The 144,179-nt window shown below is 45.9% G+C and overlaps 1 protein-coding gene and 1 pseudogene across 2 annotated transcripts; one reads left to right on the top strand and one right to left on the bottom strand.

Moving 5' to 3' along the window:
• Window positions 1-43,686: 43,686 nt before the first annotated feature.
• On the top strand, window positions 43,687-140,097 carry Glra1 (glycine receptor alpha 1). Of its 2 annotated transcripts, none has more exons than XM_006984885.4 (9): window positions 43,687-44,681; window positions 79,658-79,785; window positions 87,540-87,607; window positions 114,724-114,947; window positions 117,325-117,407; window positions 119,127-119,264; window positions 120,915-121,129; window positions 128,316-128,462; window positions 134,715-140,097. In XM_006984885.4, exons 1-9 carry the CDS (start codon window positions 44,626-44,628, stop codon window positions 135,003-135,005), a joined length of 1,350 nt encoding a protein of 449 aa, XP_006984947.1. In that variant the 5' UTR covers window positions 43,687-44,625; the 3' UTR covers window positions 135,006-140,097. The 2 variants fall into 2 exon arrangements, with proteins under 2 accessions (XP_006984947.1, XP_015858968.1); XM_016003482.3 differs by having other exon boundaries at window positions 134,691-140,097.
• Window positions 96,860-97,325, bottom strand: LOC102922712 (protein UXT pseudogene; annotated as a pseudogene).
• Window positions 140,098-144,179: the final 4,082 nt, after the last annotated feature.

Raw genomic sequence — 144,179 nt, 5'->3', positions numbered from 1 at the left:
CTACTGATGATGCCTTTGTCTTCCAGAAGCTTTTCAGTTTCATGGGGTCCCATTTATTAATCGATCTTAGTGTCTGCGCTGTTGGTATTTTCTATTCAGGAAGCGATCTCTTGCACCAGTGTGGTCAAGGCTATTCCCCCACTTTCTCTTCTATCAGATTCGGTGATCTGAGTTTATGTTGAGATCTTTGATCCACTTGGACTTGAGTTTTGTGCAATGTGACATATGTGGATCTATTTGCACTCTTCTAAATGCCAACATCCAGTTAGACCAGCACCATTTGTTGAAGATGCTTTCTTTTTTCCCTTGCACGATTTTGGCTGCTTTGTTGAAAATCAGGTGTCCATAAGTGTGTGGATTTATGTCTGGGTCTTTGATTCAATTCCATTGATCAACATGTCTGTTTTTATGTCAATACCATGAGGTTTTTAATACTATAGCTCTGTAGTAGAGCTTGAGATTAGGGACAGTGGGACCTCCAAAAGTTCTTTTATTGTATAGGATTGTTTCAGCTATCCTGGGTTTTTGTTTGTTTGTTTGTTTGTTTTTGTTTTTCCATATGAAGTTGAATATTGTTCTTTCAAGGTCTGTAAAGAATTGTTTTGGTATTTTGATGGGGATTGTGTGAATCTGTAGATTACTTTCAGTAAGAAGTTCATAGGAGCTCACAGAGACTGAACCAACAGCCAGGGAGCCTGCATAGGACTGATCTAGGGCCTCTGCATATATGTGTCAATTGTGCAGCTTGGTCTTCTTGTGGAACTCCTAGCAGTGGGAGCAGGGGCTGCTCTGACTCTTTTGCTGGCATTTGGGATCCTATTCCTTATACCAGGTTGCCTTGCCCAGCCTTAATACAAGGAGAGCTGCTTAGTCTTACTGCAACTTGATATGTCATGTTTTGTCAATATCAATGGGAGGCCTGCCCTTTTCTGAGTAGAAATGGAGGAGGAGTAGATGGGAGGGCAGAGGGAAGGTTGAGGGAGAGACTGGGAGGAGGAGAGAGAGGGGAAACTGCAGTCAGGATGTAAAATAAATAAATAAATAAATAAATAAATAAATAAATAAATAAATAAATAAATAAATTTTTTAAAGATAGGGAACCAGCCCAGATGCCCATCAACAGATGAGAAGATAAAGAAAATGTATATACACAGTGGAGTTTTACTCAGCCATGAAGAATTAAATTTTGCTATTTTCAGGAAAATGGATGGAACTTGAGATTATGTTAAGCAAAATAAACCAGACAGAAAGACAAATATTGCATGCTTTATCTCATGAGTGAAGTCTAGATTTCAGTATATATGTACATGATATATGTAGATACAGATAGATAAACAAGCAGATAGGTCATATATAGATATGATATATAGAGATATAATACACTGATATATAAATCTATATATTGTATGAAAAAAAGAAAGGGGTGCTGGAAAGATAGCTCCGCCGTTAAGAGCACTTACTGCTCTTACAGAATATCCATATTTGGTTCTCAGCACCCATGTCATATAGCTCACAATCGCCTGGAATTTCAACTGCAGGGAATCTGATACCCTCTTCTGGGCTCCATAGGTACTACACACACACACGCACGCACGCACGCACGCACGCACGCACACACGCACGCATGCACATATGCATGCACACAATTTTTTTCCTAATTTTAAAAACAAAACAAGAAAGAAAATAGAAAATCCAGAGAGCAGAAGCTGGACTGGAGTCTCAGTATGCATCATCAGACTCCCTGCCTCCCAGCCTGTGGCTCATTGCACTCTACTGCTCGTTCTGAGTGGCCATTAGATGGTGCATTTTATAAAAGGTGGCAGTCACAGGCCATAGGCCAGGCAAATTTAATGTTCCTGCTAAGCCACCCATCTGAGGGTGAAAATACGTGTTTTAAAGTGAATGAGAAACAAGAGAGCATAATGGAGAGGGAGAAAAACAAAGCACGGCACATTAACCTCAAACACTGAATCTAGATTTAACCGTGTGGGTGAGTGGGGCTGTGTGGGTATGTGGGGGAGGGTTGTGTGGTGTGGATAGGTGGGGGTGGATATAAGGGGGGTGAATGAAAGTGGGTGAGTTGGGGGGACATGGCCTGAAAGCAGGAAGAAGACTATTTGAGGTAAGGAAGAAGTCTAGGGGGAGGAAGTAATAGGGAACAAATATGAAAAATGTACGATGACATACCCGTATGATGATATCATAATGAGACCCATAATTTTGTATCCTAACTAAAATCATCAGTTGCACACTAACTAAAATCTATAGAAAATGGGAGCATGCAAGAGCCACAGCCCATGATGGGAGGCAACAGAAAGACATCTCTCTGCCCTTCCCTCATGATGAAAGTGCCTGAGATGGGAGCATAAGGAGATGATGATTTTTCAGACAGGTGGCTTAGCAGGAATGCTGAATTCACCTGACCTGGGACTGTCCCATTTTATAAAACGTACCATCTAATGGCCACTCAGAACAAGCAGTAGAGTGTGATGAGCCACAGGTTAGGAGGCAGGGAATTTGATGACCCATACTGAGACTCCAGCTAAGCTGCTATTCTCTGGACCCTTAGCCTAAGGCCCAGCTGTTCACAGACTGTCTGAACCCCCTGTTGTGCTCTGGACCCACTGCCTGAACCCCAGCTGCTGTTCTCTGGACTCAGTGTTTAAGCCCTTGAGTCTGACTTTGCTCACCCCATCTGTTTTCTAATGAGATGGGGTGACACACCTAGGTCATAATGCTGTGCACATCTCCTGACACTGTGAAAAGACAGAGCTGCACGAGCCCTTAGAGAGTATCCAACAAAGCAGGTTGCCGTTAGTGTCTCCCTGCTCTCCTCTAAGCTCCCAGAAATCAGGAGCAGCCATCAAAGATTCCGTTGTACAAGTAGGGAAACTGGAGCCTAGAGAAATGGCCCAGTGCACAATCTCAAAGCAAGGTTAAGGCAGAGACCAGCCTATAATGCGGGACTCAGAACATCCTGCTTCTACCACAGTCTGCTAGGGTGCTTCCTTTTCCCCCGTATATACTCAAATTCCACATAGGAAACTCTCAAAACATGTTCCACAGAGCCCTGACACTTGGACAAACTGACATACATTAATTGGATTGCCAAGTTCCTTCGAAGAGCTGCACAATGATCATGTCCCAGAGTCCCAGCTATCACCTCTTTCCCCCATTAGAAAGGCACTACAGGCTGTGGGATGGTAGAACAGTGCCTCAAGCCCATCATCCGGCCTTTGAGAGCTTCTCATTTTATGTCCTCACAGAGGACCCCAAATGGGAGCCAGCAAAGCTATACCCTCTGACGGTCTGGCACAGTGCCTGAGAAACCCTCTGGCCAACAGGTGGAACCCACTGCCAAGGTCGTCCAGGTTCTTCAGAGCCCAACGTGGGGCTACAGTTCTCCCCTCCCATGTACTCCATCTACAGCTATATCCACGGCGGTTCCTCTTCCCAGAAGCTGCTCTGGCATCATATCAAGTCACAGCTGAGACCAGTCCCAGCCTCAGCTTTAGAACAACCCAGTCCAACCAACTCATTCCTGAAGCTTTTACCAGTACATTGTCTTTTCTGCTTTGACCTCCAAAACACCAGTTATACCTAATGCTGCTGGGACAAAGACTATGTAGACATGCCTTGGCCTGGAAGTCCCCATCAAATAAGCCAGCAACTCCTTGCCAGAAGGTCCCACTCAGCCCTGAAAGCTTGCCTGGGACCTGAGAGCCTATGTTCCTTAGGAAGTGGGGACACCTGGCAGATCCATTCTAGGTGCCTGCCCTGTCAATGCTAGAATCTTGTGACCAAGCCCAGGAACCAATGGAGTCATCCCACACCCAGACAACCCTATATAGCCCTGGGAAGGATGTGTAATGACACAGAGTGGCAGGCCTGATGGTCAAGAGGAAACATAGACAGTGTATCTCATAGCTGTATAGTCAGTGTGTATCATGTATGCATATGTAAATATAATATACATACTCCCTGTGTGTATGTGTGTTCATATGGGGGAGGACATGCATGTATGTGTACAAATGTGCAGAATGCAGATGTCAACCTCAGGTGTTGTTCCTCACACACTGTCCACCTTATTTTTTGACTAGTTCTCATTGAACCTAGAGCTAGCCAAACAGGCTAGGTTTGTGACTGTAGCTGGTCTGTGAGTCCGGGGACCTGCCTCTCTCCACTTCCACAGTGCTGGGATTGCAAGAGCCTATGATTTAAGAAAACTACATGCTCATGCCATATAAAATACAAATACACACACACACACACACACACACACACACACACACTTTTTATGAATGACAAACAAATCAAACCCACTGTTCAGCTGTATCAAAACAATAGTGAAAGTAATCCTCTTTGCTCACAGCACTGACTCTCTACTCCATCCTGACCTATGCAGCTGTCTCCTTGGAGCCATAAAGAGCTGGTTCCAGGAGTCTTAGGATACAGAACTCTGTAGCTGCTCATGCCTGCCACACTGAGCAGCATGGGAGGACAGGTCTTGAGACAGCAAGCTTGGAGGTATGAATGAGAATCTCTGGAAAGAAGCTGTGTCTGCAAAAGCTGATTGATGGATCAGAACTCTGGTGACATGGAGAGGTTGAAATGTTGCAGTTCCAGAGCCTAGTTACAATTTATCATGAGCTACCATTAGTCTATTAAACAGCCATTCTTTGTCCACGACTGTGACAGACCTAACATCCTGTGACTAACAAATGAAGGTGGACCTCACATCCTGTGGCCAGCAGATTTTTAAAAATATTTTGCAATGTATTAACTTAACAAATCCTAATTTCTACCAGTTAAAGGGCTAAGACTGCTGTAGATGACAGCTAAGGCTTACAGTGGAGTTTCCACTGCTGGGTTGCAACCGCTTCTGATATTTCCACTGGTGCGCTTGAAAAGTGTCTTGATTTATGATTTTCTTTGTTCTGTTACTATTTAAAATAAAAACAACTTCATGAAACTGTCTGTGTGGGGACATAGAACTTGGGCTAATCAAAGCCGTAGTCCCTCATATTTGGATCCAGAATAACTATTCCCTTCGAGGTAAAGGCTATGTTTTTGCATCAACAGAAGCACCCGGCCTTTATAGCTTCTCCTCCATGTGAGATCAGAATGGGCAAAAAACAGTTGCTTGGGAGGTAGTGACTGAGAGAACATGGGGACTTTAAGAGTGGGCAGACAGAAACTTAGAGAGACCCAGAGAGTCTGGTTCTAGAGGAATCACCAGTGGTGAGCACACTCCCCGTCAGCAGCATGGCAGAGGGGAGGAGTGACCGAAGAAAAGAGGGACCACCATGACTGGTAGAATGAGCATAGAGTGAGATGCAAAACCAAAAAGGAAATGTACTTTGCAAGCTGGTGTGTGAGAAGAGCCCTGGGGAGGTATACAAGAGGGAGCCACCTTGAGAAGGTTACCCCTGCAAGCTGGCTACTTTGGAAATTCTTTTCCTTCTCCCAGAACTCACAGAAAATACTTTGGCACTGCTCCAGCCACACCTACACTGGTCAGGTACCTCCAACACAATGCCACTGAAGCATCTCCTTAGAGAATTTGCAGGGGGATCCAGGTCAGAGACACAGCTGAACACAGCTTGTTTTCCCTTTCCAGGCAGCTCAGGCTGGCATTGTGGCTTGCTTTGTAGCATGCTTACCTGGCATGCACAAAGCCCAGGCTCCATCACTAACACCAAATAAACAGTGTGTGGCAATGCAAGTCTGGATTCCCAGCATTCAAGAAGTAGAGGCAGAAGGAGGGATAGTTCAAGGTCACCCTCTGCAGTGGAATGAGTTTGAGGCCAACCTGAGCTACAGGCAACTCCATCCAAAGAAAGAAAGAGAGAGAGGGGGGAGGGAGGGAGGAAGGGAGGAAGGAAAAAAGAAAAGAAGCCTGACAGCTTAGGTAGATGACTGAAGGGAGACTATTGCATGGGTGTAAGTAGGGACCTGACCTCACAGTCTTGTATCCCCTCTGCAGGACAGCATGCACCCAGGGTCTCTCAGTGAGCATCACCAGGGCCCCAGGGATCCTGACACAGAGTTGACCTCATGACAGAGAATCTTGAGTTCATGAAGCTAATCTGTCTGCAATAAACTCCAGTTCAAACGAATTTTGATTGTGTATGAGCAGAGAAATGAAGCTTTTCCAACCAGCCCTGGTCCCAGAGCACTCCCACTGACCCACAGGTGAGTAACAAACACAAAAAGATTGCATCACTATCACCTTTCCTTATACCCCCAAAAACAGAAAGAGGGGAAACTGGGAAGGGATAAGAAGGTACACACTTGCCCTCACAAATGCCCCAATAAACACAATGATTTCTTTTTTTATTTTTTCTTTTTTTTTTTTTTTAGGTTTACCTTTTTATTTTTATTTATGTGTTTGTGTCTGCATGTTAGTATGTGCACATGAGTGCAGTGCCTGCTGAGGCCAAAAGAGGGCATCAGATCTTTGTAGCTAGAGTTACAGACAGCTATGAGCTGTCTGTCATCTGGCATGGGTGCTGAGAACTGAACTCTGGTCGTCTGCAAGAGCAGCAAGTGCTCTTACCATTGAGCCATCCTTCCAGTCCCCTTCTTTTTCTCTTTTTAAGACTTGCCTTTACATTTGCTAAATGGTTCATATACATGTATTTCCTTTCTTCTTTGGCTTTCCTGGGATCTTTTTTTCCTTTCCGTTATTCATTCGCACTCCACTCACCACCATCTCTTGTCTTTCTCCTTTTCACTATTCAACATTCTGACTTCTTTGCTATCACTCTTTTCTTTTACTGTTTTGTTTTTTGTTTTTTGTTTGTTTGTTTGTTTTTGGTTTTTTTGTTTGTTTGTTTGTTTGTTTTGTTTTGTTTTAGCTTTTGAAAGCTTATGTTAGTTTTGTTCTAACCAATCTTGGTTAAGTTCAAATATATCACTGGTTGATGTTACTTTGTGCCTGGCTTGATATTTGGCACTGTTACTGACAGGTGTTTTCTCCTTTCTCCACAGAACTCGAGTGCTTGGTGTAGATGTTCTGTGGTTGAGCTACACTTAGCCCGACTTACAGTCAGCTCACCTTGCTCAACATACAGCTCACTCCTGTTCAAACTGCAATGAATGCTTTAGCTCAAAGAACAGAGAAGATAAAAATGCCCAGCTGACCACCAGGGTCCAATCAGTCATCGGTAGGATGGGTATAAAACACACTCCTGGGCTTCTATCCTTACAACTACAGCAGGGAGAAGACAAGCACTGTGGCCCCCATACTTACAATGGGCTGCCACAAAACAGTTTCCATGTTGATTCCATGTCCCTTGTCAATGACCAGAGGAATAAACAGCAAGGACATAGTCCAGAAATACCACTATCTACGTCACAGCTGCCCTATCTGCTGGAAGTGTTACACCTGTGGAAGATTCACACAAAATCCAGGACCCTCCAGCTCCTGGAAGTACACACTGTCAAAATAGAATAACAAACAAGAAAGTCACAGGGTAGCTATACAACAAAGATCTTTTTGGAAAGACAATCACTGCTTCAAAGCAGTGTGTAGTCCAGAAAACTTTGTCAAGAGAACACTGGTCCCCAAAAAGGCTCTCACATAAGACATAAAAGATAGCTGCCCCCACAGAAGCACCAATCTCAACACAGAAACAGAGGAAATATTTTAAAAGGCAGCATGGCTGATCAAAGCATTCATAATTCTCTGGCAACAAACTCCCTCAGCCATTGAAGTAGATGTAATGCAAAATGGGGAATTCAAAAAAATGGTCAAAAAATCAATTAATTCCAAGGAAATAAAGAAAAATAACTGAACAAATTAAAGAAGACAAGGCAGGATTTGAATGTGATCAATAAAGAAGCAGAGATCTTGACAATGAGCCTGATGGAAATCTCAGAAATGTAAATTCAATAAGTCACATAAAACATTCAGCATAGTCTCACCAAGAGAAAATCTCAGGACACACAGACAGGCCTGATACAAACTGCAGTGAATGCTTTAACTCAAAAAACAGAGAAGATAAAAATGGAGAAGATAGAAGATGCAGCAGACCCAAAGACATGGGCTACAGAGAGGGAGGGCTCAGTGTCAACAGCATGTCTGCTCTTCCAGAGGACTTAAGTGTGGGCCCTAGCACCCATGCCAGGCAATCCACAATGCCTATGACTCCAACTTCAGAGGGTCTAACACCTTTTTCTGACCTCCACGGGTACCTGCACTCACATGCATAGACACAAACATATACCTATAATTGAATGTAAAAGTAAAACCTTAAAAAAATAAAATAAAACGTGAAGGAGAGAATACACAACACTTGTGGGACATGATCAAAACAGGTGTTAAGGATCCAGGGGAAAGTACATAAGACATATCCAGGGAAATAACAGCAGAAATGTACCCCAGATTTGGGGAGAAAATTACAAACATCCAGACACAGAAAGCATTTGGAACTCCAAACCAACATACCAGAAAAGAACACAGACCAAATCCTACTTCAAATGCTAAGAAGATGAAACACAGAAAGAATAACAAAGGCTGCAAGGAAGAAGTGCTGGGGACTTTACAGAAGCAGACTGGGGACAACAGAAACACCGAAGAACAGGAGGATCTGCAGTAAAATATTTCAGGATCTAAACTAAAATCATCACCAAACTAAATGACGATACTCAGGCAGTTTGCCTTCAGAACCAATGGAGAAATAAAGGCCTTCCAGGATGAGTATAGACCAAAAGAATCATGCCCACTAAGCCAGCATGGCAGAGGATCCTTGGATGAATGCTGGACAGAGAAGAGAAAATAAACACTACACACACCACAAGCACAGGAGATGCTTGGCACAGTGGTACATGTAATACATGCACTGTGGAGGTGGATGTAGGAAGATCAGAAGTTCAGGACTAGTCTCCAACACAGCAAGTGTGAGGCTAGCCTGAGCTACATGAGACCTTGTATCAAAATAAAAGAAAAAGGCAAATACGCAAAAGCGCACAGGAAAGAGGAAATGCTACTAAAATGACAATAAGGAAAGGATCAACATTACAAAAATAATGAACTATCAGGAGGTAGTACACACCTTTGAAGTGGAGCCTTGAGTATAATGACCCTAATTATTCAATTAAAGATGCAGGCTGGCTGACTGGATTTAAAAAACAAAATCAAGGGGCTGGGGAGATAACTTAGGGGTTAAGAGTATTTGCTGCTCTTCCAGAGGACCAGAGTTCAGTTCTCATTCCCAACACCCACATAGGGTGGTTCACAAATGCCTTTAATACCAGCTCCAGGGAATCCAACGCCCCCTTCTGGTCTCCATGAGCACCCACACACATGTATACACACACATGCACAAACACACATATACACATAATTAAAGATCAATTTTTTTAAACGAGTTCTTTGCTGCTTGCCAGAAACACATCTTACCAGGAAAGACGCATAAACCACAAGTGAGAATGTGAAGAACAGTATTCTGTAAAAAATGAATGCAAATACAGCAGTTGTATTCATGCATGATAAGTCAGACTTCAAGTCAAAATGAATGAGAAGAGACAAAGATGATCACTACACATGTTAACGGACACACAACAACACATGTGCAACAAATGTCATTCTGCCCAAATGTAAAATACAAATACCAGGAAGATAAAGGAACAGATTCCCAAGATAATAGTAGCCCTAAGTGATTCCAATAAGCCATCTCAACAACTGACAAGTCAAGGGAGGGAGAGGAATCAACAAAGAAACATCAAATTAATCTACATTACAGATTAAATGGACTTAACAGAGATGGATTGAATATTTTACTCAAAAACTGAATGCACTTTTCAACCATTCATAAAATAGATCACACTTATAACACAAGGTAAGTTTTAATAAATAGGAAAAATAAGACAATCTTTTGCATTTCATTAGATCATTACAGAATAAAACTAGAAATCAACAGCAAGAAAAGCTACACAAACACATAGGGATTGAGCAATACAATATTAAATCATCCATAGACTATTAAAGAAATCAAAGATGAAATTAAGTTTTCTAGCATCAAATGAAAACAGAAACAGCAGAATTTGTGAGGGATAGCAAAAATAATTCTAAGTAAATTTTTATAGCTATGAGTACCTACATCAGAGAGGATTTCAAATAAATAACCTAATGATGCATTTTAAGACCTTAGAAAAGACAAAAATCAAGCCCAATTCAAAACAAGAAGAAAGAAAAAAATTACAAATACCAGGACTGAAAGTAGAGAATTGGAGTACAAAATGACACTACAAAGGATCGATAAAACAATGAGCTGAACCTTTGAAATGATGAATGGCAGTGACAAACCCTTAGTCAAACTGCCCAAAAGAGAAAAGAAGCAAATATCTAGACTTGAAGATGAAAGGGGAATATTCCAACAGATGTCACTGAAATATAGAGAATTATTAGTCAATATTTTAAAACCTTATACATCAATAACTTTGAAATTGGTTTCCAGAAGAAAGAGGTAAATTTCACAACATACATGACCCACCAAAACTGAACCAAGAAGAACTCAAAACATCCTAAATGTACCAGTAACAAGCAATGAGATGGGTACAACCATTAGAAGTCTCCCAACAAAGATCCCAGAGGAGGGACAGAAAGAATAGACAAGCCAGAAAATGCAGAAGAGTGTTGTGAAACTCTTGAGTCTTGGGGACATTTCATGACTGTTGCCCTCACAGCACCCATGGTTACCTACACAAGATCAAGCCAGTCAACACTTCAGCAAGGACGAGCGAGGGAGGGACTTTCTGCTTTTGTTACCATGTCTCTGTAGAATAACTGCCGATCAGATACTGAGGTTCCTCCAGCACTGCTCTCTTTACTCAGGATTGTTTTGTCTACTTGGGGACTTCGTGTTTTTCTGTGAATTTTAGAGTTATATTTTTAGAGTTATATTCTCTATTGTCAAGAACGTCATTTGTAATTTTAATGAGGGTTGAACTGACTCTAAATCATTTTCAGTAATATTGTCATTGAGCTGTATTAATTGTGCCAATCCACAAACATGGGGGTTCCCTCCATCTTCAGTGTCTTCTTCAATTTCTCTCCTCGGTGTTTTATAGCCTCCACTGTAGAAGCCTTCTCCTTTTTCAGTTTACATGTATTTCTGGGTATTTTATTCTTTGGGGGGCAGGGCTCCTGTAAGCAGCTTTATTTCTCCAGATCCTTTCTCTGCAAGCTCATTATTGATGTATGTTGATATACCTTACTAAACTTCCAGATTTAAAAGTCTTTCAGCTGATCCAGAAAAATAGTGATGTGAAAGCAGAAAGGGGATAGTTGGAGTGAGGAAGATTATTAGAGTGATAAAAAAAGGATGTGTTAATGAGGACAGATATAATCAAAGAACATTATCTACAGTAATAAAAATGGTACATGCTATGAATATATAATAACAAAATTATGAAAAGGGGGGCTGGAGAGACAGTTCAGCAGCTAAGAGCACTGACTACTCTTCCAGAGAACCCAGGTTCTATTCTAGCACCCACATGGCAGCTCACAACTGTCTGTAACCCCAGCTCCAAGGGTTCCAATGCCCTCTTTTGACCTTCTCAGGCACTACACACACAATGCACATACATACATAGAGGCAAAACCCACATACACATAAAAATAAGTGTTTTTAATTATATGTAATTTTAATTTATGCTACAAAAACAGGCAGTCAACCAAAACACTTGAAATAAAAACATTTTTAAGTATTTAAAAGATAAAATGTCATAGAGTTTACATAGCCATGTACACCCTCCCACATACTTGAATGAGTTCTAGGTGACTTATAATACCTGATGCAATACAATGCCTCCTAAGTAACTGATATGCTATTTTACTTAGAGAATGATTACAAGAAAAGAGTGTGTATGTTTCCAATTCAGACAATGGTTTTCTAGAATTTTCTATGGGGAATTCAGAAAGACCCACCTCATCCCACTACCCATCACCAGCAGACAGGCACTGGTATTAGCGCTTCTGGGGGTGGAGATGAAATGCCTGGGAGAATCTTCAGTCTCTGTTCTTTGAAAGGGGCTCCCAAGGTGTAGGTCTCAAACTCAGAATCACTGAATCTTAGAGTGCAGAGACTCTCTATTACCACCAAGTCCAGTGGTTTTCAAAATGGTTCTACAAGAGGTCAGTGAGATAGCTCAGGTCAGTGAGATAGCTCAGGAAGTAAAGGTGCCTGCTGCCAAGCCTGACAACCTAGGTTCAATTCCCAGGATCCACATGGTTGACGGAGAGAACCTGACCTCTGCATGCGCACCACACCTGTGCCCCTTCCCACAAAATAAATAATGGTGTAATTTTTACAGTTTTAATGCTCCTATAGAAGTCTAGGTTTGTAGGTAGAATGTAGGAGGCAGGAGTCCCCCATCCTGGTTAGAGACACAAGCAGGGATGTTAGTGAGGCAACCTGGCACCCCTATTTCTACCTGAGATCCCCCCATATGATTCATTTAAATATTGAGATTACAAACATAGTCTGAATCTACAATCTTAAATCTAAGGTCTGCTTCAATCCCCTTGTTCTGCCCAAGACGACATAAAGCTTTCAAAGAATGTTCTCAGGGTCCTGATAGAATCACCCTAGGACCTGAGCCATCTAACCTCCATATTCACAGAGAGAGAGAGAGAGAGAGAGAGAGAGAGAGAGAGAGAGAGAGAGAGAGAGAGAGAGAGAGAGAGAGAGAGACTACAGTGATGCTTTTTCCTTGAGGAGCAGGGCAGGGTCACTCCATGTAGCCCTCCCTGGCTGTTCTGGAACTCTCTATGCAGAACAGGCTGGCCTCAAACTCACAAAAATCCACCTGCCTCTGCCTCCCAAGCGCTAGGATTAAAGGTGTATACCATTATGCCCAGCTATAATAATTATCAATTTTATTTTTTTCATGTGTAGTGGAGTTCTGCCTACAGAGGGAATCAGATCTCCTATAACTGGAGTCAGATTGTGTCCCTGTAGGTGCTGGGAATTGAATCCAGGTCTTCTGAAAGGGCAGCCAGTGTGTTTAATCACTGAGCCATCTTGCCAGCCCAGTGTCCTGATGCTCTTGACCCTCCAGTCTCCACAGTATTTACAGGGCCTGTCACAGTGTCTCTCCAGCCACAGTCCCAGGGCTTCTGACAGCAAAATCTCCTGAGATCTGTTTAAAATGTTCACTCTGGGTTTCCATCCCATGTGACCTGAAATCTGTCACTGGGATCTCTGGAGTTGCTGTCTAACAAGCAGGCACTAAAGTTTAGTCAGGTGACTCTAGAGTCTGGGGAAACTGAGGTCCTCGCAGACCCTACCTAGAAAGCCTATCCATGCCCCCGGCTCTGCCAGCTAACCCAGCCCCCTGGGCAGTGGGAACTGAATGATGCATGCTGAGCAAAATCCATGGGAATGCTCTGTTCTGGGGCTGGAGCCCCCACAAATCACTTCAGTTAGAGTGCACTGGGAATTGCTGCAAAGGGAGCAGAGAGGTGACAGTATGAAGCTCTGGGAGCGCAGGTAATGGGGGAGACCAGGACCAGCAAGAACTCAGCTCTAACTCCAAGTGAGGGTGGTGAGAAGAGGGCTCAACTGCACGAACATCCCCAGCTCATCTGTGCTTCTCTCGCCCCTGCTCCTCCCAGGCTGCCATCCCACCCAGAAAGGACAGGCAGCAGTATGAACCTCATCTCTTGCCCCATTAAGTGGCAACGGCTTGAAAGACACTTTCTCCTTGAACTGGCTGCGCTTAGCAACTCCATTTAAAAAGGAGAAGCTTCCTGATATTTTTCTGCAGACCTCTTAAATCAGAATTCACAGGAGTGGAACCCTGGAATCTATATTTTTATAAAGATCTCCATTGATTTTCACGCTGTCACTCCAGCTCCAAACTGTTATAGGAACTAAATTTGGGAACCTCCACACGTGTCTTGGTGCTATTTTAAAATATTTAAAAATTGAGGGGGGAGGAGACAAGGGTGGAGAGAAAGAGAGAGGGTCTTTTTTTTTTAAGAAGGAACAGAAGAATTAGACAATTGGGCTGGGGCGATGGCTCAGTAGACAAAGTCATGCAGGTATGAAGACCTAAGTCCAGCTAGGCGGTGGTGGTGCACACCTTTAATCCCAGCACATAGATGGCAGAGGCAGGTAGATCTCTGGGTTTGAGGCCAGCCTGGTCTTACAGAGCAAGTTCCAGGACAGTTGGGGCTACATAGAGAAACCCTTCCTCAAAAAGAAAGGAGAGAGAGAGAGAGAGAGAGAGAGAGAGAGAGAGAGAGAGAGAGAGAGAGAGAGAGAACAGCCAAGACTACACAGAGAAACCCTTTCTTAAAAGGGAAGGAAAGAAAGGAGGGAGGGAGGGAGGGAGGGAGGGAGGGAGGGAGGGAGGGAGGGAGGGAGGGAGAGAGGGAGGGAGGGAGGGAGGGAGGGAGAGAGGGAGGGAGAGAGGGAGGGAGGGAGGAAGGAAGGGAAGGAAAAAGACCCAAGTCCAGATTCTGCAGAGCCTACGTAAAGCCAAGCATGATGGCATGCATCTATACCTAGTGGTCCTGCAGTGAGATGGTAGGCAGAGACAAGAGAATCCCTGGAAGCTCACCGGGGAAAACAACAGACACCCTGTCTCCAAACAAGGTGGGAGATGAGGACCAACACCTAAAGTTTTCCTCTGACCTTTACATGGGAACTGTGGTGTGTGTGCTCGTGCAGCGAGAGGGAGGGCAGAGACTGATTTGAAAACATGAATCTGACAAGATGATCCACCCATTAAGTGGAAGGTTGATGGAGACCCCAGTTACTATGGGAACAGGCCAATGACAAAGATGTTAGGACAACTTGGTGTTACATGTCTAATACAACTCAAAAAAAAATCTAAACTGACTGTGGTGATAAACACCTATATTCCCAGAACTAGAGTGGCTGAGGCAGAGGGATAGCAAGTTTGAAGACATGCCCATGTTAGCATGCCAGTCTTTCATCAACCTCTCCGTGTCATATCCCAGGCTTTCTAGAAGGTCTGAGAAAAAAAATATAATGTACACAGTAATAATTAAATAAACCTAGCAACATTGAGCTATGGTTACATATTTAAGTAAAATACGCATGGAAAACGAGAAAGATGTCTGTGTCAATCAAGTGCCTGCCCTGCACGCATAAGGACCTGAGTTCAATCCCCAAAACCCACATAAAAAAGCCAGGCATGGCAGTGTGAGCCTGTAATCCCAGCATTGGGAAGGTGGAGACAGAAGGATCCTGGGGGCTTTGGAGGCAGCCAGCCTGGCCTCTGTGGTAAATTCCAGGCCAGTGAGAAATACTGTCTTTAAAAAGGAAGTAGGTGGTGCCTGAGAAATGACACCTGAGACTGACCTCTGGCCTCCACATGCAGAGGCAGACACATGCGTGTGCACCTGCACACAGATGCACCCTTGCATGCACTCACGTATTAAAAAGCAACACTAATTCTTCTGAGAACTTGATCCACTCAAGGGACCACCTACATACTACTATCTTAATTTATTCCTCTCACCATTCTCAAATGTGGCTACTGTTGTCATCCCCATGTGCAAAGAAACTGCAAGTCAAGTAGTTCACCTGAACCACCCAGCTAGTCACTGGAGGAGACAGGCTGCCTGAGCCACAAATGGCAGATGGAGAAAAAAGCCCTGAGAAGCAGAATCCCTTTTTATTCCTCCTTAGGAGTCTGTTTAATGATAGAGAGGCCAGAGTCCTTATTTGAACAGCTGGGCAGTCTAGAGGGCCCAGGGAGCGCTGCATTGTGTAGGTTCTCCTTTCTTTTAACTCGAAGACAGGAGAGAGGCTTGAAACACTAAGTCCAGACCTTTGACAAGGATGTTCAACCTGAATGAATCTTGGTCTAGCCTGTTCCACAGTTCCAGCTGAAACTCACCAGAACCACTAAGCCATTAGGAGCTACAGTCAAGAAAACCTGGGGCTCACTGCTAGCCTTACCCCTTAGCAGCCTTGGGGAGCCCTCAGGTTCTCTATGCCTGTGGCTGGTCTACAAAGTGGGGCCATACTCAGGTCTCCTTCACAGGGGAAGACTGTTTCCTACACCAAGTGGGCAATGAACAAATGTTGCTTCCTAACCTTCAGCCCCTGAAAAGATTTCCCCACCTTCATTGGCCAGTGGCCTGCAACCCTGATCAGCCAATACCTGAAGCCCACCAGACGTATGAAGCATTTGCTATTTGGATTAATGCGCTGTCTGGTGATGTCTATCCCTGAGGATTGCAGCTCTACTAGAATGCAAACCCAGACATCAGGAGCTTGTCCTCCTATTCTAGATACGGCATAGCACATGATGTAAATGTCTCATTCTGCAAACGCTCATAGGTAAGAATAAATGAGAGCATAGCAGCACTCTGAGTCAGAGTATCTAGCACCCTGGGGACATCCACGCCACAAGATCCACTTGAGTTTGTCCTGTAAGAGACACTGAAATGCCTGGCAGGTCCAGGGAAGGGGATCCAGAAGCATTTTAGCCAGCTGGCCATGACACCTACCTCTCCTCTCTGCTCTGCCAGGCCAAAGACTGGACATGTCCTCTTTGTGATTTGTGATGTCTCTGTTGGAATAGAGGAAATGCAGCAGCAGTGGCCACAGCAGCAGCAACAGTGTCTGCAAATGCAGCAGGCTAGCCAGCCTGCTGGAGAGATCCAGGCTGATCAAGGAGCCAAGGGCCCGCTCCCCTGGGCACAGCCCGCTGCTGCGGCTGACCACAGTAATTCATCATGTTTAAAACCTCACCCATGGGAGGGGCCCTGCAAGAGGCAGAGAAGGAAAGCCATGGGCTCTGAAGGAAACTAGGTAGGTGTGTGTGTGTGTGTGTGTGTGTGTGTGTGTGTGTGTGTGTGTGTGTTTAATCTGTTTCATCGATTGTAAAAGGATGATAAGAAACAGCCAATCTGCAGGATGCTACATAAACAAGATCCAGAAGGGAGCTCTTGTGGAGTAAATAGTCAAAACAATCTAAAGAAAATCAACCTCTCTAGGAAACAAATTCCTTTCCTCATAAGGAATACTTACCTGTCCTGAGACTTTAAAACTCACTTCCTTCACGGGGAGAGAGCTCAATTTAGAGTGCATCCCAGCCACTGCATGACCTTGGAGAAGCCAGTTAGATTCTTTTTCATATGTGTGTGTGTATCTGTGTGTGTGTATCTGTGTGTGTGTGTATGTCTGTGTGTGTGTGTGTACTAGTGCACATATGTGTACACATGCATGCAGATACCAGAGATTAATCTCAGCTCTCATTCCTCAGATACTCTGCTCCTTTTCTTTTTGTTTCAATTATTTTATTTTGTCTCATTTTATATGTATGTGTACTTTGTCTGTATATATGTTTGTGTACCATGTGTGTGCCTGGTGTCTCCTAGAGGCCAGAAGAGGGTGTTGGGTCCTCTGGAACTGGACTTAGACAGTTGTGAGCTGTCAAGTGGGTTCTGGGAATCAATCCCAGGTCTTCTGGCAAAGCAGCAGGTGCTCTTAACTGCTAAGCCATCTCTCCAGCCTCTCTGCACTTTGTTTTTTGAGACAAGGATCTCTTATGGTCCTCAAGTCAAGCTCACTGATGAGGCTGAGCTGGCTGACCAGGGGGCCCCAGAGATCTGTCTGTCTCTCCCTCCCCTGCACTGAAATTACAGGTGTATTACCCTACACCTGGCTTCTTTACATGCATTCTGGGGGTGTCGAACTCAGGTCCTTGCGCTTGAGAGGTAAACACTTTACCAGTTGAGCCAGCTCCCCAGCCCCACTTCCATCCTCTTGCCCTGTTGTCTCTAAGAAGGAAGAGCTAGCTCAGGATACACAGGTATAATGGTTAACGGTGTGGAAGTGACGCCGGTAAGCAGTCTGCTTAGGTGTAGGTAGAGGGCAGGTCCAGGAAAGAGGCGCTAAGCTATTCATGAGGTCATCAGCATAAAGCTGGGAGAGTTCAACAACAAATACAGAGTGAGACTCTCACAAGCTACCTACAGAGCCTCTGGGGACCCTTCTGTTCTTTGAAATTCCTTCAGCAGTGCTATGGGTGCTCCCTATGGGACCAGCTCCTGGACACTGTGCCAGACTTAGCAACCAGCTGTACCCATGGGAGGTTGGTCTACAGTCCCAGAAGGCCCCTTCTCCCAGACAGCAACATGGGAGGTAAGGACAAGGAAAAGGAAAAGGGGAAGGTGGAAAAATAGGGGTGAGGGGGGCCTTCATTGACATAATCTAAGCATTTTCCCCTAGTGAGAAACTGAGACTTGAGGTTAAGAATCTTTCAGCCATTGAAAAACAAAGGCGGGACTCCAACCCAGGTCAGACTTGAAGCCCTAGCTTTCTTGCTCTTCCACATTTACCCTCAAACATGATCAGGGATGGCCTGACCTCAACTCATGAAAGTACAGAGGTCTCAGCACCTCTGAACTGCTGTAACTAAATGCCACGGACGGTGTCCATGTTATTCGGAAACAACAGAAATGTGTACCTCACATCTCTGGAGGGTAAGGAGGCCAAGGTCAAAGCAGCAATAGACTCAGAGTCTGAAGAGACCACTTTTCTGCCTCCAAGATGATGTCTTCTGGCTGTCCCTCCATGGGGAAGGCCCACACCCACCCTGCAGCCATGTAAAGGCACAAATACCCATGAGAGAGGCCAGAATCCCCATGACTTCACCTCTGAATACCACAGCTTTTAATATGCCCACGTTGAGGAATAGTTTCAACGTGAGAATTTGGAGCAAATACTCAGACCACATCAGCACCCCATATTCATATATAGGGTCCAAAAACATGTACTTTAGGGGCTGGAAAAATAGCCCAGAAGTTAAAAGCTCAGGCTGCTTTTGCAGAGGTTTATAACCACCCTTCAATGTGAAAAAGAATGGGATCCTAAAGAGCAGCCTTGTAATTGTCAGAACTGATGCACCAGGAAACGACCCCAGGACTCCAGAGGTGACAGCTTGAGGCAACCAACCCGTCCCTGAAATGGCATGGCTGGTGCTCAAGAACTGGGATGAGGGACCACAGTCAGGGACAGGGAAGAGATAAGAGAGTGGCCGACCACCAGGCTCCAGAAAAGAGGTGTGGGTGATCCCTAGGAGCAGAACGCTGCCTGTCCCCTCCCCATGGCAGAAGACAGGTGGCCTCTGTGCCCATCCACCCAGGCACATGAATGGTAAAGTTCCAGCAAAGACTGAAGACCTACTGAGTGTTTTCCTTCCCCAGGGACAGAAAGATCTGGAGGGAAAATGAGGTGAAGGCCCACACAGAAGAAAATCTTTATCAAGACTTCAAAGTGCTCGAAGACGGTATTCAGGCTGCTGGGAGAGAAAAGTTGACAACAGTCTCCCCTAGCTGTGAACGCTGTGAATCACAGTAACAATGTGCCTGGCAAGATGTGCCCACTGGTGCAACAGTGGCGTGGTGGCTCTGGGGGTAACCAACCACTCTCCGCTTTGATTCGAGTTCTGCTCCATCCGTGTCTGACACTGTAAACCTGCACAAAAGCCCACAGCCGGGGAGGTCACAGGCCCTGGGAGGAGGGGGCTATGGACATGACGCCAGACCGTTCTCTAAATGTTTACACTTATGTCCGTAGATTAGCGCTGCTGTCAACTTAGTCAGAGAAGCTTCTCTTTGTAGGAAGTGACAAGGCCGAGAGCTGTGCCTGGCCAAAGAGCTGAGGACAAGTGATCGTTTAGTGCTCAGCCCTAGACGGGACATCTCTTCTACCCCTTTAAGGCTCAGGGAGCATCACAGAAGAGGGACCTGAAACAGTGTGAGAGCAGGGCGATGGGAGTAAGTACCACTCCAAAACACTGTCTTCTAGACATGCCATGGGTGTTGCATCCATGAGCTTGTAGCTGCAGGGACCACCCAAGAGCAGCACAAGATTGAGCCCACCAGCATTGCATCATGGGCAGGGGAAGAGTCCACAAGGCCCCAGCCCTCTCCAGTGATCCACAGACAGTAGCAGGGAGGGAGGTTGTATTCCTAGTTGGTATATGTGTTAGTTCACGGCTGCCACTAAAGCAGATAACCCCGCATCCATGCTCATGCAGGCAACCCCTAGTTAAATGCAGCAGGTCAAAAAAAAAGGCCATGAACGTAGGAGGGAGGCTTGGGCAGAAGAAGAGATTTGGTGGGCTGGAAAGAGAATAATAAGCATAATAAAAGAATAATAATTCTTTGGTCAAAGAATATTGTAGATGTGTATGAAGTTGTAAAGAATACACACACACACACACACACACACACACACACACACACACACACACACACGCCCTGGCTTTAGCCTCTCTTTAGCAGAAGCATCCTCATAGCACCCAGCAGCTGCTGACAGGAGACCATTACTCACTGGACAGGCAGCCTGGGAAACCCCAGCCATCTGCTTCTGTCCCGACACGTTCCCAGCCCTGCGGACAAATACATCATAGGTAGGGAAGGCAGGCCACCATCTGCACACGGCCTTTAATAAGGGTCTGCAATATCTTGGGGTCTTGGCCAAGCTGTTCCATCCTGGGGAGGGAGCTCTACTGGCCTGACCTACACAGGCCTTTAGCCCGGCTTGGCCTGAATAAATCACCGTGGAATTTTCTATCTGCTCTGTAATGAGCAGCTTCCTCACTCATGGAATACATATATATATATAGTTTTAACCCTGGAGGCAGGAAAGTGTGGGATATAGCTTCTGGGGGAGATATTCTCAACCTGTAGGTCGCAACCCCTCAGAGTCAAGCGACCTTTTCATGGGGATTGCCTAAGACCAACAGAAAACACAGATATGATTCATTTATGTTATGATTCATAACTAACAAAATTACAGTTATGAAACAGCAACAAAAATAATTTTATGATTGGGGGGTCACCAAAACATGAGGCACTGAATTAAAGGGTGGCAGTATTAGAAGGTGGAGAACCACTGGTCTAGGGCCAGGACCTTATGAACTCCTTCCCTGTCTGCGATGGAATGATGGTGGGCTTGATCTTGTGCAGGCCTTGGGTGGCTACTGTTGCTGTGAGTTCATGGATGCCACACCTGTGCCGTGTCAAGGAGACAGAGCTCTACAATAGCATTTAGTCCCACCCTCTGCTCTTGAGGTCTTTCTGTTCCCCGGCCCTTCACCTGCTGTGGTCTTTCCTGAGCCTTGAATGGCTGGAATAGATGTCCATTTAGGGCTGAACATTAAACACGTTTTTAAGGATGGAAGAATAATTATCTTACCTTGGTCCCTATTTATACAAATAAAAGAAATGACTGTAAGGTCTCTTCCCGCAGAAGTTGAGAAAGGGGCCTCCACTCCAAAGACCTTTGGTGAGATTTCTGAAGAGGTCATGTGGAAAGGAGAAAAATAGAGGCCATTTCTTGTTTTGATGATTTTTGGGGGTGCATATGTGTGTTCATATGGAGGCCAGAGGTGAGCATCAGGTGTCCTCTTCAATCACTCTCCACCTTGTTTCCTGAGACAAGGTCTCACTGGTCCATGGAACTCACTGGATCAGCTCAGAGGCCTGGCCAGCAAGCCTGGCCACCAAGGGTCTCCCTGTCTCTGCTTCCTCAGCTCTGACTGACACATGCTATCTGCCCAGGCCAGCTTTTACATGAACAGTGGGGAACTCGGGTCCTCATGCTTATGTGACAAGTATTTTTATCAACTGAGCCATCTCCCCAGCCCCAGAAGAGGTCATTTTTTGCTACAGAATTCCATTAATGTCCTTCTGTGGAATGGGTTGATTCCCCAAGACAATGAGTCCAGAGGGAGGCCCAGTCTGCTGGGACCCTGTGGCCAGGCCTACGTGGAGAGAGTATGACATAGAGGCCGCAGAGTCAACCCCACACTTCCAGTCCTGTAGAGCAGCCATAAATAGCAGTGTTAGCATCTGGGTAGCTTCATCCAACCCTCACTCGGCTATTCAGAGAATGTGTGTGACCTTATAGGTTTCTGACCTGCAGGAGGAGTTATCATAGGGATAACAGCGAGGGACCACAGGCCTACCCTCTCTCCCCTGTCCCATTCCAAGTGCCTTCCCTTCCAGTGGGGAGCACCCAAGAGCCTAAGGTGATCCTGATCCTAAAACAAACCCAAACCTGTCTGTGACTGCAACACACACAGGGAGAAGGAAACTCAGATGGGACGTCCTCTGCTGCCTCTCTCTTCTTGGCCTTTGTGGTAATATGCACATTAATTTTTATTTCCAGATTGCAAATTGGCAACGTGATGTGGGTTTTTTCTCCTCTTTTTCTTCAAGTGATTTGGGCTTAGCTGTTACTCAAGCCAAAAAAAAAAAAAAAGCCAACACCAAGCTGATGTCCGCATCCAAGATAAATTATGTTAGTTTTTGCAGTGAGTGAATTGGGGCAGGAAAAAGATTTCACCAGAATAAAATGTTCTGGGCTGAAAAGGTGACTTCAAGTAGGTTTGCTTCTTTGCAGGAGTTCCCAGATGGGCTGAGTTCACCTGCTCCCCCTGGGGCAATGCTCACCTTAGGGGTCTCCAGCATGGCCAGATTGAACCCCCAAAGTCTGGGAACAGAGGTGGCTTTAGGCATCAGGGCCTGACCACAGGCAGTGTGCCCTCTGAGAATGAGGCTGGGAGGGAAGGCAGGAAGAAACAAAAACAACCTGGGTGTTCAGGGGGAAGATGGTTTGTACTAGTCTAAGATGCCACACTGAAGGAGAGACTAGGGCCACATCCACTGGCGGGGTGCTTTCTAATCAATGTAACACAGACTTAACAGTGTCCGTGTGTGTTCAGGGAGGTCTCAGACACAACACGACAGAGTAGCAAGTCATTTGGTGAGACCACAGGTCCCAAATGCCTCCAACTGTAAAGCAGAAAGCTTCAGGGTGGTAGAGTGTGTCTAACACAAGGGGCTTGGGAGATGGCTCAGCTGGTCAAGTGTTGGTCTTGCAAGTATGAGGACCTGAGTTCAATTCCCAGAATCCACCTCAAAAATCCAGACATGGTAGCATTCACTTGTAATCCTGCTGCTTGGGAGGCAGAGAAGGTAGATCCCTAAGGCTAGCTAGTCAGCCAGCCTAGTATAACTTGGCCACTTGTAGGGCAATAAGAGACCGTGTGTCAAAACACAAAATGAACAGTGCCCGAGGAATGACAACGAAGTCCTCTGGCCTCCATATGCACGAGCACACATGCACAAATACCCACACACTTGTGTACACACACACACACACACACACAAACATACAAACCCACTGCTCTGCCACTTATTAAAGATTTTTTATTCTTATTGATGCACGTGTATCTGTGCATGAATTTATGTGCATGTGTGTGCAGATGCCTTTGGAGGCAAAGAGAGGGCATCTGATACCGTGAGAACCTAGTTACTATGAATTGCCTGATGTGGATGCTGGAAATTGAACTCAGGTACTAGGCAAGAGCAGCAAGAGCTTTTGGCCACTGAGTCATCTCTCCCAAGTATACATTCGTGCACATGCATGTACACACACACACACACACACACACACACACACACACACACTCTGTTGTGTCACTTCTTGGTTATCTTTCTTAGATAACAAAACCAGCCCTGACTCAAGTCCCTCAGTGGCCAAATGGTAATCTTCTAACGTGTAATTACTTTTTCTGTTATTGCCTCACCTATTTTCATCCCACCCACATTTTAAAGCAAGCAATAATGGCTTCATGTTTACCGGCGTGTTATAAAGGTCCCTTTCACAATAAATACATGCATGTCTTGAAAGGCAGGATGTTTTTAGGGAAAATATTAAGTAAATCATATTAGAGCTGGATCTCAGATATGAGATCATTAAGATGAAATATGAAAAGCTAAAATTGGAGAAACACTGGATTAATTGGAAAGAAATACATGGCAGGCAACTTCTTTCCTACGTCTTTCTCAAATTAAATAATAAATCTCGCTGCCTTGTTTTTCCAATCTAAATGAATGCTCTGACTCTTCCCATTTCCCCATCCCTTTCTTTTCCCAAGGCTTTGCTGGTGGGAGAGGAATTGGTGGCTGGTAAGAAGTACATCATTCTCCTTCCCCATGGATTCCACGTGAGGGCTCCGAGCAGCACCTACGCTCATTAAGCTCCATCATTCATTTGTTTACAAACACTTGCAGCCTTCCTCTCGGTACCAGTCCTTAACAAGAGGTACAGTATGGCAAAGAGTAGAAAGATGGAATCTAGCTGAGACGACAAATAACAACACCAACAGATGGAGAGGCGTGTCATAAGTACTGCACAGGGAAACATATGACATTGGGAACAGGGTATTAAGTTGGGGGAAATATTCCCTGCAAGATAGGCTATACAGGATTATAGTTATACCTACATGTTCCTCAAGAGCCATGGGTGGAGACCATCTCATCACCATCACTTTCCCGCCGGGAGATTTTGGCCAAGTGGCTTCAACCTCAGCCTGCTTTCCAGTCTTTTAAATGGAGATAACCTCATCTCCCTCTTTCACAGTGCTGAAAGAATCCAATGAGACACAGCAGCTGTTAGTGTTTAGTGGTAAACTTAATGGAAGCTAGAATCACCTGGAAGATGGGCCTCTGGGCAGCCTGTTGGGAGTTATACTTGATGGTGTTAATTAATATTGAAAGACCCACCTTGACCATAGTCAGGACTATTCCCAAGGCGCGGCATTCCAGAATGCACAACATGGAGAAAGCAGGCTGAGCACTGGGAAGCAGTCAGTGTTGTTTCTTGAGTGTGGATGGATGTGAGCAGATGCTTCAGGCTCCTGATAAACTGTGCCCTTGGGCTGTGGGTGGAATAAGCCCTTTCCCTGTTAAGTTGCTTTGGTCAGGGTGTTTTAGATGACAACAGGAACAAATGCTAAGAGAGAAAGTGAACACAAGACACCCCAGCACAATGTCTGGTACCCAGTAAGTGCTCTCAACAAATGGCCAGTGACCTCCTCAGCTCCTGCCATCCAACGTCTCTCTCCACCATATTTGAACTTTCATGCAAACATCCCCTTCACAGCCTCAGCTAATCCCACCTGGATAAGACACAGAGGAGTTGTGGTGATTCTCGTGAAACAGAGGTTCAGAGGGGCCAGGGGCAGAATGCTCTGACTGCTTTGGGTATGAGCTAGTTCCTGGAATATGATTTCTTCCTGAGGAGACACTCACAGGGTAGGGGTTGGAGTTTGGTCCAGTGACCAAGATGAAGACAGTCAAAGGAAACAGAGGAGACTGAAGCATTGAAGGGATGATTTTTAATCACCAGTAAAGGAAAAACAGAAAAGAATTTAGTGGAAAACAGTGAGGTAAGAAGTATTGGATGCAAAAATTTAAAGGGAAAAAAATCAGTTCTTAGTTTAAAAATAGAAGCGGTTTCCAGAGTCCATCAGAAAATATGATGATGGGGCTGGAAAGATGACTCTGGGGGTTAAGAGCACCTACTGCTCTTGCACAGGGCCTGAGTTTAGCACCCATATCAGGTGACTCACAGCCACCTAGAACTCCAGCCCTAGGAGATTCAGCACCCTCTACTGGCTTCTATGGACATCTGCACTCACAGGTGCACATACCTCCACACAGACATGCATATACACATAATTTAAAATAAAAATCATCTTTTTTTGAAAAAAAAAAGTTATGAAGACCTAAAACCAGCACCCCTGAATGATCACACAGTGTTTTTTAAAAACTACAAATCAGAACTATTAGAAGATTCAAAAATCTCCAGCCAGGCAACACTGATATATACCTTTAAAATCCCATCACTCAAGAGGCAGAGGCAGGTGATCTCTGTGAGTTCAAGACCAGCCTGTTCTACAGAGGGAGTTCTAGGACAGCCAGGGCTACACATAGAAACCCTGTCTTGAAAATCCAAAATGAAAAAAAAGAAGAAGAAGAAAAGAAAATTACAAAAACCTCACTTTCATAATGCTTTCCTATTTATAAAGTGAGTTCATGAGCACTGAATCTTCATCAGGGCCCGGTGAGTAGGTGTCATTGTCAATTTTCAGGAAAAGGAAGAGAGTGTCCTACACCCAGTGGCTTCCCTCTGCCTTCATTTGGAAGTCCACACGTGCATGTGTTCCCCTGCAGACTGCAATTTCATTATGGAGGAGCAAATGCAGCTTGCAGGAGCTGCCTCCCTCCTGCAGTGCTCCCTGGGGATTCAATGGCTGATGACCTCTCTCCACTGGCAATGGAAGGCATCACAGCTGCATTGCAGCTGTAGTAGAGGGCCCTGTGGAACCCTCTCCTGGGCACTCCTGGGAAGCCTGGCCCCAATAGAACCATCTGAGGAACAATTCCCCTTCCTGCATCTCCTTGATGAGTGGCACCCCCTAGGACACACAGACTTTGAGGTTCACAAAGGACTCACCTTACCAATTTCATGATCCTAGCCTCCACTAAGAGAAGGGAAATGGGACACCTGAGTCCCATGGTGCAACAGGAGACAACTCCCAAAATCCCCACCTCTTAAGGTGACCTCTTGTAACCCTACTAACCATTTCTGAATTGTCAGCTTTCTCCTCTGATGTGAACAATTGTTCCGTGAGAGGATAAAAATCACTACAGACTCATACAGCCTTCTCATGCCACAGCACCACGTCCTGAGCCCTGGTTCTTGCTGACTCTGCTATTCCTGCCTTGCCGTGACCTCCCTAAGGTGCTCTCCCATACTTTCTTCAGACAGGTCTTCACTTTCCCTGTTCTCTGCATACCCTCTGCTGAAACCTTAAGGCAGTCGTCCATCTTCCAGGAAGCTCCACTCCCACCCCTTTTAACCTGGCTAAGCTTGCTGTCTAGAATGCCTGCCCCCTCTGTGAGCCAGCTGCCTATCTCCAAAGTCTAGCTTCCATCTCCTCCAGAAATGGAAGGCCCAAGTCATGGTAAGAGTCTCTCTGTGTCCTTTACACTCTCCTTCATAGAAACAGAGAGAAGGCAGCAAAACCTCTGGATGTGTCTGTGCCACCCTGCCCTCCACAGGTCCCTTTATGGTACCTAGCCTCTATCCCTCCCCCACATGATAGGAGTTTGCTTCCTAGCTGATGATGGATCCCCTGTGAGCAGATATCATACTATCTTTCACACTGCGTCCCCAGCACTGACCAATGTCTTTCTGTGAAGAGACACCATGACCAAGGAAAATTAGGAAAGAAAGCATTTAAAAGAGGGGTTGCTTACAGTTTCAGAGAATTAGTCCACGGCTATAAATGGCAGGGAGCATGGTAACAGGCAGGAAGGAATGGCACTGGAGCAAGAGCTGAGAGCGTCCATCCTGATTCACGAGCATCAGGCAGGGAGAAAGGGAGTCTGGACCTGGTGTGGGCTTTTGAAGCCTCAGAGCCCACCCCCGAGTGATACACCTCCTCCAACAAGGTCACACCTCCTAATCCTCCCTAAACAATTCCACCAGCTGGCCACCGCACATTCAAATATATGAGCTTATGGGAGCCATTCTAGTTCAGACCACCACACCCAGCTTCCCTCTCTGGAGATGCTCAAAGAGTGCTGTACAGATGAACAGATTCTCATTGGATAGGCAGTGAATGCACACTTGAAAGTCAGGCATCATGGTTTTCAATGCTCTCTACCCCTCCGCAGCCTAAACTAAAGCTAAGCTGCTTCAGCTCGCCCAGCTTTAGCTTTACCATACATGGTATCTTCAAGCAGGCCAGAACACCTCTCTTGGGAAATGTTGAGAGGATTCAATAACAAACCTTTGGTGAACTCCCACCACACACCAGGAGCAAGGAAAGTACTCAATGGATGGTGCTGATAACTACAGATGGAGAACCTCACCTGTGATGGGTCCTAAGACTCTTTAAAATGTAGGACCTTGGGGCCAGTGAGAGCACTCAGTGGACAAAAGCATCTGATGTCAAACCTAATGGAGCCACATGGGAGAGAACTATACCCCACAAATTATCTCCTACCTAAGCATACATGATGAGGCATATGTGTGCTCACACATGTGCACATATGTGCACACACAAAAAATAAAAATTTAATTTAAAGTTAAGTAAATAAATTAGGGGCTGGCTCAGAGGTTGAGAGTGTAATGCTCTTGCAAAGGACCTGAGTGTATTCCCAATACCTATGTTTCATGGCTCACAACCACCTGTAATTGCAGCTCCATGGGGATCTGATGTCTTCTTCTGACTTCTGTGGGCACTCACATGCACATACCTACACATACACACACACACACACACACACACACACACACACACACACACACAATTTAAAATAAAATAAATGCTTTTAAAAAGTGAAATAAAATATTGAGCCTACTTGCCATTCCAATTAATACTCAAACACCATATGCATTCTGCTAAACACCTGCTTGCCTGTCTCCTGGGATCGTCACAGCAACCCTAGAAGGTATGTCATTTAACTGATTAGGAAACCAAAATCAAAAGGGAGTTCATGAACTTTCCCAAGATCACTTGTCTAACAAGGGACAAAACAGACCCTTAAACACATACAGTCTGACCCCAAAGACCCCCAAAATCTCCATGCCAGGCTGACAACCTGATGTTGATCTTGTTCCATAAAAGGTAACACTTGGGGCTACCAGAAACATCTGTAAGACACAGTTAGCTTGTGATCTGAGGTGACTGAAGAGTGACATAGGCACCAGTGGAAGAAAGTGAGGGATGATGGAATACCACAAGGTTCAGAGAACTGGTTTTCAGATGAATTCTTTCATCTCTGGTGCCTGGCATATGGCAGGATAGCTGAGTGAATGTCTGTGATGATTGGTTTTAACTGTCAACTTGACACAACCTAGAGTCACCTAGGAAGAGTCTTAATAACTGCTTACATCAGGTTGACCTGTGGGCGTGTCTGTGGGAGACTGTCTTGACTGTTAATTGACGTAGGTGGCCTCAGCTCTATGTTGCGCAATCAACCATTTCACAGGCTGGCCTCTGAACTGGGTAAGAGTAAGAAAACTGACTAAGTATAAAACTAAGCAAGTGAGCAAGAGTCAGTGTGTTTCTTCTCCATCTACAGACTGTGGACAACAATGCTTCAAGTTGCTGCCTTGACTTCCCCAAAGTAATAGACAACAACCCGAAATTGAAATTGAAAATTCTTCCCTCAGCTGCTTTTTGTCGGGCTATTTTATCACAGTAATGGACATAAAACTAGAACAATGGCCAAGAAGGGAAGAAAGGCACCAGAGTGGACAGTGAGTGGTCACGGAAGCTTACAGTCTCAGGGATTTGGAAAGATGAGGCAGAGCAAATAGAGATATAGATGTTATAGATGTAGAGAGAGATGGAGAGCGGGGGCAGGGAGATTGGAAAAGAGCCACAGTTGGATTTCACTCGGCTGAGACAGGCAGCCTCTGGATTGCTGTGTGCCTCACTGTTGGAACTGTTGGGTGAACCTCCCAGGCTGTAAGCAGAATCCGGAAGCCCAACTCCCAAGCTCGTATCACTGACAGACTTCAAAAGGACCACTGAAAATGCTCTAAAAGTAGTTTCAGAACCTGTGTGATGAGGACGGCTTTCTAAATATTTATTTTTATTATGTACAAGGGAGGGACAGGTTGTGCATGTGAGTGTAGTTGTGGGAGAGGGGATTTGGGGATACATATGATCAAGAGACATGAAACCCATAACTTTGAACACTAATTAAAAATGATAACAATGTCTAACGATGTCTCCTTGATGACATCATTAGACAGAATAAAAGTGTACAGAAGAAAGTTTCTGAGTAAATTTTACTGCACTCTCATTAAATCCCAAAAGGTGGGCCAAAGCATAGTTCTGGGTGTGAATCTGCTCTCAAGCCCAGAGGATGCTGGAAGCAGGAACTCTCTCTTCTTGATGTTTTCTAAATGACCAAAGGACAAGAATGGATTTTCTATCCCCCGGGCACATGTTTTGTTGATGCACTAATAACCCAGCTGCTGGAAATTCAGGTCAGGGATTTGGGGGAAAACTGAAGAAACTGTATCTGGCCCTTTGGGAGACCAGTGTTTGACTCTAAGCTTTTAAAACACTGTCTAAAATCCTGAGAAAACTGCCTTTAATGAGCACCAGCAGCCAGGACCCCAGAAGAGACCAGAGAGAGGAGACTGTAATTTTCATCTAATATTGTTGCCTTTGGGAATTAGCCAGAGGCCCCAATGGCTTGAATCTCCAGTCTCAAAGTTATCTTTTAACTGCTCTATAGTCTTTGGGGCCTCAGGGGGACCTGCCCTGCCCTCCAGCCTGAAGCCCATGATGCTACTAGGAAGGACTGGACAAGGCAGTCCCAAAGAAACGCAGGACAGATTGTCTTAGTTAGAGTTACCATTGCTGTGATGAGACACCATGACCAAAAGCAACTTGGGGAGGAAAGTTCAGCTTACACTTCCACATCACAATTCATCATCAAAGGAAGTCAGAACGGGAACTCAGACAGAGCAGGGACCTGAAGGCAGGAGCTGATGCAGAAGCTATGGAGGAGTGCTGCTTCCTGACTTGCTCCTCGTGTCTTGCTCAGCCTGCTTTCTTACAGAACTCAGGACCACCAGCTCAGGGATGGCACCACCCACCAGGGGCTGGGCCCGCCTCCCATCAATCACTAATTTAAAAGAAAACATTCTACAGGCTCAGCTTCAGGCCTAATTTATGGAGGCATTTTCAAAATTAAGGCACTCTCCTCTCTGATGAGCCTAGCTTGTGTCAAGTTGACATAAAACTATCCAGCACACAGACCAAGGACTGCCTAGTATGTGAAGGTGGAGTAGGGGCATTGCTGATATCCACACACTTCTCTGTGGCTGTTCTAAGTGTTTTAAACTTCATAGTTTAATGAGATAGGTGTTACTGTCACCACCACCTTATACATTGGACAACAAAGGTACAGAGGTGGTAACTAACTTTGCCAAGGTCACCATTAGCAAGTAGGAAAGCCCAAATTTGACTTCAAAAGCCCACGCACATATACTTTGCCCCTACTGCCTTATGTATAGCAAATGAATGGGGACTTACCTCCCAAGTACAAGCTTTGATTCCCAGATCAGCAAAAGCCAGCTACACTGAAGGGCTCCTACATGCTGTTTGTGAGTGGGAAGGGAGCCTGGAAGCATGGTCTATCCTAAGTGTCTTGAACCAGCTTTGATGTCTCCTCCCAAACCTCAAATTGTGACTTGATTACTCCAAATCTGCCTTCATATCATCAATGACACATGCCTCAGTTTCTCCAGAAGACACAACCTTCACCTTTCAGCAGCTCTGGCCATGTGGAACCTTGTACTGAAGGATATCTCCCTATTATCATTTCTGCTTAATTGACATCCAAACATCGGCAACCCCTCCACTGAGCTCTTTCTCTCCACTGAGATACCAGAGACAGAAAAGCACAGAAGAAAGCTGTGGAAGGAGAGGCAGGGGAAGGCTTCCTCAAGGTCATTCATAACACCCTATGCCTCTAATCAGGCTATATAGTCCTAAGTTAGGCAAAATTCTACACCCACGGTCAATCAAACATCAACCAGCCTTTATGGAGCATTATGAATCGGGACTCTTGACAATGTAATGGAAGGAAAAATCCAACTAAAATTGGCTTGAGCACAGGATAAATTAGTTGGTCCATTTAACTGAAAAGGCCGGGGGAGATGATGGTTTGAGACCGGCTAGAAACAGGCACTCACAGCACGCTGTGAGGAATCTGACTCACTCAAGCTCTAAGTTTTCATTTCCTCAGTATTGGCTTCTTTTTTATTTTGTTTTGGTTGTAGAGCAGGGTATATTGGGTTCTCCTATGTATATATTCTAAGAGTTAAGAGTTAAGGAGCTGGGCAGGGTGGCACTTGCCTACAATCTCAGCACCCAAGAGCTGAGGCTGGAAGATAATGAGCTTGGAGCCTGTCTGTTGTCAAAAAGGGAAATAATTAAGAGAAAGAAAAACATTTTAAAGTGAGTCTCTTTCCAGTGAAAGATTTGCAATTAAAATAGTGAACAGACGGGCATCGTGTGTTTATCCCCATCAAGCACCTGCTAGAAACTAGAGTGTATTGATTGACAGCCCTGTGTGCCCTACCCTGGCATCTCTGGATAACCTTCTATATGATGGCTAATTTGTATTATAAACTTGGTTTGATTAAGAAACACCTAAGGTATTAGTGAGGTACACTTTGTATGTACCTGTGAGGACATTTCCAGAGAGGCTTAAATCAGGAGACAGACCCCCCACCCAGGATAAGGGTAGCACTGTCCCACAGGCTAGAGTCCAAAACTGAACTGAAAAAAGGAAGAGGGAAAAAGGGGGACAAGTACCACAATCCCCTGCTCTCTGCTTCCTGATGCATCCACATGTGAGCTAGCAGGCTCACAAGCTTGTCACCACAGCTGTGGTGTCCACCTGTAGACAAGCAGCTTCTGCCATGATGGACCACAACCTCAAACTCTGATCCAAACCAAATCCTCCCTCCCTCCCTTAAGTGGCTCCTTGTCAGGTATTCAGTCACAGCACTGTGAGCATCATACCACACCGAACACAGTGACAGTGGGTGAGAGAGACATATTGCTCAGGGAGAATCCCAGTGGGAGTTCTGGGAGAGTGACATGTCTTCTGGGTAAGCAAAAAAGAGCAGATATCTCTCCTCAAATCTCTTCCCACAAAACTGTAATTAGGGACATGGTGAAAAACCATAAGAAAGCCACATTTTTGTTAACAAGGAAAGCATTCTTCTGAGCAAGTCTTACTGCATAGCCCAGGCTAGCCTCAAACTCACAACCTTCCTAATTCAGCCTCCCAAGGGCTGATATTACAGTCACAGACCAATACTTCTTACATGAAGCCATCCTTGCACTGAGAAAAGAGGCCCCATGAAAATGTCAGAGAGAAAGCGTAATTGTTTATAAAAAATAATTCACAATGTGTGATACAGATCATAAGTCTAAAACCTGACATTAGATGGTAAAGGTGGAGTTGAACCTTCAGGTCCACCATTTTCCTGCTATAACTGAAGGAAACTGGTCTCTCTGCACCTTCAACATGATTCTTCTGTAAACAGGACACAACAGGGCTCTGTGTTATGTGGTCATTATGAACAGATCCATGAAACACAGCTCAACACAGAAAGTAAATCTTGTGAAGTTCCATTCATCCACTTAATGCTTGGTATATTTATGATCTACTATAGCCATGGTGTGGTGTTGTTTCACCAACTTCATAATCTAGATCCAACCGAGAAAGGAGCCTCAATGAGGGATTGTCTACATTAAGGTCAGTCTCTGAGAATGTCTGTGCAAAACTGTCTTGAGTTAATTACTGTAGAGAGACCCATCTTAACTGTGGGCAGGACCACTCACTAAGCAGAGGATCCTGGGCTGTGTAAAATGGAGGGGGCAAGTTGAACACTAGTGTGCACACATTCATTCGTGGCCCTCTGCTGTTGGCTATGGACTTACCATGACTGGGTCTCTCAAAATCCTGTTACTGTGACTTCCCCTCCATGACTGAATGAGCCAAATGAACCTTCCTCACTTAAGCTGCTTTTGTTGGAGCATTTTATCACAGCAGCGGGAAATAAATGAACAATAAGTTTGGAGAGATAAAATGCCTTTTGATTGTCTTTTTATACTCTAAAATACAAAAGAAATTCTTAAGTTCACAAAAAGTTAAATAAGGGCAATCCTTGTTGTGAAAAATAAGACAACAAATGGTGGCAGTTGGGAACAGACCCTTTATGAAGAATGGTCAGAGAAGAGGTCATGTTTTCTCTGAGATCTGGATGCTGAAAGGAACCAACCAGGTAAATATCTGGACTCAAACAAGAGTAATCAAAGAGCTGTAGCTTGGTAGAGAGTGACAGAGGTACAGTGCCAATCATGTGGGTCTGTGTGATGAGCTGTATTTCATTCTGTGTGCACAAGGGGATACAGTGAGAAATACTAAAATTGAATGTTTAAATGTTACTCTTATGACTAGGAGATAGCTTGGTGAGTAAAAGTTCTTGCTTCAAAAGCATGAGGCCCTGAATTTAAAGGCCCAGAACCTGTATAAAGCACAGTAACTTGCATCTGTGGTTCCAGGGCTCCTATGATGAGATGGGATGTAGTGTGAATAGGAATAGAAGAATCCCTGAAAGTTTGTAAGATAGTTATACTGGCATAAGCAATAGAAAATCAACAAAAAGACCCTGCCTTGAACAAGGTTAAAGGTAAAGAGTGACACTTAACATGATCCCTTGACCTCCACACATGCACAGTGTTGTGAACATACCCACATTCACACACACACACACACACACACACACACACACACACACACACACACGAATGCACACAAAAAAAGGAGGAGGAAGAAGAGGGAATTACTCTCAGCACTGTTTGAAGAACAGACTATGGATTGAATATGGAAGCAAGAGTGAGGGGCTGGAGAAATGGGTCAGTGGCTAAGAGCACTCACTGCTCTTGCAGAGGACCTGGGTTCAATTCCCAGAACCCATGTTAGGAGGCTCACAACTCCCTGTAACTCCAGCTCCAGAGAATCTAACACCCCTTCTGGCCGCCACCAGCATCCATACACACATGACACACATAGACACATAAATAAAAATAAAAATAAATCTAGATAGAAGAGGAGGGAGGGAGGGAGGTAAGGGAAGAGAGGAAATGTTAGAGAAGGAAGGAAGAGAAGAAGAAAGGGAGGGAGGAACAGACCAAGTGACAATGCTAGAGCTGAAAGCTATAATAACTGAAATTAACCTAACAGAAAGTGTAAATCAGATTAAACACACCAGAACATGGCACTTTAAAAAAAAAAAAGGAGTAGTGATGCTGACTGATGAAAGACAGAAAGAGAAAATGGAACATGCAAAGTAAGCAGAGGGTAACAAGGTCTAACACACATATAATCGACCCCCAGATGGTGAGGCCAGAGAGGAGGCAAGGAGGTGAAGAAAAGCCATTGAGGAAACACACCAAGACCCATGTCCACAAAGCTAGGTGAGTCCCAGGTAGGATATTTATAAAGCACACCCAACCTGGCTACCTCACATTAAATTGATTATAGGTCAAAAACAGAAGAACTTTAAAAACAACCAGGAAAACTAAAGATTAACGACTTCTAAAGATCAGATAAAACCCACTGTAAATTTTTTCAAGATAAGGTGTAATCTAGGGAAAAATAAAGCTACATCTTCAAACAGTACACACATGAGCTTAGCCCAAAAGGCCAAGAAGTGATAAAGCTGGATACTTGGGGGAAAAAACTCTAAAGAGGGGTGGATATGTAGCTGGGTTGGTGGAGAGCTTGTTCACATGCCGGAAGCCCTGGTTCCATCAGAGGACCACATACACCAGGTGGTGGTGCACACCTGTCATCCCAGCAACTTAAGAGCTGGAAGCAAGAGAATCAGAAGTGTGAGATCATACTTGGTTACACACTGTTCTCCAAAAAGAAAAAAGACAAAGAAATAACCTTTTACAAAGCCATATGGGTGGTGTCATGGTCACGCCCCCCCCCAAAAAAAAAGAACAAATAAATAATAAATAAATATCTCTGAAGACCAAAGAATAAGCACCATATAAACCAGCAAACATCTTAACTAGTAGGAGAGAGAACAATGAGACTGAATATGAGCAAACTACACCGATTAACTAATAACATCTGACATGAGGCTGTGGAGCTGGCACAGTTGGTAAAGTGACTGCTTCTAAAGCATGAGGACTTGAGTTCAGATCCCCAGAATCCACATCAAAACTGAGTGCTGTGGCTCACGTCTATAACCCCAGTGCTGGGACAGTGTTGAGTCCCTGGATTTCATTGGCTGGCCAGCCTAGCCAATCAGTGAGCTCCAGTAGATTCAGTGAGAAACTTTGTCTCCAAAGCTTTTGAAATATAACTTACCATAACTTTAAGGATACAAAGCCTAGGGGAAATTCAATGTCTTAAATATTTAACAACTAAATAGAAAATTAAAAAAAAAAACTCAAAAGTCAGATTTGCAACTATTCATCCAAGAAGCCAGAAGAGAGATAATTAAATTTAACCCCCACAAAATGAAGAAAATTACAGCCCCCAAAACATAACAGAAAACAAATTTATAAAACAGGAAAAAATTAAGGTTTGTTTCAAGTGACTAATAAAATGGCTGCTCTTGCAGACCTATCTAGAAAAAGAGAGAGAGCACATGGTGTCAGGATGACAAAGAAGGAGGTCACAAGACTCTACATACTAACAAAATCAGAGGATCATGAAATCTTATGCAAATAAATTTAAACATTATAAACGAAATGGATGGATGTCTAGAAATACACTTCCTATTAAGAAAGTCATTAGAAAAGATGAACTTGGAATGATCCCTTATCTGCTTTTTAAAAATTAATAAAAGTGCAAGTCTGAAAGCCTTCCACAGAGAAACCTGCACATCCAAAGAATTTCAGGAGTGGACACTTGTAAACATTTGAAGAAAAAAAAAATGACACCAAACTGTATCTCTGGTGTTTGTATGAGTGTATGCCACATGCATGGGGATACTGAAGGACAAAAAAAAGGTGTCAGACCCCCTAGAAGCAGGAATTACAGATGATTATGACTGCCAGACATGGGTGCTGGGAACTGAACATGGGTCCTCTGGAAGAGCAGCAACTCTCTTAACCACCAAGACATCTGCCCAGCCACATAACACCAGCACACTCACCTGCACACACATACAATTTCCACACACAGAAAGAAAGCGAAAAGCATTCACCGCCACAAAACAGCGATTTTGTATGAAAACTTGAGAAAAGTATTTCAAAGAAGGAAAGTTACAGGCCAAGCCCTCTTGTGAGTAAAGATGTTTTCATGGAAACAAAAGAAATAGTGTGTATATGCAAGGGACCACCAGGGGTTAGATTTGAGATGGACCGGAGGGTTATAGTAGTGTTCCACAGAGTGATATGGCAATTCCTGTCATAAATAATTCTTCAAAATGTACATACATGTTATGTATTTCAATCTTATTAAATTGTGTGCAGTATATATACATGTTCATATTGGGTATATGCACATGTGTGTGCATGTATGAGGAAACCAGAAGTCAACATCAGATGACGTCCTCAATCACCCTCCACCTTATTGTTTGAGACAGGGTCTCTCACTGAACCTGAGGGAGCTCACTGATTGGCTAGACTGGGTGGCCAGTGAACTCAGGGGATCTATTTTGTCTCCTCCACTCCTACCTCCTAGCACTGGGGTTTTAGAGCTGAACCACAGTACTCAGCCTTCGTGTGGGTGCTGGGGGTCTGAACTCAAGACCTCATGCTTGTACAGCAGGTATTTACCAGCTGTGCCATTTCCTCAGCCCTTTACTAATGATTGGAATACAAAACAAAGGATGTATTTTGTTCATATTCACTTCATTGCCCTCTTCTCCCTCCTTCCATCTCTCACTGATTACCTTACTCCCATTAAATATTCCCCTGTGTATTCAATTTTAAGGGGTGGTTTGTTTATAGTTTGCTTGTTTATGCTGTCATATGCTGACTATATAGCCAAGGCTGGCCTATAACTTGCCATGTGGTTGTCATAGTTAATCTTCACTGTCAATTAGGCTGGGTTAAGAAATGCATTCAGCCAGGTGGTAGCGCTGCACACCTTTAATCCCAGAACTTGGGAGGAAGAAGCAGGTGGATGGATCCCTGTGAGTTTGAAGGCAGCCTGGTTTACAGAATGAGTTCCAGGACAGCCAGGGCTACCCAGAGAAATTCTGGCTCAAGAAAAAAAACAAACAAAAAAATGCATTCAAAGCCATGCATGATGGCTCACACCTGCATGCCTAGGACTTAGCAGGCATAGGCAAGCAATCGCTGTGAGTTTGAGGCCATTCGGGTCTAAATAGCAAGTTCCAGGCATGCCTACATGAGGAGACACTGTCTCAAAACACACACACACACACACACACACACACACACACACACACACACACACACCAAGAAATCCCTATGACATTGATGAGATGCACTTCGGGTGTGCCTGTGGGTACATTTCTGGAGAGGATTAGCTGAAGAAAAAAAAGACCTACCCTGAAGGTAGGCAGCAACATCCATAAACTGGTTATAAATTAAAAGGCAAAGAAGAGAGCACCAGCCAAGTACCAGCATCCTCCTTTTCTCTGCTTTCTGACCCACTGAGATGTGAACAAGCAGCCAGCGTCACAGTTCTGCAGCCATGGAACAGCCTGTGGCTACACCTTCTCCACCATGATGGACCACATCCCTTCTTAAACTGTGAGTCAGAACAAGTCCTTCCTCCCTTAAGTCGCTTCTTTTTAGGTACTTAGACAGAATGACAAGAGAAGTAACATACAGTAGCCCAGGCTAGCCTTGAACTAAGCCTGTGTCAGCATCTATAGTGCTGCGATTGTGGTCAAGTGTTGCCACGCCTGGCCTTCAAGTCATTTTAAAATATGAACTGCAAGTGTCTCTTTTTAAACCCTCCTCTTTTCAAGTGGATAAACAGTCTTTTGCTACCATTTAACACATACCAAAAACAAACTCAGTAAACACCAGCTAAAGAGGGGAAAGAACCTCAATACAGTATCCCACCCAGCTGAAGCTCAGGACATGCATGTTTTTTTTTAAACAAATGAATGAACTCAAGTGAAAGAACAGACTTGGGAAGAAGGAAAAAAAAAACTGTATCCTCTGCCAAGACTCCATAATACGCAAAGTCCTTGTGGAAGCTCTAAGAGATAAGAGGCTAAGCAAGAAGAACTGACTGAATAAAGATGAAAGAAGAGTTAAAGCCAGGCTGAGAAGAAAGGAGAGGCAGCTGAAGGGAAGCATGGAAATGAGGTCTCGGAAGATAATGCAGGGTCTCATGTGGATGTCAAGCTGCTGGGGCAGGAAGCCGGGGTCTGATCTGCATTGATAGCAGGTATTCATTTCCTCCGTGCGGGGCCTCCTTCTCTCCGTTCACTCTAGGCTTTGGAATGCAGGGTTCAGATACATCCCTGCAGACTCCAGTTCTGAGATCTAGACTAGTCAGTCATGCTGCTCGCCTGAGCCCTGAGCACCTAATCAGAGCACTGGGTAGAAAGGTCTCTTAGTACCGTAAGCAGCTGTTCCTCAGGATAGAGATCTAGGGCCGCTGAGAATTTCTCTGGAGTTCTGGGGTCCCTTCTTTTTTTTTTAAGACAGGGTCTCACTTCATAGCCCTGGCTAGCATGAAACTCATGTGTAGACTAGGCTGGCCTGGAACTCATAGAGATCCACCTACCTCTACTTCCCGAGTGCTGGGATTAAAGTCATCCATCACCATGCCTGTTTCTTTTTATGTGTATGTAATTGCCTATATATGTGTGCCTGCTTGTCTGTATGCGCCCCAGTTCATGCAGGAGGTGCCCTCAGAGGCCAGAAGAGGGCAATACTTCCTCTGGAGCTAGAGTTACAGTTCTGAGCCACTGGACATGGGAGCTAGGAACTGAACTCAGGTCCACCAAAAGAGCAGCAAGCACTCTTAACCCCTGGGTCACCTTTCTAGGCCCTATTTTGTTTCATTGTTAATTAACAGGGCACAACTGATGCCTGTGAGAGCGGCGTGGGACAGCCAGCCACCACCCCCACCCCACCCCCACGCTGTTAATACCAGGTGTTACATGATGATAAATCTCACCTGACTAACACTCTTGTTTCCTTCCCTCGCTTTAAGCCCTCTGCCTGAAACTTTTTATTTTTCTTTTATTTCTTTATTCACTCATCCTTGGAAGAAATATTTACTGAACACCTCCTATGTTTTGTGAGTGTGTGTGTGTGTGTGTGTGTGTGTGTGTGTGTGTGTGTGTGTAGACAGACTACAATCAAATGAGCATTGTGCTTGATGATGTAGCCCAACTGTAGGCAAATGTAAGAGTTCTGCCTGTGTTTAAGGTAAGCCAGTCTAAACTAAGCTGTTTGCTTAGTACATTTTCTAAATACATAGTGTTTATCTGTATATCATTAGTAATCCAGGTAGAATCTCTTCCCTTCCTTGATCCTTTTTCTGAATGTCCTTCCTCTTAGTTGAAGCAAAAGCACTGGAAAGACATTTTAGCTATAATTAAGATCCTCATGTTCTTCTGCCAACTGCTACTGGTCTAAGGGGAAGTTGATTAATCTCTCTGGATTAATTTTTCCCTTCTGTACATAAACACTTGAACAAAAGGCCAGTCACTAAGAATATTTTCAGCTGCTCCTGGTGAGTGTCTCCTGCCTTGATTTATGTAGACACACACACAAATGCATCACATACACACACACACACACACACACACACACACACACACACACACACACACACACACACCAGGGAAACACTCCAGTGACTCCCTGCCTCACTTCAGTAAAACTCAAAATCCTTATCCTGGAGGTAATATAAGCCCCAGGGACTGGAAGTAGTCTAGCCCCAAAGTCCCTCTGCCTTTCTTCCTGTCCTCCCTTCACCACACTGGACCAGGAGCTTGCACACTCCAATATATTCCTCCTTCCTCTCTCTCCCTGCAGCTTTTTCCCTTCACCTGAAAAACTCTCCTCTGTCTCACTCCTTACTTTTTTCAAAGACTGGCCACATGTCTCCTTTCAGAACATCCCCTGATCTGGCTGCCTCATCTAAAAGTATATCTCCATGTTACAATATACCCCTTAACTTTCTTCATTTAAAACTGTATTACATTTTTATTCTTTTATTTATGTAGGGGGAGGTGCATGTGTGTGGGTATACACATGGTATACTTCACACATAGTAGGAGTCAGTGAACAACTTTTGAGATATATAGATATAGATATAGATATAGATAATTTTCATTATCCACTCATCTGTTGATGTGCACCTAGGTTGATTGCAGTCCTTGGCTATAGTGAATAAAACAGCAATAAACACAGGGTTGCAAATATCTCTGTGGCAGGGTATAAAATTCTCTGGGTATATGTCCAAGAGTAAAATAGCTGAGTCATATGACAGGTCTATTTTTAATTTTTGAAATATCTCAAAAGTGATTTCCATAATAACTGTATTAATTCACACCCCCGACAAGAGTGAATAAGGGTTCTTTTCTGTCCACATCCTCTCCAGCATTTGTTGTCAGGGTTGTTGATGATAACTATTCTGACTGGGGTGAGGTAGTATTTCAAAGAAGTTGTAATTTGCATATCCCTGGCAGCTAGAAATACTCAATACCTTTTAAAACAGTTATTGGCCATTTGTGTTTCTGCTTTTGAAAACAGCCTAGTCAGTCAGTTGTTCACCCATCTGTTGATTAGTAGTTGTATTTCCTTGGGATTTAGGTTCTACCATTCTTTGTGAATTCTGGATAGTAGCCTCTTGTTTGTAGCGTAGATGGTAAAGATTTTCTATGATTCTGTAGATTGTCTGTGAACTCTGCTGATCATTTTCTTGGCTGTACAGAAATTTTTATTTTCACATAGTCCCATCCATTTATGTTTTTGAAGAAATTAATAAAATAATAATAAACAAAATCAACCAAACAAAGCCAACCAGTTGGTTCTTTGGAAAAGTTAATGAACTGGACAGACCTTAGCTATCTGGCTTTTCTCAGTAGTCTCTGAAGTAAGTGTATACCCCAGGAGTTCAGACCACTGTTATCCCATGCTTGGGACATATCCGTTCATGTGTGTGAACTGATTGAAAGTGTCAGTCTCACACAAATAGAAACCTGTTGAAGCAGAAGTGCCCCTCTTTTGTGCCATAGTCACTTTCTTCTTTTACCACAAGCTGAGAGAGATTCACACTCACCAGCAACAGCAACACACACATACACACACACACACACACACACACATACACACGCGCGCGCACAAGACACGCGTGCACACACAATTTCCATCATGGGAGGAGTAAAAGAAAGTGGTAGACATTGCATTCATATCTGACTGTGCAAGTGTTTCCTAGCCAGACGAGGTTAGGATACAGTTACCAACTTGTTACTTGTTTTAATGTCTCTGAGGCACCACACTGACTCATGTTGATGCATAAATGTGACACATAGAGGAAGATATCAGTATACATGCCTATGTGGACAGAAACCAATTGCAAACAGAAATATACAAATACAAATAGACACTTCAGGTTCACTTCAGGAACAATGCAGACTATAAACCAAAAATGATACACATGGGAGGACACACACTTATTAAGCCAGGCATGGAAGTGCATGTTTTTGGTCCCAGTACTCAGGGGGCAGAAAAAGATAGATCTCTATGAGTTTAAGGCCATCCTGGTCTACATATCTAGTTTCAGTTCTGTGTCAATCAGGGCAACATAATGAAACTGTCTGAAGAGAGAGAGAGAGAGAGAGAGAGAGAGAGAGAGAGAGAGAGAGAGAGAGAGAGAGAGAGAATAAGTTTACTTTCAAGAGCACACACACATATGCACACAAACACATGAGCAAAGACAATTATATTACCTTAAGGCATGACCAGGGAGCAGTGAGGCCATATGGGGTGTCTCCTGGCATGCTAATGGTCAGCTTTTGATTACATATGCTACATACTTACATGCATATATTCAATATGGTACATCTACACAGACATTTGTATCAGATTCCTGAGCACCCACTGTGGATAGCAAATCTCCTTTTCAGTCACTACTGAAAACATTTTGGGAACCCTGGCGTGGGGAAGCCATGAAAGAGTCCCTCTAGGACATGCTTTTGCCGTACAGGAGAGAGGGGACTCCACTGGCCTGGTCCTGAGCTGGGAAAGGAAGCTTCACTTGGGAAAAGACCTGAACTTGCAGAGAACAGAGATGTGAGGAATTATTGCCCCAAGAAAAGAATTCCTGAATATGCTGGGTAAATGGAAGGCTTGTCCCCTCTTAGCAGCTTTGAAAGGGAGAGCCCCCAGAGTCCCAGCCAGTTCCAGCGGGCCAGAAAATCCTGCAGAGGCTATTAATCCACTAAAGTCCCCTGGCTGAGAGGAAATCTGATTAACTCTACCTCCCCAGATGGGCTCAACAGTGAAATGTATATCTCATTTCTGAAAGTCGAATAAGGTAGAGAAACAGAGGAAGGCGGGTGAAAGAAAAGGGGAGGACTGAGCATTGTAGGAATGAGATACATACAGGCACTCCTTGGCTCTGCCATTCATTTGGAGGCCAGTATCCCCAGCCTGTATGATGGGATTCAAACTTCCTCTGTTCAGATGGAGGAGTGTGTCTTCTGTTTCTCTCAAAAGGACCAGGCAGGTCACTCGCCTTTGACCCTAGAAACCAAGTTGGCTTTTTCCCTGAATTTCCCTACCACAGTGACCCTGGAAGGAAACTTACTCTGTCTTTCAGACTTTTTTCTAAGTCTTGTGGGCCCAACTATTATAGCTTCTGCACTTTAAAGAACTTGAGGGATCTGGTTCCAAGTAACCCTTTTAAAATGAGAAACTGAGTCCCCTAAGCACATCTGGACTGGGGCTCATGGTGTTTCACTCACATACAGCTATTTTCTTTTTTTAAAAAAAAAATCAAGATTCAGATGTTAAACGACTTCAAAAGATGAATTCCATGAACTCCCTGGAGCGACAGAAGACCTGCAAAGACGCTGGGGCCTGGGAAGTGCAGGAAGCTGGTCTCTGCCAGCACTTCAAGGGTTAAACTCAGCCCAGAGCCTAACACACAATTGGCCGAACCTAGAGAGAAGATATGGTTTTTGCAGCCGCGGGCCAATGAACACCTCGAGTGGGAGGGTTTGAAGCTTCTAAGGAGTTTTTCCCCCCATTTTCCTCTCTCCACCCCCTCCTGTCGGCCCTTCCCCCCCCCCCCCGATCCTCTACGCCGCCAGTTTGTTAAATTAATGCAGTAAGAAAGTCAGTCTGAAGATCTGAGGGAGTCTGGCCAGAAGATGGGTGAGCTCAGAAACCCGACATGCCTCTGAAAGGTTGAGCTCCTAAGCCCTGCTGGGAAGCCATGGACCCCAGCAGCCCCTGAAAGTTGTGGTGGGCTCTATTGCGCCTGCAGCCCCAAGCAATGGGACACCGTTCCTGCAGCAATTCCAACTTATTCGGAGGGGACCAGCGAACACGGACTGCAAGGCGACAGCAGACTGGAACGGAGGCAGGGGAACGAGATTCAGGGACTCGGTTGCGTTGCGCCAGCCTGGCACACTCTCCGACATCTAACTGAAGCCAGCACCGTCACCTGCTCCACCACCACCACCACCACCACCTACACACACACACACACACACACACACACACACACAAAAGAAAGAAAGAAAGAAAAAAACCCTAAAACCCCTCGGGCCAGCCCAGGGCCAGAAAGAAGATGCCAGCCGGGTCTAAAGGTCCGAGGCCAGGGCTCTGATCCCCACGGATTTCTTGCTTGCATGAATCTGGCACTCTCGACATAAAAATAAGGGTTAAAAAGAGAAAAATAAAGAAAGAAAAGAAAAGAAGAAAATATACCCACCCCCAAGAGTGCCTCCCAGCGCCGCAGGGAGCCTTCAGCGAGTTGAGCACCAGCAGCGCTCTTCCCGCCCGCAGCCGGGCTGGACGCTCTCCGTGGTGCTGAACCTGCACGGCCGCCGCTGTCCGCGGTACCCAAGCTGTGCCTGGCTGCAATTCTCCCCGGCTCTGCCACCTCGTCCCTCTACTTCCCAGCTCCCTTGAACATCTGGATTATTTTTCCTCATTGGCGCTCTCTGGTTTCGTGGGTGCCCATCGGAAACATTTTGCACCCCCATAACTCGTGGACTTTACAGCACAAGAATCTGGAAAATGTACAGCTTCAACACTCTGCGATTCTACCTTTGGGAGACCATTGTATTCTTCAGGTACGTGATTTTCTATACTGACCACGACTATCCTTATGTGCAAATGGGGTTCAGGTGAAGTAAAGAGGCTGACCCTGTCGCGGCCTCATCAGTTGGGGAGGGGGTGCTGTGTGCTGAAGGCCTTTCTGTTCCCCTCCTCCCCCCCCCCCTCCCCTCCACCCGCAGGGTGTCTGGCTGGTGCGTGTAGGTCCCAGACAGTGGCTGCTCCGGCGGCAGCGGTTTGCCTGTTTCCTGCGGTTTGTCTATTTGACTGCTACACTCCCCCCGATACTGGCCCCATGGCCCCTCTGCTCGTTACCCTTCATTCAGCTGAGGACTTAAGGAGAAGCTTTATGAGTTTTTTAGTTTAATTGGGACCGCATTCTCTCAAACCGCAGTGCTGGAAATCCCGGGTCTCCCGTCTGGGAGCGAAGTGACAACTAGCGGTGACGCGGAAGGTTGCAGTTGGACTGGCTGGACACAAAACAGAGCGTTCTGTCTCCCTTTTTGTTGTTTTTCTGGAGGGGGGGGGTGTCAAGGCTCCTGTGGTTTGGAGCTAGGGGATAACACAGTTATGACCTCAGCTTGCAAAGCCCTAACTTGAGTGCAGATCAGGCCTATTTACGCATAGACACTGAGAAACATTTTCCTTTCAAACTTTGACTCCATCCCTCCCTGATACACACTTCTTTCTGAACTCTGTTAGAGCCGACCCTCCCCTGCTCTAAAGGGCAGTTCTTATTTATGAATGAATGCCTATCCCTGCCGCCATAGCTGGGCTCCCCACACCCATCCATTGACTCCTAATTCTCTGCGTACAGGCTGAGCGTTCTTGTGTTAGTCTAAGTGAAAAGTGAAAAATCACATCTTTAGGAAGTATTGAAACAGATAGGCCTTTTGTAAGTGGGCAAATCACGCCATCTTCAGAGGTGGTGATGATAAATTCCATCTATATGAATTGAAAAATATTCTTCCCAGCTCTGCAGAGATCGTTAATCTTCCTCGTCCTAGCGTGTCTGCTTCTCGTGTTTTACCACTGTAGTGAGTTAATAGGCATTTGAGGAAAGAAAAAAAACAATCCGGTTGTTCTAAAAAACTATATGACCACCAAATAAGATCCTCTCTGATCGTAAAACAGCACATAATCGTGATTTTATTACACTGCCAAGAGTTGTTGGTTTGACTAATCCACTGGCTGGTGATATGGATGAGGCCTCCTCTCCCAAGTGACAGTTTCTGAATTTGAGTCTCTCTTTGTGTTTTTTCTCTCAAGATGATGAAGACAAGACAACCCCTCCCTTCCCAGGGTTACCCACTGTTAAAGCTTTTAATACCCTCTTAAAATACTTCTTTAGCATGCCACTGTCCCAGTCACAGCTTAGAATGTAAATAGTCAAGTATTTTCTTAAGTCCAACATCCCAGAGCCTTGTGAGATTTACCTACTTCATGGGGGGAGGCAAGAAGCGCCTTATCACTCTGCCCACCCCCATTCCTTTTTTTCTTGATGCAATCCTTGATTTTTCCTCTCCCAGACATAAGCTTTCATAAAAAAGGAGAATCGGTCTAAAAGGTCTGCATTGTAATCGCTTAGATAAGGGTGAGACTCCGCTGTGTTAATTCCTCAAGTGAACTGGTGGTGGCTCGTCAAAGAGTCTCTTGTGTCTCCCTTCCCCTCTATGGGTGAAGGCACACATAAGCAGCAATAGACATGATCGAGAACTCGATGTGTTTGTGAGGAAGCAAGAGGCATGACTAGAGAGATCCAGATCATGCTGGTGCTGCGGCACTATCAAAGCAGGAGAACGGCTGCTTCGTTTCAGGAGTTAATGTTCACCCCCTCTGCAATTTCCCAGATAAATGAAGCACAGGGGATCACGAGAGGGTTAACCAAGCAAGATGTCCTTGCTCAAATGGTATTTGCATCTCTGATATTTTCATCTTTCAAGTTTTAGGTAAGACATATACAACAGCCTTAGAACATAGAGTAAACAGAGGCCAGCAGCTCCCTTACAGGTTACAAGGGAATAACCAGCCCCTTTCACCAAGGGGCAGGCTGAGGGTTGGGATGAGCCAGTGTATATTCCCAGGGCCCAGGCCCTTCTTAGGTTAAGTAAGGCCTGTGGCTCACCTGTTTGAAATTATTGAAAATCTGGCGGGGGGTGGGGGAGAGTGGAACCAGGGCACTACCCAAGGTGCTGCTGCATCGCATCTGTGCGCAACCAGAGAAACAGCAACATCAACAGCAAAACAAACAAAAACAACCAAAGTAAGCAGTGTTGGAGCCTCACAGGCTACCACTGCGGGGAGCGAATGGAGGCATTGGCAAGGCAGACTGGGGTCCTAGGAGACCAGCAACACTGCAGTGTTCATCAGCCATGTCCCACAAATGCATGAAAGCAATGTGACCGAAGTTCCTGCTCTCATGGTAAACAGCCTGGCATTCTTAAGTTTCATACATGACACCCTGCGATCCAATAACATAAACTGTGTGTTGCTTGGAGGTTGGGGCCTTATTCCACTTGGGCTAAAACTTCAATTTTTCTTTATTTATTTAACACTGGAAATGCATTCCTTTCAACCCAACTTTAAACCAAAGGAACATGGCTTTTATCCCCCCCCCCCAGAGTCTTGGCAAAGGCTTGTAGCAAGGATGGGACTAGTATGACCCCAACAGTTCCTTGCCTTCTCAATAACTCAGCCAGACATGATCTATAATGATGCCTCTCGGCCTCTGCACTACTGACATTTTGATCTTTGTAATTCTTTGTCATGACGTCTGCCCTGTGCATTGTAGCAGCCTGTCTGGTGCCAGTCACATCTTTTCTCCCTGATCATGACAAACAAAAATGTCTCCAAACACTGCAAACTAACCCAGGGTACAGTGAGAAGGGACGGAATGGCCCAAGTTGTGAATGACAATAAAAATAACCCAAATTTTCAATCAGCTTCTCTGATGCACTAATCGTAATCATGAAAAAGTCGAGTCTGCCTGGGGAAATAACCCCTGGGAGAATACACAGCACGTCCCGCTGAGACAGAAAGGGATCTAGCTTGTGCTTCAGCAGGGATTGAACACAGAGGGACATGAACCAAGTGGTTTTCCCCCAAGATCACCACCTTTCCCTCTGTACCTTCTCCATTTCCCATCCCAGTAGATGACACCTTGTGCTGAGATTTTAGACTCTGTGTGTCAGTCACTTGCCAAGAAAGCTGATCAAAACTTTGAAATGCAGATGTTTCTATCAATTCTAAGACAAAAAAGACCATGGAAAAAACATTGTTTAATATCTCTATCACTATGGACAGATAAATTAGTGTTTTCCTGAGACAGACCCTCTTGGGAAGGTTCCCAAGCTTACCAGGAAGGGTAGACAACCACCTTGGTCTTTCTCCCTGATAACAGCTATGTTCTGCCTGAGTCCTGCCCACTGTATTTGGGGGCACTGCAGAACACATCTAGAAGTTTCTGAAATGGCCCAAGGACTTTTTTTTCCTAAAGAACTAAGCCCATAGGGCAAGTCTGCCTTGGGGCCAACCAAAATGTCAATCAGCCTGCCTGCCCTCTGGAGACTTAGGAAAGATAGAAAAGAAATTTCATGTTTTTATTCCCAAGGAGCAGTTTGGACAGGGACCCAAAGCCAATAAATGGAATTATAAATCCGCACATAACATCTGCATATTTGCAAAACTGGGAATGACCTACCGAGGACACGTGGGGAATTTATCTTTGAGATGGCCTTATGAAAGGCCGCAGCTATGCGGTGCGGTGGAGGAAGCAGAACAGTTATGGGCCACGGGTTCTGACTTCCAGAGTCAACTCGGCTCTCCTCCTGCGGCACAGCCATAACAAGGCTCCTTCTGTATGGCTACTCTAATTTTCTACTCGGATGGCTAAACCCAACCCTTGTGAGTTCCCTTCAGCCTCTGAGCCACTCATTTTACAAAGAGAGGGCCCCGTTTGCACAAAGGCTCTGGACGAGCCGGCCGCAGTGGCTTCCCTGCCTTCATCCCTTCACCAGGTGTTAGCTAACTACGTGATTGTGTGTCCACTTCAAAACTGGGCACTCGGCAGGGACACATGCCGTTCCTGGGGAAACCTTTTTCTCCTGCATTAGAGGGTCTGCGGCGCTCGCCTCCGGGCAGCCTGTGTACAGAGCCTATGACAGCATCACACTGATGTGGGTGTCATCAACTTTATTTCCTTCATCAGCTAGCAGAAGCCAAAACGATTTTTAAGATGGATGGTACTGTCTCCTGTCTGCCCGTCTCGAGGCTCTTCTGCAGGTTGTTCAGTGTGCAGCAGACCTGGGATCTGGAATTTAACTATAGTAGTATGACCTTGAGAAGAGTCTGTGACCCTTCTGGGTCTCACTTTGCCTACCTGTAAAATGAAAGGACACCGCCAATCACACTCTCGAAAATTATTATTAGCTGTTCCTGTTGGCCATGACCTTTTCCCAATCTTTCCCATAACAGTTCAGACTGGGTTAAAGTGATTGCGGTGTGTCTCAGCTATTACCCAAATAATTATAGCAGCTGTTCCCAGCTACTCCCAGACTCAGAAGTCAGAAAAAAATGAGGACCCCACCCAGCTACTCCCCTCTTTGAACAGTTCCCCTAAGATGGACCTGATGACTGACAGAGACGGTAAACGTCTTCCCTTTCCACCCCAAGGACTGTTCAGAGAGGTGAGAGGGGATGCTGTTCCACCACTGTCTTCATCTGAAGAACCATCCGAGAAAGTTAAAGGTTCTCTACTTTCTGTCAACAACTCTGTTTAACATTTACCCAACCCCCACATGTGCGCATAAAGCCTGTTTTTCAGCTGTTCCTCCTTGCCTTATCTACCCATTGTCATTAGTCAGAAGAACACAGAACTGTCTCGGAACCCCCAACCACCCCAGCACAAGCAATGCCCCTGGCTGAATTTACTTAAGATGAAGCGGGGTAAGGACCTGTGGTGCTGCCTAGTCAGCCCATATGGTGTGGGCAGAGGTAAACACACACTGGCTAGTCTTTGAAACATTTTAAGTAGATAGATTCCAAGTCCTCCTTAAGACTGCCCATACCTCTGACGTACCCACGGCCTCCACATTGGGAAACACTAGATTTGATTTAACCTCCATGACTGCAAAAGAAGAATAGATTTACTTTAATGCACACAGAAATTCTGGCTCAAGGGAACTAGGAACTTTCTGGAATCTTTACTGAGTGGTGCAGGGGCTGCCACAGTGATCATGACGGTCACAAGAAGGGTGTAAGAGGAAATACAAATCTACCTGCCAGGGTGATATAGAATTTCCCACTTCTTCTATAGATTATGAGAGTTTGTGGGTGATTTCCTGCAAAAGAATAAATGGAACGCAGATCAGAGATAACACTGACAATGCTTACAACCCTCCCCCCCTTTTGTCCTGACTCCTAAACTGCCACCTGAAATTTGTGGGCTTTAAATCAAGCCAAGAGCACCTACTCAGTGGTATTTTTCTCATTCTTCAAAATAGATCGGATAATAACTAAATTGGGCAATGAACCTACCCACACAATGTAGCAAAAGATTATTAAAAGGAAGCCACCTTAGTTATATATATATATATATATATATATATATATATATATATATATATATATATATAAAAAACTGCATTTAAGAAAGGAAAAGGGGCTTCAGAAGGCACCAGAAGGACCTAGCAGAAAATTTACCAGTCCGCAAATAAAGCCCCAGTCACAGTTGCTGTTCCTGGCACTTACGGCCTCTCTGCCCTGAACTCCAGCTGTCTCCCACAAACCCATTCCCTGTTAATCCTAACACACAACCAAAGACACAACGGGGTGCCAGCAACTTACTGAGACAGCAGTTAGAAGGGAGCAGTGGCTGGATGCTAGGAGAGGGGTTTAGCCACACAGAGCCCAGGCTTTGGAATGTGATCCCTTAAGAGGGGAGCCCCGGGCACCAAAGCTTTTGAAATGGTGTTTAAAGGTCCCTTTGTGACTTTCTGAAGTTGATATTGTCTGAAGCTAATTCAGTACAATTAGATTACCACCCTCAGCCTTTGAATCTGCCTGTTTCATAGGATCTATTACTAGATGAGTTTACCGTCTTAACGGGATGCTGCTGACAATTGGAAATCCCAGCCATGAAGTGGGCAGCAGATGCCCACAGGACACCCCAGCCCAGTCCCATCCTCAGAAGCCGAATCCTCAGACCTCCCACCCATTCACTGGGGGGGGGGGGTCACACTGTCCCTCCAAGTCAAGGAGTCTGAAGTAGCATGAGCTCTGAGCAGATCTAGAATCTAACCTGTCAAATCCAGTTGAGAAGGGCTTGCCAAGGAGAGGGATCCCAAGAATTCGAGAGGTTCGAACTTACATACAGTGTCTTATTACTGAACCATAGCATGTGAAGAGGCACCAGTCAATGCTGCAGGTGATGGAGAGACATGGGGGACTGATGGTAGAGATAACCTCACAAGTACACACTGCTGTATACCTATGTATGGCTTTGCATATGTCAATCAAACATAATTAAAGATAGTTTTAAAAATTAAATAGTCAGCCGGGCAGTGGTGCCGCACGCCTTTAATCCCAGCACTCGGGAGGCAGAGGCAGGCAGATCTTTGTGAGTTTGAGGCCAGCCTGGTCTCCAAAGCAAGTTCCAGGAAAGGTGCAAAAGCTACGCAGAGAAACCCTGTCTTGAAAAAAATAAATAAATAAGCTGGGCGGTGGTGGCGCACGCCTTTAATCCCAGCACTCGGGAGGCAGAGCCAGGCGGATCTCTGTGAGTTCGAGGCCAGCCTGGGCTACCAAGTGAGCTCCAGGAAAGGCTCAAAGCTACGCAGAGAAACCCTGTCTCGAAAAACCAAAATAAATAAATAAATAAATAAATAAATAAATAAATAAATAGTCGGGGGTGGAAAGTGGCTCAGTGGTAGAGTACCTACCTAGGATGAGATGCCGGGTAGAATCCTTAGTGCCACAAAGTAGCAACATTTTAATGGTAAAATACAGATACTCAGACCAGACTACAGAATCAGGCTCTCCTGGGATGGGACCAGAGACTGAAATGCTCGAAAAGGCTGTTAAGTTGGAGTTTTTCAAACTTCTGGCACATAGCAAGTGCCAAGGGTCTTGTGGAGATTCAGTTTCTGAGATCTGGGGCATGAGAGTCCGTCTTTCTGCCAGCCCTCTCACGACACAGAGGCTTACATGAATAGGAAGTGGGGGACATCAAGGCCCTGGGTCATCCCCACGATGGCCATGTGTGGAGAAGCTCTTTCACTTTGCAGATAAGAAAGAAAATAAAAACAAGTCACTTACAGGAGGACAGGGCTTCCCCAAAGCATCAGTCATGCATTATTCCCCAAACTTATTCACCATGTGTTGTCTGCAAAACCTGTGCACCCCGATGATGCCTCTGTGTTCCCCTTCATTCCTTGCAAGTTCTGGCTCCCTCTCCTGAACATAAGCACACCTGAAGGTAGCTCCTTCCATGGGCAGCCAGCCCCACCCTGAGATGGCGATGCAGTCCCTGAGTCCTGGTGCACCATCAGCTCTCACTCACACACCTGACCTGCACTGGGAGAGGATGCAGACAGAGAGAGGCACCCAGGGATGGGAATGCTATTCTGGCCCCAGAGGCCTAAGGCACAGCAATGAGCATCGGTAGGGACTGAGGGAGGAGTGGATCTGATGTCAGAAGGGACTCCAGAGAATAGGGTTTCTTTAAAATCTCACTCACCCATCTTCCTGAGCACCTGATATTCTCAAACCGGCATTAACTAGACGCTTGCTTGGGACTCCCAGAGTTTTGGAAGACTCTGCATCATCCCATCATTGGTCTGACCTCAGGACCATGTCCTTCCTTCTACACACCTCTGACTTGCCCACCTTTCCAGGGAGTCTGTTGCTGCCTCATACCCACGAGAGCCACTGCTCTGTTTTTCTGGCTTTTGAGAGGGCGTGGTTATTGCCGTGTGCTCCATTCCGCAACCCTCCCCAGCTCCAGAGGACTGCGGCAAGCCACCCTGCTCCTGCAGTAGTGCTTCAGTTTGCAGAGTAAGCTGCCTGATCATCCAATTGCCTTAAAAATACTCAGGACGATGGTACCTGTGCCCATTCTAGAGCTGAGAGAACTGAGGTTTAGAGGAGAACCATCATGGGCCTTTGGGTGATGCAAGAAACCTAGCTGATAATCATAGGTAAAGCCAAGGTTCAAACCCTGGCTGCTAAGTCACCACACTGGTTCACATCCCCAGGACGTATCAAGCTAGTAGTCCTCCCTTTCTGTGAAAGCCGGGTGCTGTGATGTGTGCCTGTAATCCCAGCACTGAGGAGGCTGAAAAAGAAGGGACATGAGTTCAAAACCAGCGTGGTCTACACAATGAGGCTGGGGTTGGGGCAATCTTAGGAGAAGAGAACTGGGAATTTCCCATCAGGCCTTGGAGTTAACAGAGCCGTACTATTTATTCTTCTTAGCAGGTAGCCACTCCTTCCCTTTCTCTTAATTGCTTTTAAAATAATTATATTTTTATTTTGTGTGCACACAGGGGTATGCAAATGTGCACATGCCACAGCACACGGTGTAGAGGTCATAGGACAACATGCAAGAATCTGTTCTCTCCGTTCACCATGTGGGTCCCATGGGTCAGACTCAAGTTGTCGGGTTGGTGGTAAACACTTTCACCACCTCAGCCATCTCGCTGGCCCCTCTTAATTGTTTTAATCATATGATATATGCACAATTCCCTTTTTTAGACATTGTAATGCTTGGGAGAAGCCAGATCTCCTTGCTTATAAATCACCACGGTGACTTTTTAATCTCTCAAAGCCATATCCCTGGGGAGATGTTGTGGGTCTCATGCTAAGTAGCCTTACCTCCCTACCAGGGACCACACGAGAGAATGCCTGTAACCCCAGCATTTGGAAAGCTGAGGCAGGAGCATTACTGTGAAATATGTAGTCTAACCTGGACTACATGGTGCGTTTCAGGCCAGCCTAAGGTATAAAAGAAGAGGGGAGGGGAGGAGAAGAGAAGGGAGCAGAGGAGAGGAGAAGAGAGGACAGGAGAGGAGAGGAGAGGAGAGGCAGGGAAGGAAGCACTCCAAATTATTCCATACCTTTGATCCTCCCACACTCACCAGGAGACACTAATGCAGATAAGGAAGATGGGGGAGGCAAGTTTGTCTCTCAGAAGAATCAAGAGCCAGTTCCTTGCAGGCGGATGTAAATAATAACAATTTCCGTGACACACACACACACACACACACACACACACACACACACACACACACACGAGTTTCCAAACTCCATCCCTTCCACAGTGGGGAGCTGGCTACCCTCCAGCCCCACATGAAGGGCTAAGTCCTTCCTGAGAATGTGGCTGTTTCCCCCCACTACACCTTTTCTAGTGTGCCCCAAATCACCTGAGTGGAAGAGCTTTCTAGATGGCAGGAGCACGTTCCTCATTGAGAGGCCAAACAGAGCAGCACATACTCTGGCCCAAGAACAGAATATTAAGAACTTGCTGGGTGGTGGTGGCACACGCCTTTAATCCCAGCACTCGGGACGCAGAGCCAGATGGATCTCTGTGAGTTCAAGGCCAGCCTGGGCCACCAAGTGAAATCCAGGAAAGGTGCAAAGCTACGCAGAGAAACCCTGTCTCGAAAAACCAAAAAAAAAAAAAAAAAAAAACCTATTGGTCCCCTGTACCCAGACCAACTGCCTGTGCAGCCACAGTCTAACCCCAGCATGGGGGACCGAGTACCCTCACCTTCTGTATAAGAGTTTGGAGAGTTCTGCCTCAGGCACCGGCCACCTCACCTCACCTCATGCTCCCATAGGGCTGCCAGAAAACAGAGGGGAAAGTCTCCTCAGAACCTCTCTGGACCAGGAGGTTGAGTGTCCAGGTGCCACAGGTGACCCTCCTGAGTCTCCCTGGCTCTGCCACTTGTCCCTAGCATGTGACACAGAGACATCCGCCCATGTGCCTCTAGCAGGCCAGAGCCAGGGGAGGAAAATAAATCAGTGCACGCTAAGTCCCCGGCAATCAGCTTTTGAGGCAGACCTGCTGCTGGGTTCCTTTCATTCCCTTTATCTTTTTACATTAGAAACTTTGTAATTGGATTGAGTAAAGCAACTAAAGAAGAAATGTTGAGGACCAACACACAGGAATCTTACTCCCTAGAATGAGTCATTTAGCAGTTTGATACCCAGCCTGTCAATGAATTTTATACCACAACAGTCACCAAAATATCGGTGCATTTGTACCTGGCTTTATTCTCAATGATGAATATGAGGAAGTCTGTGGGCTCCTCAGAGCTATATGTTAAACAAAACCTGTTACTCATCCCATTGTATGGATGAGCTTAAAGAGTCTTCCTAGAACCACCTAATCTGGACCAGGCAATCCTAGACAGAGGTGCAAGTGGTCTGCCTTCAGAAACCCTTTTCCTGCTATGGTGATGCGACTTGTGCCACACGGTGATGGAGTTAGTCTCAAGCCCACAGTCTGTGATGGGCAGGACCACCATGGTTCCAGGAGCTGTGCTGGCTTTCTCTTGAGCACAACATGTCTTTATCTGACACTTAAATCTCCCAGCTTGCCCCATTAAGCACCCACCTCTATTTCTTTTTTTTTAAGCATACACTTAATTTATTTTAATATATTTTATATTATATTATTATTTTATAATAATATTAATATTAAATAATAATATAATATATTATTTAATAATATATGTTACAAATAAATTATAAATAAATATATAAAATAGTATATTTTCAATAAATATTCTCCCCTTTTTCATTTTCATGTGTGTGGTGTGTGTGGGTATACACATGCTCGTGCACACAGCAGGTGAAGGTACATGTACAGACCCAGGGTTATGTTAGAAATGTCAGGATCTTCTCAGTTGCTTCACCTTCTTTACTGAGGCAGAGTCTGTCAATCAAACCCATAGCTCACTGATATGACTGGTTTTGCTAACTAGCTTGCTATGGGGAGTCCCTGTCTTTGCTAGAATTTGAGGCTACAATTACAGGTGGGCTGTCATGCTCACTCGTCATTTATGTGGGTTCTGGGGATCTGAACTACGGTCTTCCTGCTTGTGTGGCAAGTGCTTTAACCACTGAGCAATCACCCCAGGCCAAGATATGGGTTTTTTTGTAGTCTGATTGTTCTTTATTTTATATCTAGAATCCACTTATGAGTGAGTACATACCATGACTGTCTTTCTGGGTTTGGGTTACCTCACTCAGGATGATTTTTTCTAGTTCCATCCATTTGCCTGCAAATTTCATGCTTTCATTGTTTTTCTCTGCTGAGTAGTACTCCATTGTGTATATGTACCACATTTTTTTTTTATCCATTCTTCCGTTGACGGGCATCTAGGTTGTTTCCAGTTCTGGCTATTACAAATAGTGCTGCTATGAACATAGCTGAGCATGTATCTTTATGGTATGAATCAGCATTCCTTGGGTATATGCCCAAGAGTGGGATGACTGGGTCTTGAGGTAGTTCGATTCCTAATTTTCTGAGAAACCACCATACTGATTTCCACAGTGGTTGTACAAGCTTACATTCCCACCAACAGTGGAGGAGTGTTCTCTTTGCTCCACATCTTCTCCAACATTGACTGTCATTGGTGTTTTTGATCGTAGCCATTCTGACAGGTGTAAGGTGGTATCTCAGAGTCGTTTTGATTTGCATTTCTCTGATGATTAAGGATGTTGAGCATTTCTTTAAATGTCTTTCAGCCATTTGTGATTCTTGTTTTGTGAATTCTCTGTTTAGCTCTTTAGCCCATTTTTTAATTGGACTGTTTAGTATTTTGATGTCTAGTTTCTTGAGTTCTTTATATACTGTGGAGATCAATCCTCTGTCAGATGTGGGGTTGGTGAAGATCTTTTCCCATTCTGTTGGCTGTCTTTTTGTCTTATTGACTGTGTCTTTTGCCCTGCAAAAGCTTCTCAATTTTGAGAGGTCCCATTTATTAATTGTTGACCCACCTCTATTTCTATCTCCTTTACATCACACAAACCAAATCCCAACCTGAAGGTGTCCATAAATCCCTACTCTGGACTCTCAGTACCCCCTCCCAGCCCCATCCATAAAGCTGGTAATGGCACACCCCTCAGAGGCACTCAAAACAGCTAGCCCTGCACTGGGGTGCAGTGGTTTGGATCCTGCTCTCCTTGATGAAGGATCTTGGCAGCTGCTCAGCCTTTCTCCATCTCAAGATTCCTGTCTTTAGAGAGCTGGGAGATGTAACTCAGTTGGTCAAGTGTCTGCCTGCCATCACAAAGCTCTCAGTTTCACCCAAGCACTGCACAAACTTGGCCTTGTAACCCAAGCTTGTCATCCCAGCACTCAGGCAAGTAGAGGCAGAAAGATCAGTAGTTCAGGTCAGCCTGGGATACATGATGAGTTCCAGGCCAGACTGAGCTATGTGAGATACCATCTCAAAAACAATTTTAAAAGCTAGAAATAGTGGCTGGAGTCCATTCTAAACACTTTAAAGTCTTTCACATGAGAGAACACAAGCCCTTAACAGGCAGTAATTCCCTCTTCACGGCCAAGATCCTACCCATACCTCAAGACCCATTTCTAGCTTCACTTTTTTCAAGGGCATCCCTTGGGTAACCACTGTCCCTACCACCAACTGAGCCTAAATTCTCCTTTCAAATGTTCCTGAAAAACAGGCTGGGGAGATGACTTAGCCTGTTGGAAAATCACACACCATTCTTCCAAAGGACCTGAGTTCAAGTCCCAGCACCCACACCAAGTGTTTCATAACCACCTGTGATTTCTGTTCCAGGGGGATCTGAGACTTTGGCCTGTTTGGGCACCCCAACACCCATTGACAAATACACTTAATGAAAAATAATAAAAGTAAAAAATACATCTTTTTTAAAAGTCTTTGGAAATGGAGGCCTTACCCTCGGCCCTCAGTTCAAGCAAAGTGGCTTATCTGCGTACGGAGCTCTTCTAGCTTCCACACTGGACTACAAACCCCTCAAAAGACACACTGTCTCTCTTGGTGTTTCCCAAGGTTTCCACTAGCCCTTCGTGCCCTTCACGAGCTATGTTCTCCTTGTGGCTTCAGGTACATTGCACACAGTGTTTGTTGCTCTGTCCCTCTGTGTCTGCTCACAGCCTCCTGTCACTGGCTCCTCAGAAGCCCAGGAGCTGGCGGGTTCCACCCAGCCAGCCCTGAAGCACTGCTGTGTCTCACCATGACCCCTTTCTGCTCCAATAAATGAGTCACAGGGAGAGCATGACTTGAAAGTGGTGGCCCAGTCCTGGCTCTGACACAGTGGTGGGAAGTCGTTCAGCCTTAGCCTCCCAGCCTGCCAGGGCATGTCTGAGCTCTGGGCCTCCCCAAACATGTGAGCCATTGCAGATAAGGTTGCTTCCCAGCATGCCCCCAGGCCTGCAGCAAAGTCCCTTCCATGGAATAGGACAAACTTTGTAAGGTGGTTTTTCTCGATGGCCATAGTACCCTGAAGGCATGTGATCTAGGCAGAAATGGTTTCATTTGTGAAGAAGGCATGGACTTCATTGGAGGTGGCTTCCTCTTTGCAACCCAAAATAGCTACTGGTTAAAAAAAAAGTCTCTAAATGAAAAGGGTCACATCATGTCTGGAGAGGGGGACTTGAAGGGGTTTGTTGGCTTTGACACATAAAGAAAGACAGTAACAAAGTAAGTAAAAGATGGGTTGGACCCACTGTCTCAGGTTGGCTGGTCTGGAGTTCAGAGCTAGCCAGGTCTTCCTCCACTAGCAAGCTCTGCTCTGTGTGTGTGTGTGTGTGTGTGTGTGTGTGTGTGTGTGTGTGTGTACATGTATTATAGAAGCCAGGTTACAGCCTCTGAGGTTTCTCAGGTACCATCCATCCTCTTTTTGAGACAGGGTCTCTCACGGGCTAGCAACTTCCCAAGTAGACTAGACTAGCTGGCCAGTGAGTCCCAGGGATCCTTCTGTCTCCACCTCCTCAGTGCTAGGATTATAAGCGCAGGCCACCACACCCAGCTTTTTCTTAATGTGGGTTCTGGGGATGAAACTCAGATCTTCATGCTTGTGAGGCAAGCACTCTGCCTACTGAGCCACCTATCGCCCCAGCCCTCTGCTTCACAGGGGTTGTAACTGAGTCTTGGGTTTTCCATGTCTAAGATGAGATGAGACTACATAAGATGATGGCCCTTCCAGCTGCCATGCATAAGGCTTCATTTAAGCTGGCTAGCAGGAGACCCCGGGGTTGGAGATTCATTTGTCTGGAATCCTGGTAATGCCATGTGTTAGCTGTGAGACTTAGAGCAAGATTGTTCCAAGGATTCTGAAGCCACCACTGTCCTCTCCTGTGACATGGAAATAGTAATCCCTCCCTGACAGATCACCATTTCTGTTGAATGAGGTGGCCAACAGAGTGTAGGTCCTACCTCTAGCACCTGGACATCATGCAAAGCAAGAAAGCCACACAACGGCCATTTAAAGAAGGCCAGGTGCCAAGAGTGAGCGGAGCACAGAGGAGTCCGATGGGCTGTCTGGAGACGAGGAGACAGTCTAAAAACGAAGACCATTTCATGAGGCTCAGGATAATTAAACTGGGCCACGGGAAATGACTAATTCACAGGGACCAATGGATGCAGAGAGAGTGGGGCTGATAAAAGGGAAAGAGTGACCCTGAGCCCAAGGACGAGGGTGGACAGTTCTAGGCCCTGTCACCCAGACTCAGCCTGCTCACACTCTGACTATCCCCTCCCAGTGGCCTTCTATTCAGCTGAAAGTGGGTCAATTCTTCACTCTGCAAAAAAAAAAATACCAGTTTCCACTGGAGGCTAGCCATTGTTCTAAGTTACATGGAGAAACACACGAGCAAACAGGAGAGTCCTGGCCTTAGAACACTTTCCTTCTAGAAGGGCTTAAATAACAAACTAAACAGACAAATGAGAAAATGAGAATTTCAGAGTCCGTGGCTCGCTCGGTAAAGTGTTTGCTGCACAAACGTGAGGACCTGACTTTGATCCCTTCAATGTACATAAAAAGCTGGGTACAGTGTGCAGCCCAGGGGAGGCAGAGACAAGAGGACCCCCAGAGCTCACTGGCTAACCACTCAGGCCAATCTAATGACCTCCAAGTTTAGTGGAAGACCCCGTATCAAAAAAAATAATGTGGAGAAGTGATTGAGAAAAATACCAGACATTCTGCTCTGGTTAGCACATGTGCACACGCACATACACACATGCACATGCAAGAACAGGTATATAACACACATACAATAACTTCAGAGTCTGGCAGCATTACAAAGGGCCAGAGCTCCATCCACAAAGGTTTGCACCCAAGTGCCTACTCCTTCACCCATACCTCTCTTTTCATTGCACCTATAACACGGGGAGACGAGCAGACGGGAGGAAACCGTATTTTCCTATAAATGAGGAGGCTAAAAGGCAGACAGGAAACCCATGTCACATGGCCATAAAGAGACACAAAGTGATCCCATTCCATGGAGCAAAGTCAAAAATACCCAAGATAGGGACCAATGAGATGGCTCTGTGAGTAAAGACGCTTACTGCCAAGCTCAACCCCATGAGTTTGATCCCCAGGACCCACGTGGTGGAATGAGAAAAGTGATTCCACAAGTTGTCCCCTGACCTCCATGCATACCTCCACACACACATAAACAAATAAAGGAAATATAATAAAAACATCTTTTTAATATCCAAGGTAAAGGATGAGATTGAATGGGTTAGGAAAACTCAAGCATCAAAGAAGTGTATTCGGTAGAAAACAATTTTCATCTTTTAATGTGGATAAGTGTTCTCATGTGAAGGGGGGGTGCAGCGATATGGACCTGAAACTGTTTATAGTCACCATCTCTTGAGAATGAGACTGTGGGGGACTCTTATTTCTGGCATTAAATAGTTCGGCAATGCTTGGATGTTTCACAATAATACAAAGTACTTTTAAATGTGAAAATAAAGCATTTTTGAAGGAAGAGAATGCCAGAGAGAACAAGCTTGGAGAAAGGTGATCTAGGCGGGAGTATACCTTATGAGGATAAAGACACCCTAAGCCACAGAGGGTAGCTACAAAATGGTGACGACTGAGCTGACTGCACTTCACCCTGGAGTAAATGAGCCTAAAGGCTGAGCTGTAGATGTAACCGTCTTATTAAATAAGAAACACAGAGCCAATACAGAGATGAAAGCCAAGAGGTCAGAGCAATAGCTAAGAGCTAAAAACCTTACCCTTCACTGCCGCTGTTGTCCTACCTCTCGGAAAGAGACCCACTTCCTGTGTGTTTGTGCTTTTTATTGACTTTCTGTTCTGCCTTCTCATTGGTTGTAAACCCAACCACATGACCTCCTCATCACTGCCCATCTGTACAGACCTCCAGGTCTTCCATGGTTGGTATTGAGATTAAAGGCATGTGTCTCCATGCTGGCTGTATCCTTGAACACACAGAGATCCACTTAGCTCTGCTTCCCAAGAGCTGGGATTAAAGGCATGCACCACCACTGTCCAGCTTCTGCTAAGGCTTGCTATTAGCTCTGACCCCCAGGCAACTTTATTTATTAACATACAAATAAAATTACATTTCAGTACAATTAAAATATCACCATACTGAGCCCTTGTGATATGTTTGTAGAGATTTTTCTGAGCAACTAGAAGATATTTTTCCCCCATTGAAATCATGATGCTGGAAGAACAAGGTCATTGGAAGATGGAAGGCCAGACTTATGCTGTAGACTTGGGTTTTTAATTTGTTTATTATGTGTTGGTGTATGTGTGTACATATGAGTTGGGGGGAGGGTATGTGTGCACATGCCTGTGGAGGCCAGAGGACAACCTTAGTTGTAGTTCCTCAGAGTCTATGGGACCCTGAGACAGGCTCTCTCATCAGCCTTGGACTCACCAGTCAGGCTAGGCTGGCTGGCTAGAGAGCCCCAGGGATCCCCATGTCTCCCCTTCCCCAGGGCTAGGATGACAAGCATCCGCCAGAACATCCAGCCTTTTTTGATATAGGTTCCAGAGTCCATCTCCCGTCCTCACGCCTGCATGACAAGCATATTAACAACTCAGCCATTTCCCCCAACACTAGACTTACTGGATATTTTAGAAGAAAATGACATCCAAGACACATTCTCAACAGGGTAACTAGAGTCTTACCCAATATGGAGGGCTATTTCAGAAAACCGTCAAGGAGGGGGGAGATGGCGGAGTGGAATGAGAACTAAGCTGGAGAGGGAAAGAACTCTCAAGTCTAGTGCCTCCCATTCCAAGGGAGAACTGAGATCACAGGGAAAGACCCTTCTCCAAAGTCACAATGGATTAGTGTCCAGGCCAGACTAGAGCCTAGGACTCCATGTCTCATTCCCACAACAACATTCCCCAGCATCGAATGAGGTTTCTGCTGGTGACGTGCAGATAAATTGCAAAGGTATGGGATAATTTTGTTCTCATCATCATGAATTTCACTTTAAAATGACAACTTTGCCTTATGGACAAGAATTCCTCTAAGTAAGAATTCTTATAATTAGTAACATTAGCAAATAACACGTGCTTATAACCTACCATATGTCGGGAAATTTCTAAATGTTCCAGGTGAGGAGACATGCGTGTATCTCAGTGGTAAAGCACCTACTCAGCATATACAAAGCCCTGGATTCAATTCCTAATACCCTAAGAAGATAAGTACTCTGGGTATACAACTTCTTGATTAATAGCAACCCCATGAAGTAGGTGCCATGACCAACCCCATTTTGGGGATGAAGAGCCAGCATCTTAACTAACATGGGACTCCTTTAGACCAGCTTATCCAATCCAATTCAAAGTGTTCATATGGAAAAGTCATTATCCCTCAGAATCTGGTGTTTTATTATACGCAAAAGATTATTCAATGAGACAGGAAGAAAGGAGAGACCCTGAGGAGGAAAATTAAGGGACTCACCCCAAACCACAGACTTGTCTAGTGGGAAAAGAAGGAGGTAACTTGGTGACAAACTTTCTCCCCACCCCCACCCCCGGACTGCTGCTGTTTCCTCTTTATCTAGCACCATGAGATTTGGACCCAAGTTAAGTTCCCTTTACCCAATAGCAGCTCTCATCCATCTGTAACTCCAGTTCCAAGGGACCCAGTGCCCTCTTCTGGCCTCCCTGGGTACCAGGCATGCATATGGTACACAGACATACATGCAAGCAAAACACACACATAAATAAAATTTTATTTAAAAAAAAAAACTCATAAAAAATAAAAGAGGGCTGAAGATGTAGCTCAGTTGGTAGAATGTTTTCCCAGAATGCACAGGCCCCTTGGTCAGCTCCCCAGCACCACATAGACTAAGTACCTAAAATCCCAGTACTGGAGAGACTGAGACAAGAGGGTCAAGAGTTCAAGGCCATCCTCAGCTACATAGTATGTCTGAAGCCAGGATGGGCTACCTGAGACTCTGTCTCAAAAAACTATTACTCTTTAGTTTATATTTTTTAAAGATTTACTTCATTCTTAATCACATAGTTGGGGGAGACAGTATGAACATATCAGTGCTGGTGGCTGAGGAGGTCAGAAGTGTGTGATTCTCTGGAACTGGAATTGTAGGCAGTTGTAAGACACCATGTGGATGCTGGAAGTTGAAGCTGGATCCTCTGGAAGAGCAGTAAGCACTCTTAACCACTAACCCATCTCTCCAGCCCCTCAAAAAAGTCATTTTTAATTAATTTATTAGAAAAATACACAAGTACATAGCAGAGTCCCAGTCCCAGCACCTACCGGCTCAGCTGTGCCCTGTAGATCACAGGGCCAAGGAAAATTCCAGCTTCTGCTTGAACATTGGCCAGAAACTCACCCTGTCTCAGGCAGCCTCTTCCATCACAAGAAAGCTCTGAGGGTCAGAATAGCCCATCCTCACGTGCATGAAGCAGCCCACTCTGAAAGCGCCGCTCGCCTTGCCTGGTTGCTTGGAACAAGCCTACGGGAAACTCCAGAAGCAGAACCCTCAGGGCTGGGGAGAGAGCTCAGTCAGTGATGCGCCTATTGCAAGAGCATGGGGCCCAGGGTGTGGTGCAGACAACCCATAAAAAGCCCTGCATGACGGCACACACTTGGAGTCCCGGCGCTGAAGAGGCCGAGAAAAGCAGATCCCTGAGGCTCACTGGCCAGCTAGACTTACCCACTGGTTGATCTCCAGGCCAATGAGACCCCGTCTCAAAACAACAAGGTAGATAGTGCCTGAGGAACGGTGACTGAGGCTGACCTCGGGCCTCCACATATACTGGCACATATGTGAACTCACACCTGTGTGTGAAAACACACACATATAAATACACACACACACACACACACACACACACACACACACACACACACACACACACTGTCTGGCCCTGCTCCTATCCTGCCACCTACAGGCCATGTACCTTCCTGCCACATCACTTTCTGCCTCCTGAAGCTTAGTCACCTCCTTCTACAACAGGAATACAAACACATACCTCACAGAGCATCTTGCAGAAGAAAAATAGCTAATATTTGCAAATGGCTTAGCTCGGTGCCTGGAAAAATAGAAAAAGACTTCCAGACCATTGTTTCATTAAGTCAGGTCCCTGCTTCCCCACAACAGCCCAGCACACTGGTCCCTTTTGCCTAAATCTTCTCTCAGCCAAACACCCAGAGTCCTTAATTATTCCTTATAGGTCAATTTCAAGTTTGTTTACCAGCCCAGTTGTTCCTTTCTGGCCCTGTTCCAGATGCTAATATCCCTCTTAAAATGCAGGGCCTACAACCGAACACAATAAATTAGCCAAGACTTGAAGTGCAGCCCACATCCAGAAGTCCCTCTGCCTCTTACAGGCTTTACATTCTTCTGGGGTTTGCAGAATGAAGAGTCTTAATCTGGACTGGAATCAAATTGCAGTGAAGGCCACCTATACCTTCTGCGGGAGTCTGGACTTGTGGGGATGGCTACCAGACAAAACAAGTGCTCTGTGCCTGTGCCGACAGGACGGTCAGCACCTCAGTCTTTTCTTACTTAACCCTAGCCATCCTGGAGGGCGCTCTGTGAGTATCTTTCTTTGACTCCTAACAGTCCTTTCGAGCCTCAAGGGACTTGCCCAAGGTCACTGGGTGATAAAAGGCAGGATCTGTGTTGGGTTCTGCCCATGGTCTTCCTGTGTCTTAAGCATTCAAAGACATGAGGACTGTCAGGATGTAAATGGCAGCACACACAAGCAGAGTGACTCAGTAGAGAAAGCAACACAATGTGCCACACCATATGGGCATCCGAACCACCTACCACAGAGGCCTCTGGCTCCCACCAGCATGCATCAGCGACTGTGGCTACCTGGGCAGCCGGTGCAGGAGAAGAGAAGGTAGGGGACCGTCTTCCTTCTTGTCAACTTCTCACAACCTGCATTGGGAAGATGCCATTTCCGGTTTTCTGTGGTGGTGCTGAAGGTCAGGTGGTGCGGAGGGCTCCTCCTCACTATTACAGCCGGCTACCACAGAAACATTTCCAGCCTTGGACTCGGCAGCTTTGTTTCTACAACAGGGGCAGAGATTTGTCACAGGGGGACTTTTAGCATGACTTAAAGTTGAAAATGCTGCCCAAAGGGTTTTGGTTTGTGGTTCAAGGGGGATACTGAGGCAGATGGCTAATTGGGTAACAGATTTATCAGAAGTCATTAATGCTGTGGATGGACAGACAAGAGCAGCATGATGGAAGTTCTGAGGTGGGTTCAGGTCCACATGACAGAGGGAGGGTCCCTTCCTGTATGTGCATTTTAGAGCAAAAGGAAGGGGGAAGAGATTGAACTCGCCCGTTTTTAGCCCACAACCATTGTAGAGGTTAACCAATGAGTAGTCAGTTACAGAACGTCGGATGGGGGCTGGAGAGATGGCTCAGAGGTTAAGAGCACTGGCTGCTCTTATAGAGGTCTCGAGTTCAATTCCCAGGAACCACATGGTGGCTTCCAACCATCTGTAATGAGATCTGGCGCCCTCTTCCCACCTGCAGGCAGAACACTGTATACATTGTATACATAACAAATAAATCGGGGGGTGGGGGGGCGCGGCACCAGAACCAGATGATTGACAGGCATCTTTCTGGGCTTATGATTACTGGGAGTCCACAGTATGAGGGAGGCAAGGATCTAGAGAAACAATTTACTCTAGTTTGGAAACTAAATAATTAGCATAGCTACATGAATTGTTGTAGCTTATCCAAAATGGAGGCACCTTACAAAATGGTGTGACCCTGGAAAACACAGTCAAGGCCCATCCACAGAAGGACCACTGAGTGAAGACAAAGACGAACACACACAGCATGTGCTGTCATTTAAAACTATGTTTCTAAAAATTAATAATGAGGGGAAAAAAATGCTCATTCAGAATCCTCCATGAAAAACCCAGAAACTAAACTACCTAAGACAGAGGCAGACAGGTCTCTGTTGTGAGTTCAAGGCCAGCCTGGTTTAGCCAGGACTGCTACACAGAGAAACCCTGTCTAAAAAAAAAAAAAAAAAAAAGCTATCTATACAGGGGAAAGAAAAAAAACTAGAAGAAATTTATCAGTATGTCATCTATCTAAAGGATTCCTGATAGGATCCAAGTGACAGGATGCTGGTGGGTTTCATTTTTATTGCATCCTCATTGTACTTTTCCAACATGCATCTATTGCCTCTATCATTGGGAAAAAATGTTTTTTAAAGTACTACAGAGCTCTGGTCTGAAGGCCAGCAGCCAGCTAGTGGAAGGACATTTTTGCCACTGGACAGCATCCATCTGTGTGTGCACAATGACTGCCCTCTTACCATCGTATCCTAACCCTTTTTATCAAAATGCTAATGTAAGACCATTAATTTACTGCAGAGAAATTACTAAGGGTGCAGCAGAATAATTACCAGAGGTATGCATGATACTTCTAGATGGGAACATGAGTTGCCCTAGTAGATTCCAGTGTAGAGCACAGAGAAGTTTCCAGAAATTTCCAGAAGGTCCTCCATGCTTCACCATCACAGAGCCCAGATCAGCCAACTCTGAGTCAATGAAAGCTGTTTAACACTGATTGACACAGGACCACCCTCATATTGATAATACAAACTGTAAGAAGAATACTTCTTCTGTAAAACCTACCCCACCCCAGTTAACAGCAAGTATACATACCATACACACAGGAAGACAGACAGAGAAAGAGAATGATCATGATCTACCTCCAGAGTGTTAGTCACCTTGTACTGCTACTACAAAATACCCAGAGCTATGTGCTTAAACAGTACACATTTGTTTTTCATAGCTCTGGGGGATGAGAGAGAAAAGCAGCGGGAGAAAGAAAGTATGTTCTGCTCCAAGATCATTTGAGAAATAATCACAGCTGGCAGACATCAAACCCAAGACTTCTGAGTCGCCAGCCACAGCTTCAACCATTCTCTAGGTTGCTTCTCTCTGATTCTAAGTCATAAAAGAATGAAGAATCCCTGAGACCCAGACCCCTATGTGGTTCCCATTTGAGCTCCAAAGAGGTTACTCAGTCATAAGATCCCAAAGATAGGAAGGAGGTATAAAGGAAAGAAAGCCAAAGAGAAAAATACAGACTTGAGATACTGAGTCCTGAGATAAGGAAGGACACAAGTACCTTGCCCTCCCCACATTATCCACGGCCATCCTTCCATCCCTCAAAGCCCACACACTCACCTTTCTACTGAGTTGTCTCCTGAAGTCTCCTAAGTAAACACTCTTTATAGAGGTTCATCCTGAAGCACAGGGGAGCTGGCGATGAAAGCAATGTGTAGTTGAGTTGAGTCAATGTGTATTGAGTTTGCAACGAAAGTGCAAACAATGTGTATTTGAGTTGCACATTGTGTGTGTGAGAGAGAGAGAGAGAGATCATCACAGATAGCACAACCATGATTAGCTTTACATGGGTTCCGAGGATTCGAACTCAGTTCTCACACTAGCGCAGCTTTGGGTGGGCTTTGGGGATTTATAGCCTGACTCCACTTCCTGTTTTCCCTCTGCTGCCTGAGAGTGGAGGAGAGTATGACCAGCCTGCTCCAGCTCTTGCTTTCATATACTACACTCACCTGTTACCACATCTTCCCCACCTCCACGGGCTTCATCTATCCCTCTGGAAATGTAAGCCAAAATACATTTTCTCACCTGAGTTACTTATTGTCAGGGTATTTTATCACAGTCCCAGAAAAGGAGCTAGTACAAATAATGGAGGAGTTACCTAGTATAGAATTTGTACAGGAAATCATAACTACTATGAGTCCAAGAGTGCAACAGCCACGGCAGGCCGAGAATTCAGCATTCTACACAGCTCAGCCCTTCCTCCACCTCTTCCATTCCTGCTGCTCCCACTTCCACGATGTTCCCTGAGCCTTGGAAGAGTTGTGATGGGCATTCAAGCTCTTATTTGTTATAGATTGATTTCCACCTACTAGTTTGAGAGTTCCTGGGATGCATTGGCTGTCACAAGTTGGGCACTGATATAGGTAAGAGAGAGGACCTGGGTGGGATATTTAAACTCTAGGACCCCCAGCTTCCTCATCCTTAGCTGTAAACAAGAGCGGATAGCCCATATGATGCTCTTACTTTTGTGTGTGTGTGATGTATATGTTCATGGGCTTGTTCTAGTGTGTGAGTGCAGACAGGAACCTGCCACAGTGCATGGGTGAAGGTCAGAAGGCAACCTCAGGTGTTGGTCCTTACCTTCTACCTTGAGACAATCTCTTCTGATTTGCTACTGCGTGCACCAGATCAACTGGCCCATCTGCTTCCAGGTAGTCTCCTGTCTCCACCTCCCATCCTATGACGGGAGCACTCGCTTTACAGATGAGCACAACCATGCTTAGCTTAATGTGGGTTCTAAGGATTTGAACTCAGGTTCTCACACCAGTACAGCAAGTGTTTCTGCTCCCTGAGTCATCTCTCCAGCCATAATATAATTAATTTCATGTCTGGTACTTTATAGCCGCTCGATAAGGACTAGCGGATATTGTTGTTTTTAAACTCTGCTCCAACACAGACTATTCAGACATGTAATAAGTATTCCATAATTATTTTTAGTAAGTAAATAAATGAACTAATGAACTTAACACTATCTCAAATGCGATGGTTATTAACTTGAAGTGCCTAATAAAGAAAACCCTTGACTAATCTGAGAAATTAACATTTGTTTCCACAACATTGGTTAAAAAACAAAATAAAACACTGGGACCTTTTGTCATTGGAGAGCTAGAGTTTGCAAAGGCAGACGGTGCTTTAACAATGAGTGAACTGGACAGAAGGGGGTAAGATGAATGGCAAGCGGGGGGGGGGGCTGTTTTGATTTTTTTTTTCTTTTGCATATGCCAGATAGGCACTCTACTACTGAACCCTATGCCTGGCCCTTGGCATTTTGAGAAGGCTCTCACTCTGTAGCTCCTGCTGACCTTGAACTCACAATCCTCTGGTCTCTACATGCCAAGTGCTGGGATTACCCTGTATTCCAACCCCAGCACCATGCTTGCCCACTGCTGACTTACTTGGGACAAGTTTTGGTAGAGATTATTTCATAAGTAATAAAGAAATATTTCACCCATCCCTTTACTACCTTTTGAGAATGAGCAAATCTTCAAACAAATGTCACACATCAGATCCAGGAACACTTCAATGGCCTTATAGCCCTACTATCTAGGACCATGAACAAGTCTCTTTCCCTGGTGATGCTGTTATGGGGATGCTATGGGGATCCAAGATGATCATGGGTCAAGAATGACGTCCATGTTGTTCTCAAACCATGTTTTTTTTTTTTCAATCCCAAGTGCCCCAGGTTCTCACCTGCAGTTCCAAAGAGTTGTGGAAACTTTAACATGAAAGAGCAGCTGCCGGTCATCAGAAGCATGGGCACCACAGTGTGGGCAGAAGAGATCCTAGGCTTGCTCTTCACTAGAGGCACAATCTTGGCTAAATGTCTGAGAGGGAATGCGTCAGCTTCTGCATCAGTAAAATGGGGTGATGATGTCATCTCTGTGGGGTCATTAAGGAGACTGAATATGCTAATACATGCAGAGTGCCTAGTGAACAGGAGGCCCAGCCATCACAAGCTCCCCAACACACATCTCCATTTCAGTCCTGTTTGTCCTCTGTGTTTGTATTCCTCCACCTGTGACCTCAAATGACCAAGCTCTACTCGTCTGTTCAATCTCTTTTCCCTAAACTTTCTGTTCAGAAGCCCAAGCTCCATTCTCTGCACACACACACACACACACACACACACACACACACACACACACACATTTCTCCAGTGAGATTTATCTGATTAAACAGAAAGCCGCATTGAAGGTAATAAGAGCCGTCCGCTCTCCCGGCTGAGGCTGACTCGTGGTGTGCATGCTGATGATACCAGGCCTGCTAAGAGCTTGGACTCAGCTACAGCAACCCCCCCCACCAGACCTGTTGCCCAACACAAAAGCCTCTAAAGAGTTCCCTGAATCCCCATGTCCCTGTCTCATCCAGGACCACTTAACACCCTCCCCACCCCAACCCATACCCCACCCCACCCCCATCCAGTGAGCTACACAGGGAAAGTCAGAGTCAAGAGAAGTAGTTGATGCAGAATTATAATTAGTGACATAAGGTATCAGGAATATGGGGCCTATGCACAGACATGAGTTTGACAGTGGCGAGCTGCCCTGTCCTTCCATGCACTATTCATGAGTATTCCAGAAATAAAAAAGAATAGCTTCTACTTCATTGTCCTGGGTTTTCCCAGAGAACATTAAGAATTTGGACTGGAAAGATGACCTGGGTAGTAATGTACTCGCCATGCATACATGGGAATCTGAATTGGACTCCTAGCACCCATGAGAAAAGCCTAGGTGCTATGGCACATCATTATAACCCAATGACGGAGAGGCAGAGATAGGAGAATCCAGCCAGTCTAGGCAAAGTCATGAGCTCCAGGTTCAGTGAGAGACCCTGTCTCAAAAATAGGGTAGAAAGCAATTGAAGAAGCCACCCAACATTGACCTCCAGCCTCTACATGAACACACATGCGTGCAAACGCACACAAAGAATCTTCCTAAGGGTCTGATTGAAGACACCAGGGCCAGAATTTAGGGGTGGGTGGGTGAGTGGTTGGTTTGAAACAGGGTCTCACTCTGTCACCCAGATGGACCTCAAACCCACTATGAAGCCCCAAGTTCATAGCAATCTTCCTGCCTCAGTCTCCCAAGTGCTGGAATTGCAGCCATGCACCTAGGGATTTGGTGACTTCAGACTGATTAAACCCCTAATGAAATATGACTGCACAGGTAACTAAAGCTTTATCCAGGATCTCAATGTATATTTTTTAACAAGTGTCTCTGGGGCCCTTTCCATGCATCTGGCTCTGTTTCATGAAAGCTATGTCCACCATCCTATGAGGTTATGCTCTGACTCCTGTCTGCGCAAGACCCAATTTTTCCTATTCTGCGGAGAAGGGAGGTTGAAAAGCTGAGGGTTGGTCTCCAACCAGCAAAGAATGAGGACTTCCCTGACCCAAGCCTTGGCACATGCATGGAAAGTGTGAGGAGGTGAGAATAAGGAAACCGTGAACATTGTTTAGCAAGTACCCAACGGAAGGGCACAAGCTGGCCTGAACAAGTCACACGCTTCAGCCTCGGTTTCCTTATGTATAAAATGAAACAGACTTTTCTACAAAATAAGATGCAATATGTTCAGATGCAAGTCGGTCACAATCAGTGTTCAGTTCATGATGTTTCCTGCCACCGAGGGAAGCTTTCTGAAAATAAGATGGACTGTGAGAGAGACAGACACACTCCCTTTGGAGGAATATACTTGACAATGTATGAGAAATTGTGGCCTGAGGAGACCGGGCTGGAGGACCCAAGATGCTCCAAGATGCTAGGACCAAGGTGAGGTGAGCAAGGGAGGCGCTTTCTTTCTGAGGTCCCTGCCAGTCAAAACCTGGAACTTCCACAGCCCTGAGAGGGAGAGCCTCCTTAAATTTTGCTAGCCCTCTCAATGAACTCATTCTGTGGCTGGCCCTGCTCTGTGGGGACACTGAAAGAAAGAGAGTTGGTGCCCAGAAGGCTGGGGAACGCTGTTGAGAGCACCAGGCTAGAATTGACAACAGAGCGCATGATGAGAACCGGAAGAATTCTGAAGTTCTTTGCAGCTCCCTGAGCATAGATTTTTATCTTTATAGCAGAAGAAAATCACATTGAAATACGTGTGCCTCTTTCCTACATGCAGCCATGAAAATCAGGATGAGGCAAGGGCATCTTGTTCCCTAAGACCCTGGGGAGAGGAACTTAACGCACATGGCTGTGGCATTCTGCTCCCTGGAACTGCTTAGCAGATCATGAAGTGAGGGTAATAAAATGTCAGGCTCTCCCCCACCAGCTTAAGCCCCTTACTGCAATCAAATAAAATCAGAACTGCACAGCTGGCCAGGGGAAGCCAGATGTTGACCTGATGATGCAACTCAGGAGAAGCTGGGGGTGGCCGGCCATATCCTTGCTTATGACAACCTCCAAACTTGCTAGGGCCAAAACCCAGGACAGAAATCAGTTCAGTTCATCAAGCCAAGAACACCAGCCTGGCTCAGGCACCTCTCCCCCAGAGCCCAGAAGACAGCACCTCCCTACCATCTGCCATACCCTTCATTCAAAAGCACAGCTTGGACAGTGGCAGATGTCGGTCGGGTCTTTCTAATAGTGCATGGAGGTTTAAATGACTAAAAACTCAGACAATGTCTCTGATCAACCAAATACTGCCTTCCTCTTCCAGCCTACCACAGGGATCTGATGGTGCCATCTAAGCCAGATGGCAACTTCCTCTCCTAAAAGCTACAGTATCTCACCAGCTCTGTCCCCTTGAACAATCAATAGGCAGAGGGCAAGCTGAAGAGATGGCTCAGTGGGAAAAGTATTCATATTGCAAGTCTGAGAACCCGAGTTCAATCCCCAGAAGCCACATGAAAAAGTTGAGAGGGGCGATATACAACTATAATCCCAGGGTAAGTGGAGGCAGGAGGATCCCTGTGGCTCACTGGCCAGTCACCACAGCCTCATCAGTGGTCTTTAAGTTCACTAGTGAGACTATCTCAAAAGAACAAGTGCAGAGCAATTGAGAATGACTTATGCACGTGGACACGTGCACATGCACCTGTGCACACACGCACATGCGTGCATGCACACACACACACACACACACACACACACACACACGCACACACATACAAAGAAAAACAGAAGGCAAAGACTGCTCCATTGGGTGACAAAGGGTCCTTGCTTTGTGCCAGGAACTGAAGGGGACATCTGTATGGGAAATTATTCTGGTTGGCAGTGACAGTTTTATTTGCACATGCCACAAGCACACACCTGATGCATACAGTGGGTATGTATTAATAAACCAGAAGGTAGAACAGGCTGGCTTCTAACTTAGAGATCCATCTGCCTCTGCCTCCCAAGGGCTGGCACTGAAGCTATGCACCACCGTGCCTGGCTTATGTGCCCTGGTTTTCATGGGTTCTAGGAATTCAAACTCAAGTTCTCATCCTTGCATAGCAAACATTTTACCCACTGAGCCATATCCCCGGCCCCCACTTCCCTTAACTTTAGACCCACCATAAGGACATAGAACATGGATCCCATCCTTGCAACTCCAACCTGAGTTGTGTTCCACCTTCATCTCTTATCCTCTTGCCACTGCTCTCTCTCTCTCTCTCTCTCTCTCTCTCTCTCTCTCTCTCTCTCTCTCTCTCTCTCTCTCTCTCACACACACACACACACACACACACACACACACACACACACACACACAATTTCTCTCCACTTCCCAAGTTCTCTCTTAACTCCAGACTTTAGATAAGCTGATCCGCCCACACTTTTCCTCCCCTGTGTCTTCAAAGCAGCCCCACACCAGCCTAGGAGTCTGAGAGCCAAATGTCATTCCAGGCACAAGCCCTCCTGCCTGCCCCCACTCCCACAACTTCATTGAGTGTCCAACCTCTGTATTAGTGGTTCTCAACCTGTGAGTTGCGACACCTCTGGAGGTCAAACTACCCTTTCACAAGGATCACCTAAGACCACCAGAAAACACGGGTATTTATATTACAGTTCATAACAGTAGCAAAATTGCAGTGATGAGGTAGCAATAAAAGTAATGTTATACAGAGAAACCCTGTCTCGAAAAACCAAAAAAAAAAAAGTAATGTTATGAGCCGGGCGGTGGTAGCGCATGCCTTTAATCCCAGCACTCGGGAGGCAGAGCCAGGCGGATCTCTGTGAGTTCGAGGCCAGCCTGGTCTCCAAAGCGAGTTCCAGGAAAGGCGCAAAGCTACACAGAGAAACCCTGTCTCGAAAAACCAAAAAAAAAAAAAAAAGGAATGTTATGGTTGGGGGTCATCGCAACATGAGGAACTGTATTAAAGGTCTGCAGCATTAGGAAGGTTGAGAACCACTGCTCTGCGTTAGCCAGTCCTTTGATAGGAGCCATTAATCACCCTCAAAGGCTTCCATCCTTGGGCTCTCCTCTTCTTGGCACTCTTCCTGCTTCCCTTTCCTCATCCAGTTCCCAGAATCCCCCTCTCATATACGTGGGGCCTCTTAATTTCTCTCCTGTACTACCTCTAATCCTTATCCCTTTGCCTGCCCTTACCGCTAGGCCTCCTCTGTCTCTAGTGAGCTAGGGGGATGGAATGCATGGAGCCCTGTGAGGATCACCCTCTGCTAACCCTAGGCACTTCTTGGTGGCATGGTACTGCATATGGTGCACTGGAAGTTCCCATGTCCTAGCCAACCCTGGCTTCTCTAAAATGCAGACCCATACTCCTTATTCCTTGTACCTGGAGGATGAAACTCTGGACATCAGTCCGGCCTTTCTTCCAAAAAAAAATCCTTGAAAAATGAGTTGACTCACTGAGCAGACATCTTGACACTAAATGAGAAAGAACCAGGACAAGTATGTGTGTATCCCCCAAAGGAGTCAGGGCCAGCTCCCGCCCCAAGACCAGTTGCATGATACTGCAAACTCATAAGATGGTGCTTTGGGGCTTTGGGCCCTCCTCATACTAAGCCACTCATTTCAGATCATAGGCACCTGAACACCAGAAGTGGCTCAGCCAAGGCTCCACAGTCCCCGCATTCTTCCACTACCCTGCCTCACAGCTTGAACACTGTGCTCAAGCCTTTGCATGCTGGCCAGTCTTCTCTCTGTCGCTGTGATAAACAACTCTGACCAGAATTAACCTGAGGGAAGAAATGACTTTTTTGGCTCACTAAATGACAGTCCATCAGCAAGGGAAGCCAGGGCAGGAACTCAGGGCAGGACCTGGAGGCAAGAACTGAAGCAGAGGCCATAGAGGAACACTGCTGGCTGGCTGGCTTCCCCTGACTTTCCCAGCCTGCTTTCTTACACAACCCAGGATCACCTGCCCGGGGGTGGCACCACCCACGACAGGCTGGGCCCTCCCACATCAATCATTAATCACGAAAATGCCCCCACAGACATGCCTCGGGACAGTCTAATGAGGAAATTCCTCAGTTAAGAGTCCCTTTTCTCAGGTGACACTAGTTTGTGTCAAGTTGACAAAAAAAAAAAAATGAATCAAACAGATGCACATGGTATCTGCCATTCGGAGTCACAACTAAGATGCCTTAAGGCCCCTGGTGGGACACATGCCCTGAGCAGATGTCAGATTCCCCATGTTCTGTCCAAAGATGCATCTACTGAAAAAAATTTTCCATGGGACAGAGGACCCTTCACCTTCTGTCAATTAGGACTCATCAGATCTGTCTGGGGGCTGGAGAGATGGATCAGCGTTAAGAAGCACTTGCTACTCTCAAAGAGGGCCCTAGTCCAGTTTCAAACACCCCTGTCAGGCAGCTTACCTATAACTCTAGCTCTAAGGGATCCAATGCCCTCTTCTGGATACCATGGACACCTGCTCTCCCCCGCCCTCTCACACACACACACACACACACACACACACACACACACACACACACACACACACAATCTAAAATAAAGTAAATCTTTCTTTAAAAAATGAAGTAATTTGCCTTGCTTCCTAGTACTTATACGTGGCCAGGTGCCTCACTGTCAGACTCGTCCCGCCTCTGTAGAGTCCCCAGAGACAGTGACTCCAAATGCAGTGTGTTTACTATCCACAGATGCCCAGAGCACAGATCCACTGAAGATGGGAGAGAGGCTTAAAATAATCCTGTGCAAATTGCACTGTCCAAACAGAGGCAGAAATGGACGAGGATTATCAGGTACAGGGAAATGACCACTTTGGCATCAATGATGGAGCCTTCGTTTCTGGGGAAATATTAGGAAACTTTGGAGATTTGGAGGTTGTTGTTGAACACACACAATAATGTTGAACTTAGGTTTGTTTTTGTTTGCTTGTGTCTTTTTTGTTTTGGGGGACAGGGTTTTTAAGATTTATTTTACATGTATGTGTGTCCACAGAGGACAGTAGAGGGTGTTGGATCCCTAGGAGCTGGAGTCACAGGCAGTTGTGAGCCACCTGATGTGGGTGCTAGTATCTGAACTTGGGCCCTCTGATAGAGCAGTGAAGTACCTTAACGAGTGAGCCAGCTCTGGCCCCATTCTTTTTTCTTTTTTTTTCCCCCAGATAGGATCTCACTCTGTATCCCAAGCTGGACTCAAACTTGTAACAATCCCCCTGCCTCAACCTCTCAAGTCCTGAGATTGTAGGGGTGTAGCACCACAGCCAGCTTGAATCATTATTGAATCAGTTTTCTCTCAGCTGCTCCCATCGTCTCAGAGACAGTCATCACTAAGTCTGAGTGTATCTATAACGCTTCCTACACAGCTCTCCCCTGTCAGTGAGGGCAACCTCAGGCTGTAAACAATGGCAAGCAGCAGAGGCACCGGGACACAAAACACTCCCCTTTACATGTGGCTGTCATTGTCCTGGCTGATACGGTCCCTATCCTGGTGAGGTTTGATGGTCAACTTGACACAACCTAGAATCACTCAATAAGAGAGAATCTCAACTGAGGCATTGTCTCCCTCAGATTGGCCTGTCAGCAAGCCTATGGGGCATTTTCTTGATTAATGATTGATAGGGAGGGTCCAGCCCACCATGGGCAGTGCCATCCCCGGGCAGGTGGTCCTGGAGTGTATAAGAAAGTAAACTGAGCAAACCATGGGGAGCAAGCCACCAAGCAGTGTTCCTCCATGGCTCTCTCTCAGTTCTTGCCTCTCCCTCCTGGGGTGACACAGGCAGTAGGTATGGAAGCCATTACTACATTATATATTACAATGCATAGGAAAACAAACATGTATGGTATATGCATCAACAGTTGTCAGAGTTCACTCATCCCTGTACACACTGAGCCCCACGTGACTACAGATGGCCCTAACCTGTCACAGATACAGGTACCCTCATGTTTGCACACACCAAGCTCTGTGATATTATCTCCTCCACATCCACACTCTAGTCTCTGTGCACAGCTGTTACACACCACCCTTTGGGATACATGGCACCCCCATCAACACACGCAGAAGGCTATCCCATCACAGGACCCCAGCGGCACCACTAGCCACATACAAACAATGGCAATGTCCTTCATCAGTCCAGGACAGCTCTTTGAGACTTGAATAGAACATTCTCAGAGCCTGAGCAAGGATGTCCAGGAAATCCCAGCATGCCTTGCAAATCTCCTAAGAAATACCAGACTGTGTCTGCGTTTTTATTACTGTGTATAATAGTCTAATCATTTTTAAATTGTTAACCCATGTACCAATATTTACAAACACTTCCTATTAGCAGGTATATTTGATTAATTAATGAGTGTCTCGATCATCATTCAGTCACCATGCAATTGCTGAGCACCAATTAAGTTTGAGACATCAGGGTAGACACCTGGGGGATTAGAGAACAAATAGGGAATAAATAAAAGAAAATTATGTGATCCCTGCCCTTGGATATAAACAGATACAGTTTCAAAAACAAACAGTTGGGACTAGCAGGTGGCTCACTGGGTAAAGGCTCTTGTCATCAAGTGTGATTGCCTGAGTTCGATCCCCAGGACCCACAAGATGGACAGAAAAAAAATTATTTCCTCAAGTTGTCCTCTGATCACTATGCATATGCACATACACACACACACTAGATAAATAGATAGATAGATAGATAGATAGATAGATAGATAGATAGATAGATAGATAGATAGATAGATAGATTCTAAAGTCAGTGTAACTGTGCATGTCTGGGATCCCGTCATATAGGAAGCTGAGGCGGGAAACACAACCCTGTAAATAAATGTATCACAGCTGTCTCGTGGCTTAACAGGACATGGTGAGTGAGGAAGAGAAGAAAATGCAGACACAGGAGACCCCGACTGGGAGTCCTAGGAAGCAGAGATGGTGGTAGAGTCAGAAAGAAAGCAGTGGCCTGGAGTCTGGAGGGTAAACTTGGGCTGCAGCAGGACATGAAGGAAAAGGGACATGCCCTGCCACGGTAAGGCACAGAGTTGAGCAGCAGCCATGACAGCAGATCACTAGACAATTAGCAGGGACACCAACAGAGAAGGAGTTGGGCGAGGGTGAGGCATGAGGCGGTCAGTGCTGGAATGCCCGCCCAATGTGTGCAGGACCCTGGGGTCCGTCCCCAGCAATGAAGACAAAGGTTCAAGAAAGAGGGGTGAGCAAAGAATGAGTCCAGTTCAGGATGGACACTTGGGGACTCACGGCTAATGCACACACCACACACACACACACACACACACACACACACACACACACACACACACACACAAAGTGCGCGCCTCAGCCTGCTTCTGTGTTTCCTCGATCTTTGAAGACCCACAGCCTCTGCCAGGGCAGCATATGGACCCCTCCATGTGAGCATAGCTGTAGACTTCATGTCTTTTAGGGACCCAAAGCAACCCAAGTGATTTCGCTTCAACCCCCATGGCTCCAACTGTGACTCACATTGAGATCTGGGCACCTTTGGGACTTTGCTTAGACATTACTAACCTACCTTGTTAGGGAAAGAGGCCTGACAGAAATACCTTGGAGTATACACTTGCTTTCCAACCTCCCAACTCCTGGTACCAAGGATCAACTGATCAACTCTGGAATCCGTGGTGAACCTTCCACCGCGCTGCCTCAACTTTGCCCACCCCACCCCCAACTTTTTGTTAGCAGTGATGTGAGTTATTAAAGATATTTTAGTCTAGACTTTCAGCACAGGGTTAAGAAAAAGAGAAGTGCTCAGAAAGAAAGACACCCATGAGCATGGAGGTGGGCTTCTCAAGGAAGTCACTTTTTTTTCTTTTTTTTTTTGGGGGGGGGGGTGGGGGGCAGGGTAGTTTTTGCTATGTAGCACAAGATGGCTTCAAACTTACAGCAATCCTCTTGCCTAAGCCTCTAGAGTGCTGAGGTTACAGGCATGCACCACCTCCAGTTTCTAATGGTGGATTTCTAAAATGCTTATTTTGTAATGTAAGCATTCTTGTGCGTAAGTGTATAAGCCTGCAAAAGGTCAGGGGGTTGAATTTGTATTTCCAAATGCATTTGACTGTAGCAACTTTTTATCTGTTTACTTATTTTTACGTACGATAGCTGATTCTAAGAAGAACTTAAAAGGAAATGGTTATCTCTGAGATCCTTCAATAGCCCACGCACTTGTGAGAAGGCAGCTACCCAAGGCAGAGCTGAGTCAGCCAGACTGACCCCTCACTGTTCTCCTCAAGGGAGACCCAGATCCAACTCCTCAGCCTCCTCTCCCAAGGAGACCCAACAGCCTCTGTGATGACTCATGGTCTCAGACGCTGGGAGGAGTCGGAGACCTACCAACCTGTCAGATGCTGACTTCCACTGGGGCTGGATAAACAGTGTGGCCTGTGCCTTCCTCCTTAAAGACCTAGCTCAAGCTCAGAGCACTCCAGGGGTTTTACATGGCTGGACAAGGCTAGGGTCTGATCGGAGCTTGGAGAAGAGCCACCGTCGACCTTGTGCTTCTTCTCTCTCTCTTCCTAGCCTTGCGGCTTCCAAGGAGGCTGACGCTGCCCGCTCTGCACCCAAGCCTATGTCGCCCTCCGACTTCCTGGATAAGCTCATGGGGAGGACTTCTGGGTATGACGCCAGGATCAGGCCCAACTTTAAAGGTAGGAAAACATTTCTTTCATATTCACAGGAATGCTCTCCCATGATATACACATGCTGTGACCCTCCCACACACACTTTCTTCTCCACCCAAGGCAGACATTGCTAATCGATGCAATCTCTTTTCCCAACAAGTCCAGACAGAGCCTCAGAGAATTTGACTCAATGGTACCTCTGGTTTCTGGGAGTCAGTAAATGAATTAGGTCTATTTCACTATGTCTAGTGTCATAGACGGTCAAACAAGGAATGTGGGTCAAGTGTTGGCTGAAGCACGAGCTTCCTCTGTGAGCTGGGACAAGCTCCTCCCTTTGGGTCTCAGTTTTCACATTTCTGCAATGCAGGCTTGGCTGCGTGTACAGTCATGAGGCATGATTCTTGGGGTTTTAGGTTTCTGCCAGGCATCTTGAGACACAGATGAGGAGCTGGTCCACCTTGGCCTTGACCCAAGGAGCATCACTTCTGTTTGTTCTAGAAGGGGCCCTCCTACTCAAACCCACCTGCAGGAGGCTCCCACAGACTAACAAACAATTTCGTGAATTCCTCGTGTAAATGAGACTCGTCATTTCACATGTTCACTGAAGTTGGGGGAGTCCTGATTTCTCTTCTCCTTGCTGTGACAAAAAGCCACCTGGTGAAGGAGGGGTTGTTTGGGCTCACAGTCGGAGGACACAGTCCATCTGATGGTGAAGACCCATTCGAGGGCCTGAATCCAGAAGCAGAGGTTCATCTGCCTTGCTTCTCTTTGTTCAGTCCAGGATGGAAGCCCATGACGTGGGGCTGCCCACATTCAGGATGAGTCGTCCCAGACAAAGGTCAGACACCACCAGGTAGAGACAGTGGATAAAAAGAGCCACAGGCTCCTGTGAATGACGAAGGCTCCCCTTGCCCCCAGCCTGTAGGTCCCCTATGGGAATGTGGGCCCCATGTGGCCAGATGAGCCAATAGTCCAAGAAGACCCCAAACTGAGTTCTCCAAGAAATTCCCAATTCCTGGATCATGCAAATTCAAACAAAACATGTTCAGGGTCCATCACTGCCAAATTACACATGCTGGTCCAGGCAGTTGGACAAAGTTCCCTGCATTCATGGTCCCATTGGGACCTTAGTGCCAATAACAAGAGGAGATCAGGGCTCTGTGCTCTCTGATGCCTTTGAATGCTGTCTTCAGTGACTTGAATCTTATAGACACGGCTTCAAGAAGCTCCTGGGACTCTGTGCACCCCAACCTTCCACACAGCACCCTGTAAAAATCTTATTCCAAGAACCAACATCCATGAGATCAATTCTTGTTTCCGGGTGTTTCTCCTTGTCACTCCTGTGGCTCAAGTCCAAGAGCAAAGATGTGTGTGACAGCTGGAACCAGTTATCTAATGTCTGCCTTTTTTGCCTCCCCACACCCCTCATCCCATTCCCCACACTCCCTTCTCTGACTGCCCTGTCCACAAGTCTCTGCAGACAGAAAACAATCTGGGAGAAGCTTGGGGGGACTGTGCTCAGGCCTACCTCCCAGCCTTGTTTCCCTAACGGCCCCTTCACTGGCCCCCAACCACCCCTCCATCATCATTACCACAGTCTTGTTTCTTGGGGTTTCAATTGCTGTGATAAACACTATAACCAAAACCCACTTGGCAGGGAAAAGGGAATTTGGTTCAGCTTACACCTCCACATCACAGTCCATCACTGAGGGAAGCTGAGCAGGAACTCCAGGAAGGAACCTAGAGGCGGAAACTGATGCAGAGGCCATGGAGGAGTGCTGCTTACTGCCTCGCTCAGTTTGCTTGCTTATATACCCTAGGACTGCCTTCCAAAGGGTGGCATCATCCACAGTGGACTAGGCCCACCTACTTCAATGACTAATTAGGAAAATACACCCCAGGTCAAGCTGGTGGGGGCATTTTCTCAACTGAGGTTACCAAATGCCTCTTGCTTGTGTCAAGTTGACATAAAACTAGCCAGCACATCTTGGTTCTCCTAGGGACAGGACACTTGGTAGTACAGTTGGCTGGAGTACTTCGCCAAGTTGAAATCTCAAACGCCTGGAGGGGTGACAGATGCTACAAGAAGGGTGGAACATGATGAAAATAAGAAAAATATGGAAAACTGGGGGGACTAGAGGGAAGGTTCAGTGAGTTAAAAGTCCCTGCAGTTCAGATCTCTGACACCACGATGTAAGAGCCAGGCACGGCCACACCTGGCTGCAACACTAACTCTGGACAAGCAGACATAGGCAGATGTCTGGCCAGCCAGCACCCAGTTGATGAGATCTAGGTTCCCTGAGAGATCCTGTCTCAAAAGATAAGGTTTTGAGCAATAGTCAGAGACACCCAACCTCTACCTCACCCTTCTCTCTTCTCTTTCTCCAAATAAATAAATAAGTAAAATATAGAAATCCCGAGTCCCATGCAAGGTCCACTCCTTCTCAGTTCCTGCCCAGGGCTTCCAGGAAGGAGTGAAAACTGTGTGGTTAGTCAGGTCCTCCAAGACAGGACTTAAGTCTGAGGTTCTATGTCAAAATCGCTGAAACTGACACTAAATAACATCTCTTGAGAATACCATTGGCTAAGCCAAACACATTCTGGCAGAGGAGGGAACGGACCTTAGCCACCAGGGTGCACCAATTGCACCTAGCTAGTCTTTTTTTAGGAATTCAGTCCACAACGCCCCCTGGTGGACTCTTTCAGAACTTCACCGTATCACCGTCTTGTTTCTCCAGGACTCATTCTTGTCAAATGGTAGAGTCACCTAAACAGAGGCCTATTTTCCTCCTTCATTGAGGCCAAGGTCCAGGTTTTCCTTTGTATTTATCCTCATACTATACAGATGCTCCAAAGAGTTTCTCCAAGGTTCAAGGGCTATTCTTTGTGCATGCCACCATACTTCACACACAGAAGGCCCTCAATAAGCTTGTGTAGCCCAAGCTGAAACTCAAAGTCAAGATCCTCCTGCCTCAGCCTCCTAAGTACTGAGATTACAGCATGCACCTCTGTGCCTCTCTTACTTAGAACACTTGAGTCCCAAATCTACAGGACTACATAATCTCTTAGACATCTTCCTACTCCCCACTGGGCTCCCCTTCAGCCTATGCCTGGCTAGAAGCAAGGTTGTCTCATGTGCCCCTCCCAGGAGCTAGAAGTAGGGCTTTGCTCCTCTCCCTTAAGATTATAGCAGAAAGCGAAGCCTACTGTACCTGGTCTCCTCTCCTTATCCCACTTCAGACTCAAAGATTTAAGACTCCTGAAAGCCCAGGAAAACCTCAGCATTCCTAAAACAGCCATGCAGCCCAGACTCTAAAAGCCCTCTACACACACACTCATACACACACACACACACACACACACACACACACACACACACACACACACACACACAATTTGAAACCTCAGCAATTATTCCCTCAGCAGCTTGCCTGTACAACACGAGCAACCTGCTTCTGGCCAGCCTGAAGTCTGAGGTGGCCAAGAACTACAGACGCTTGGTCTGCAGAGCCCAAAGTCAGTTCACACTCTAGTACAGAAGTAAATAGCACTAAGACCACTTATCCAACCTATGTACCTCCTGAGAGATCCCTTCCTGGGCTTGAGCCCCTGTCTTAGCATCCATAGAGGGATGCAAGGAGAAAGACCAGGCCTTCCCAGCTCTGAGGCTTTGCCTCGCCTAAGGCTCTGTATTCTGCAGTGGCTTCCAGGATCAGGGGCATAGCCCAATGCAAACACATACACAAAAGCAAAATTAAACTTTAATATTTAATGAAATATATACATTATCCCGCTGCCAACGGCAACCGGATTGTAATTTTCTCAAGATAATTTAATTTCAGATTTATACCCCTGAACCGCACCTCCCCATGGGGTCTTTTTGGCTAGTGCTCTCTCATACTCATACATCAGCATCTCATTTATATGGAAGTCACAGTGCCGGATGCACGCAGCCCTGTGCGCATCACCTCAAGGCATGAGCAGTAACTCTTTGGGGGCATCTAAATGATATGAGGCTAAATAAAAAGAAAAACCTGGATCTGGGGCTAAATGAATGAGAGAAATAAGCATCAGTTTATGTGACCCTAACAAAGCAGTAATTCCCGCCCAGCATAGGCAAACAATACTTTTAATATGCAGAGTTTTCCAGTGATAAAGGCATTGGGTTCTGAAGGGGGGTATGATCCTTCCCAGCAACCCCCAAACCCACTTATGCCTTCAAATCACCCAGGTGGCTTGTTATACAATAGGCCTTGTACTAAGAGTCGCTGCTAAGGGCTGAGCCAAGGGCCCTGCAATTTTTGCTCTGTTTTGGTTTCGTTTTTGGTTTTTTGGTTTTTTGGTTTTTTGTGTTTTTTTTTTTTAAGATAGCAATCTCGCTCTGGAGCCCATGCTGACCTCGAACTTCTGGCCTCCCTATATCTGCCTCTTGGGCATCAAGATTACAGGCACAGGCCACCACAGCTCACGGGCTCTGCAACTGACATTTTTCAGGTTTTGTCCTCAGCCACACACAAGTCTGGAAAGCAGTTGGTGAAGTGATGGAAAGGACCCTAGCCCCACTAGCCCGCAATCTAGACTATAGGCTGGCTTCCCTGAGAGGATGCCGTTAGAGCTAAGACAGGCCACCTAGCTTCTCTCGCCAGTTTCTGCCTCACTCAGGCTGTCCCCCGACCCTTTCTCTACCACCTTTCCCTTATCTTTAGCTGTCCGGAACGTTCTCTGGAAGCCCCCCCCCCCCGCCTTTTTTTTTCTTCTCATGACTTGGTTCATCTGAAAAAGAAATGCAGATGTCCCAGGAGGCCAGAAGCAGAGCGACTTTCAAGAAGTGGTAGCGGGGGTAGGGGGTGAGAGGGTAGAGCAGCTCAGTGGTAGAGTTCTTGCCTAGCATGGGCTAGGTCCTGAGTCCCATCCTCAGCACTGGGTATCAGGGGAAAGGAGGAAGAGGGAGGCCCTTTAATGAGAAATACTTGACCCACCCCTGGGATTTCCCACCCACTGTCTTACCATAACCCCTTGTATCCCTAAAAGCCCTTGAAGATAGATATTTGAGATAAAGATTTCCTTAGTATTCCTCTAGACCAGCTTCTGATAAATTTGCTCCTGAAAAAGAAGGAAGAGGATGAGGATGAGGATGACGATGAGGACAACGATGATGATGAAGATTAATAATAATAATAATAATAATAATAATAATAATAATAATAATAAATGTCCAGCCCAGCCTTTCCTCCAAACTGTTAAGGGGCCTAAGATTCAGAAAATGGAAGAGTCTGTCCTTTGCCTCAGCAGCAGGAGAGGCTGGGGTTGTGTGTATACCCCAGAGTGTGACACTTACTGCTTTGAGGGGAGACCTGAATTTTCACCCCAAGAGAAAGTTTCCTCCTAGCCATCAAGCCTTCCAAGAGAAAGAGAATCTAAGCTACGTTTGTGAGCAAGCTGTGGGTTACCTTTTGATGGACATGATGGATTGGGTACCAGAGGACATAAAGCTGTCCACTCTCTTCTTTCCACAATCAGAAAACTTTGGCTCAAGTCATGGCTCTACTGCCTTCCACCTAGTGAGCCCAGAGGAGTGACTTTGAGACATGAGGACAATTATGCTCTTCCTGCCTCAGTACCTCTTGGGATCAACAAGGGATAGCCCTGGAAGCATTCATAATTATAACCCTTCAAGTGAAGGTCTGTGACCTATCCAAGTCCTAAGCACCTTCAAGGTCAGACCAAGGTCAGCTCCCCTCTCAGGTCTTACTGTGTTAGTCTTCAGACCCTCTCTGAGCTGGACTCTGCTCCTTTGACCCCTCTTTTTCATGGTCCTACGCCTTTCTCTAGCAGTTTCTTGCTTGTTTATACGGCCTTGTTTAATCTTCTAGACTCTGCCAGGCCTGACCTGATAGAACACGCCTGGAAATCCCAGCCCTCAGAAGGCTGAGGCAGAGAATCAGTGTAGATCCATATCAGCCTGGGCTACAAGACAAGACCTGTGGCCAGGCAGTGGTGGCGCACACCTTGAATTCCAGCACTCAGGAGGCAGAGGCAGGCGGATCTCTGTGAGTTCGAGGCCAGCCTGGTCTCCAAAGCGAGTTCCAGGAAAGGCACAAAGCTACACAGAGAAACCCTGTCTCGAAAAACCAAAAAAAAAAAAAAAAAAGACAAGACCTGTGTCATAAATGGGGTGGGGAAATCTGGGCAGGAAACTAAATTGGTAAAGCACTTGCCTTGCAAGCCTGAGGACCTAAGTTCAATCCCCAGCACCCAGGCAAAAACCACACATATCATCTTAGTGCTAGGAGGCAGAGACAGGCGGGTCCTTGGAGCTTGGTGGCCAGCTAGCCTAGCCTACTGTGGTGCTTTGAATGAGAAATTGTCCCCCATAGGCTTTGGCACAGTTGATGGTGCTGTTTGGGGAGGTGTAGGAGGTTGAGCCTTGCTGGAGGAAATATGCACTGGGTGACAACTTTTAAGAGCATATAGCTTTGCCCTGTCTCTCTCTCTCTCTCTCTCTCTCTCTCTCTCTCTCTCTCTCTCTCTCTCTCTCTCTCTCTCTCTCTCTCCCCTTCATGCTTGAGGTTGTGATCTCTTGGCTGTCTGCTCCTGCTACCATTCTGCCACATTTGCCCCTTGATACCATGTCCCCTTTGCCATGATGGACTCTTACCTGACTGGAACCATAAGCCCAAAACAAGCTCTTTCATCCAGAAATTGTTTTTGATCATGGTGTTTTATCAAAGCAACAGAAAAGTAACTAATACAGTGAGGGACCCTGTCTCCAAAAACAAGGTGGGAGGCACCTAAGGAATAATGACCAAGGTGACCATCTGACCTCCACCTGTGTTTGTGTGCGCGCGCACACACAGACACACACACACACACACACACACACACACACACACACACTGGTTCTGGATTCTGCCCCTGGCTACATGACCCTGCTTCTTCCTCCCTCTCAACCTGCTTCCTATGGTATAGCTGTTAAGAATTAGACAAATCAGTACTGGAAGCCTGGCTTCACCGCTCTCTAGCAGTGTGACCATAGATGAATAATTTGGCCCCTCTCACCCTCTGCACAATGTGGGTGATAACCAGCCTTCTCACAGAGCTGTTGGGAGGACACGGTGAGATCATGACAGGCAAGGTCTCACTGAAGCAACTCAGGGGTTGGTAACTGCTGCCAGTCTCAGTGTGAAATGAAGGATCCCGGCTTCATCCAGGAAGAGTCACCCCCCAGAAACAAGTACCAAGGTGATGGCGTTCATTCCTTTATTTTCTGGACATAGCGGGGCTGAAAAAAAAATACTTGTCCACAAAGTATTTAACAAAGGCTTGTGGACTGTCCATCAGGCTCCCTCCAGATCCCTCGCCTGGTAATTCCCATCATCACCTCTTCATTCTCAGTTCATAAGTTCAAGGCAAAAAAACTTGCTGTTCCTTGCATTCCTGAGATGGCCTCCAAATGTTGTAGCCATAAATATATCTCAGACACAAATTAGAAGGCCTGATGGGGCTTGGGGAAGGGATTTCAGCCAGATGGCAGGATGATGAATCACCCTGTGTTAATGAATGTACAGCTTGGCTCAGCCTCCTGTGAGGTGTACCTGCCCATTACCTGGAAGCTGGGGAGTCTAATCTGGCAGAGATGCTAAATGAAAGCTGGAGGTCCCAGACACTTAGGTGGGGGGTGGATAACAAGCAGGGGGCTCCTTGGCCCTATGGGGAGGTCTGTCCTTGAAGTTAGTTTCTCTACAGCCTGAGACTTAGTGAGACTCTCTCTTGATTGGTAGGTCCCCCTGTGAACGTGAGTTGCAACATCTTCATCAACAGCTTCGGCTCCATTGCTGAGACAACTATGGTGAGTACGTTATAGCAACCATCGTTTCTGCAGTAAGTGTCTCTGCCCTGGGAATGTTTCTTCGATACACCGAGTTCCCCTAAGAAGGCACAGAATTTGGTGTTTTTGTTGGGTCTCCTGGAGGCTCGAATAGATTTTTCTGTCCAATTAGATGCTTTGGGTAAACATTTAACATCTGAAGAGAGTTAAGCTACTAATAAAGTTAGCACAGGACAAACCTCCAGAATCACAAGAGCAAAATTATAGTGTAATAAGGGAGAAATATGATTAAAATCCATTATATCTGTGTGTATGAAAATGTTGCAATGGAGGCTGTGTATGGTGGTACATGTCTACAATCCCAGGCTCGGGAGGAAGAGGCAGGAGGATCTCTATGAGTATGAGGCCAGCCTAGCCTGTAGAGTGAGTTCCAGGCCACCCAGAACCTGTCTCAAAACAACAACAACAGAAAAAAAATGTTTTAAAAATTAAATAACGAGGCTGAGGAGGTGGATCTGTCAGTGACATGTTTTCCACTGGAGCATGAAGACTTGAGTTTAATCCCCAGAATCTACCTATAAAAAAGATGGTGTGGTGGCATGGACTTCTAATCCCAGCACTGGCCAGGGAGAGTGGAGACAGGCAGATCCCTGGAGCTGGTTGGCCAGGCAGACTAGCCTAATGGGGAGCCCGGGTTCCTGTGAAAGACTCTGTCTCAAGAATAAGCTGAATGGCTCCTAAGAAACAACACCCAGGGTTAACTTCTGGCCTACACACACACACACACACACACACACACACACACACACACACACACACACACACACATACATATACATACATACAAAACACATACATACATACATATGCATCCATACAAACACACACATACACACACACATATACATCCATAAACACATCAAACACACACATACATACACACATACACACATCAAACAACAGGGTAAGTGTCTACATTAAAAGAAAACATGCTTGGCTGTGGAAGTGCACACCTGCAATGACAGCAGGCTGTATAATCGTCAAGAAGCTGAGGCAGGGGAATAATGACTTAAAGGCCAGTCTGGGCCACATAGTAAGACCCAGTCTCAAAAATAAATCAATAAAAGTGAAAACCTGCTAATGGCTTTCCAATTTACCCAGAGAATGGAGGAACATGCTAGTTATAGATGCTAAAATGATGCTCTGGGCCAGCTGTGTTATTTGCTCTCTGTTTACTATGTTTTTTAAAATTCTATAGTAAAAAGTTCTAAATAAATAAATCAGTTGCTCTCAGGGGAAAACACAAGGCAAAGATTGGCAAATGTTAATAGTGATCATCTCTGACTCAAAGAATTATGGGTAATTTTTTTATCTCATTCTGCCAGCATTGTTCCATCTTTCACGTTTCTGTGAAAAGGAGATATGACATTAGGAATTCCAAATGTGTGAGATGACAGTTTAAAGGTTTTTCTTAGTCCCTCAAAACAAAACATAAATCAATTGTACTCATATGGAGGGAATGATCTAGCTTGTAGGAAAAAACAAAAAACAAAAAACAGCCTGGAGTCAATTTGTGAGTAGAGTAAGATTCGGCTCCCCCCAACACACACACACTGCCACCTCATGTCCCCAGTCCACTGCCACCCACCTCTGCATCTTCTCTGCCAAAGCTACTTAAATTATCTCTATGTAGAACCCCTTTGTGCCCAATAAATTTTTACATGATCCCAAGTATGTTAGTATATAAAATAAGTACACAAATTAAATATTTACTGATAATCATACAGAAATTCATCTTAAGACAATTATTTAATATGCATGTCATTTTACCATTTATTAAAGACAAAGCAAATGTTTATACTAAAGCAATAGATATGCTTAGTTTGTTTTTACATAAGTGAATTAAAATTTTGTGTATGTATGTGCTCCTATGCCTGTGTGTGTGTGTGTGTGTGTGTGTGTGTGTGTGTGTGTGTGTGTGTGTGTAGTGCATGTGAGTGTGGGGGTGGACAAAATCATGAATATGTAACTGCAGAGACCAGAAAAGAACATTGGGTATCTTCTGTCTCTCTCTGCTTTGTTGCCTTGAGATAGGGTCTCTCCCTGAACAGGAAGTTGGCCTGTTGGGGTAGGCTGGCCTGGCTGGCCAGAAAACTCCTGGAATCTTCATATCTCCACCCCTTCAATGCTAGGGGTGCAAATGCTCATAGTCTTGCTGAGCTTTAAAAAGAAAGAAAGGAAGGAATAAAACAAAGAAGGAAGGGAGGGAGGGAGGGAGGGAGGGAGGGAGGGAGGGAGGGAGGGAGGGAGGGAGGGAGGAAAAGAAAAATAAAAAGACAGTCTTACTGTGTATCTCTAGCTAGCCTGGAACTTCCTATGTAGTCCAGGATGGCCTTGAACTCATAGAGATCTGCCTGTTTCTGCCTTTGAGTGCTGGAATAAAAAGAGTACACTACCACACCAGCCTTTCATGCTCAGCTTTTTATTTAAGTGCTGGGGATTCGAACTTAAGTCCTTGGGCTTGCACAGGAATCACTCTTCCCCAGCCCCTAAAATGTAATCCTGACCAGATACTTGATGCTGTAGGACATAAGACACTGTCAGCATTTTCCAGAGTTGGTCAATATTTTGATTCCGAACCATCAGTGCCAAAAGCCATCAATATACATCACATCAATACACAATACAAAAATGGCAGGTGTGTGTTTAAGACATTTTCAGAAATTGTTGGAAATTCTGCCCTAATCCCAAACCAAAGCACATTCTGTTATTTTTTTTTTAATGAAACTCAAGTCAGCAGTCTAAACAGCAATTTGCAAAATCAAACATTCCAACCGAGTGCAACCCAAAGATACTGATTTGAAATGTGCATGCTCAAAAATGATAGTAGGAAACACTGTCTTTGTTTCCTACGATTACACCATGACTGTCTGCAGGAGCAGAATTTCGTATGTGGGGCTAAAGACACAATTCAGTTGGCTTGGTGCCTACCTAGCTTGTAGGATTCCCTGGATTTGATCCAGCAGTACCACATAAACTGTGTGTGCTACCTCATGCCTCTAATCCCAGAACTCAGGAGATAGAGGCAAGAGGATCAGAAGTTCAAGGTCATCCTTGGTGACATGGCAAGTTCAAAGCCAGCCAAACACCTCAAGGAGCGCTCATTGGAGTCTCGGCGCTCTACAGTTCCCACAGCCGCACTTATCACTGCACCAGTGTTTGCTCGTCCCTCTCAGACTGTGCTGCAAGTTCATGGCCGCCTGAATCCTTGTTTCTGGAAGTGACCAAGCTCAGCAGCCAACACAGCAATGCAGCTGCAGAAACTCAATCCTTTTGTTACATAAATAAGTCAAAGCAGATGCACTGTTCACCGAGCCCAGCTGTTGCTTGGTCCTCAACATTTACAAACACTGGACCTGTTCCTCCTGGTGTTGACTTGCAAAAATCTTCATGGGGCAAAGGAACCAAAGTCAGCTCTTTTGCAAAGAAACTTGACTGAGTCAAGAAGGTGCGCTGTGCATTCAAAAGACTACTGAGCTAGGGAGAATCTGGCGCAGTTGATAAAAGTGTTATCCACACAAACATGAGGACCTTAATTCAGTCCCCCAAAAGTCTATGTTCAAAACTGGGCATATTAGCACACGTGTCTCAGTGCAGAGGAGGTGGAGACAAGCAGATCCCTGGAGCTCACTGGCAGTCAGCAGTGCCTACTCAGTGAGCCCTGGGGAAGGGGTGGGGGGCGGGATGTAGAGTGCACCTGAAGAACAATACCTAAATTTAACCTACAGCCTCTACATGTGCATATTAGTTGACTGATTAATTACTTAAACAAATCAGTGGCTGAACCACCTGCTTATGGAAATGAGCAAGCTCTGTAAGAAAGGATACAATCACAAACACAGACACACAAATATAGATAGATAGATAGATAGATAGATAGATAGATAGATAGATAGATAGATAGATAGATAGATAGACAGACAGACAGACAGACAGACAGACAGACAGACAGACAGATAGATAGATAGATAGATAGATAGATAGATAGATAGATAGATAGATAGACAGACATAAATACAAGATGGAAACCCAACATAACACACCAACCTTAGGGTATCTAAGGGGAAAACAGGAGTTGAGGACTCCGTGAACAGCCCACAGTAAGAGTCCAAGGAAATGTCAGTATTCAGAGCAGAATGAAGGACTGGCAATACATTTCCCTTGGGATGACCCACAGGGCACAGGCCCTGCTGCCTGTCTCTGAATCAAGACAGAAGCACCCTCCTCCTTCCAGCCCACACACTCTAGAATACTATGATACGTTTTCATTATCTTCCTAAATATATATATTTGTATATATATACATGTATATGTATATGCTTAATTTACTTTGCGTATGACTTAGAAATCTAAAATCTCAGACCTAGAGAAAAACTGTAGAAATTGCGTACCATGGTGGTGCACACCTTTAGTCCCAGTACTTGGGAGGCAGAGGCAGGCTGATCTCTGAATCTGAGGCTGCTTAGGCGAGGTCACACGGCACAAAACAGTGTTCCAGAAACCCAGGCGGATTTCTGTGCAGTAGCCAAAGCCTTCTCTCCCTGGACTCTCCTCTTCCCTTAAGCAGCAGTTCCTAGCCTTCCTAATGCTGCGGCCCTTTAGTACAGTTCCTCATGCTGTGGTGACCCCCAACCATAAAATTATTTTCATTACTACTTCATAACTGGAATTTTGCTCAGAGGTTAAGAGCACTGGCTGTTCTTCCAGAGGTCCTGAGTTCAATTCCCAGCAACCACATGGTGGCTCACAACCATCTACAATGAGATCTGGTGCCCTCTTCTGGCCTGCAGACAGAACACTCACTGTATACATAATTAATTAATTAATTAATTAATTAGAATTGTGATGTAAATATCTGTGTTTTCCAATGATCTTAGGTGACCCCTGTGAAAGGGTAATTCAACAAACCCCCACCAAGGGATCTCTACCCGCAGGTTGAGCACCACTGCCTTAGATCCTACCAAACAAACTTCCCCACGCATGTGTCCTTCCCAACCTTTCAGGGTATGTTTGCAGAGCCAGCCTGAGTTCCTGTTAACAGCAAGAGTGGCGGCTTGTTCAAGAGAGCCCTCGAGATGCTGCTGTGTGCCAGACAGTGAGCAGAGCACTCTGCCTCTGTTATCTCATTTAGACTTCCAGCAACCCCCATGGTAGGCAAGGTCACCCCCAGTAGTAAGTGCAGAAACTCAGGGTCAGAAACTTTAGGGTATTTACCTAAAGACAGCTAGTAAGTAGCCAAGGTAGAATTAGAACTCTCTCACCTCAAAGCTTATGTTCTCCTAAATATGTGGGATCATCCAGACTTGCTTGTCTCATTTCATTGAGGGCATCCCAGCTGAGAGGGAGCTCACTGACTGACAGGGAATGAATGGGAGGCCAGAGAGAGGGTTGCACTTGACCACTGATCCCCCTGGCTCCCCACCAAGAGCTGCCTGGCTCCAAGGGTTTCTAGCAGTACAGATGATGTCACCATGTCAGAACCTTTTCAGGCTCTGTTGGTTCTGCAGAACAGCGGGAGAGTATTGAAGCCCTAGAAGCAACTGGAGGGCCCAGTCCAAGCCTTCCCTCCCTCCATCCCTTCCCTTCTTTCCTCCCTACTTCTCCCTCTTCTTCCATCGGGGAGCCTGGCTTTGTTCACCAGGCTAACAGACCTAAGATCAGGGAAGGACAGAAAGACCACGGTGATCTCTACTCATCCCACCAAGGTTAGACCTCACCAATCTTCCCAGAGCTGTCTCAAAAGGCTGGGGGGAAAAGGAGAGTGGGGAAGAGGACCCCTTCTACAACAATCTACAAGAGAAACATCTAAACCAGTGGTTCTCAACCTGTGGATTGTGAGCCCCTTGGAGTCACATATCTGATATCCTGCATATCAGATATTTACATTACGATTCATAACAGTAGCAAAATTACAGTTATGAAGTAGCAACAAAATAGTTTTATGGTTGAGGGTCACCACAACATGAGGAACTGTATTAAAGGATCGCAGCATTAGGAAGGTTGAGAATCACTGACCTAGATCTAGAACCCAGCAGGAAGCAAGTAGCTTTCCCATACACATATGCACATGAGGCTGCATGTGTATAGTGCAAACCTGTGTTGATGTGCAGTATTTGTGTGCATGTGGGATTATGGGGCCATGTAGATTAACACACATGCATGTGTGCATGCATGTACCATTTTGAAATAGATATGTAACATCAAAGAGACGTGCCCATGAGGAATATGGCTGTGAGCGTGTGTGCACCGGGCCCATATGTATACATGAAGAGATGTGTACATATGGTTGGTTGTACAATGTATTTTGATCTCAGTTAGCTTTGTCCAATTGGCAGCACCCTCCATGGGTTTCTGTTTCAAGTTCCTGCCTTGAATCCTTGCTCTGGTTTCCCTCATTGTGGACTGTGGCCTGGCAGTCTAGGCTGAAATAAACCCTTCCTGCCCCTAAGCTGATTATGATCAGGGTTTTATCACAGCACAGAAAGGAAGGCACCATGAAACACCTCTGAAGTGCAGCTCCCTCTGAGCACTTGCCTCTATGAGTGGGCCACAGGCTCACAGAAAGCACTAGACGTGCGAGCCTTCGCTGACTGCTACAGAAGTACAAGACATCACTAACCACTGAGCTATCAGCCAAGGACTCCAACACAGAAGTACAAAAAGATACATTTCTGCATATTGCTGTTTACTGTCCTGACCTTATTCCTGTGTTCTTTCCTCCCCACTTAGAACCCTGTGTGTGCTAAGTGTGACATTGAGCTCTAGGGCCCTGGTTCTGTTTGACCTCTCTTAGGCTAGACTTCCCTAGGATGAGGAAGCCAACAAATGTGTCTTCAAAAACACAGATTCATTTCTCCCTCATCCAGAGTCTGTTGTGAATCAGAGGGCTCTCTGGGGCTCTGGTCCTCAGGTACCAGCTCAGCACTCGGTTTCCATATCAACACATGTAGCCAGGGAGATATGATGCATTGCAAGGCTGAGTATTGCTATTTTCCTCAGCAAAACATCACTGAGTGGGCTGCCCAAATATTAGCAATTGACTTGGTCACAATTCTGGAGACTGGAATCCAAGGTCAAGGTGCTACCAGGGTTGGTTCCAATGAGACAGGGTCCTGGTGGGTAGACAGAGCTATCTTCTGTCTGCTACTGCATCCTTGCAGGTCTCTTCCCTCTGCAGAGTGAGGGAGAGAGGGAATAAAAGAGAGGAACCCAGTGTCTCTTCTTCCCTTTTAGAAAGCTTTATTGCAATATTTATTTAGTGAATGTGTATGCGTGTTTGTGTGTGTGAGCATGCACATGCATGCATGTACCACATTGTGCACGTGACAGTCAGAGGACATTTTTCAAGCGTGGATTTTCTCCTTCTACTGCTATATGGGTTCCAGAAATCGAATACAGGTCATCGGGCTTATGCAGGCTTGATGGATCTGTCTTTCCAGCTCTTGCCTTATTCTTCTGAGAGTCTCTCACTGACCCTGGAGTTCACCAATTCTGCTAGCCTGGCTGGCTCGCAAGCCTTAGGAACCATCCTGTCTCCACCCCCCAGCACTGAAGTTAGAGGTGCATACTGCCCACCTGGCTTTTTATGTGGGTGCTGCGGAGCTTAAGACCCTGTACTTATACAGCAAGGATCTCCTCCACTGAGCCATTTCCCCAGGCGTGGAGTGTGCTTTTTGAAAGTATTTTGAGAAATATTATTGTCCATCCCTCTTCTAGAGAAGCCTCCATCATCACCTGCCTCACCCACCGTGATGATCGTTTCTCTTCATCCTTCACCCAGAATATTATCAAGCTTTCTATCATCACCAAATATGATTTTCAAAATGGTACTTCACTGTCACTTTTAATTTGTACTCTCAATGCTTAGTAAATGTGAGCTTCATTGTGTATATTGATTGGGCATTTTGAATAATATACAGGGTGTGTGTGTGTGTGTGTGTATTCATGCATACCTACCCAGAGACCAGAGGATGACATTGGACATCCTCCTTTATTACTCTCTGTCTTATTCTTTTGGGACAAGGTCTCTCACTGCACCTGGAGCTTGTCATTTTTCAACAAGGCTGGCCAGTAAATCCCAGGGACACTCCCATTCCCACCCGCAACAGCACTGGGGTTACAGGTGTGCGTGGCCGTACATGGCTTCTTATGCAGGTGTCGGGGACTCAAAATCAGGTCCTCACACTTGTGCAGCATCGAGTGTTCTTACTCACGGAGCCTTAGGTTTCTTTTTCTTTCTTTTTCTTTTTTAATCTGTAACTCTTTAGTCCACTTTATTTTTCTGTGAAGTATTTATTTCTTGGTTGCCTAGCTCTCTGTGGAGTAGCAAGTACTTCAACACTTTGGGTGCTTGTTTTGTTTTGTAGGTTTTTGGTTTTGCTTTGCTTTGTTTTTGAGATGGGTCTCATGTATCCTAGGCTGCCCTCCTTTATATAACTTGGATGACCTTAAGCTCCTGATGCCCCTGCCTCCATCTCAAAAGTGCTAGGATTACAGGCGTAGGCCACCATAACTTGTTTCAACACATTTTTTTCTAACACCATTTTTAAAGTGGCCCCTGTTTTGTTTTGTTTGGGTGTGGGTTTTGACATAGGGTCTCACTATGAAGCCATGACTGGCCTGGAACTCACAGAGATCCCCCTGTCTCTGCCTTCCCTCTGCTGGGATTAAAAGTGTGTACCAGCACACCCAGCCAAGTTTTTTTACGCTAGTGTAAAATACTGTCTTCCTCAGAAATTGAATTCTATCTATGTAATTCCTAACCTCTAATCTTTGACTGTTTGCTTCTCGGGTTCTGTCCCTACCAATACCACACCTTAGATCACTGTAACACCCTGTAGTCATGTCTGGCGGAGTTCTCTGTTGTTCTCTTACAAAGTGTTTCCTGACCCATCTAGTCATTTTTGCTTCTGTATGCACGGTATTTTTTTTTAATCAGTCCATTCTTTATGGTAATAGAAAGGATACAGATACAAATGTCTAGGGAAAGGAATTAAAGTGTGAGAAGGGCGGTCAGGGGTCACAAGGTGACAAAACAGGGCAAAGCATAAGGTCAAGTGGAAAACACAAGTCAGGCGCACGACCTCTGGAGTGTTTGCGACATTCCTCAGCGTGGGTGGGTCTTCCAGTGACTCTGGTCTCTGGGGCACTTAGTCAATCGGTGAGAGTTAGAGGAAAAAGAAGGGCTGTGTGATTCCAAGGCATTCTGGCTCTTCAGTCCCAGAGGGTGGGGAGAAGCAGCCAGTGGGGAGATGGCTCTGGGAAATTCTGCAGGCCTTGTAGTTCCCTAAGTCCCTCTAGCATCATGTGGCTATGGGCCTTCATAGTCATGGGTCCTCGGTGGGGCCATTGCTGAGTTCTGTGAGGAGAGAACTCTTCCAGTCAGTGAACTTGAGAGCTTCAGCCAGTATCAACTCCAGGAAAAAAACATATCCCCGGGCCGCACAATATGTGAAGTATCTGGGACCACCATACACAGAAGTTCCAGTCCAAATCCACCTGTATATATAACTCCGAGTGCTTAGTTCCCGGAGTCGCTCAATGACATTTCTCAGTTGAAGGTATAAGGATAGCTGCTCATATACCTTGTCACTGTGTTCCAGCACCTTTTGCAATTCCCACTACAGCACATCACTGATAAGGCCTCATACCACAGTACTTTCTCCCCCACAGCATCCATGACCTCTTCTTGGGGGGTGTCACCACAGTGGGCTCCAGTACCCAAATGCAATGTTTTTCTCTGTATTACTTTGTCTTGTTTGTACACATGTGCTTGTGTGTGTGAAAGTTATTGCTGCATGTTGATTATATAAATTATTGGATTTTGCTGTGATATCATTCAACACTCATATAAGCATGCTCTCATGGAGTCCACCCTTCTTCCCAGTGAACTTCAGTCAACATCTTGAAGACCATAAAAATCTCTTCTAGTTATAACGAGGATGACTTTGAGTTCATGGGAACTCACATGGAAGCGATTGACATCTCTCCAATATTTTCTAAACATGGTGCATCCTTTGCACATACAGAGGCATTCAATACTCACTGATGACGAAGAGAAGGCAGAGGCCATTCGATTCTGCAACCAGCACAAAATGAGGCTTTGGGCAGTCTTGGAAGTGTTTTCTCATAGCTACCCTTAGTCCACCCCTGAGGAGGGTGCCACAACCAGGAGTTGGTGACAGCCCAGAGTATAGCTCTCCATCAGACCAAACTTGGGGAGAGTTGACTCAACCATGTAATCTGAAAGAGACTGAAGCAGAGAGACCAGACTGCCAAGCTACTCCAGTTTACAATGGAGCTTACTTGTGTGCTCACAAGTGCACCGGGGCTTGCTCACCTGCTCATGAAAGGACTCCCTTGCCACCAGTGCCCATACGCTAGGATGCCCAAGAAACAGTTCTAAAATACATCTTACACCAGTAGCCCTTTTCCAGTGGCAAGAAGGAGAGATGGCTCAGTGGTTAAAAGCACTGGCTGCTCTTCCAGAGGATGCAGGTTCAATTCCCAACACCCACATGGCAGCTCACAACTGCCTGCAACTCCAGTTCCAGGGAATTCTATACCCTTTTTTGGCCTCTGTAGACACCAGGCACTCATGTGATGCACATGAACTCAGGCAAGCACATGCATGTACACATGAAAATAAATAAATAAAATTTTAAAACAAAGAAAGTGGGCAAAATGATTGCTATGCAAGTATCCTGACTTGAGTTCCAACCCCCAGCATCAACATAAAAAAATGGGCATAGCTCACCTATAATCCCAGTGCTGTGCAGGTGGACATAGGAGGATCCCTAGGACTTTGTTGGCCAGCTAGTTGGGAAGCCCTGGGTCCCAGCAAGAGACCCTGTCTCAAACAAATAAGGTGGAGAGCAAACAAGGAAGACACCAGATGCCAACCTCATACCTCCTCGTGCACAGGTACACAAACAGGTGTACATGTACATGCATGCACACACTTGAACACATGCACACATATATTCATTATAATCATATGTAAGTTAGTCCACTGTCCATTATAATCATATGTAAGTATCCACTGGGACATGGAGATGCTGACCCTCAGATGAAGTGACATCCCCAACTGCCAAATCCCTGCTCCATGACCTTCCTTTTCTTGTACTACAGAATTATCCCAGCATGTCTACAAAATCATCTTGCAAAATGAGATGCATCTGGGTTCTCCTTATTAAATTAAAACACATTCCCAAGGGGCTGGGGGTGTAGCTCGGTCGATAGAGTGCTTGTCTGGCATGTAAGAAGCCCTGAATTCAATCCCTCGCACCACATAAAATCAGACATAGAATGCCAGCACTCTGGAGGTGGAGGCAGGAGGATCAATAATTCAAGGAGTTTGAGGCCAACCTGGGCTACATGAGACCCTGTCTCAAGAAGACTAATTCCTGTATACAAACACTGAGAGAAACCACAGATGACTATGGCTGAAGCTGGGCCTCACCAAGTCTGTTTATATGCATCTCAGTTATTAGTCTGACTCTGAAAGAGTAACGTTTTCTACTCTGAACCTGTCATCCCATTCCCTTCCAAGCTGCAAAAAAAAATCTACATTTAGTCTAAGGGGATTTCTTTCTATGATACTTGATACTTCTCTTCTACTGTTTATGGAATTCTTTATATGATTTTTTTGAGACAGAGTCTTACCAAGTAGGAAATAGAGCTATGAGATATGTAGGCCAGGTTGGCCTCACATTCACAGAAATCCACCTACCTCTGCCTCCCGAGTGCTGGGGTTAAAAGTGTGTGCCACCACATCTGGCTCTGTCTGACTTGTTGACAGTCTTTGCTATAATAACCCAGAAAGGACTTTTGGGAGTTGTGTCTATTTGGAGACTTTTATTTCATTAATTTGTTTGTTTGTTTGTTTGTTTGTTTGTTTGTTTGTTTGTTTGTGAGAGTCAGAGCACCACAGCATTCCTGTGGTGGTCAGAGGACAACTTGCAAAGAAGTCAGTCTTTTCCTTCCACTGTGTGGGTCCTGGAATCAAACTCAGGTTGTCAGGCCCGGCTGCAAGCACCTTTACTCACGGAACCACCTCATATTTGGAGGCTTCAAAACCTTTTTCTTTCACATTACCATCTGTACACCGGTGTTTTGCTTGCCTGTGTGTCTGTGCACCATGTGGATGCCTGATTCTCACAGAGGTGAGATGAAGAGTCAGATCTCCTGTGACTGGAGTTACTAAGCTGCTGTGTTGGTGGTGGGAATCACGCCTTAGCCCTCCAGAAGAGCAGCCAATGCTCTCACCCTCTACACCATCTCCCCACTCCCAAAAATATACATATTTTATTATTTTAATTTCATGCATGTGTACCTGTCTTTGTGCAGGTCTGTGTACATAAGTGCAAGTACTGCATCTGATGTGGGTGCTGGGAACCAAACTCTGGTCCTCTGGGAGAGCAGTAGGCACTCTCAACTGCAGAGCTATATCCCCAGCCCCTTATTTAGTGACTTTGGAGCTTCATGGATCTGGAAGTCCACATCTCTCCCGAGATCTGGTGAGCATCAGCTGGTGTCACATTAAACAGCCTCCCTGTGCCTTTTCCTCCTCCCAGAATGCCCACATTGCAGATTTCTGCTCATTGACTTGGTCCCATAAGCCCTGTCATTCCTTTTTCCTCTTCCTTAGATCCGGTACATTGGGTCTGCTGTTGATTCAGTCACATCTTCATCTTATTGATGGAATCTTTCAAAGCACAGACAGCGTCGAGTTCTTTCTTCAGGACCACTTCCTCTTTGCTGGCTTTCTCATACCATCTCCCAGACACTAAACTATTCTCCTGAGTTGGTCACATTATGCATCTATGCTCTTTCTCACGCCACTGCATTTCCCCGAGGTCATTATTTTGTATCCCTTTTCCAGGCATTTCATTGATTTCCTTTTCTTTTGTGGCAGTAACTAGAGCCTCATTGAGTTTGGTGGCAGTCACTAGCTTCTCGTGGCATTCCTTTACACCTGCTGTGTTCCCTTGCTCGGCCTGTTTCTTCAGTCTTTGCATGGATATCTGAACGTCGTGTGGGACAGCCATATCTTCCAAGTCTATGGAAAAGCTTGTGCAGAGACTTTGTCCTACAAAGAGTACTGGGTTTGGTTTGTCTAGGGTGCTTAGGCTTTGGTTCTGGGTCACCTCCCTAATGTGATTCCCTCAAGAGTAACTCAGCTGGGGCTAGAACTCAGTTGATGAAGTGTCTGAAGCTCTGGCTTCCATTTACAGCACCACATAAACCAGGTATGGTGATACCTATGTGCAACCCCAGTTCTCAGGAGTGGAGGCAGAAAATCACAGTTATCCACAGCTACACAACCAGCTGGAGTCAAGCCTGAGCTACATTATTTTGTCTCAGAACAACACCAACTGAGATTAGTAAGTTCTTCAAGGGCCTGGGCACCCGATGAGAGGGGGCGCTATTATGCAGCTCTTTTGGGGTGGGGGCTGCTAGCTGAGCATGACCTCAGACCTTGGATGCTCAGGTTCCACAATCTTGAGCTGGTGTTAGTGCTGAACTGGACCACCTGTCCACTGGAAAGCACAGCACCATATAGGGCTGGGTTCCAGGGTCACCAATTATCGTCTTGGACGTGGCCGGCATCACGTATGTGAGCATGGCGGGATGCTGGTGGAGCCTTGGGAATGGAGAGGTGCTGTCGAAGTGGAGGGCACACTGAAGTGGTGGCTCCATTTTCAAGATGATGCTGAAGCACAGCAGCTCAAGCCCAAGGGAGTGGTGCCGACACTATAGGAGCTCCTCCCCCGAGGCTGTGCTGAAGCTGCATAGACTCCAAAGCTGAGGACTGTGGGACTCCCCTGTGGCTAGGAGCCACTCTGAGAGATCTGCTGACCATTGCCCTGCGCCCTGGCTTCCTCCTGGCTCCAAGCTAATCCTAACTGGGAAGACAGGGTCACAGACCGGGACATCGTTGCTTCTCTAGCCTGTCATCCTGAGTTTCTATGGCTCTCAAGACCCTCATCTCTCCCCTGCTTAATTCCCGTGTCCCTCCTTACAAGAGCAAATATGTCTTGGTCCTTCTTTACGGAAGAGACGAATGCTGGGCACTTCTGTTCTGCCCTGGGGAAATGGGCAGCACCCATACATGTGCTCACCGGTGTGAGTGCCTGGGAAGTCTCTCACTGACCCTGTCACTTGCCATTAGAATTAGGCTTGCGGGCCAGTGAATCCCTAGAATCTTTCTGTCTCCACCCTTCCAGTCTTAGGGTTGTAGATGGACAGCACAGTGCCTGGCTCTTACATGGATGCTGGGGATCCAAATTCAAGTCCTGGTGCTTGTGAAGCAAACACCGTACCTCCTGAGCAACCTCCTCGGCCTCCATTCAGCCTTCTTGGTGATTTCCTTTCCAAGTGCATCAGTGGCACGTCTCACCATTGGAGACTGTCTTTCAAGGTTAACAAACCTTCACTTTACACCCTTCAACAGCCACTCACAAATCCACCCATATTTTCAGTCTCCCAAACGAGTCCTCCTGACACTGACTATCTGCTATGGGCCGCAGGAATATCATAAGAACTCAGCTGGCTATGGCAAAGTCACTACCTGGAGGGATCAGGGAATTCCTCCAAGAGGAAGCCAAATTCCAAGGAGTTTTTGATGTTATGTGGCTTGTTATGTAGCAGCTGTATTCTGTTATGAAAATCATGTGTGCCTTCATAGTTTTCCCAATTGACTTTTCCCTAAGAAGGGCTAACAGTGTGGACTGATCACTCTCTGGACATACACATTCCACGGATTTGGAGAACAGCCTCAGGAAAGGTTTTCTCTGGAATCAGATTTCTCCCTTAGCCACTTTCAAGAACTAACAGTGATAACTGCCCACATGCAATCTCCTGATTTAAGATAAATTCCACAAGGAAACACCACCTAGGTCAGGTGGATGTTAAATCATAGCTTTACACAGTTTAGCTTGGACCCTCCTTTCTTATACAACCTTACTAATAGACCCCTAACTTCTTTCCTAACCACTTCTAGAAATGTAAACTGGACACATAGATCCCCTTTGTGATATGCTAACCGGTCATTAGCACTCAATTGACCTCCTCTTTTACCACTCCCATTTTGGATTATAAAAGAAAGCCTGGTGGTCACTGCCTGAGGAAAATTCTTACCTGCCTTTATGACCCTATAGAATTCAAGCCTGGTGGCCTTGCTTGACCAGGGGCTTGCTATAACTGGATTGCTGGGAGACTTAGAATGTGGAGAATGGAGGACAGAGAAGAGAAAAGAGAATGGGAGAACTAGATGGGTAAGAACTTGAGAGGAACAAACTGAGATGGAGAGGAACTAGAATGAAGGGCTACAAGAGAGTACTAGAGGAATGAGATGGAAGATGAGGAAGAGTCAGATGGAGAAGAACAAGATGAGGAAGAGCCAGATGAGAGAGAAGGAGACGGGAGAGGAGCTGATATGGGAAAGAACTAGATGGATGAGAACCTAGAAGGGGCAGAACTAGATGAAAGAATTAAGACAGAGGGGACAACAGAAAAATGTAAAGAGAAATTGGGTAAAAAAAAAAGCTAAAAATGAGAGCAGAGGATAAGCTTGTAGAGAGAACTGACAGAATAATAAAGTGTATGGACTAAGGAATTTCATGTACATAGATTCATTTCTTTTCATCAAAGATTAATTATCAGCTAGATTCTTCCCGGACCTGGGAGGGGACTATCGAGGGGCTGGACCCTCATAGTCCCTGATAACTATCGGACACTGTGACCCTGCCAGCGACACAGCCAGTAGGTCCCCCTGCCTACTCAACTCCTTCCTTCATGTCCGACAGGAAATTTTTTTAAAAAATTTTACATCCATTCCATATTGAGTAACATTTTAAAATATTGAACAGAATATTTAATATTTAAATAGCAAATATTTAATTTTAAAACACTTTTAAATGTTTTTAATATAATAATCAATATTGAAAATAGATTTAAGATAAAGTAGATGGAACTTCTTAGCTTTAAAAAATATTTTAGAGCCAGGCAGTGGTGTCTCATGCCTTTAATCCCAGCACTCAAAAGGCAACGGCAGGTGGATCTTTGTGAGTTTGAGGCCAGCCTGGTCTACAGAGCAAGTTCCAGGACCGTAAAGAGAAACCCTGTCTCAAAAAAAACCATTCCAAAAAATGTTTTGGAGACAAGGTCTTACCTTGCAGCCCAAATGCTAGATTTAAAAGTGTGTACCACCACACCTGGCAGTTTTACTTTTATGAAAAAGAGATCAAAGTGCATTATACAATTATCAAAATAGTGTGGAACTGAAAACCAAAAGTCTTGGATCCCATATATACAGCCTAGTGCTCAGCAACTGTGTGGCTTCAGGTAGGAACCTGACCTCAGGATGGTGAGAAGGCTCAAGGTGCCTGCAGACAAATCTGGCAGCCTGAGTTCAATTCCCTGAACCCATGTGGTAGAAAGAGAGAAGCAATTCCCAAGCTATCTTCTGGCATCCACGTGCGTGCTCTGGCACACATATGTTCACACACATGTACACATGCACACATACAAATAAGTATTTTTTAAAAATAGATAAGAGCTTGAGCTCTGTTTTAATCCAGTGAATTTATTTCCTCCCTATGAAATGGGTATCACAGGGCCCATGTGCCTGCATGATAAAAAGTTTAGAGACACAATTCATCTAAAGTCCTAACAAATGTTCAACATCCAATCAAAGTAGATGTTGTCAGTATTTTTATATGATTTTTGGAGTCATACTGGGATTTCTTGAACCCATAAAGCAAGGATCCTTAGCTTCACTTATCCAAAGCACACTCTTGGCTCTTGACAGCAAAAAGTAACTCTGAGCGTGTGATAGCCAACTAGGAAAATGCTCAGTAGTGTGGTGTCCTAGAGGAGATGAAGGGTCAGATCCAGCTTCTGGAAAGGGGACAGCACATGGCACAACAGTGAGATGGGCCTCTAACACTCTTGAATGGAGACCATGGAGAAGACTGCAGAGAAAGGATGGAGACATCAGGAAAGGATGGGGGACATCAGGGAAGGATGGGGGACATCAGGAAAGGATGGGGGACATCAGGGAAGGATGGGGGACATCAGGGAAGGCTGGAGGGACATCAGAAAAGGATGGGGGACATCAGGGAAGGATGAGGGACATCAAGAAAGGCTGGAGAGACACGAGGAAAGGATGGGGGACATCAGGAAAGGCTGGGGGACACCAGGAAAAAATGGGGGACATCAGGAAAGGATGGGGCACATCAAGAAAGGATGGAGGGACACCAGGAAAAGATGGAGCACCCATCCGCTCTGGACTTGAGGAAGGCACACAGCCAAGACAGAGGTTTCCTGTCCTTTGCCCTCTGTGTCACTTCCCTGCCATACCCAATGGCACTGAGGGTTCATGAACTCAGAGAGAGAGCCTGGTTAAATGCTTAGATGGCACTAACTTCCTAGGTTCAAATCCCAGCTTTGCCACTGACTGGAACCAAGTGGTCCTGACCATGAGACAACTTCCAAAGTTACACAACACAGAGAAGGAAAAGAAGCGAGGTGGAAGTCAAATGCCCATGTGTCTTCCTTTCTCACTGCTATGATAAAATAGTCTGGCAGAAGCAACTGAAGGAAGAAAGGTTCTATTCTGGCTCGCACTTCAAAAGTGCGGTCTACTATGGTGGGGAAATCAAGGTAATAAGAGCACCTAGTCAAAATACAGCTGCATGCAATCAAGAAGCAGCCAGAGGGCTGCAGAGATGGCTCCGTGGTTAGGAGAACTTACTGGTCCTACAGAGGACCCAGGCTCAGTTCTCAGCACCCACATGACAGTTCACAACCACCTGTAACTCTAGTTCCAAGGGATCTGGTACCTTTTCCTGGCCTCCAGGACACCGGCACACACATGGTGCATACACAGATATGAGGGCACATGCACATCCACATTAAAAATAAATAATTTTGAAGAGAAGAAGAAGAAGCAGAAGCAGAGAGCAGTGAATGCATGCTGCTGCTCAGTTCCTTTTCTCCACTTACACAGTCCAGGATGCTCTCCCCAGGGAATGGCGCCACCCAGGGTGGGCAGGCCTTCCCAACTCAATTAACACAATCAAGATGATAACCCACAGGCATGTCTAGAGGCCCCTCTCTCAAATGATTCTAGATTCTGTCCAGATGACATTTAACACTAACCATCACATCATGTAAGCCTTGCCTTAGTCATGGCATTGCTTGGCATCCTGGGAAATCTGCTTAGCTCCCCTGGACCATGTGTAATATGTAGTTGAGACCAAAGTCTCCACAGCTAGCAGTAACACCTGTGCAAATGGTGGCAATGATATTTAAAGATCTCTTGGAGCTAGAGAGGATGCTCAGTGGTTAATAGCGCTTCCCAGTCTGTGGCTGTCTCTTCATTCTGTTGGCAGTTTTCTTTGCTGTGCAGAAGGCTTTTAATTTAGTAGTTTGTCAATTCTTGCTTTTGTTTTCGGAGCTTTTGGAGTCGTCCAGGAGACCACAGCCCGTGCCACAATCTCAACATATTCCCCCGATGTTTTCCTCTAGTGGTTTCAATGCTTCAGGGTTTACATGAAGGTCTCTTATCTATTTTGAGCTAATTTTTTTAGCAGGGTGAGAGATAAACAATGAGATTTCAGTGTTCTACGTCTGGATGTCCAGTGTTTCCCGGCACTATTTGTCAGTGAAGCTGTCTTTTCTCCAGTACATTCTTGGCACCTTCAAAAGCAGTTGGCTGAAGATGCTGAATTTATTTCGGGTACTGCGTTTGACCTCATGGGTCTAAGCATCTGTAATTGTGCCGATATCGCACCATTTTTAACTATTGCCCAGTGGGATGTCTTGAAATCAGGTACCATTACTCTCCAGCTTTGTCCTTTCCAACCAAGGCTGTTTGGGCTTTTGTGCTTCCGCATAAGTTTTAGAATTTCTTTTCTTAAGTTCTGTGAAGCCTGTCTCTGTTGCTTCAATGAAGGTTACATTACCTCTGTAAATGCTTTGTGTGGCAGGAGTCTTTTAACAATGGTCCTTTCAGTCTGTGAACACGGAAGGTCCTTCCACCTTTCAGTATCTTCAGATTATTTTTTTAAGTTGTGTAATTTTCATTGAAGAGTTCTTTCACATCCTAGTTAAATTTATTCCTGAAACTGGAATGGGAGCACGTGTTATATTTGAGACAGGGTCTCATGTAGCCCACACTGTCCTCAAACTCTATATGAAGTAAAGGATGGCCTTGAAATTCTTTGGATTTTTAATTAATTTATTTTATGTGTATGAGTGTTTGTCTGAGGTTTGTCTATGTATCACATGCATGCAGTGCCCTAGGAGGTCAGAAGAGGGCATCAGATCCCCTGTAACTGGAGTTACAGACCTTGGATACCCACCACGCAGGTTCTGGGGATACTCTACATGAGCAGCCAGTGCTCTGAACTGCTGAGCCATCTCTCCAACCTCGACCTTGAACTTCTGATCCTCCTGCCTCCATCTCCTTAGTACTGAAGTTACAGGTGTGTCCCACCACACCCAGTTTATACGGTGCTGAAAATGGAACCCAGAGCTTCATGTATATTAGGCAATTAATCTGCTGAGTTACGTACCCAACTCCTAGGGTTTTGCTCTTTGTTTCATTTTGTAGCTGTTATGAATAGGATGCTATCCTGATTTTTTTTTCTCTCAGCAAATTCATTGCTAGTATAGAGAGAGGCTACTGACTTTCGTTTGTTGGTGTTGTATCCTAGTACTGAATTCATTTGTCACTTCCAATAACCTTTGTTAGAGTCTTTGGGTTTTTCATATATAGAATCATATCATCTGCAAACAGAAACAATTAGACTTCCTACTTCATATACCTTGTACTTCTTTCTCTTGTCTAATAAGAGTGTGAATTTTATATCATCAGACAAATTAGGTTCACACTCCAGCCGTTTCCACCCCCTCAACCCTTCTTTATCAACCATGTGATTTGAGCATACTTATTTCCTTGAGTCTTCTTTGCTTTGAAATCAAATTGAGAGCAGAGAAGCTGGCTCAGTTAGCAGAGTGTTTGCATTACAAGCACGGACCTGAGGATGGTCCCCAGTGCACATTTTAGAAGACAGAGACAGAGACAGGTGAATCCCTAGAACTCACTGGTAAACCAACCTAGCCTACTGGACAAGTTCCAGGTCAGTGAGAGATCCTGTCTCAGAGAATGAAAGAGAGATCACGGGATAGAGGGACAGAGGTGGGGGGTATAAATCAGAGAGAGAGAGAAAAAAAACAAAAGGTGGATAGAACCTGAGGATCAACATGGTGGTTAGTGGTGGTGTTTGTTTGTTTGTTTGTTTGTTTGTTTGTTTGTTTGTTTGTTTGTTTTAAAATCTTTGGGGGCCCACCACCCGGCTGCCAAATAAATACACAGAGACTTACCCTTACTTAGAAATGCCCAGCCTTAGCTTGGATTGTTTATACCCAGTTTTTCTTAACTTAAATTATCCCATCTCTCTTTAATTACATTTTGCCTCTGAGCTTTTTGCCTTTCTTTTTTTTTTTTAACTTATTTATTATATGTACAGTATTCTATCTGCATGTGTGCCTACACACCAGAAGAGGGCAGCAGATCTCATTAGGTGGTTGTGAGCCACCATGTGGTTGCTGGGAATTGAACTCAGGACCTCTAGAAGAGCAGTCAGTGCTCTTAACCTCTGAGCCATCTCTCCAACCCGCTTTGTGCCTTTCTTTATTTTATATATCTTTCTTTCCTTCTTACTTCATGGCTGGCTGTGGAGCTGGGTGGCTAGGCCCTAGCATCCTCCTCTCCTTCTCCTTTTCTTGCCCCTCCCTCTTCTTCCCTAGATTTCTTCTCCTATTGATTCTCTCTGCATGCCAGCCCTGCCTATCCTTTTTCCTGCCTTGCTACTGGCCGTTCAGATCTTTATTAGACCAATCAGTTGCTTTAGGCAGACAAAGTAACACAGCTTCACATAGTTAAACAAATGCAACATTTAAAAAATGCAATATATCTTTGCATCATTAAACAAATATTCCACAGCATAAATGAATGTACCACATCTTACACTCATATTCCACAACACATGGTAGTTGTCCTCTGGCTTCCACACAATTGCACCTGCATACACACACTATTCATTTCTTTTCTGTCACTGTGATAAAATAACCTGACAGAAAACAAAAGGGAGAAGAATTTATCTTGACTCACAGTTCTAGAAGTATGGAGTCCATCACAGCAGGGAAGGCATGCTTACAAGGTCAGGAAGCTGGCTGGTAACATTAGATCCACACTCATCAGAAAAAAACAGGAAGTGAAATCAGGCTATAAACCCTTAAAGCCCAGTGACATACTTCCTCCAACAAGGCCTCACTTCCTAAAGGTTCCATAACCTTCCCAGAGAGTATCACCAGCTGGGGGACCAGGTGTTCAAACACATGAGCCTGTAGGGGATGTTTGTCATCCAAATGGCCACACATATGCACCCATAAACACATACACCAATACACTTTCTTTAAATTGGATTAAAAAATACTTATGCCATAGGATTATTCTCAAAAAGAAAAAAGAAACAGCCAAGTTTTGTGGCATGCTTAGGCACAATGCCTGACTCACAGTAGGTGCTCAGGAAGGAGAAGCTGCTGTTATGTTAGGTTGAGAAAACGTGAATGCCCCTGCCTACCTAGCTCTGTCTGTGCTGGTTTTTGTTTTGTTTTGTTTTGTTTTTTGTCTGCATGAGATCCCTTTTACCCCTGACTCTCCTCATTCTAATCTTAAACACCCTGAAGCTATGGCCCCATTCCTCATGGCTGCTCTCAGTGTTCACACATCACCTCTGTCCTCATGCGCTGTTGGCTCCTTTCCCGGCTAAGCAGATACCATAAGCAGTCGCTGTCCTTATCTAAGTGCAAGAGCTGCTCTGAGACACAAGCTTCAAGAGGAAAGACAAACTGAAATGGACATCTCAGGTGCCACCTTCTCATCTAACCTTGCTGGAAGCAAGTCCCTATGGTTTGAAGGCTGCACCTGATAACGATTTGTTTGTGTATCCTGAGACCACAGATAGTCTGAGTTTCCTATAATAGATATTTGTGACCACATCTTGCCTTGTGTGCTTGATAACCTAAGTTCCCCAAGTGCAGAAACCAAAACCTTCTGCCTCTCCTTCTGCTTCTGCTAGTCTGTATCCAACTCGGGCCAATCAATGGTAAGAGCTTATTTGAATTTAGCAAAGGAAAACTCAGCTGTCTCCTTGAGAACTGAAAACGAAGACTTCAGAATGTGCACAGGGGGCCACAGACGGCTCAGCTGGTAAAGGCGAATGCCACAAGGCCTCACAAACTGAGTTAGAGCCCCGGAACCTACACAATAGAAGGAGAGAACCAACTCCTTGCAAATAATTTTCTGACCTCAAGATCCATGCCATAGCATGTGCACACACATGCAAACGCATATGCACCCAAAAAAGGAATAAAGTGCTGTCTTTTAAAAGGTACATGAGTCAGGTATAGTGGCATTTACTTCTAATCCAGCACTCAGGAGGCTGGAGCAGGAGGATGGAGAGTTTGAGGATAGCTTGGGCTACACATAAAAAGAAAAACAGGAACGTGAATTTGCTTCTTCCATCCACCCCTTACTGCTGTGTCTCTTGCTTCTGACAATAGCAAGTGGGGCCTCTTGCCTTCCACACCTCCTTTCTAATAGCACACCCTCACAAGCTCCAAGATCTTTCCTGTTCAAACATTTTGAGCTTCCTATTTCACCCCAATCCTGAATTTAAAGGAGCTTATTAGATGTTAGAATGTTAAATTAGACAACATAAGGAAGGAAAGAGGAGATATCTAACTATAAGTGACAAATAGAAGACATCACATGTTTAGAATATGAATGTATAAATGAATGGATGGGTGGATAGATGATAGATGATGGATAAATGGATGGGTCAATGAAGGATGGATGGATGGATGGATGGATGGATGGATGGATGGATGGATGATGGATGGGTGAACAATGGATAAATGGATAGATGATGTATGGTTGAATGATGGATGGATGGATGATGGGTGGATGGATGGATGGATGATGGGTAGGTGGATGATGGGTAGGTAGATAGATGGATAAATGGTCAGATGGATGATGGGTGGATGAATGAGTGAGTTAATATCTTTCCTTGGTCTTATAAGCAAAGCAACTAGTTATCCACTTACCAGAGATAAGATTGTCAAGGAATCTCAAGTCTTGCAATCTGGGTGAGTTGATGCTGAAGATAACTGGACTGACTATACCTCTGAGTGCCCCCATTTTGGGGATTTGAGCTGCCTTTGTGAAAGTGGGGCCTTAAGTCCTTGGCTGGAGAATTCCACTGTTGCCTCTCTGGCTCCTGAACTTGCACATGGACTCCACATATGCCAAACACCAAGCCAGCAAAGTGTAAGGCTAAGAAACCGAAGCAGCACGTGGCTTTCAACCCACTGGACCACTCATTTCAATCCCTTCTAAGCTTCATTCCCAACTGTTTACCAATCCTGGAGGGAAAACTCCATGGTGGGAACCTGTCTGAGAAGCAGATTCCAAGAGGAGCGAATGGTCATGGGGAGAAATCAGAAGCCAGAGAAGCTCTCAGGAGCTGGAGGCCATGGGCCAGAAAAGAAGTCAGGCATCGGGGACCCCACGATATTCTGTCCCAGTCTCTTGCTGTGACTCTCACTAGTCATTTTATAATAAGATCCTGTGGGGCTTATTTCCTTCTTTCAAATGATGCACCATTCTATTTGTTTGCATGCATTATTTCTGCAAAAACAACAACAACAGAAAAGACACGAAAGTAAGAGAGGACTATTGGGGTAGCAGAGACGCTGCAGGGAAAACACAAGTTCAGCACCATCCTTTCCAATTCCTGCCCATTACGGTTGGGAGAGGAGCCGCTCTCAGGGAGGAAGCACCCACATGGGTGTTTCTGAGGATTCCTACCTACTGGGAGCTCAGCAAGAAAACCAGGGGGTACCTAGTGCGTGCATCTAGCTCCTAAAGGGGGTGGGGCTTAAGTTGAGTTCACAGAATTTGCTAGGCAACAAGGGCCAGAGCATCCAAAGCAAGAACCAACTTCCTCCACCCAAGTCAAGTGTTCACTAGAGAGAGGGTTAGGTCCATGGGATTGCAGCCCTAGATTCCCCAACCCGTAAACCCTGTTCTTGGACACATCCCTCAGCCTTTCCAAGCCCATTTCTTGCCCTTGTTGGAGGAATCTGGGTGTTTGTTTGCAGAGCTTTAGTGAGAATTAAATGTGTGTGACAGTACGGAAAACATTTTAAGAAATGTCACTTCCTTTTCTTCCTCGAAGCTACATGAACAGTCTTGACATGTCACTAGCAGGAACATCAAAATTATGACTGGGATTTGGGGACTGGAGGCTTTTTCTGCCCAGCCATTCATAGTCTGTTCACTTCCCAGGTGACTTTCCCAGAACCCATCCTAACACACACTCTCTGGGTAGGAGAGGAGGGGCTAGCTTCAGAGATGCCACCACCAGTGCAAGAAAAACAAAACCCAACCTCCAGGGTTGGTGAGATGGTTCAATGGGTAAGGTACTTGCCACTAAACCTGACAACCCGAGTTCGAGACCAGAGTCCTACATAGGAGAAGGAAAGAATTTGCCTCTGGAACATGTCCTCTGACCCCCCACATCTTCACTCATATGCTTGTGCATGCACACACACATACATAGACACACACACACACACACACACACATACACACATACACACATACACGCATGCATGCAGTTGCACACACACAGACTAAAATATAATTAGACATTTTTTCATTTTTATTTCTTTATTTTTATTTGATAAGTATGGGTATTTCATCTCATGTATGTCTGTGCATGCAGTGCCTGTGAAGGCTAAAAGAGGGTGTCAGATACCCTGGAACTGGAGTTTTTAAACAATAGCCAGGCCTAGGCCCCATCCTGGGACTCATAAGACCTGAGATTATGAGACCAAACGTCACCTTCGATGGGGCTTGAGGGACGGCCTGCAATTAAATTATAGGAAAATCCTATAAAATGCTTTGGAACGTTTATGAAGCTGTCGATATTTCCACTGGAATGAAGCACGTGGGAGGCAGTGGACAGGGCGGAGTGAGCATGGGAAGATAGTTTGTTTGCATTCATCCCTGCTAGGGACTGATCGAGACTAATGGGGGGCACAGAAGCAGCACCCCAAAAGAAAATACAGCGGGGCCTCATTTTGTGGCACCCCCAGGGAAAGAGTGATATCTCTAGTGTGTGCATGCGTGTGTGCATGCATGTGTGTGTGTGTGTGTGTGTGTGTGTGTGTGTGCATGAGTATGGGGGGATGTGCATGGGTGGTCTGCACACATACATATGGGTGTGTGCATATGTGTGTGCATGCACACATGGGTATGGGGTGTGCATGGGTGTGGGTATGGGTGGGTGCATGAATGTGGGGGATGTACATGTAAGAGGGGTGTATGCACACATGTGGGTGTGTGCATGTGTGTGTGTGTGTGTGTGTGTGTGTATTATGTACATGTGTGTGTATTATTTCTTGAAGATTGGCACCAAAAGTCAGACTTGGGGTCATTAATCTTTGGGAGAGTGATGCCCTTTGGGGAGCCCAATACTGATGTTCTTCTTTTCTGCCTTGGGAAACAGAAATACACCCCAAATGGACCCCAAGTTTACAGTACCTCTCCAGCAAAATTAAACAAAATTTCCTTTTTTTAAGTCTTATTTTGTTTTTATATGTGTGTTTGTGTGTGTGTGAGTGAGTGAGTGTGTACAGTGCTGATAGAGGCCAGAAGAGGGTGTCAGATTGCCCTGAAGCTGGAGTCACAGGTGGTTGTGAACTGCCATGTGGGTGCTGGGAATTGAACCTGGGTCCTCTGGAAGAGCAGCCAGTGCTCTTAACTGCTGAGCCATCTCCAGCCCCTAAAAGACTTCCTACTGAAATATTTCTTTTTTAGAGAATATTCCTTAGCTCCATCTGCCCAGTGTCTTGACAGTTTTCCCAGGCATGAATGGAAATAAAATGGCCTCTCCACAACTCTCCAATCAGTGAAAGCAGAGGAGCAAAGCTGGAGTGGGACCTGCCCTGGCCTGCATGAGTCTCCTGTATCCCAGCAAGACCTCGAACTACAGAGCTATGAATGACCTTGAACTTCCTTTTTTACACTTATTCATTTACAATGTGGAGGAGTAAACTGGATGTGTCAATACGCACCTTTAATCCCAGCACTCAGGAGGCAGTGGCAGACAGACTCTGTGAGTTTGAGGCCAGCCTGGTCTACAGAGTGAGATCCAGGACAGCCAGGACTACACAGTGAAACCCTGTGTCAAAAAAAAAAAAAAAAAAAAAAGGCAAGGGGGCTTGTCGTCAAGCCTGGTGACCCGAGTTCAGTCCCCTGGAGCCATGTGGTGGAAGGAGATAGTTAATTCCTACAAGTTGTCCTCCGGCCATCACATGTACGCTGCACACACACAAGGAAAGAAAAGAAAGGGAGGGAGGGAGGGAGGGAGGGAGGGAGGGAGGGAGGGAGGGAGGAAGGAAGGAAGGAAGGAAGGAAGGAAGGAAGGAAGGAAGGAAGGAAGGAAGGAAGGAAGGAAGGAAGGAAGGAAGGAAGGAGACACATTGCCTCAACCTCCTATGCTGGAATTACAGGCATGAGCCACCACGTTCAGCTGAAATTCCTTCAAAATAAAACATTTCTTCTAGCCGGGCAGTGGTGGCGCACACCTTTAATCCCAGCACACGGGAGGCAGAGGCAGGCGGATCTCTGTGAGTTCAGAGGCCAGACTGGTCTACAAAGTGAGTTCCAGGAAAGGCGCAAAGCTACACAGAGAAACCCTGTCTCAAAAAACCAAAAAAAAAAAAAAAAATTCTTCTAAAGTTCAGATTTAAGTATACTTAGCTGAGGATAGAGAGGAGCAATTGTTGGTCCCCTGGTACCCAGTCACACCAGGGGAGGCAGCCACACTCAGCCTCTTCCAGGTTGGGGGGCCCATGAGCCATAAGCACCCGGGACCTCTGAGAGTTGGCACCCAGAGCCTAACGCCACCACCACTGCTGTCTTGGGGCTGCAGGACTACAGAGTCAACATCTTCCTGAGACAGCAGTGGAACGACCCCCGTCTGGCCTACAACGAATACCCGGACGACTCTCTGGACCTTGACCCGTCCATGTTGGATTCCATCTGGAAGCCTGACCTGTTCTTTGCCAATGAGAAGGGAGCCCACTTCCATGAGATCACCACTGACAACAAACTGCTGAGAATCTCCCGGAATGGCAATGTCCTCTACAGCATCAGGTGAGTTCCGAAGCCAACAACAAGGTCAGGGAGTCCCAGGACTGGGTTTCATCATAAGCACAAAGAGAGGATGGGAAAGGCTTGTGAGGGAAGGTGGAGTTTCAGTCACCCTGTGTTTCAACGAAGACAAAATAGACTTCTCAGACATCATCAGTAGCAAGGGTAGAGGGACAAAGTCGGCAAGACTCGGCAGCTTGGCAGTAAATGGGACCACCAGGTAAATGGCACAGTCCGAGAGGATAAGCCAGGGTTGCTGCCTCCCTGCTTTGAATACCACTTACCTTGTATAAAGCCTCGGGATGCAGGCCCCCTCCCTGTGTCTGTAGCCTGTAGACATTAGATAGGTGCTAAGTTTTCAGAGTGTTCTATGACACCAGCTCTCTCTGTCTCTCTGTCTCTCTGTCTCTCTGTCTCTCTCTGTCTCTCTCTCTGTCTCTCTCTCTCTGTCTCTCTCTGTCTCTCTCTCTGTCTCTCTCTCTCTCTCTCTCTCTCTCTCTCTCTCTCTCTCTCACACACACACACACACACACACACACACACACACACACACACACACCTAGTCCCTGACCTCTTTCCCCAGGACACAGGGACAGTGGACAATACAAGTGGAGAAATGAGCTCACACTTGCAGCATTGGCAACTCGGAGAATGGACTATGCAGAACACTTCTCATGTATTACATCATTATATAACTCAGGAACTAGGTTTGACGATCCCCACTATAGACATCAGAAAAGTGTGGGTGTGGAAATTTAGGAAACCTTCCCAAGTGTTCGTGGTTTCTGTCAGAAAGTAGGCTCTCATCAAGTACTAGTGTGGGTCCCATGCCCTCTGGAGAATCAAAAGAGCCACAGCTTTCTGGTTGGGTCTCGGGACTTCTGGAGAGTCAGAATGGCCACCGGCCACCACTTTATATCTGCACACATCAATACATGATAATGAATGGATGCATTCTGATTTAAGGGAGCTTCAAAGTGCTAAATGACCACCACCACCACCCCACCTCCACCTTCAGTTCCTCAGTGGGAGAGAAATCTTATCTCCCATTCAGAGAGAGCCTTACATATCCCGGATGGGGCAGGGTGGAAAGGGGAGAGGCTGGCCTGATCCTGAGCCTCAGAGGGGACTGGGCTCAGTCCCCCACAGGCTGTGGGGTAGGGATGCGGAAGCTCTGCTGATTGAGTTTGCCCTACCAGTCACATCTAGATGAAGAATGGCATGGGTCCCGGCGTCAGCCACCAAGGCCCTGGTGGGCTGCTGGAGGGAGGGTCACCTCTGCCTGGAATTCGCTGCTGCCAGGACAGTTTCATGTCTCTGGGAAGCAGAGTCCCAGTGCAACGTGACAGAAGGACAGGTCAGCAGAAAGTGATGGTCCCAAGGTCGTTCGGCAGCTGGAAATTAACCCAGCCTGACAGCTGCCCCACTTCAGAGCTTTTAGCTTCAGAAATGGGCCTCGCTCGTTCTCTCTCCACTCCTCCCGCCCCTTCTCTGCCTCCCGTCTCCCCCCTCCTCCTCTCCACCACCGCCCCCCCCTCACCGTGGTTTGTTTGTTTGATGTCCTTAGAGGAGAGTACACACACCTGTGGTATGAGCTGGAAGGGACGCTCACAAAGGGCCAGGTGTGCAGCTGGGGTGGTGGTGGTGGCAGTAGCTATGTTCAATGGAGACGTCTCCAACTGGGTACCTCAAGAAGTGGGCCTGGCTTCCAGACAACAGGGAGCGTGCCAGCCAATCCCACAGCCAGCTCCATCAGGACTCAGCGACCAGCCTGAGGTGTCATAGAAGGGCTCCCTCTGGCTCTGGGGCTGCAGCCTCTATAAGGGCTGAACACCCCAAAACAAATAACTGGCCCCCTGCTTTACACCTGCCCCTGCCTGAAGCCACAGATGTGAGTCAGCTGTGTGGGAACAGCCAACAGTGGGGAAGGGTGGGGGGACCCTGGACTTGCTTTAGACAGGCCCAGTGTGTGAACGGAAGCAGCCAAGGGCCATGCCCAGCACTTACTGCTGAAGCATAGGAGTACCTGAGGCTGGGGACTCCGTGAAAAACCTGGCATCTCCCTGAGGGAAGAGTTGGCATAGGGGCAACACTTGGCACCCCAGCAACCTGCTAAAAAGCCATCACTAGCATCCAAGAAAGTTCCAGAGAAATATAGAAGTCCCTCTGACTGACAGCTTTGGGCCACCTCCTTTCCATCACCGAGCCTCCTCTACCATCCCGGGAATTTGGAAACAAACGCGCACACGCTCATTCTATAAGCACTGGTCCCCTGGTCTCCGGTCCCTACCCTGAAACAATGATTTCAGCTGTCAAAAGCATGGAGACACAGACTCCCCGAATGTGATACCCATGTCAGCCCAGTCCCTTCTCTTCTCAGGATCACCCTGACACTGGCCTGCCCCATGGACCTGAAGAACTTCCCGATGGATGTACAGACATGTATCATGCAACTGGAAAGCTGTGAGTTCCTTGCCTGAATCCTTTTTTTTTTTTTTTTTTTTTTTTTTTTTTTTTTTTTTTAAGGAGCCAGGCTCCTATTTACCCATTGCCAGGCAGAAATTCCCTAATCCCTGGACCCCGGGAGAGTACTTTTATGACTCCAAGTGCCAAGTGGGGGGGTTTCCTTTGAGAATACAGATTAGAAATATAACTCCTCCTGCTCTGTCTCACTGGGACGCAGACTTTGTCATCATCTGCGTCCTCCCAGGAGGAAGCACTGTGCCAAGTCCCTTGTGAATGTACCCGCTAGGAATGAAGAGAAATGGTCTAGAGAAATCATGTCTGAGGATGCTCACTTCAGCACGGGAGGTAGACAACTGACCGCACAGGTCACTCTAACAAAGGGGAACCAGTGAAGTGTTTTGGAGGAAGCAGAAACAGGGCCAGGGGAAAGGCTCAGCCAGGCAAGTGCCTGCCACACAAGCATCAGAACCTGAGTTTGGATCCCCAGCCCCATGTAAAAACCCGGCATGGCCAGGAGTCCAGAGATAAGAAGATCTCTGAAACTCACTGGCCAGCCAACCCATCTGAATCAACAAGTCCCGTGTTTAATGAGAGACCTTGTCTCAAAAAATAGTGGTTGCTGGAGAGATGGCTCAGTGGTTAAGAGCTCATACTGCAGGGCTGGAGAGAGAGCTCAGCGCTTAAGAGCACGGGCTACTCTTCCGGAGGATCTGGATTCCCAGCACCTAAATGGCAGCTCACAGCTGTCTGTAACTCCAGTTTCTGGGGATCTGACACCCTCACATAGACATACATGCAGGCAAAACACCAACCCACATGAAATAAAAATAAGTAAAACATTTTTAAAAGAATACATATTGCTCTTGCAGAAGACCCAAATTCAGTTTCCAGCTCCCACACTGGTCAGCTCACAACCACCTGAAAATCAAGCTTCAGGAAAATTTGGCACCACTGGCCTCTGAGGCCATCTGCACATATGTGACATCACACACACACACACACACACACACACACACACACACACACACAAACACACAAAATTTTAAAATAACAATAAGATATTTCCTAAAAATAAATGACATGGAGAGCAATTGAGGAAGACACCTGACATCAGCTTCTGGCCTACACACACATAGTCACGTGACCACATGAACACATACACATGCTACACCACACACACAAGGTAGGAAATAGCTAAGCAGTATATGTCACAGGAGGCTGAAACAGAAGGATTGTAAGTTGGAAGACAGATCTAACTACATAGTGAGTTTGAGCCTAGCCTGGGCTACATGAGACCATGTCTCAAGAAAATAAAAAAAGGAGGTGGTCCTGGAGCAGAAATCTGATTGCCTTGATTAGGCCACCATTTTCCATGTACACTTCACGTCAAGATCACACATGGTAGATTCACTCCCCAGAGGAAAACCTGTGGGAACAAAGGGAGATGTTTTTGGGAGGTGGCATGTGCAAGAAGTGCAGGTGTCAATCACCCTTGGTCATGGGGTGAGGGGCGGAGCCCCAGGACAAACCTAGGTGGGAGGGCTGGGGAATAAATTTCTATAATTTACCAAGTTTCACCTCCTTTATGAGGTGGGTAGAGACGAGAAGGCAATGGAGTTCCCTGACCTCCACCACGGTCTGGGGCTCCACCCAGCCCCCAACCCTAAGGATAACGCGGAGACCTGCTGACCCATTCCTTCTTCCAATCCCTCCCAGTTGGATACACCATGAATGACCTCATCTTTGAGTGGCAGGAGCAGGGAGCTGTGCAGGTGGCGGATGGACTGACCCTGCCTCAGTTTATCCTGAAGGAGGAGAAGGACCTGAGATACTGCACCAAGCACTATAACACAGGTGGGTGCAAGTGGCCACCGTGCTCTCCGGGACCCCAGGTCGTTTCAGACACCGTGCAGCTGCAGAACTGCATGCTCCGTGTTTATTACCTGGTGGTTGACGGAATAGGTTTAGAACAATAACAACAACACAAAAAGTGCCACTGAGATGTCCTTTCTGTGAGTCCTGGGGATGTTCGCCTAAGCTTGGGCCACACCTAATTACCAGGGAAGCTAGTAAACACTCTTTATTCTGGGCAAGGGGTCCTACCGCTGAGGCAAGGAGGGGGAGTTGGTTGATGCAGGGTGGGCTCTGCCACACAGAAACTTTGTTTCTGATAGTGCAGAAGCAAAGTGCTTCCTTTGGACCCAAGCAAGAGGGAGCTGGGAGGCCATGGTTCTAACTGGTAACTAGTAACCATTAGAAATCAGCCCATTCTCTGTGAACCATGGTGGGTGAAGGGAGAACCCAAATGATGGTGAAAGTAATTAAAATGATGGTGATGGTGATGATGCTGATCCCAGTGATGGTGGCAATGAGGATAGTGATAATGACGTTGCAATAACAATGGTGACTGAGATGATAGTGGTGATGAAGTTAGTGGCGGTGATAATTATGATGGAGATAATGGTCATAGCGGTGGTGGCAAACGATGCTGCTGAACATTCACGACATGTGAGGACTGTCATGGTTCTTCATAAGCACATTTCAACCCCCCAAAAAACCGTAAGAGCTACTACGTAAGGGCTGGCAAGGGGACTCCTAGGGTAACGGTGCTTGCCGCCAAGCCTGACAATCATAGGTTGATCCTCAGGACCCAAATGGTGGAAGAATGAACTCACTCTCACAAGTTGTTCTCTGGCCTCCACACAAGGACCAGGGGATGACATGTCCACTTGTGCATGCACTCACACACCACAAATGAATAAGTACATGTCATTTTTAAAAAAGAGTAACCAAGCCAGGTGGTAGTGGTGGTGGTGGTGGTGCACGCCTTTAACCCAGCACCTGGGAGGCAGAGGCAGGTGGATCTCTGTGAGTTCAAGGCCAGCCTGGTCTACAGAGCAAGTTCCAGGACAGGCTCCAAAAGCTACACAGGGAAACCTTGTCGTGGGGGGGGGGGGGGGGGAGTAACCATATGAAGTATGTTGTTTTGTTTTGTTTTTTTAATTTCTGTCATCCTTTAGTATTCCCAGGAGGTTGTCTCCAGGACCCCCTCAGACACCTAGATGCAAAGATGCCAAATATGCTCCAGTCCCCTTGGCAGAGTGGGGCAGTGTTTGTATGTGACATACACACACATCCTTCTGCATACATCATCTCAGGATGACTGAAAATACCTAACTCAGTGTAAATGCTGTGTGGACAGATGTTCACCTGTTGTCTGGGGTGTGAGGACAGGAACAAAGCCTGTATGCGTTCCGGAGAGATGAACTCCTGAACGTTTCTACTTGCACTTGGCTAAAGCCATGGGTATAGAACCCATGGATATGGAGGGTCAACTCTTACCTCATTTAACCTAGGTGAGGAGACTGAGGCACAGAACAAGTCAAGCCCTTGTTTATGAGCATAGATGGCCTGGGACTGGACCAGGACTCCAGTCAAGATGACCCTAATACCACTGCCACTCTCTAGCATGTTCCATGGCCCCTCTGCTGTCATTCCTTGCAGGTAAATTCACCTGCATTGAGGCCCGATTCCACCTGGAGCGGCAGATGGGCTACTACCTGATCCAGATGTACATCCCCAGTCTGCTCATTGTCATCCTGTCCTGGATCTCCTTCTGGATCAACATGGATGCTGCACCAGCTCGTGTGGGACTGGGCATCACCACTGTGCTCACCATGACCACACAGAGTTCTGGCTCCCGAGCCTCCCTACCCAAGGTGAGTAGCACCATTGAGGAGTACTGAACCCCAGAACAGAGAAGAATCCAGCATCCTTCATCCATGCCTAAGACATGGAGAACATATAGGGTGTGTCACCATGTATATACATACTGTGTGTGGCATTGTTTCCACAAGTTGCTGCCTGGACCACAGTTTCTAGGTTCTTGACATCTTATTCAAAGAATTGGGGAGTGAGGAAAGATGCATATAGTTTGCAAAATAGCAAGAAAACTTTATTCATGAGCAAATCAAGAGTATAAATCTGGTACCCTGCTAAAGGCAGCAGCAGCAGGCCACCAGAGCAAGAGAGGACTCAAGGGTATGGTTACTGTTTGCGACTTAATTTTATGGAGCCTGAAAGGAGGGACTGATGGCTAAAGGGTTTGATCTGAGTGGCTCTCTATTGTGATTGACAGATTTGAGTTATATACGCTTTATTGTGCATGCTCTTTCCCATGATGCATCTGATTTTAATCTTATGCACACCCAGTTATGCATAGGTATAAGCAGTAAATAAGGGTCAGGGTGTGGCAGCACATGTCTTTAATCCCAGCACTTGGCAAGCAGAGGCAAGTAGATCTCTGAGTTCAGGCCAGCCTGGTCTACACAATGAGTGCCCAACTAGACAGGACTACATAGTGAGCCCCTGTCTCAAAACAAAGAACAACAACAAAAGATGGTAAATGGAGAATTCTCCCTACAAGTTTGTTCAGAAGACACAGTATGCCTCACTGCTCATGCTTCCCAAACCAATTCAGACTGGAGCAGCCCCCTCCTTCCTGTATGCAGATACATCCAGGAGGATATTTGAATAGGAACTATCCACAAAAGGGAAGTTCTTCATGGCCATTATCCATTGTCCACAGTTGGATAATGCTGGGCATGCTATATGATGTAGGTGGGGGCCCTAGGTTGCTAGATGCATTGTTTGGAGAAGGGTGTGTGGAGTCCCAGGTTGCTAAGCTAGTCCGTGCTCGCTTGACTCAGCATTCTAGCTCATCAGTCCTCCCACCAGACTCAACAGATTCTGCTTAATTCACCTTAACACTAAACATAGTGTCCTGTTCCCTACACTGCTGTCCCTCCACATCCCCCTAGCGAGGAATAACAGTACCGCCATGCCCCTACTCCTGGACACCCTCCTGTGAAGTACCATGCTGTTGATTGCTGCTGCTTTATCCTGTTCTGCTTTTCCCTGATGCCAGGCCCAGCTTCTGCTACACTCACTCTAACTGTCCAAGGCACTTCCCACTCTGTCCACTAGCACCAGACACAGCATTGTATTCTGCTATTCATGCCACACCTGTGCTGGTGATACATAGTGTTTGCACTGTTTCCAGTCAGGACCACACATTACATCTGATGTAGCACAGGGACACTGAAAGAATATCCAAGATGTATTCCATGACCTTTACCTGCATTCACCAATTATTAGTACTTAGCCACATTTGTTTTATTTATATACAGAGATAGAAAGATACATAGATACATAAATAGACACATAGCATAGATAGATGTTACATGTAAATAAGATAGATATATTAAATGGCATATATGCAGACATAAATATACATACATACATACATACATACATACATACATACACTCCTAGCTAGCATTAACTGTCAACTTGATACAACCTAGAGTCTTCTAAGGGTGTTTCATCTGAGGGATTGCACAAATCATATTGGCCTGTGGGCATGCCTATGGATGGATTTCTTAACTTTTAATTGATGTAGAAAAGTTCAGCCCACTGTGGGCAGTACCATCCTGGTAGGTGGTCCTGAGCTATATAAGAATGCTAGCTGAGCACAAGTGAGTGGAGAGCAAGCCAGCAAGCATGATTCTTTCATGGTTTCTGCTTCAAGAACCTCTCTGAATTCCCACCCTGATTTCCTTCATTAATGAAATGTGAACTGAAAGTGTCAGCTACATAAATCCTTCCCTCCCCTAGTAGCTTTAGGTCAGAGCATTTGTCACAGCAACAATAAAGAAACAGCACAGATAGACAGAAGATAGATAGATAGATAGATAGATAGATAGATAGATAGATAGATAGATAGATAGATAGATAGCTGATAGACGATAGATAGATAGATAGATAGATAGATAGATAGATAGATAGATAGATGATAGTCGATAGATAGATAGATAGATAGATAGATAGATAGATAGATAGATAGATAGATAGATAGATGATAGATAGATGATAGATAGATAGACAGACAGATAGGTAGATAGATGATAGATAATAGAGAGAGATGATAGAAGATTGAGAGAGAAGTAGACAGAATATACATTAGATGGGTCAATAGATGATAGATGCATACATACATATATGATAGAGATAGGATAGAAAATAGATTAGATAGGTAAATAGATGATTGATAACTAGACAGACAGACAGACAGATAGATGATAAGTAGACAGTTGGAAGAAGTTATAAAAGATCAATGATATATAGATAGATGATAGGTTATTAATAGGTTGATAGATAATTGATAGATGATTAATAAATAGATGATAGGCATAGGGTAGATAATTGATCAATTATTCTACCTCTTTTTGTCTCTTCTGTGGCCTTGGTCACCATGTGTTGGTGGCTTTGGTGTTTCCTATGAGTCTCTGTGGCTCTGTTCTTCTTCCCTCATTCTGTCCCTCAGACTATGATCTCAGGGTTGCTGGTTCTGCACCACATTCTCTGGATCTTCCTTCTACCTCTTCAGATGCACTGTTGTCTCCTCCAGTGAAATTCTCATCTTCATTATTTACTTTCAACGTCAGAGTTTTCATTTGGTTCTCTTATCATTTTTATCTTTTTATTAATGTGTTCTGTTTAGTGAGAGAATATTCTCAAATTTTCCTTTAGTTTCTTCGTGTTGTTTTTGTTTTATTTGAGACAGAGTGCACTCTGTAACCCAAGCTGGCCTCGAACACATGGGTGATCCTCCACACTCAGCCTCTTTAGTTCTGGGAATACAAGCGTGTGCCACCATGCTCAGATTCTTATACTCCATTTCTTTCAATTGCTTGAATATATTTAAGACAACTAATTCAATGTCTTTGTCTACCCAGTGTGATAGTGGCACACATGTCCTTAGGATGCAGAGACAGGAGCATCAGGAGTTCTAAGTCATCCCCAACTACACAGCAAGTTCAAGGCCAGCTATATGATGTCCTGTCTTTAAAAATAGTAAAATAAAGGGACCAGAGAGATGGCCTAGAGATTAAAAGCACTCGCTGCTTTTATAGAGGACCTGAGTTCAATTCCCTGCTCCCATAACACAATCTCCTATGAATTCAACCCCAGAAGATCCAATGTCTCTAGCCTCTTGTGCACATACCTATACACAGACTTTATATATATATATTTATATTTATATATAATATATATATATTATATATATATATTTAGATATATATATAACTAAAAATAAAATAAAATAATTAAGTCTCTGTTAAGTCCGAGATCTGGTGTCCTCAGGTACCACCCCTTTGACCCACCTTGTTTTCCTGTAACTGGGTCATTTTTCTGGTGGAAGAGTTATTTTTTGTTTTGTTTTGTGTTGTTTGTTTGTTTGCACACCTTATAAATTGCTCATATTACATAATACAAAAGGGCAATTTTTGGAACTCAGGTTCTACCCCCTAAGGACTTGTTGTTGCTGTCTGTTCTTAGATCTGCCTGAACTGTTTCTGTGAACCCTGTATTCTCTGTTATGTCAACCATTGAAGTCTGGCTCACTCAGCCTAGTGGCCACACAAAAGCCACACAGATTTTTACGGAATGTCCAGATCCTATGCACATCCCCGTCTCTTCCTGAGAGAGTCTGTTAGAGTCAGTACCAGTCGGGCCCTTGACAGCGTGGCCTCAGCCTTTCCTTCCTGCTCAGGGCTCGGGGAGTCCTGGGTCACTCTCAGATTAGTCTGCTGTGGCATCTCATGACACAGCCCACTTTCCTGAACTTTTCATTTAACATTGCAAAGGCTTGAACCCAGGCCCTTGAGCTTGCCAGGCAGGTGCCCCACGACTGAGCTACGTCCGTCCCCAGTCCCCTCTTTAGTTTTTTGATTAACCTGTCGTTTTGCCTCAGTGCCTCTGATAGCAATTGCCACTAATTGTTTTCAACAAATGTCCCCCCGATTAAAAAGATACAAATGAAAACTGTTCCCACTGGGCCCACTCCAAAGCAGGTCAAATAAAGGCAGCCTGTGAGTAGGAGCTCTAAGTGAACAGCTAGGGAGGTCAGAGGAGGAGGGCAAGGCCCAGGGAACCGGTTTGAAGTGGCTCCTCTGCCCTCTCCAGTGGCTGCCTGGTGGTTGGTTATTACTGTGCTTTTCCGGCTGCTGATTTTCAAGGCTGCTGTGGTCTGGAGGGTTAGGATAGGAGCAGAGCAAGTTAGAGCTCCCGAAGCCCCAGGGGAAATGAATTCATGCCTACAGCCATTCTACAGCATCACTCTTTATTCCCCCAAAAGATGCAGATGATTGATATCCACCATGCAATGAACAAAAACAGTGCTGTGTATCCATACATAGGATATCATGAAGCCATAACAATAAACTGTTGGGGCTAGAGAGACAGCTCAGCGGTTAAGAGCACTTGCTCCTCTTGTTAATGACCGCCACTGGGTTCCCAGCACCCAGGTAGGGCAGTGCACAACCACCTGTAACTCCAGCTCTAGGGGGAACTGATGATATCTTCTGGACCCTGCGCACATGTGCGTCTACATGTACAAATGCACACACACACACACACACACACACACACACACATATAAAATCAATCTTTAAAAATAAATAAATGCAAATAAACTCCTGTTGTTGAATGCAACAGTAAGATAAACTGCAAAAGTGTTGTAAGTGGGAGAAACCAGTCATGGAAGGACACATGTTGTTAATATTATTTCATAAAGAAATTCTGGAATGTTCAGAACAGAAAAGCCACAGAAACATGTTGATCTTCAGGACTGGGGAAGTAGAGAAGTTTTGATACCAGTTTTCAACAATGCTATGAACTTGCTATTCTCTCCAAAATCCAGCTGCTTTTGTTGTTGTTGTTGTTGCTGTTGTTGTTGTTGTTGTTACTTTTTTCTTCATTTTGGGGCGTGATGGGGCACATATAAGCAACAGAGTCTATGTGGGGGTCAGAGAGCAACTTAGGGGAGTTGGTTCTTTACTTCCACCACATGGGTCCTAAGGTTTGAACTCAGGTCATCAGGCTGGTCAGCCAGTGCCCTTTCTCCCACTGAGCCATCTCTCAGCCATCAACTGCTTTTCTTGAATAAATTCTCTCAGGATTGCTATGAGTCTTTGGGAGTCAACAGAGTTCTAGGTCACATGACTGTAGCAATTTCTGCCAGTGCACTCCATGATTCTGTGAAGGGACGGTTTCCCGGGGAACTGACAGTGCTGTTGACCAACAGCCTGCTCTCGTGCTAATGTAATGGAAGTCCAGCATCCTCTCAGACTTACATGCTGTGCTCCACTCCACAAACGGAAGCGATGGAGGTGCACCATCCTCCTCTTATCCCTTCTCTCGTAAGCATCATCTCTTTTCCCTGACATTCTGCCCAGCTTGTTCAACATGCTTTTTCTAGCTTCCTCTGCTCCTTCCATCCAAATATCCCAGCTGAGGAGCAGTGGGAAGTGGAGAAAGTTACTGAAGATCAGTGATGTCCCATCCACACTCAATACAACAACCTCTCTGTCTCTGTCTCTGTCTCTGTCTCTGTCTCTCTTCTCTCTCTCTCTCTCTCTCTCTCTCTCTCTCTCTCTCTCTCTCTCTCTCTCTCTCTCTCTCTCTCTTGAGACAGGGTTTCTCTGTGTAGCTTTGGAGCCTGTCCTGGATCTCACTTGGTAGACCAGGCTGGCCTTTAACTCACAGAGATCCTCCTGCCTCTGCCTCCCGAGTGCTGGAATTAAAGGCGTGCGCCATCACACCTGGCACGACAATCTCTTCTTATCCACAGGGGTCATATTCTAGGGACACTCCACTATACTCTTCCTCTAGCAACTGCATAAAACGACAGTGGTACCAACCCTGTATGCCGTATTCTTTTCCTATACACACCATAACTGTGTAGACAATGTGTTCTGCTGCCGAGCCAAAAAGATGGCTCCGTGGTTAGAAGAGCTTGCTGCTCTTGCAGAGGACCCAAGCGCAGTTCCCAGCATCACACTGGGCAGCTCACAACTATCTATGTAATTCAAGCTCCAGAGGATCTGGTGACCTCATCTGGTCTCCTCATATGCTACACTCACACGCAAATATACACAGAGACATATAATCGAAAAACAAATCTTTTTTTTTAAAAAAAAAAATGTATTCTTAGGCTGGAGAGATGGCTCAGTGGTTAAGAGCACTGGCTGTTTTTCCAGAGGACCCAGGTTCAATTCCCAGCACCCACAGGGTAGCTCATAACTATCTGTAACTGCAGTCCCAAAGGATCCTGTGCCCTCTCTGGCCTCTTCAGGAACTGCATGCTTATAGTGCACAGACACACACACAGGCAAAATACCTATATGTAAATATGTAAAAAAAAAAAAAAATTAAAGTATGTAAAATAAAAAATAAGGTTAAATTTTTCTTTAAATAAAAATTTGATGCTGATATAGATCTTAGCAATATCAGCAAAGGATATTTTTCTTTCCGTATTAAATTGAGAACTTCGAAGTCTTGCTTAAAAGAAGGCTTTTGTAAACTGGGCAGTGGTGGCACATGCCTTTAATCCCAGCACTCAGGAGGCAGAGGCAGGTAGACCTCTGTGAGTTCAAGGCCAGCCTGGGCTACAGAGTGAGTTCCAGGAAAGGTGCAAAGCTACACAGAGAAACCCTGTCTCAAAAAGGCTTTTGTAGTTTTTCTTGTCATATCCAAATTCCCTGCTTGTCTGTTTTTGCACTTTGGAGCCATTATTAAGTAAATAATACTTGAGCTTTGGCCACAGTCAGTCTGATAATGCACATGCCTACTCAGTGATTGGTAGCCGTCTGCAGTGTATACAGAGTGGATACACTTGGGAAAGGACAGCGTATGTTACTAGCAGGATGGAGGAGTATGATGCAAGAGTTCATCACACTGTTCAGAACAGTGTATGGCTTAAAACTTACAAACTGCGATATTTCAGGACATTGTCCTCTCCGCTCACCTGCCCGTGCTCTCTCTCTCCCATCCTCACACCAGGTGTCCTATGTGAAAGCCATTGACATTTGGATGGCTGTGTGCCTGCTCTTCGTGTTCTCGGCTCTGCTGGAATATGCGGCCGTGAACTTCGTGTCTCGGCAACACAAGGAGCTGCTGCGATTTAGGAGGAAGCGGCGACATCACAAGGTAGGCCTTTGGGGCGTGGCCTAGGGAGGGGCATCCGGTGGACAGAGGAAGATCTCTGAGCAGTCCTGGGACCCTTGCTTCATTGGGCTGTCCCCATGGGCAGGGCAAGTGAGAGTGAGAGATCGAATCCTGAAAAGCTTGACTTTTCCTCTTGTGAATAGTGACCTAGTTGGCTATCAAGAGCCTCTCTTTAACCACAGCGTGCTGTAGGGATCATGTGACATCAAGAAGCAAATGCCCGTAGTCAAGACGATAACCAGCTTCATCCTGCAGACAGGGCAGGCTGCGGCAGGCCTGCTGTTGGTTTTCTGCAATGTGACTTCAAGCTGGCCTGGCTCTGGGCTCCATTTCTTCATCATCTACAAAGACTGGCTTGGTGGGAGACTGTGCTGAGGGTGAAGTCAGAGGTTCCGAGGGAGCTTTCAACTTTGTCCCTGCCACACAGCATCAAGGATGAAAACTATCACACACACACACACACACACACACACACACACACACACACACACACACACACACCACGGCTCCCCATTAGTATGTTATTTAAACACTGGCAACATGATTCAATTAACTCTACCATAGGACAATCTTCTTGGGCGGGTCCAGACAACAAGGTCTTTCTGTGTCTATAATGGAAAAGATTTGGCAGGCTAGATGGAACCTCCTACTGCCCTTTAGGCACCAAGTCCCTCCTTTGGAGTAGTAATCATCTGTAGACACTGTAGTGCATACTTGCAATTCCAGTACTTGGGTATGATGGGCAGAGGCTAGAGGATCAGGAGTTCAAGGTCAGCCTGGACTAAAGCATGAGACTCTGCCTCAAAAAAAAGGGGGGGCTGGGGTAGAGTGCTCACCTAGCATTTGTGAAACCCCCCCCCCCCCGTTCCATGCCTCACAATGCATAAATCCAGACATTAAAGCACATCTATAGTCCCAGCACTTGGAGGTAGAGGGAGGAGAATCAGAAGTTCAAAGCCATCCTTTGCTATATCAAGTTCAAGGGGAAGCTTGAGCTACATGAGATCTTTTCTCAAAAAAAAAAAAAAAAAACTGAAATAAAATGAGGTGCAGTGATTTCCACTGTAATCCCAGCACTCTGAAAGCTGAGGCAGGAAGATCAAAAGCTCAAGGTTAAAAGCTAGGAAAGGTTAACTGAAGAAGGGAAATCCTCTAGGCAGCTATAGGGAAGCCATCAACCAGACTGGGCCAAGACTTCCCCCTGTGGCTGCTTTGGAGCCACATGCTCCTGTGAGTAACCCTTCACCCAGCCCCATAAGCCCAATAACATCACTGTTGAGGTAGCGATATCAAGGTTAGCCTTGGCTACAAGAAAAGAAAGAAAAAAGGGGAAGGAAGGGAGAGGAGAGATAGAAAGGGGGAGAAAGAGATGAAGAGAGGAGCTGGAGAGCTGGTACAGTGGTTAGGAACACAGGCTGAGCTGGATTGTAGAGGCACACACCTTTAATCCCAACACTAAGGAGGCAGAAGCAATCGGATCTCTGTGGGTTCCAGGACAGCTAGAACTACTTCATAGAGAAACTCTGTCTTAAAAAACCAATCAGTCAATCAATCAATCAATCAATCAGTGAAACCAATGTCGGTTACTTGGGCCCACACTATGGAAGACCTCCCTTTGGCATCTGGGTGTGGCTTGCACTGAAGTCCTGCAGATTTGGGCTTCGGAAACCTCCCTTGAGTAATAAGCCTAAGCAGGTTTTGGAGCCTTTGATGGTGAGTGGCAAGGAACTAGCTCTGGCCTGGATTTCTTTCGGCCAGTGATCTGGGCCAGGCTCCCCAACACCCACTGTTTTTCCATGTTTTCAAATGCTGCCTCATTTGCTGGGCAGAAAGCATCCAGTCTTCCAAGTCCCTGGCCCACCTCATTAGAAGGATCATTAGGAAGTTTCTGCAGGGCCCAGACGCAACAGATGCTCCAGATCCCTCGGGTGGGTTCCACAGTCTATGTCCCAGTTTCTTGCCCTGTTCCCAAGTGTCTCCAGGCAGATGAACATGCTTGTCCTGTCATCTGCTGGTTGTAGTCAGAATAGCAAGCCTTTGCCAGTCATTCCTCGGGCATTTCCTTTCTCCCAGATATAAGGGGCCGCTGTCTATCTAGATGGAGCCAAACCTCTTCCCCTGCCAATGAGTAACAGATAAGAAAGGTGGAGCATAAATCTCCAAAAATGTCTGGGAAAGCTAATGTGTGTTTCTCATACCATGAAAGCCTATTATATATAGTGGGGATTCATGTTGTGGTGGTGTTCCTGTTTGTCTAAAGACAGTTAATTACGTACATGAGGTACTTAGTACTCACTTACTGCAATGTCGCTCCAAGTTTTTCCTTTTCTTTATTTGCTTTTAGAGACAGTCTCATGTAGCCCAGGCTGGCCTTGAATACTGTGTGTGTGTGTGTGTGTGTGTGTGTGTGTGTGTGTGTGTGTGTGTGTGTGTGTGGTGTGGTGTGCACACACGCACTCACAAATGTCCATGAATGTCTGTATACACAGAAATACGGTGATCAGAGAACAACTTGTAAGAATCTGTTCTCTCCTTCTATTGTGTGAGTCCTGGGGATTGAACTCAGGTTTTTCAGGCTTACCCACTGAGCCATCTTATCAGCCCATACCTGCTTTATTCATTTTTAAATCTTTTTAAAGTTTATTTTTATTTTATGTCTGTAAGTATTTTGTCTGTGTGGATGTATGTGCCCAGTGCCAGAGGAGACCAAAAAAATAAAAATGGCACTAAATCCTCTAGAACTGGAGTTAGAGGCAGGTGTGAGCCACCGTGTGGGAGCTGGGAACCAAACCCAGGTCCTCTGCAAGAACAGCCAGTGTTCTTGAGTGCTGAGCCGTCTCTCCAGCCTGACTGCTTTCTTAGAGCATCAGCGTTGCTCAGCACTAGCTGCATTAGTTCTGAGTTAGAGCTGCAGATGTGTAGAGACCGTTTACACTTCTATGTCATCCATTACCATGCTGTCAGCACTGGGGCTGTGCTGTGTGCTGACAACAGCCATAAAAAAAGGGAAAACAACCGTCTCTATTCTCTGCCTCCTAACAGTAAGGGCAAGTTTATGTTTAGATGCTGTGGGATAATGCTTTTGTACACTGACTTAATAAAACGCTGATTGGCCAGGAGCCAGGCAGGAAGTATAGGTGGGATAAGCAGACAAGGAGAATTCTGGGAAGAGGAAGGCTGAGACAGGAGACGCCAGCCCGCTATCCAGGGAGCAGCATATAATGGCACACAGGTAAAGCCATGGAACATGTGGCAACATATAGATGAACAGAAATGGGCTGAGTTTAAATGTAAGAGCTAATCAGTGGAGCTAATGACCAAACCGTTTTAATTAATATAAGCCTCCGTGTGTTTACTTGGGTCTGAGTAGCTGAGGACGAAACGGGACACAGAAAAATTTCAGCTACATTTAGATGTGATGAAGTCCCAGGTCCCTCCCTTGCCAGCTCCTGGGTCCAGGAATGTGCTGGCTCCCACATTCCTCTTCTAGGCCTTGGTGTGAAGCCTCCACCACCTTCCAGTGTTGGCTTTGCACCTGTCTGCCCTCAGTATGTGACCCACGTTCTCTTTCTTCCACCGTGAATGCTGAGCCAGATGCACTCATGGAACATTTGCTGGTCATTAGCCATGTGTCTGATGCAGAATGCAACCCCACTTAGATAAACCAAAGGAATGAAGAGAAGAAAATATGTCAAAGGAGGCTGGGTGGGCTGGAGGGCTCCCTCAGACAGATATTGAGGAGCACTTGCTAATCTTGTAGAGGACCCAGGTCTGATTCTCAGCACCCACAATGGTAGCCCACAACTGTCTGTAACTCCAGGTCCAGGATACCCATCACTCTCCTGGCCTCTGAAGGCACTACCTACACTTAGAACACAAACACACGCAGGAAAAACATCCATGCACATAAAATAAGTAAGTCTAAGAAAAACAATTAAGGAGGCTGGGGCTGGTGAAGATTCCATTTACTGAAGTAATAATACTGCTAGGTTTTGGGCCTCTGCACCAAAAGAACACGTCTGTATGCTCAGTCAGTGCTTGTTTCGGGGTGGGTTTTGTGAGCTGGGTGTTGCTGGTTTGGGGGACAGGGCCTCGTGTACTTCAAGCTGACCTCCATCTGTGTGGCTGGGCCGATCTTGAACTCTTGATCCTCTTGCTTCTGCTTCCAAACACTGGGATGACAGGCTGCACCACAGCTGCTTGTTCACAAAGGGCAGTGGTCGTCAACCTCCTGATGCCATGACCCTTTAATACAGTTCCTCATGTTGTGGGGACCCCACAAGCACAAAATTATTTTGTTGCTACTTCATAACTCTAGTTTTGCTACTGTTATGAATCCTAATGTAAATATCTGTGTTTCCCCTGTGAAAAGGTCATTCTCCTTCCAACCACCCCCTAAAGTGGGTCGCAGCCCACAAGTTGAGAACTGCTGGTCTGATGGGAGGGGCAAGGTCAGCAAAGGAATTAGAACCCAGTGGAATCGGAGCTTCTCCTCAGGGGCACTCACAGGGCACTCTCCATGACAGCTAGCCTGTCTTTGGGAGCTCAAGGGGCACCTACATGGGAGGCCAGGGCTCCCATTTTGGAGGTAGAGGCACAGCGGAGAGAATAACTTGAACTGAACCAAAGAGGAATTCAGCCCAACATCCTCAAACGTGAGGAAACGTTTCAGGGTGACTGAAGAATAATGTCACACAGAAAATGGCATGAAGGGAGACAGAACAGGGGACACATGCCAGGGAATCTGAGGCCTTCTTTAGCACTGGAAAAATTTAATTATCCTGAGGTCAGCGGCAGCCTGCTAGGAAGTTCTTAGTAGAACAAGGCATAGTCGCACACACCCATAATTCCAGCATTTGGTATACTGAGGCAGGAAGCCTGAGACGTCCAGGTCAGCCAGATGGTGGCATGCCCAAGGGTAGCAGAGGCATGGGAAGATCAGAGTATTGGATCCTTATTCTCATTGGTACTGTCTTTGGGGGGGGGGGGCAAGCAAGACAGAATTCCTCTCCTGGAAGTTTTGGTATCCAGGAGGGCAATGTGAGCTGGTGAACCTTGCCAGCACCACACACTGAATTGGTGGCTCAGCTGCAGCCGAAACACTGGCCTTGGCCTGGGGACATGGTTCAGCCACTAAAGTGCCTGAGAACCAGAAGTGCCAGGCAGGTGGGGTATCCTGCCTGTGATCTCAGCTCAAGGGAGGCAGACACGGGATCCTGGGAGCAAGCCGGCCTGCACGAGACTAGCTGAACTGGTGAGCTCTGGGTTCAACTGAGAGACCTGGTCTCAACAAAGAAGGACAGGAATCCAGGAAGATACCTGACACCAACCTTTGGCCTCCACATGTCCCACACACATGCACACATGTACCCACACACCTGTGAGCACACATACACACAGAAAACAAAACAAACACGTTGGCCTTTGGTCCTGTTGTGGGACTGCAGGTGAAGGGGACTGACCAGGGCATGATGGAGCTGGCTGGGAAAGGGCTGAACCACTAGGATCTGGGATCAAACATTTTAAGAAGGAGAAGGCCAACAAAGCCAGCAGGGATGCAGATCACATGGGAAGTGGGGTGGGGCTGGAAAGGTAAGTTGGAGCCAAATGACAAAGAGCCTGTGACAAGCTTATGGAAACCAGAAGACTATTGGAGGTGATGGCGTGGGAACACGAAGCAGAGAGAAGCCATGGCTTCCCTGACTCAGAACATGGGAAAGCCAGGAGCTTTCTGCTCCTTCCCAGGCCGTCACGGGGTGGGGAAGATGGGAAGGATGCAACAGAGGCAAAGCAGGGGATGTCTGCAAACCGTTCTCCAAAACTCTAACCCAAACCCAGGCCAGCCTGGAGCCACCTCCTCAGTGAAGTCTCCAGTGGTTAAAAAGCCTTGAGAAGAAACCTTGAAATCATTCTCAGGCACCAGGAAGGAAGCTACCAGTGTGAGGTCACAAGTCAGTAAATGACAAAGACCCACGACCTGGCATGGAGCTTGGGCCTCAGAATCTGTACCCATTCCCATCCCCTGGCTTGCATCTGTTTCAGCATGCGAGTGGCGCCCCTCTATAAGGCTGAACTCCCCAGCCAGCCAGACTGCCTCCAGCAACTGGGGACACAAAGCCTAAGAGACAGGGAGGATCAGATGGCATGGCCTGGTCCCCCAGGGGAGTGCCTTGCAGGGAGGGTGCCCAGTCCTTGTCTTATTTTAAGTAGAGCCCCATGCTGAATCTGTTTCAGGATGATGAGGGTGGAGAAGGCCGCTTCAACTTCTCTGCCTATGGGATGGGGCCAGCCTGTCTGCAGGCCAAGGATGGCATCTCTGTCAAGGGTGCCAACAACAACAACACCACCAACCCCCCTCCTGCACCGTCCAAGTCCCCGGAGGAGATGCGGAAGCTCTTCATCCAGAGAGCCAAGAAGATCGACAAGATATCGCGCATTGGGTTCCCCATGGCCTTCCTCATCTTCAACATGTTCTACTGGATCATCTACAAGATCGTCCGAAGGGAGGATGTCCACAACAAGTGAAGGCTCTGGGGTGGGGTGGGGGGTTGGGAGAGGGTGGTGGGAGGAGCACCGAGGCTGGGAGCCAGGGGAGGAGGGAGAGAGGGAGAGCGCACACCCATCTCCCTCCACCAAGTGCAATAGAGACCACAGGGGTGGATACTTCCAGGGTATGGCAATATTCAACTAGCCTCCGAGGGCATGAGTTGGGGGGGGTGCTTTTCAAATACAGCAACTGAGGACCATGAGGGGTGGGGTGGGGTGAGGGAGGGGGATTGGGGAATCACAGCTTTCAAAATTCAAGTCCATTGGTTTGACTGGGGGAGGGGGGTCCTCCTGTTTGGAGGTCAGTGCTGCCTGCCCCAGAGCAGGAAAGCGGTGTAATATATGACATATAACCATGCTTAACGTTAATGCAAATCCCACGAGAACAAAAGATGCGTCTCTTAAATCAGCCTAGTAACTGCTTAAACTTTTAAAATCCCCCAAGTGACGGACAACTTTTCCCAGAGTAGAAATGGTCACTAATAAGCTTGCTGTGGTATGTGCCCACATCGCACCCTTACAAATGCCAGGTCTGTCTCCAAACTGACCCCGGTGGACACATGCCAAAAAGCCATTCCGCCTCTGCTTCGAGAGGGTCGCATGACACAGGCGTGGGTCGTGGAGATGGATACAGGCGGACCAACAGCAGGAAGTGACTGAGGAGAAGGGCCATTGCAGAAGCCCGGGGATGGAGAATCCAGGAACCCCCACACACACACACAGGGCACCAAGCTTGCTCCTCTTGCTTCTGCGCTTCAGCGCCAGCCCAACTCAGTGCCAGCTCTATGGTCTTCTCGTTGTATTACCAATATGCAATCTTTTTTATTGTTAAAAAAAAAGTAATAATCTTGAGAAACAATATGGGGAGAGACTGAGTGTAAACCCATGAACTTTTTTCCAAATGTCTATTTTTTTGGAGAGTCTCTTTGGAACTGCAAGTAGGTGCATTATGGGAAAGGTGGGCCTGGCTGAAAAAGGTCCCAAATGCCAGGCGGGAATCAAGTTTAAAGATGTGAAAGAGAAGGCACCAATGCTGCTGCTGCTGCTGCTGCTGCCCATTCTGTTTACAGGTGGGAAGAGACAATGATATTTAGAAAGTCCACTCATTATATTTTGACATTTCATATATCATAACATGGGAAGCTTGGGGGAATGACCCCATTATATTTTTATAAGTCTTTCTTTTTTTTTTTTTTTAACGATGCTTTGCACAGCTTTAACACGTAGGAAAGTTAGACAAATATTTCTCTTTCCTTCTAACTCTGAAGTGCCAGAAGGGTCCCAGACTAGCCAGGGCACTCCAGGGAAAGAGACAGGGACTGAGATGAACTGAGTTGGAAGAAGGAGTCCCGCTGACAGGTCTGGATATGCACAGAACCACCCTACCCATGGCACAACGCCTGTCCCAGTCCTGCAGCCTGTGGCTAGGGCACAGGCGTGGCACTTCTGTCCTAGTGCTTTACTGTCTTGGCCTTGGATCAGAGTTAGAGGTAGGATGGAGATCAATCGCTGACAATCAGCTGGGGAGCTAGGGGCAGGATGGAGAAGGGGAATGATGAGGTGATGCCTACCTGCCCCCTGCCATGCACTTTCCCTAGGGAGTTTTCCCGCTCTTCCCTGTGGCATTGAAGCTAATGCCTAGATGGGTCTAAAACTGAGGAAGCCAAGACAAAGACCATGAGTTCTGAGTAAAGATGCACTATGCAGCCAGAGGGATGAGATGAACTGCTGGTGTCCCGCCAGGTTCAAGGTCAAACGGCCCGTGCCTTGCCTCCTCTTGGACTGTAAGATCCAAAAAGACAATCTACGTTTCGGCTCTGGGTAAGGGGCACAGGACCTTTGTTTACAGGAAATCTTGAGCAGTGGGATCCCCATGAGTGGGCGACTCTCATCTGAGGTTTGTCCTTTCCCACCGGAAAAATGTTCAAAGCGGGGGGCGGGAAAAGTGAAGATGGCCTTGAATAGCCAGAGTTCAGGATGAAGACGCCAGTTTGTGGAGCTGTGAGGTCTTCCTCAGCACAAGAGAAGGAATCTCGTCACTCCAGGGCTGTGCATCTTAGGAGAGGCTGCAATTAGTCCTTTCCAGTGGCACTTTATCCCCTTTATTTAGGTTAACAGATATTTGTAATAGAAAATAACCAATGGAGCCCTCTCCTTACTGTGCTCAGACTGACTCAAGACCAGGTGAATGGGGCAACCACAGGAGGCACCAGGACACATCAGAATCTGTGCTGAACACAGAACCACCCAGCACCTTCCAAAATGGTTTCCATGGGAAGCATCTGGAATGACCCTAAGATGGAGAAATCAATGAACCATTTGCCCAGTCTCAACTGGGCTCCTAGGTGCCCGTGTCATCATTTTGGAATGGTCCATTGTGAGCTGTCTGGCCAAGGTGTCCAATTCAGCAAGCAATGGGCTCACATCTTTGAGACATACTGGGGAATGTCACTGAAACCCTTCAGACTATGAGCAAAGAGACAACCTGAATCAAGCCTGCGGTTAATACACAGAATGCTCTTGGGTGAATGTCCAAGCTTTGGTCTCTCTGACTGCACTGTGGAGAGAACAGGACAGTATCTGAGCTCTCCCTGGCTCTCCCTGCTATGAATCTGTGTTTACACGGAGGATCTTTGCACAACTTAAAGCTTACCATCGGTTTGATTTCTCAGGGCTCCATGCAAGCACGTAGATTTGTGCACAGTTGCACTGACCTACACAATTCCTGTTGCTTCTGTTCTTTGGAAAATTTGCAAGTTTGCTTTTCCATACTTCTTTTAATCAAAAGTCGAAGGAAGGAAGGAAGGAAGGAAGGAAGGAAGGAAGGAAGGAAGGAAGGAAGGAAGGAAGGAAGAAAAATTTGAACTAGATAATTTAGGCCAAAGCTTTCAGGTGACCCCAATGAACAGGGCAAGGCTTTCGCAATTTCCCCTTTAGGCTGAGCACAAAGGGCCCTATGCCCTGGGATTACAGGTATAAAATGGATGCTTCAGTATATGGGAATCTGATGTCCGTGCAGAGAATACCTTACCGGTTTTGAAGTTCTTCTTCAGTACAGACTGGTTTTCATGCATAGTGTAAAACTTGGAAAGGGGCATGGAGGAGCAGATGACTTCAATTCACCTCCAAAGCTGCATCTTATCCTAGGAGCCAGGTGGGGACACCAACTGCTTCTTACTTTGTTAGCTCCACGGATCCCACTGGTTTCAGAAATAAATGACTCCACTCTGCCCTCTGCTGGAATTTCCTAGCACCTGCAAGACCCTTCATGGCAAAGGCTCCCGTGGAAAACGTGTGTGTGTGTGTGTGTGTGTGTGTGTGTGTGTGTGTGTGTGTGTGTGTGTGAAAGAGAGAGATCTATTTTTCTATTAACTCTAGAAAAAAAGAAGGAAGTTTCACCCCAATTATTTCCTTTTCTAAACTATCAATAAATAGGAAAGTAATCCCTTTCAGAAATATACCAATATTTTCATTGTCTTTTTTTCCTACATGGGAGGCAAATAACCAAGAAGGCTGGTTCATTTCATCCAGCATATGCATCTTTACGAGCATCATAAGAAGAAGTAATGTCTTAGAGAGGCACCATGATGTAATATTGCAGGACAGATTGGCACTTCAGTCGAGATGGTGCTGCCACTGATAATTGTCTTCTGTCTTACTTCATTGCAACATGCTGAAACCAAAGGGGGTTGTCACAACCCTGGCAGCGACTGCATCCTTTGGAGAAGATGATAAGCAGAGTGTATCCTCTTCAGGGCTCTGAAGGTCACAGCCCTTGCCCAGCCAGGCTGGAAACCCAGTCCAGAACAATGAACGTCACACTGGAAGCTATCTATCAATATCTATTTCAGGAACATCTTCAGCACTTTCTACCCACCCTCCACCCTTAACTCTGCCCAGACAGGTGAGGTTGGGTTTTCTCGGGATGCCTCTTGGATTGACAAGTGGCCAATAAGTCTGTGAATCGGTGAATGACTTCTACCCATTGAATCGACTAGAACAATGTGTCTCCACCCAAGCAAGCAGGAAACATATTCTTTAAATAGAACATGGATTCTGTTTTTCTACTTCAGAAATTTGAAGTGAGAGCCTTCTTCTTTTCCTCCAATTCTAGGGAACAGTAACAAGAGTCTATGACGAGAGAGGAGTGAATGTGTCTTGCTTTAATGGCTCAACCATGAGGACTGTCTGTGCAAGGAAAACATACATCCTGGCAAGCATTTGGTCTGTTGTACTCTGACATCCCAGTGACAGAGAAGACATCCTTGAGTGAGTCAAAATCTCAAGAGCAATAAAGGAGTCTCTGGTAGAAGAGTACTTCCCTGGTGTGGGGGTTGATGAAAAGCAGAGGCAGATGAGGAGATGATGTCAGATGACTGGCAGCCATGTAGAGTTTTTTTGATCAGAAAAGCCTTCAAAAGAGGGGTCTAGTATAGGAGACTGGGGTACTTACAGGGCAGAAAATGTTCCTTTAACATCCCTTCCAGATGAAGTGTCCAAAGCATACAGTGAAAGTCATGGGAGCCAAAGATAACTAGCCCAAGACAAAGCCTGACAGAGAGTATCCAGGCCTGGTCCCACAGAGGACAAGGAACTGAGTTTTGAGACTGGCTGGTGTCCATTTACCTTTTCCATGTATGTGTTTTTTAACCTTCAACAAATTATCTCACCTTCTGTGATCTTGAAGGAACCCTAACTTCCCAAATTGTTGATGAGCATAAAATTGAGGAAATGAAATGATCCATGTTTTTGTTATTAAAAATAGAATATAGATGAGATATTTCGCTAAAATGAATCTGATAGCTGCAGATCAAAAGTCTGGATCTTTTTGTTAAAGAACATCCCAGTATATGAACATTTAAGTCCTAGTTACCACTCAAATGCTGGTGAATACTTTTACTAGATTAGAAATCAAAGATCTTGATCAAAAGCCAATGTTCAGTGATGGTGGCTCACGCCTTTAATCCCAGCACTCAGGAGGCAGAGGCAGGTGGATCTATGAGTTCAAGGCCAGTGTGGTCTACAAATCAAGTGCCAGAACAGCTAGAACTACACAGAGAAATCCTGTCTCAAAAAACAAAAAGAAAAAGAAAAAACAAAAAAGCCAATTTCTCTCTTCCTTATCTCAAAATGTAGTCACAAACAATATAAATTCACTAACTCATCTTCAAGGTTAATAATCTACTAAAACAGCTTGATACACAGGGAACTTGGCTGAGATGAAGCCACTGAGTAGTTACTGAAGTCTGAAAATGAAGAGGAGTGAGCTGAAGGGCAGGTGAGGATCAGTGGTGTTTGGAGGATACAGACATGTGCCTTACCTGTGATCCTGCAGAGGGGAAACCTTGTGCTAGGAAGGCTTAAACTTGGCTGGAGTGCAGAGGTAGGACAAGACCTTCCCTGAGGCTTTCTAAAGTCTAGAATTCCTTTAACATCCACTCAAGATGAGAAACAGTGAAAGGCCTAGGAGCCAAAGATAAGCATCATCTCTAAGGGCTGGCCTTGAAATTGAGCAGGGTGAGACCCGGTGTGACTGAATAATTCAGGGCAAGATGCAGCAACAACAGGCAGAGACGGGGCTGAGAGCATCTCACTCTTAGGATGGATGCTCAGCGGTTCTGGAGCATAGGACATTTGAGCCCAAACTTGAAAGACTATATCCAAGGCAACCATTTACTATTTGGGGGTCTCATCCACCTGTTTAGAAGGCAAATGGTTTAACCCTGTGGGACAGCTGCCCAGCTACTTCTTCCAGGCGGGTGTTTGCGTAAAAAGGAACCATCTTCAGATAAGAGCCAAATGAATCGGAAACACTGACCAATGTTCCAGAAAAGAAGGGTTGTCCGGTAGCTCTTCACTCTCATCTCAGATCTAGAAATTAAAGGGGGAAATGGAATTACAAAACGTGTAGAGAGTCAGCTCCTCCATCACCACAAAACAAAAACCCTAAGAACTAAATAGATACTTGTCTTGGGATCCCCTTGTTCCTGGTCTAACTTGTTCAGTAGATAACTTGATTGCACAATACCCCAGGCAGTCCATTTCCCTGTTCAAGGTCTCTCCTGCTATTTCCCAGGGCTCACCAAGGCCCCTCAGCTCTATCCTAAAGCCAGGGTGTTGGCAAAACAGGTTCACTACCTGTAGGAGTAATGTACCCAGGAACGTGTTAGCTTCTTTCCTGAGGGTCCCCAGATCATCTGGGTAATGAGGACAGTTTCACTCTGAATGGACTCTAGTGAAGGCCAAGTCTGACTTAGCGGGTCTCCAAATGAAAATTACACACTAGTCTTTGAATACTTCAGTCTGGACAGAACAACTTAACCTAACTGGAGCAGAGAATTCTCTCATATTATCATGTGTCACAGCCAAGACTAGACTATAACCACATGTGACATTATAAATGGAGGTATTCTCAATTTTTCTGTGACTTTCTTCTTACCCTTCCTACATTTGCTGTGTTAAGTCTGAAAGTGGCATACTATGAAAGCTGAGCATCCAAATAAAACCAAGTAGGAGGCAGCGCCTGAAGTTCCAAAACAGTCACTAGCATGGGAGATGGAGGACGCCACAGAGAAAGAAGTGGACGGTGGTGTATTGGAAGCCCAGCTGAGCAGTCATGTAAGGAGCGGGTGAGGTTCTGATAGATGGGACAGGACAGTCTCAAGCAGACTGAGCAAGTGCTGAGATCCAGGGGCAAAGTGAAGGGGCTCGTGTAAGCATTGCTTGCACTTTCGGGTGAACGAATTGGAGGCAGGTTAGGAGAGGCGGGTCTGTGCCTATCGGGCACGCTTACAGAAGATGCTACAGATCGGGTCTCATTAGGCAGTTTGGCAGGACAAAGCAAGAAGTCTCCATCTCCTTCCTGACCCCTATGATGTCCCCAGCCCGCTCAGCTTCTTCTGCACTTCTCATGGGAGAACCTGCTTTTCCTAAACTTGGAAGCATATGAAGTAGTCGTGTGGGAACTCACATCTCAAAGGTCATCAATTCATCCCATTAAGTGCTAAGAGTTTATGCTAAGAAGGCTTGGGAGCCAGGCTTCTTTATTTTGTGGTGTGTGTGTGTGTGTGTGTGTGTGTGTGTGTGTGTGTGTGTGTAGATGAAAGGTTGTTGGACCCAGCTTCTCAGGCTTCTTTATTTTATGGTGTGTGTGTGTGTGTGTGTGTAGAGGTGAAAGGTTGTTGGACCCAGCTTCTCTATGGGTCTGGGGTTCCAAACTCAGGTCCTCAAGTTTGTGCAGCAAGCACTTTACTGACTGAGCCATCCCTAAAAGTTGTGGTTCCTCACGGAGCTCACTATGAACACTATCTAAAAAGTCCTTCCTGTCTCGGTTAACTGATGGAACACACAAGGCAGACAGCGAAGACCTGTGTTCTTTCTGTTCTCCCCGATGTGGTGCTGGGGATTGAACCCACAGCCCGTGACATGCAAGGCTAGAGCTCTACCCCCAAACCACATCCTCAGCAGTGTACTGAAGGTGTTTCTAGAGCTGAGTTTGTGGTCCAGACATCACCTTGTTGTTGATCTCACTGAAGAGCAGCCCTGGAGGAAAAGAAGTCCGACATGTTGTTTTCATCCTTAGCTGCATCTAAAAATCATTTCCCAACCTAGAGAAGAATTATTCCAGGCACACAATCTGACAAGAAAGAAACAGTATGGAGGAGAAAATATAGACAGGAACCAGATGCTGTTCACGCCACCGCAGGTGCAAATGCACAAAAGAGCAGGTTTTTTTCCCCCCTCAGGAACTTGCCTTCCTTCCCCTGGCAAATTTAGGAGGGGTATTTTGGGGAGATGGCTTATAGTATCTCCCTCTGTAAAAGATGGTCCCTAGGTCTTAGCTTGAAAGGGAGGGGTATCACGCAAGCAGTTGGGTAGGTTAACGTTCTCCATGTTAGATGCATTTCTACCTCATATTAAAAGACATTGTGCTCTCAGCACGCTACTTTAGCCAGAATGGTATCAACGAAGCTGAAGTGTTGGATGAGATAAATTGCACATTTTAAACCCATCCAATTTCATGTCATAATGATTTCATCTTTCAATGCTGGAGCCATGATAATAATATCACCACCAAGTTAAAATGAGATGAACGAGCTGGACTCCAAAGGGGCTCATCTTCCTTCTCTCTCATACTGGCCCCATGCAATGCCTACTGCATGCTGACGTGTATACTACAGACAACAAAGAGGTGAGGAGTATGTTCGCATTTTTTTTAAAATTTAAGCAACCAGAGTTAAGCTTACAAAAGATTGATGTAGCAGGGGCTGCAGCAGCCTAAAAAAAAAAAAACCTCGAAAAACTGGATAAAATACATGTCTTCTAATAAACAAAATGACCAAGACAGCCAGTTGTGGTGGTGCGTGACTATAATCCCAGCACACAGGTGGTAGAATCAGAAAGTGAGTTCCAGTCCTGCCCGAGCTAAGCAGCAGGACCCTGTCTCAAAAACCAAGTGGCCAAGACAAGACCGGAAGTCCTTTGAAGCCCTCTTGTTATTGTCAGGATCAACCTCGTGACAGTCCTGTTGGGATCCACGCAAGTCGTTGACAGTGCCTACCCAAAGGCTGGTACTAGTACAAATGAAGTGACTGTCCACACAAGCCACGGGGCCGCCAGACCAGACTGGACCGGCTTTTGACATGCCTGGGTGGTTACAAGCCTGGAGTGATGCTGCATTTGCCTTGTTTACCCCAGACTTGGTAAGCTCTCCATTCTCACCTGAACCTCAGATGTAATTCACTCATTTGAAATGAGCTAGCTTCTGCCAATGAGAGCGATGTGCCACTTCAGTCTCACCCAAACCTTGCCAAAGCGAAAGACTTCCTGTGGACCTGGGAGTCACCTCCAAAGGACTACCCTTTGTCATCTCTAATTCATCCATCTAGGTGTTTGCACAAACCTAACCTGTCTTCCAAGTTCTCTGGCTTGGTTTTGAGACAGAGCAGATGGTTCTTTGGGTAACTTTGTATTTCCTCTTTCCCTCCCCAGAAAAGTTAGCTTCCAACTGAAATGTGTCACAAATCACAAGGGAGAAAATTCAGCCCCTTTAAACAGGTAGGAAATGCTTCCTGGAAGTTAAGACTCCCTGGGCATTTCACCCCTACAAGGGCATCCTGCCATCCTTCCTATCACAGTGCCAGTGTGGATGTG

The sequence above is a fragment of the Peromyscus maniculatus genome, chromosome 8, assembly GCF_049852395.1.
Source record: "Peromyscus maniculatus bairdii isolate BWxNUB_F1_BW_parent chromosome 8, HU_Pman_BW_mat_3.1, whole genome shotgun sequence".
NCBI lineage: Eukaryota > Metazoa > Chordata > Mammalia > Rodentia > Cricetidae > Peromyscus > Peromyscus maniculatus.
This window is presented reverse-complemented; position numbering and strand designations above follow the sequence as displayed.

Coding starts and splice junctions, on each gene's coding strand:
- Glra1 (XM_016003482.3), top strand. CDS start 44,626: ATGTACAGCTTCAACACTCTGCGATTCTACCTTTGGGAGACCATTGTA. Junction 119,265..120,914: donor CACCAAGCACTATAACACAG/GTGGGTGCAAGT, acceptor CATTCCTTGCAG/GTAAATTCACCTGCATTGAG. Junction 128,463..134,690: donor GGAAGCGGCGACATCACAAG/GTAGGCCTTTGG, acceptor TATTTTAAGTAG/AGCCCCATGCTGAATCTGTT.